Below are 101,616 nucleotides of genomic sequence, written 5' to 3' on the forward strand. Positions count from 1 at the left end.
TGTTTTTGAATAGAGATATGATCAACCATTGAGAAATGACAGGAAGATTGGAAATCTGGACCCTGATTGGCTGTTGCAGCTCAGCATCAATGAGGTTTTTCACTAAAGCAGCATGTTCAGAGCTTGACTCGTAGTTACATGCGCATCCAGATATTTGTTTGCATAGATGACAAAATGGACAAACTCCATGCTAATACAGAATCTGTGAATAAAGATAGCGAATACAGAAATCTTGACACCCAATTGTTTTGCATAATATGATTGATGAAACCAAATTTAATTAAGGAGATGTTAGCAGTTGAAACCCACTACACTTTACAGGTGTGTGCTTTTGAGATGGTCCCTTACATACTAAACAGAAGAACACTCAATCAATCAGCTTTATAAATTCAATGAAAATCAAGGTCATAGATTTCACTGAAGGATTGAGGGGCACTTTTTTGTGATTCATTGCCCAGGGAAACATGCCAAGATGTCTCCTCAAGGGTAAATGACAAATAAAAACAAATGAGTTCAGAAGGTTTTTCCAGTGAATTGTAATTACCAGAGCTGATATAAAGGCAGACATGTACGTTAAGGTCCTACAGACAGACTGCTGTGCATACTACCTGAGCTACAATGTGTCTGTGTCTGTAGGTAAAACAGCATGCTTTGAATAGCTGAAATAATTCTGCTTTTTGACACACAGTTATACCAATACTTACACAAGTCAAGGTCAATGTAACATTCACTGACACGAAACCAATCCTACTGCTGCAGTTTGATTTATAGGATGATTATTTCCTCCATTTACTGAGTATTTCCCCCACAATAAAACAGCGCCACAAAGAGTTAATCATTTAAGAGAACCTTATCATAAAAGGCAGGAGGTTCTTCCATTTCATTATCAACCCAACATTCACATGATACTGCCAAAAGCAGTGCACCGCTGTGTCCTTACTCTGAACACTGAAGTAGAATTAATAATCGAGTGACAGTAAGTAAATTGAGGTGTCCGAATCATCAAGTTAAGACAACACTAAGCTATTGGAATACCACACATAATTATATCATTCCTACTGGGGGGAAATCTAACAACTGCTGCAGGATATCTAACAAAACTAAATAAAATTGTGAAAAAAAAAGTTAGAATAAAATAGTAAAAAGTAAACAAAAAACAACAAATGAGTCAAAATAAAAAGGATAACAAAGCAGAAGTTATGGAGTTTGAAATGGAACCACGCAGAGGGTGAAAGGCAAAGTATTTAATCCGAAATCTGTGGGATCTGACAATGAATAACACTGAATCAATAACTGTGTGCATGTGACTACAGTCAGAATGGTATGAAAAGTGAAAAATGAGAGCTGAGGGGGAGAAAAAGGATGTACATCAGCCTAAAGAGGCCTTAGGAGGGTTGGATAAAGGATGAAACAAGGCGAGCTTTATTTTCAGAAAGCTGGACTTAATTGAATCTTCAGTCTGACTTACCACCAAAGTCTTTGCTTTTAAACGTCCCTGAGTCACATGCAGAATAGTGGACATATTTAGAGCGTCTGTTTCAGGAGCCTCCATCAGTGGAGTTATGTAACTTTCAGATTTATTGTTGCAGTATTTCATGCCGTATAATCAGAGTGGCTACGAATGCCATCTGAATTCAGATGCCATAAGAATTATGTTGAACCCACAAGTGCTGACTACACACAGCATCAGGCTGCGCTCAAATAGCATCAGCCAGCCAGCAGCTCTACCAGCTGTCTGTTTTATAAGACACACCTCCGGGGTTTTGTTGTATTAAGCATTCCTTTCACAAAAGTTTGTCTGAATGGGGTTCATCCCTCAAAGGCTCGTCTGTGATTTGTAGCATCCTGCGGTCTAATGTGTGGCCTGCATGCAGAGAACGGCATTAATCCAGCGCTGAATCCTGGCATTTCATAATTAAGTCATGAATCTGCCTGTCGGGACAGAAAATCGTTGTCTAACTCCCTGGCCGGACTTCAATCAGTGATGGTGAGAGAGGTATTTGGCTTTCCACGGCACCCAGGTGGATTGGGGTCCTTAACATTCACAGCCTATTTTTCAAACAACCTTAATCCAGTGACATTGTTGACTACATTCCTCAGGAAGCATAATTGGGTTTGATGACACAATGTTTAGCTGCAGGACTAGACATACTAATGTTGTTTATGTTGAAAATGTACAGAGATTAATATCTCAGTGAAAAGTTTTGAGCACAGACATTCATCACTGTGGGCGAGATGAGACCCCTGTTGAGTACTGGTTTGCCTTTGCCGCCATCTAGTGTTTTATCTGAGAAACACCTGTTGTTGATAAGATGATTTGAAATGAGCACTTCAATTATTTGAATGGTTGACCTGTTCTGTCATTTATTGATGTAATAAATAAGCATAGTAACCCATAACCCATCAAAAATAAAGCATATTCACTAAAATAAACGAAAAAAGTGCTTTATTGTGAAACTACATATGAAACTTGTTTAGCTTTGACCTGGTTGATGTTAGGTCTTAGTCATCCAGCTGACAGAGGCAGGCCACCCCACGGTTCACCCAGTGTTTCTGTGGCCTGTCGGATGGCAGCTCAATAGACATGACGTAGTTTGTGGAGTGACCGGTGGTGGACAGGGTCCCTCTACGGGCGCTGGTTTTATAAACGGGACAAACATAGATGTCTTCATGCTTAAACTTAGACATTTCTCCTGGTTTCAGTTTGATGATGGGCAGACAGTCAAAGAGGATCTTGGGAAGGGACTCTCCTATGACCATGTTCTCTCTGTCCCACCGAGCTCCTTCCATGAAGAGGCCCCGAACATAGGCCCCATCCTCTGGCTTTATCTCCATGTGGGTCTCTTCCTTGGTTACCTAAAGCACAAATCACAGGGTAAGGGGCGACTGAGTATATCCCCAAGAGTTGAACTTTCATTACTGTATAAGAACACAAAACAAAGGTGAATAGTTGCCTCAAACTCAAAGCCGATGTAGTCTATGGGGATTGTGTACTTCCGAGCAAAATTCTGAGCCACCCCTGTAAGAAATGACTGAGTGAAGTAGAAACCAGAGAGCCAGAAGACTGTGGGTGGGCCGCTATCGATCCAGTCCTGTCAAAAGAAACATCAGAGCATATACAGAGTGTCAAACAATGATGGAATGGATTCTGTGCACATCAGTGAGGCTTTACTTTTGTTCAAAACATAACAGATTTTTACACTCTGGTGTCAGCTGATACCAAGGTAATTCTAATTCTCTTCCAATGTTAAGGCAAAGAAAACTGCACATATAGCTTTTACTACTGGACTATGGCTCCTCAGTATGTGCACTATTCACTCTGGCAGTCATATCCCACCTTTGTGGAGCTGTGAAGATCATAACTCTTACTTGTAAAAACTGCAGCCTGGCCAACAGATCAGTCACATAGCTCCCCATCGGCTTGAGAGATGGATATGACTTGGCTGCCCACATAGCAGGCACCTTGCCCACTAGCATACTGTTGAAAACGTCCTCAAGTTCAGCAGACATAACGATCTGGCCCTTCAGAGCTTTTCGGATGTTTATCAAGCTGATGCGAACGACATGAGTGAGTCTGTAAAGACAGAGGATGAGATGAGTTTTTATTGAAAGGGCTTTCACCAGATTAATCCCTGTGTATATATAAATATATTTTTGTCCTTCACACCATACTATTTAACTGCAAGGTAACATAAGAATCACAAGTCACCTGTTAAAGCGAATAACTTCCTGCCTCAAAACAGTATTCATCGACTCCTCATACATGACAGGGTATTGATCCATCACCATCTGTACATCAAAGTCTGCAGGAAGCTTAGAGAGGATGTCTTCTGCAAGCTCATCAACCACTTCCTATCATATGAACAGGCAGCACAAAGTTTCTATATAGAAAATTAGTTTGTATAAAATGTTTCCTCTATATAATTTGCATAGAAAGAAAAGTGCTGAAAAAAAATCCTGAAAACCTGAGGAGACTTAGCCCCGCCCCCTGTCTGCCTGGGCAGGGTCAGCAGAACTCCATCCAGGAGCTGATTGGTCTCTTGATTATCCTTTGTGATATCTGCATTGCTATGAAGCCCGAACACACAGGGATCGGCACATATTGGAAGGCTGCGAATGTAGCTCACGTAAGTCTGAAAAACGTAAAATATTTTTGGAGAATTTTATTTCTTTTGGTTACTGTTGAAAAATTAGAGTAATCAGCAACATTGTGCCTTTTGGGCTAAACATCATTGAGATTACATTCCAGATAAATATTACTCCCTGAGATTAAAACCATCATTTCTGTACTGACCAAAACATGAATATACTTTGGTTTTAACAAAAAAAGAAGAGAGTGCTTCCCGTCTCTAATGGGACTAACAATCATTATTATAGCATTAGCATGAATACATATGCATAAATTGACCGGCACAGTGATGGTACCTGGTAGGGGCCATGAGCTGGGACATAATACAGATCCCCTTCACACAGGCGGTAGCCCTCCTGCTCAATCAGCTCCCAGCTATAAAAGATAGACAGAAGCGACACCAGCAGACGCCTGTCCTTGTCATCTGTCACCCTGCCACCATAGTTGCATTCACCTGAAAGAGCAGAGACCATTGGAAAAAAAGTGATAATGTGATGTTATTCAGATGTTTTCAGTGACAAGTCTGTAAAGACCAACCCACCCAGAGAATTATCTTTCTGCTGTGTCAGCATCTTTGAGTTCTTACCTGTAAGATAGGTGAGGGCCTCCAATGGAACCTCATCATACTCATCCAAGAACATCTGGATCTGCCTCATACTGATCCTCAAGTCCGACTCATTGAATTCATAGGGAATATTCCAACCTGGAAAAGTGGACAAAATGAAAGTCTTTTTCTCAAACAACAGAAAAATTAGTAATGTAGCTTTAAAAGTATCTAACATATCAAAGAGCTGTAACAAAGATCAAAATTACAAGGTTTAAAAAAAGTGTTAAACAGAAGAATTAAGAAAATTTCTTACCCAGAGGCCCAAAGTTTCTCCTTTCCTGTACCAGCGCATGGAAGAAGGTGAGACCAAACAGAAACTTCTGCCAAATGACTTGTTTCTTGGAGCTGCCAAAAAAGGCAGGGTCAGAGATGGGGTGACTCAAGTAGGAGCGCAAAAGGTTGGCTCTTATTCCTTTAGGTGGCTCGTTGGTCATCTTGAGCCCGTTCTGCAGGATGCTAACGGGAAACTTATCAGATGGGTAGCTGGTCAACCATAACCTGTAGGAAACGGAAAGAGGCTTGTCTTAATTGTATTTTTTATGCATACACGTGTCAGTTTGACTTCACAAAGTTAGATACCTGAAGTTTTTGTGAGTGTCTTCTGGATTGATGGTTTCCTCACAGATCCTTTCTAAGGTAGGCATCCAGCTGGTGGCCAGGTGGCAGTTCTGCAGTACCACCCAGGTTCCCTCTTTGATGGCTTTATTAATCATCTGAGCAGCGATAGGTCCTTGTCCCTGTCCCAACGAAATGGTTTGGGTCTTGCTGCCCCCCATTTCTAGATCCTCAGCAAACTTTAGGAGACCTAAGGGAACAAAGTAGACCTTTTAGAAGACTCTTTTGTGATCTCTGAACTAGCTTTTCTCTTGTGTTTAAAAGTAAGTCACAGTTTGTGCTTTGTTTGAAAGTAGAAAGCTCAGAAGTTTTCGGTCACCTGCAGTTGGATCAGATCCTGGTGACAGCACAAAGATCAGAGGAGAGCAGCAGTTGGAGTCTTTGTAACTTCCTGCTAGGTCAAAAGTTGGTGGTTCAATGTAAGCCTGCCCCATGTTATCCACTATAAAATCCTGCACAGCAGGGACGAGTTTATCTGGCCTGAAGCACCTGATCACCACCATTCTGTCCATCCCCAGCAACCCACTCCACTGGTCAGGTAACTGGTCTTTATGGGGCCGTCCTGAGTCATAGAGCATCTTCCATTTGGAGATATTATCTTGGACATGAACAAAGAAACCGTTGAGGTTTGGAAGTTTGGATGCTCTGACGATTTCAGACCAGGATTTTTCAGAAAGCCACTCTGGAGCAGGGTTGGGATAAGGGTTATCTAAAGCAATGCCACCTGTGAGGAGGAAGCGCCACACTTGGTCGTCAACCTGACCTTTACCCTGCATGATGCCAACAGTGAGCAGCAGGGAGAACAGGAGCTTGTCTTTTTCAAAAAGAGAGCGACACACGTTGTTGTAGATGCTGAGGGTGAAGTGATCGACAATGTTGTTGATCCTCTCAGCCACGTCTTCACTCTTCACACTGTCAGCGATTGAATGCAGGTAGAGGTTGATGAACCAGTTCAGGGAGTACTGATACATGGGTTCAATGTTTGCTAGTTCAGAGATACAGAAGAACAAGATAGAGGAGTGTTCAGCCACAGGGCGGTAACCCATGCGAGTGTCATCGATCTCCTTCTCTGTGACACTGGCGATCTTTTGCTTCTCAGAGATCTCCTCAGAGAGGATTTTGGACGATGACAAGATCTTAATAGCAGTCTCATCTTCCAAAATGTTCCCCTCAGACGAAGAGAGCACTTGTAAAATCTTATCCTCTATCTCTTTCAGCTGCTTGTTGTTGGCGGCACTCTCCAGGATAAGCTGGTTCTTCTTCTCCTCCAGCTCAGGCTTTTCTTTAGCTGCAACGAGCCCCAAAAGCTGGTCCTGAAGACCTTGTGGTGTGATCATAAAGTTCAGCAGACAGACTTTGACGGCCACCTCTGGGAGATAGTGAGGGTTTCTCAGTCCAGTAGTCATATAAAACAGAAAGTCTTTGTTATATTCCACAATGTTCTCCCCGATTTTCATGTACTCCACGCCTTGTTGCTTGAAGGTCTGCTTCAGCAACACAGGCTCAAGAACTGGGTCCAGATCCTCTCCTACATTCTCCAAAAGAACTGGAGTTCCAAACTGGATGCAATTCTCCAAGACTCGCACATAGTTTCCATCAGAGGGTTTGATGACAGCGAGTTTATTAACCTTCTCCATGTTTTTGATCCATTTGTTGGCTTGGCCTTGCGGGTCGATCATCAGCGGCCAGCGCCGTGAGTTGAACACAATGATTCCATTGTCTGTGGAGAAAGAGTCCACGGGGAGTCCAGCGATCTGCCACGCCCTGATGGCCACTTGGTTACCCAGGGTATTACTAAGGGTGAGGTCCTCAGAGCAGGGGATTTTCTTCTCCTGGCACAAGATATGCCACTGCTCCTGGCACTCTGTACGATAGTCTACTGTAAACGCCCCAAGGTAACAAACAGTTCCTGAAGAGAGGAGTATGTCGCCTGTCAGGTTGGTGTACCTGCAGAAGTCGAATTTAGACACAATCAGATAAATTTCCCCAAGCAAACCTATCAAAGATAATACATGAGAATTTGGTTTACCTGATCTCTAGTTGCCTTGCAGCTTCAGTCCACCTGTCCTTCTCCCCACCCAGCCCTCCAATCAGCTTCTCCGCCCTAATCAGCTTCTGGGAACACAGTTCAATGTTATCCTCCAGCTCTTTCTTCTTGTTAATCATGGCATCCAGGTCATCATTCAGGATCTGCAGCCTGTCCTCGACTTCCTTCAGCTCGGCTCTTTTAACAGACAACATCTCCATCTGCACAGCCAGCTCATCCTCGGCCTGCTTCAGCCTCTCCTTCTTTGGAGCGACCACCTTGGCAACGCGCTCATACACCTCCATGGCTCGCACCCACTTACAGAGACCCTCACATGCAGAGGAGACGTTTTTGATAACAGAGGGCTGGAAATCGGGGTTATCGATGAACTTATCTCTGATTTTCTTGATATTTGCGGCAGGAATGTTGTCTTTGTCATACGTTTTGAGGCTCTCCAAAAACTTGAGGTCTCCAAGGAGTTTCTTAGAGGGACCCCAGAAGTCCTCAACCATCTTACCTGCAACACATTGTTTAAACAAACTGTTACCATATTTAATTTCCAGTATCATAAGTACACTAACTTTTCTCAATCATAATAACACAGTTTGACTAAAGAACTGGTTCTTACCTGAACCCCCAGGATCAGGTTTTCTCTCAGGTTTGATGCCCTTCATGATACAGATGGACTCCATGACCAGCTTGACCAGACCAGGTGGGTTCTGCATAGATTTAACAACTGTGATGTCTGCCGGTTTGAGGGTGTTCAGTGCTGACAGGGCAGCTTCCAAAGCAGGCATGGCTTCTGCCAAGTCTCCCTCACACTCATCCTAAAAAAGAGCACATTCAATGCTGTCAGTGTCTGCATACTGTGTAGTTATTCCAAATGTTTTACTGAACATCTTTTCACAAAGCGACAGAAAAAAAAAACATCAGTTGAGACACTTCATTAATAGTCGTGTTGATGATGTGTCAGTGTGCTAACCTTGATAGCTTGTGCTGCAGCAGCTGCTTCATTTGCTACTTTCTCATCTGCAGACACAAGTTCTTTCTTAGCATCCACCTCCACAGTCTCTCCTTCTATCTTAACCATCATCTTATCTGTTTCTGCTGAGGTCTGAATGAGCTCTGGCTGCAAAGCCGTCAGCTCCTCCTGCATCACTGACACCTGTGGACATGGAGGAAAGTTAGACAATGCAATGAAAACAATGTCAATCTGAACAAAGAAATTAAAGGTATTGCTTTGAGGGGTTTCACCTGGGAGGCAGCAAACTCAAGTTTCTGCAGACCGACGATGTAACGGTTCCTCGCTGTGTTCACTTCGTTTCTTTTGACATTGAGAAGAGTCTTGAAGGTGAGGATGAGCTCTAGGTAGGAGGTCGGAGTGACATAGTTGTATCTCCTGAGTCTGGAGAAGTATCTTTGTGACATGTCTCTGACACTTGTCTGGAAGGTCTTGCACATCTCCACAACCCTGAGATCACAGAAAGGTCAAAATATGGAACTGTTACACATTTCTGATGCCAAATCTATGCTGCTGACCAAAGCTTACCAGTGGTTAGTTGAATTATTTCTTTGTGTTAAATCAGGCTTGTTTATGGGCCTCATATGCGTCTATCATCATCAGACTAAACAACATGTTGCAGCCAAAAGTTTATGCTTAGTTAATCACACAGCGAAAGGATTTACACAGAACTACTCTTCTTACTCTAGTCTGATCTCAGTGTCCATTTCTACATCCTCTAAAAACTTGTGAGCCACCATCTCCAGGGCATCGTCTGGCCATGCGTGGAACCAGTCAATGGTGCAGCAGTTGATAAGGGAGGGGAACATCCTGAGACGGTTCCTAAATGCATCACCAATCGGGCTCATGGCTGTTACACACAAAACATATTATTTTTGAGTCACAAATTTGCAAATCAAAAATCAAGACGATCACTTTTCTTGTCTTACCAAGCACAATGTGAAGGTTTGCTTTCACACGGTCAATAAAGTAGTTGTACAAAGAGAGTGGCGTGGCATCAATCTTCTTGCCCTCCATGCGGGCGATCCCCTGCATTTTCTCAATGATGTCAGCACGCTCATCAGCAGCAAATATGTTAGGTACATCACCAGTGTTAAGCAGCATGTTAACATCTTCTAGCATGGCCTCATCTTTGATCTGGCTGTCATTGAACAGGAACACCAGGCTCTTCCCCTCAATGCCTGCTTTCAGCATGATCTGCTTCAGGTCGTCCCTCCAGTCTGACATACTGTACGTCTTTGTCAACTCGATCTGGAACAGGACGTAGTCATTGATGAAGGTGCCGAGCTTTGTGGTGCTCTGCCGCCCTGAACCACCAATACCGACAAGTAAAAGGTGGCCATTGTTTTGTTTCAGAACACGGCAGATTCGTGAAATGTGCTCAATGGCAAATTTGAACATGACGAGGGACATGGGAGCTTTGCTGCAGCTGTTGTACTCATCGAGGTAGAACTCCATGACTTCTTGTAAGGCACACAAGTCTGTGATTTCATCGTAGGCCTTGACATCGGAATCAGGCTTGGAATAGTCACCAAAGAACAAGCTACGAATGCTCTCATCAGCAACTTTTCCATCTGGACTCAGATGGCTCAGGAGCTGTACAACAGGAGAGGAGAGTTAAGATAAAAATATTAGAGCCGAATCATTGTCATTTGTCAGGTAATACATAGTATAAATGCATGATGAAATAAACTTTAAAACACATTTTTTACTAAGTCAAGTGTCCAGCACATTGATCTAATTGCACATTTGATAAAAATAATTTAAAAGGTTAATCTGAATTACCTGGAACATTGAAAAAATAGCAATTGTTGCCTTTCCTGCTTCCTAAGTTAGATTTTACCATCAAATAGAATTATTTTAATCCTTCATAACTAATCTTTTTTTATATATTTGTGTCACTCCTTCGCCCAGCTAGACTTAAAGTTTATTTTCTTATATAAAAAAAAAGGGAAAAAAAGCTGAATTCATACTTAAGTCATGTCCTTAGGTATCCACTTACTCCTGTTATCCTTACACATTACGGCCTCTGAAATTTTTGAAATATTCAAAGTCATATGTTTTACAGGAAGTAATATAATTCAGGGCATGGAAAGGGCCAAATTTAAGTTCACTCTTTATTTATCTAAATATTCAATGATGTTTCAGCTACAACTGGTGGGGGGTTAAAATCTCAACTTAGTCCTGTTACCCTAATTATTTTTTAGATGTTATTTCTTTTTTTTTTATCAATACAGCTCTTTTTGAATCATTGTAATGTGCTTAATGTCTACATAATTTAGCATAAATGCCATGTGGCTATATTTTAATGTATTTGCTCATTCTAATAAGTTGGCAAACTTTCAAACATGCTTTTTAGATGCTACATGAGTTTTGGTAACAGGACAGAAAAAAACTGCAACCATCTTCAGCTTAAACACCTTGTAAAAATAAATAAAGGTGCCTGAGATGGGCCAATACACATTTTCAGTACTTCAATATTTGCATCATCAGGTTTACAGTTGAAGAAAAGAGAAATTTAACCTTATTTCTAGAGAGTTACTTCAAGCAAATGGTACCAATTTGGTGGAAGAGCCCTTTACAACTAAGTCACACTGCACCGTGTTCCACAAAACGTTGGCTACTCTTCAAAGTTTGTTTTTTTCTTTATCTGATTCAGGGTCATGACTGACTAACAAAGAAAATCACTGCTTTTAAGTCCTCAGCTGGAGATCCTTTCACTCCAATGTTTCCAGCATACAAATCCAGCACATGAATGCATCACTAATCAAATCTTCTACCCTGATGTTTTTTATGGGGCACTTAAACTGATACAATACAATCATGTGTTTATAATCTGTGAGAAACACGCAACATGCATGAGCTAAAGGACACATTTGATTTTCTCTTTTAACATTGTAAAGTGACACTTCAGTGTGTGTGTGTATGTGTGTTTGACCAAACCTTTTCCACACTCTGTTTAAAGAAGTTGTCGGTTCTCGCTTTGACGATGCCAAAGAACATTTCCTTGTCATTGCTGTCGATGAGTCGGTCATAGAAAACTCGGTACACCTCATGAATCCACAGGCGGATCAGTTTGTCTCCATCCTGTTGTACGTGGCCAACAAATGTAAGAAATACAATCCAAGAAAACGACTTCAAACATTTCTCCTCAGTTTCTACTTGCCTGCATGTGTGTATGTGGTGCCAGGAGCACGCCCCGGATGACTCGAGCAAAGTCTCGTAGGTTGAAGATGTAGTGGGACTTTGATGGAGTGGGGAGGAAGCTGTCAATGGTATCTTTATAGACTGCCATGGTGGCTTGGACCATGATCTTGCCAAGCCTCGGAGAATAGATGAATAACAATAAGCTTGTTTCTCTGAAAAAGATGGGTTATCTTATATTTTTGACATGTTACCTGTTCAAAGAGGCATCAAAGCCCTTCCTGAAATGCCAGTCTGTGATGGAGCTGAAAATCTTGGTCAGGGTTTCGTCATCAAAGGAATTTATTGTGATGACATTCAAGTGGCGAGTGAAGCGGCCTAACAGCGGAAACCGTTTGGAAGATGCAGTAAACTGTACTCAGTCTGCTTTTATAATCACTTGAATGAAAAAAAAAAATCAGTCTCACCAGTGATGTCATTTTTCCCGCCACCAGGAGGCCCCATTGCTGCCAAAAACAGCAAATCCACTATGTTTATCCTGGAGGTGTCCTTCTTGTCATACCAGTGATGGTGGTCGATCCACTGCCTCAACAGCTCAATTGGAGGCTGGGCGCCATAGATTTCCTTGGCAGGCATGTTCAGATCATCTGTGTAGTAGAGGTTTCAGCAACAATTTATGACTTACAAACAATTGGACATCTCAAGTTAGTGAATGGCTTTTACCCAGCAGTCTGAGTGTATACTTCAAGTGTCTTTACCAACATAGACGACACACTTCTTTCCCACCGGAGGTCCAAACACACCCTTCCTCCTCCGGTCCAGCTTGGCCATGATGATGTCCTGGGTTTGATTCGCTGAGGTGCGGGCTGAGAAGTTTATACAGTTTGGTGTGTACTGTTCCTTAGGCAGCTTTACCAAGAAGTTCAGGTTTATTACCGACTTTCCAGTGCCAGTGGGGCCGACAAACAGCACAGGTATTTCATGCTGGAGGTAGGTACGCAGGAAGAATAGCTGACGTGCTGTCTCCATGGTTGGGATGATGAGGTCTGACACCTGACGGTCAAGCAGAGGAAGAATTTTGTGTTTAGTGCAGATTGTGACAACATCTTCAATTACAACTCAAAGTAACTTCTGCTTACATTGGCTCCAGCTGGAATGAGGTTTTCTTCTTCAGTGATAGAATCAGTCCACACATTCCACTGCCCTTGTCCGTGTTTGCTAAAGTAGTAGTCATAGACGGTGCCTGAAAGGAGAAGGAAAGATCATGCTAAGACACATTAACACATTTTTCATGCTTCACACTAACGTAAAGAAAAACAATTGTTGAAATATGTCACCTCTTTCAGGAAAGATGTTGTTCTTTTTGAGTTTGACACTCTTAGGTCGAGGATGCTCTTCATCCATGCCCAAGATCAGATTGCGGAAGAAGATGTCAAACTTCTGACGGCTCTCTCCAGTGATGGTCCCACCAACAGTCCAAACAACCGCAAACAGAAACAGACACTGCAGCCACATTGAGATCTGCTGGCTGGACATTGGCGTAGCACTGGTTTCTGACTCAGAAATTTCATCTAAAGACAGCCATGTTAAAACAAACGAACCAGCTGATGTAAAAAGCTTTAATTCATTCTTCAAATGTCATTATTTCATCATTTTTTCATACCCATCAGGCAAGTGTACAGCTTCATCAGACTGAAGGCCAGGTGAATGGGGGATGTTTGGATCACAAAGCGACATTCCCTGTCTATAAAATCAAGACAGGGCTGGACTAGCCAGTCAAACAAGTTCACTATCTGGGGACAAAAAAACGAGAACAATGCAAAGAGCTCTTGTACAATATGGTAGAAATAAAAAAAAAAAAAACACACATCAATATCTTTATGCTACAGTCTTACCACTTGTCTATGTTCAGTGTTAAGGCTTTCAGGCAGTGTGTTCATGTAGGAATCTCTAAGAGGAGACCAGCCCAGCTGCTGAGGTTCCATGTAGATCATACCACACCTGTGAAAAATAAATTACTATGGAAATTTTTTTCTTAAACTTCCAAACTTTTATATTTGCCTATGGAGCTTGTCTCTGTGTTGCCAACCTGCTGACAGTAGCTGGAGAGGCTTGCTCCAGGTCAGCCGGTTCAAAGATCAGACTCATTTTTGAACTCATCTGGATAATCTCACCGCTCATCAGGCAAAGCTAGAAGAGAAGGAAATAAACAGAAGAGACTTTAAATCTATAATGCATTCAAACTAGGGATGCACGGATCCAATCTTGGTGTCAGGTATCGGCCAAATCCAGCCTCTCAAAGCTGGATCAAGTATCATTTGGGAAAGGATGGGCCTGAACTTGACACTAAGGCTAAACTTTGATTTAGTCTACAGAGTATAAAATTTTACAACTGAACAGTCTGTTCTGTATGCAGATTATTATTTTACACTGGTATCAGATCAATATTGGTATCGGTCAATATCCAAAGCCCAGATATCAGGATCAGAAAATGTGGATTGGTGCATCCCTAATTGAAACAGAGTTTGACTAACTTGTTTTAGATAAACTATTCAAATAATAAAAGCTGTGTTTAAACAAACTGGCTATTTGCCCATTACTGGGAATTAAGTACCTTCTTGTTGTCATCCAAAACAGTATTCATGTTTTCAATCCAGACAGCATCAATCGGTCCATCAAAGATGATCCACTGCCGATTTTCTGAAGTGGAGCTGGCCTGATCCCTGAAGGAGGTAGCTAATACACCGTCAGACCACTCATGGCTGACTGGGTCAAAGCAGCCGTAAAGCTGGCCCATGGTGATGGCTTTGGGATTGATGATGCGGAAATTCACGGCAAACTCGTCCATCAACTTGGCTGAAAAACAAAGCAATACAGACAAAAACTGTTGAATAATAGTAAGAAATCAGATCTATCTTTGCCAATGCACTATTTTAAATTCAAAACATTTCAGAAGCCAAAACGAAAGAGAAACAGAAAAAAAAATACCAACCTTTGTAAAGGTCTCCAAGGGCAGCTGCAAGAACTTTATATGAGGAGGTCTTTCCTCCGAGAGGGTCTCCCACTATCATAAAACCATGTCGAACCAACATCATCTCATACACCTGTACAGAAACAAAAACAATTACAAAATTAATTAAAGTGGTTCATTAACAGAAAATAGTACACAGAAATACTCTTCTCTAGTACCTGGATAATTTTCCCAATGAACCATGGGACAGACTGGAGATTCAACTTGACAATGTTATCATTCAGAGCCTTGAGGAAGAGATCATAATCTGGTTTTGGAAGGACAATGCCAGGGAATAAATCAGAGATGATACCCTATGGGCAGAGAAGGGAAAATCAAATTAAATAATTGGTTGATCACATGGAAAGAGCTGCTTTGGATTGTGCTCTGATATTCCTCACCTGAAACAGAGGAACATCTTGTGCTAAGAACTTGGCCATATTGACGTCCATCAGCGCCCTCAGCAGTAGCACACTCTCGTTCTCCTCAGGATACTTCAGCTTCAGGTTTCCGGCTGCGGTCAGCACAGACTTCACAGCTCGCATGCCGTAGTCATAGTGGTGCTGGGAGGAGAGCTGCTCAGAGCACAGGCGGTAGGTGGCCACAATCTTCTGAGCCAGACTGTTGGTAAAATCAGATGTAAAGGAGGATCAGTGGATGAACCAACCAACAAAATGGGCTGGTTTGTAGAAGCAGCATACCTGCGAGATTCAATGAAGCCCATAGAGTACAATGAGATCTCTCCAATGAGACAGTAGTCTGGCACCATCATGGCCACGGTGCGGAAAAGAGCCTTCAAGAAAAAAAAGACATAGCTGTACATCCAGCCACAGCATCCCATCCCAACGTGTCCACACAATTATTATATCATTACATATATATATTATTAATTCATCATCATCATCACTTTCTGCTCTATTAAATGAACCTGAAAACAACTCTTCTCAAAGGATGTACCTTCAGGTTATCTGGAAGCTCAGCTCTGCCAGCGTAACCTGGGTTCATGGTGATGAACACTGAGCAGGTTGGGTTGAGGGACAGCTCCGTCCCCTCAAACAGGAAAGTCTTTAGGTTTTTAGCGATGGCTTGTTGTATGCAGAGGATCTGCTGGGCCACTACGGAGAGCACCTCCACCTGTCGCACACACACAGAAACATTTACAGCAAGAGAACAAACTGAGGACACAACATTTAAAAACAAGCCAAATTCATAATTGATACATGTTCGTTAGACCTGTACACAATCAGCGGGAAAAGAACTTAACACATCCAGATACAAGCAATGATCCACCAGGGGGCAGGAGGCACGTCCCAAAGAATCCATGGTTATTTTATTTAAGAGAGGAGTTCTTTTAAGTAATTGAATATTTTTGTATTAATAATGGTTTGAGGTGCGTTATAAATTGATCTAGAAAAACAACATCAGGGAGAGATTTCCTGTTTTATAAGTAAAAAGTTTGGAAGTTCATAGAATTGTATCACAGCAGAATTCAATATATCTGACAGTTTATTTAATCCTTTCCAGTAGGAGAGTAGACAACATCTGTAACCTCCACTGACCTGTCACAGGCCCATGAATGTTCTTTCAGCATAACAAAATAAACCTCTTCACATTTAACAGGCTTACATTCTTTCAGCTTTTGTGTATGTACCTTTTTCTGGGTTTAAGCCAAACGAGAGCAGTCTTCGGTTCAACAAAAATTTCTTAGAGACTATTTTTTCAACTTAACCTCATATTCCTGCCAAGAATACTAACATTTTTTCTACATACCATGAATAATGAACCAGTGTTCCTCCATATTCAGCACATTTTCAACATACATCAGTTTTTCATCATACCTATTGAGATTTACTGGCATTACATTAATTCTCATGAACCGTTTGAACTGGATTCATCGGCCCCATACATGAAATGATTTTTTTTTTTTTAAATTTACATATCAGTACGTATGTGCATAGCTATATATGTATATATATATTTATATTGTTCTTTTTCTCTTACCCTCCTTTTTTCTTTCTCTTTTTTATACTCATTCATCTTACCTCTAGAGGCCATATCAACTTATGTTAACATTTTTATTACTGTACATTTTTCCTTTTGTTGTTACTTTAGTAGCAGAGAAAAAGACCAGAAATATTATATGAATGTGATTTCATTCTGAAGAGACTAACAAAACTGTGACACTGTTGTACACTTAGGGCGTAAATTAGTTAGTTATGTATTTATGTATTTATTTATTCAGTTTTCCATTTTTTTGTTTAAGTAGTCTTTGTCTGACCAAAATATAAATTGTTTCCATGTTGTGGCAAATGGAAATAAAAATTTAACATTTGTTAAAAAAAAGAACTGGATTAATCTGAGACGTTCATTAATAGATCTGGTATGTGCCAAGTTACATGCATTTCTCCAGTCCTCCCCCGTTGGCACTAGTGCAAGCTTTAAGTCTACTGTATAAATCTTCTCACATTGTAGACAATGTGACATTATATGGTATCACACCTTTTTCCTATCTTTTGTCATTATTTCCTCCAAAGTTGATTTAGTAGGTTTTGTCAGAACATTATTCTGTTTTTTTGGAGGAAGTTTCTAAGTTGAAGATATTTAAAAAACATCTTTGTTTATCTATATTACATAGAACTTGCAACTCCTGAAAGGACTTATGTGTGTTGGAATTGGACAGATAAAGATCTTGAGTCATTTTCAGTCCTTTGGATCTCCATACATGAAATACTGCATCAGCCCTTCCAGGTATAAACAACTGATTGCCTAAAATGAGACTAAACCGAGAAATATAATTTGGCTCTTTTACATATTTATTAACGTCCTTCCAAACTCTAATCATATTATTAAGCTTTTTTTTTTTTGTCTGTTTCAACAATTTTGCAATGGTATTTGAATACATGTATGAAGGGAGTCCTTGCCTTTGCATATCTACCCAGTGGGACAAACAGTTAGTGTTACAAAACATCATGTCATACAGCAGATTTTGCCATTTTTCACGAACTACATTCTAAATTTCCAGCAAGACTGCATCCTACTCTCCCCTCTACACACACTTCCTCTCTGTTGGTGTGTTCACATGAGAGGTCTGTAACACTGAGTGCCATCCAACACAATCTGCATGTGGTGTGTGATACTCAAATGGTGAGTCTGCATCAATTCAGGCTTACTGACCAGGTTAGCTGTTATTCTCCTGTGAAAGGACACGCTCTGTAACATACAGTTCTGTGCCGTAACTCTCAAAATACTATTATGTGAAAATCCAAGAACGTGAAATAAATCCAGGATCTTATTGAACTCTGTTGTCCATAAGAAGACAGACTTTTAAAAAACAGTTAGGTGTTTTATATTTATAGTTTAAAAACAGATGAATGATAAACAACAGATTGAAAGTAATAAGATGTCTCTAAAATAGAAAAGCCACCAAAGAAGATGAGGAAGGTCTCGCATTCTGTGGAGTGATTTTTCTGGGTCTGCCAAACACTTATTTATGTAAACTACTCATCATTCATGTGGAATGTAAGCATGGTTACATAAAGTCCCTGCTTCTGCTGGAGTGCAGGGAGTTTATCTCACAGCTTGCTGGTTTAGGCCTTATAGGGTTACATGAATATGATAAATCAAGTAGGCTGTAAATAATCTGCAAGGTAAATTCCTCAGCCTCTACACTATTTAGGTAAACCAAACTATCATACGCTCATACTTTTAACATGATCCATTTATTTTGTAGAAAGGGTGACAGAGCAGAAGACAGGATATGAAATGATGGCAATCCTTTGTGTGAGGTGCGGTCTGTCAATCATTCTTTTTGTTCCCACTGTTGAAAGGGTATTAAAAATAATCAAATCAACTTCCCGCTGAGCTTGATTGATCTAAATTTGGTTTAGTTTCTGAGCAAAAGATCCTGTTAATATGTGACAGTGCCATCTTGATTCTCAATCTAAAATGACTCCTGAACTGATTATTTAATAGGGGGTTTGGGTTGACTCTTGTCATAAACCTTTAACAGTGGCTGTGCAGAGCTCATGTGAAGCAGACAGGGCATTTGGATAATTAGATGATAAAACAGATAAACAAAGATTTGGTCAATGTGCTTACCTCAATACGATTGAACTCATCAAAGCAAGCCCATGCTCCAGACTGAGCCAGCCCTTTGAAGAACTTACTCATAGCCTTGTAGTCCAGACCATCAGAGCAGTTAAACACTACACACTGGAGAAAGAAGGTTCAAATGTTTGCATTACATAAAAAAAGATGGAGGGTAAAATATAGATCAGTGGTTAACTGCAAACCATTTCAATATACCTGTTTGGCTAGTGCTTTTGCAAGATCCTTTGTCGTCTCTGTCTTTCCAGTTCCTGCGGGACCCTCAGGCGCTCCCCCCAAGTTCAACTTCAAAGCCCCCATCAGAGTTCTTGTGACAACAAAGACAAACTCACTGATACAAAGAGTACTGTACTGCTTTTTCCCACATTATTGTAGAAATTATTTCTGCATCCATAGTCAAATACAGGCCACAACTTGTAAGATACCTATAGCAGCGGTCTGTAAGCGGTGTGATGACGAGACGGGGAGAATTGCCCAGGTACTCATAGCCATATTTCAAGCAGGTGGTGATCATACGCAGCATCACTTCTCCATCCTCCCAGAAATAACGCAGCTGAGAAATCCATGCAAAGTCATTCAGCGAGGAGATCCGCTCCTCTGCTAGTTTTGCAACAACATCTCGAGCTAGGGGAGAAAAAAAACAGCATGAGACATTCTGCAAGCAAGACTTAATCAAAAGAACAGATTTCACAGTTTCACAATGGCAGTATGATTACCGTGCACATCTATAACAGTGAGAGCACCAAGGGTCATCCTTGCACCTCCTGGCAGCTTCCCACGCACCAGCTCCACAATGTCAGCAATCTGGGCATTGCACTTCTCCACATAGTCCTTTGTTGGAATGATAATTAGACACAGTTGAGACTAGAATGTAATTTTTTGGCTGAAATGTTGTTTTTGAATGAGGAAGTTAGCGGTGTACTGCATGTCCTGGTACTGACAGGCAGAGAATTGTTCTGGATGGCTTCAGATACTTCAGTGGTCCAAAATATGGATGAGGCGCAGATGACAACTTGGCCAGGCCACTGCAACACCCACTTTCTTCTGGGCAGCTACAACCAGAAAACATTATATGGTGGAGACACAGAATTATTTATCATCCACCGTTTTACTTCCAATTCAAAGAACTGATTTCTGTTTAAAAACATGAAAGCTAAAAGCACCAAATTATCTGTCAAATAAAGGCACAACAGGCACATGTTCAGCTAGGATTGACTTCCTAGAGATTCGAAACAAAGTTATATCTCCAAATACCTCTGCATACTGAGTCACTCCTTGATGGATGACGTGTCGAACACTCCTGAGCATAAGATTCTCCACCTGCAGCAACCATTTCTCTACCATACCCTGAAAAACAAGTAATTCAATCCACCAAATATACTCAGCACATAATATCTGAAAAAATATGCTAAAAATGGAAAAAAATAATAACTAAAGGATAGCCATGATACAATGTTTAAAACCTCCTTTTGTTGTATACCTTTGCGTGGGCTGGATAAATCTTCTCTGTGAAGGGAATCGTCTCTTTCTCAGAGCTGATCATACCGGTGATGGCCATTTCCTCCGTGAACTCCAGTTTAGCGATCCCTTCAAAGCATTTCTTCAGGTGAGGCTGCACACACAGAGGGTCTTTGGTCTGAGACAGGATCTCCAGCAGCTCATCATTGGAGAGGAAAAAGAACCTAACAAATGGCGATGATAATAAAGAAAAACAGAACATCCACAGAGCGCTCTTACACATGATGACAATATAAGCATTAGTTCTTATAGTCAACAGTCGGACCTTGGGAAATAAAGCCTCTTCTTTTCCAGGTAGGTATTGAGGCCTTTTTGAATGTCATCTAGGAACACATTTGACTCCTGGAGGCGTTTAAGCATGTTTGGCTGGTCTGTTGCCACAAGCACACGTGTGTCCTTAACCTGTATCCATGCAATCACATAGAAAACAAAACATGAAAAATGCATTACGTCTGATTGTTACTGAACCAACACAGGCGACACAGGTGAGGTATGAGGAGCTCACAGCTTCAGCAGTGATGTTCCTCCAGTAACCATCTACAATAGCAAATTTGCGTCCTTCCTCAGGCATCTGGGCGATGATGTCCTCAGAGCTGAAGATTGGTTCCAGGTAGAGCCAGGTAAGCTGACATGTCAACATGGAGTCCAAGATGTCCTGCATGCTCAGCAGTTTGTCCTCCCATTGCTTTTCAAAAACAATAAGAGTGAGATCAACACAACGGCAGGATTTAAGGAGCTACAAACATCTTATATTTGTGGTATTCCTAAAGTGTTTCCAAAAAGCAAACTCTAACTAAAGAAATCTATAACTAAAAATAAAACCATGCAATTAAAACACTTAAAGGTTGTCGTTCAAATACAAGTCCATAAAAAAGATCTGGATACAAAAGATTTCCACAAAGTGATTCTATTAGCCTGGATGCCTCACACAGGCTGTTCCAGGCCTGTTTATGGTTATTTTATTGCTGGAAAAACACCACATTCTCTGGTTTATAGAGTGGTAAAGATGAGATTGTGTTTTCAAAGAGCAAGCAATTTTGTTACTTGTTCTGGCATGAAATTGTGCCCAAGCCACTTCTTTTTTTTCACAACATAAGACCAGCTTTGTGGCTCTAGTTGAGGGATTTGAACAAACAGGATACACACACAGACTTCTGGTCTTTTCCCTCATTTGTTTACCATGATAGAGTGGTGGTGTTAAAGTTATTGAGTTGTACCGTCTTGTTCAATATGAAGATGAATCCATAAGCTGTTGAAGAGCAGTGTAATATCTGCAGTGATTTGTTTTTACTTAGGAACGTCATTTAGGGTTGTAGTTTTATGGAGTATCTCACCTTACATTCAGCCTCTATTGGCTTAACGAAAGGTGAACCTCGCATCGTCTGTGTCTTGATGATGTGGTCATCGAGAAGCACCTGGATGTCATCCACTGCTGACACGATACTCGTACCCTGTGATCAAATATTAAGCATAGTCAGTTTACAGTGACACCATTGCTCCATGTTAAAAGCAATGTGCAGTATAAGTTAAAACAACAGGACAAATTCCATTTCAATGTTTCATTTCTTCAGTCATGAAGAGTGTGATTCTTGACACATACTGTGTCTCTGTAGGGACTGAAGGAGAACCGGAGCTCAGCCCATTCACTTTTCATCTTCTCCATGGACTTTTCCAGAGAGAACTCTTTACTGGCTGCTGCGCCGATCTCTTCCAATCTACAGAAGAGAGAAGAATAAATAAAGCTTTTATCAAATCACAAGAATGTTTCATTAATAAAGAACAAAGCCATGGCTTTTCCTCTGTGAACCTTACACTAATTTTGTCTTCTGAATATATTCTCTGGTTGTGTTTTTGGGACCTGCGGTCCTGACACACTCCGCTGAAAGACTCACTGCTTTCCTGTTTGTCACAGGTTTATTGACCTCACACCTACAGTGTCCACAATAACTTAAAACTGAGTCCAATTGGGCAGTTGAAAACAGATTTGCTCTCCCCTGTCTAATTAGCAACTCTCCACATCTGTCCCTCGCTCCTCTGTATCATTTCCTGGGAGGAGGGGCACTTTGTAAAACACATTTAAAGTTAGACTGTAACTTAACCTATTGATAATTTTTGGGGACATAACACAATATTAATACCAATAAGAAATAATCAAACAGAACAAGTGAAATAGCTCTAATATATTCTAATGTGTTTTTACTGTTGTGAAAGTGTCTTACCTATCAGAGAACTCTGAAAGCCCCAGATCAAGCATGTTCTGCAGTGAACTGCTCACATCCGGTTTGACTTCAAAGCCCACGATGCTGCTAATCTGTAGACAGACAAAAAGGGTCATAAATTATTCACACCGACTTCATGGATCACAGGAGACATGGGACACTTAGTCCCTACAAAGTGAATCTGACACTGGATAACTCTGTGTCACCTGAGCTAATGAATCAAACAGAGACATTAATTCAAGTGACCTTCTCCCAGTGCCGATCTTTGATTCCTGGGTTGCAGATGGTCGTCAGGATGGGAAGGTGCCGCTTAAACAGGTCCATCTTGCCTTTGAAGCTTCTGGCCACATGGTAAGGCCCAGGAAGGCTGGAGAAAGTCTTGGTCAGTTTGTGCAGCGTCCTCCACATGCCGTCCAGCTCATCTGTTATTTTCTCAGCATCCAGGCCGAGAAAGGGACCTGGGAGTGATAAGATAAAATGAGTAAAGCAATGTGGAAACAACGTAGCATCCTGCTTGAACTTGCTATGGGCCAAAAAAGTTAAAATACAGCAGAAAACGACATTATCTTGAAATGATTATTAAAAGTTTTCAAAGGAACTGTGTCAGCCAGTGTCTTTGTTTTTGTGTTATAAAAAAGAATAATTGAAGCTGAATAATACAACCAACCAGGCTAACTCTCACATTAATAATCTGTCCTAACAAGCCAAACCTGGCTTTCATTAGCAGTGTGCACGTAGAGGTTTAGACTCAGAACCAAAACTTCAATCAATCAACTTCAAGCATCTTTAAGAGTCTATGAGATCATCCACCAATCCACAAGGCTACGAATGAGATTTACAAGATTGAAAAGGTAACGTTCTCTTTAAATTCAAAGCTAGAAATGTTTAGATCACCACACGAGGCAAAATGGGTGAAATATGTCAAACCTCTGAGACCTGACTTGATTAGATGCATTGCAGGAACATTCACATATTTTATTTTATTCTGTCTATTTTGAACTATCACTCTTGTAATTCACTTTATTTCTTTGTGTGATAACATTATGTTATTGGTATTATTTAAAGGTGTATTAGTCAAATTGCTGATACCGCATGACTTTTTATATTTTTATAGTGGTTTAGTAGTTTTTGATTTGCCACACAAAAAGAAAAAACAAGTCCAAAGAGGCTTAAATGTAGATGTAGGTTTTAAACTGTATTCAAAGAGAAAAGAAAGTAGTATACCCATTATGTACTTTTGTCTTGAGTATTTACAATTGTACTGACAATAGTTCTATAGTTCTATAGTACAAATAAAAAGAAAAATCTTTTAAAAAAAGTCTATGAGCACATTAGTCAGTGTAAAGTTTACTCATTGAAATGAGCAGCATCTTTTCCCCACTGCCCATCTCAGCTGTGCACAGACACATTCAGCACCCAGCAGTAGCTACTTTTTAAAGTGTCATTTTATTTGCTGATCTTGGAGAGGATGGCTTAAAAGATACAGAAAATGTGGGAGGTAGAGAACGGGGGATGACGTGCTGCAAAGGACTGAGGGTGGGAGTCAAATCAATGCTGCTGTGGTGAGGGCTACATGCCTGTCTTTATATATAGCATTCACATTAATAACTGAATGTTGTATTTTAACGCCTAAGTCTTGCAGACAGACAGTTCGCAATGACGGCTTTCCAGCTCAGCTCAATCCCAACAAAGTGTGTTTGTGTGTGTTAGTGTGATGTGGGAGGGGCTTATGCAGTGATGACAGGTATCAGATTGCAAGGTGGAAGGTTTCTTCACAGGGATGTTCATTCTGCTCTCTTTCACTTTCATTGTGCCAGATGGAAATAAAATGCAGTCAGTTTCTTTTGAAGATGAAAATAGCCACTGTGAGTCACTCACCATTCAACCACTCATCTGACATGATGTAAAAGTTCAGTGTGGTGGTCCAGAGCTGCTCATATGGCTGTTTGTCTGCAATCAGAGTCTGAAGCAATGGGAACTGGCTCTGTTCCTTCTCCAGCAGAGTCTGCTCTTTGTTGATACACTACAGGAGTGACAGCAGGAAGAAGCAGAATCCCATTTTTACTTCTGTATTAAAGCTTAAGTTTAAAGGAAAACTTCCTGGGTAATTGTAGTGGTGCATACTGTGCATTTCAGTCTTGCTGTGTCATTTTTACCTCAAGTTCAATGAGAGCTGACTCCAGGTTGGCAGTGATCTGAGCCAGGATACCCACATTGTTCTTCATCACTTCCATGGCTGTCATGTCCTTCTTGCTAAAGGCCTGTATTTCCTTTTCAGTATCCTGCAGCCTCTGCTCAAACGCATTTATCCTGAAAGAATCAGAAAAAGGCCGAAGCAGTTTTATGTTCAGTTTTTAAGATTCATAAACATCAATGCTACTTCAAAATGTTTGGTAGAGATTTGTAGTTTGAAAGCAATTATTCAGTTGCCTTGTATAAAGGTAGTCCTCGGCTTCATCCCTCATGCCACTTAGACAACTTTTGCTGTCTTCCAGCTCAATCAGGATCTGATTAGGCCACCAAAAAACAATGGAATTCAGCCTTAAGTCATTGTCTAGAGAAACAAAAGAAAAGTAAACACTCAGGGTAATACAGTTTTTTCATGAAACCAGTCTTTAGCTGCGTTTCCATTACACTTTTTTTGCAAAATAAAAGCAATATTTCTGAAGTTTTGATAAAGTACAATTGTGCCTTGCCGGTGTTTCCATTATGACTAGAATTCGAGTAAAGTAAAATGTAACGTCTGTGATGATGCTGATTCATGAACATTAGTGTTTTTATTAGGGATGCACGATATTGGATTTTTGCCGATATCCGATATGCCGATATATCGAAACCCCTTTTGGCCGATACCGATACCGATAATCACAAGTTTGTTTGTTTTTTTCACTGTAAAGAAAGCTAAGTCTATCCTGTACTGGAATTTATATGTTACTCTTATTGTGACGGTCTTATTTGTTTAAGAAACACACATAAAACAAGACAAAAAACATTTGATTTTACCATAAATAAGAAATGTATTATTTTTTCAAACTCAAGACGTTCAGTATTGAAATACAGAAAAATAATTTCTTTAGATCACATGAACTTTAAATATACAATGCATTTTTAAACATAACCAATAGCATTTGATTATTTTAGAGCTACTGTAACAACCTGGTGACAGACACAGAGCTCTGCAGTGCAAATAAATGAAGTGCTACATTTTATTTAAGGAGCTTATTTTTCAGATAGAAAACAATAATAATCCTAACTGAATAGCACCTTATCGGCTGTGCCTATCGGCAGAAATTTTCATATCTGCAGATACTGATAAATGTGTTTTTAAGCTTTTATCAGCCGATACCGCTATTGTGCCGATAATATCGTGCATCCCTAATTTCTATTCACTGGTTAAACTGTCGGCCGCAATCACACCAATTCAGAATAGGCATGAACAAAACACTGAATGAAAATCATCATCTCCAGCACGCCTGCTCTCACACTCTCACACACACACCTCCCCTTCCTCCTGTGCACTCTGACTCTGACCCACTCACAAACTCTTTATGCCTTCACTACTGACTTTCAAAAACACAAACATCTGCACTGAACACATAACTGACAGCAGAGCTGTTACAATATGAACGCCAGAGTCTGTGTGTGGACACGTACAAGGCGAGGGAAGTGCGTTGTTACGACAATGTGACATGCTTTTGAAAAAAGATCTTCCATTGCACTTTTGGGATGAACTTCAAAAAATTAAAATTTCCGAAAAACCACCTCATGAGAGCGTATAAACCTTCTATCATATTTTGAGGTTTTCGAAATTTTGTTGTTTCCAATACCAATTTTCATTGCGATATTTAGGTTTTGTGCAATTCTAGGTGTAATGGAAACACAGCTTTTGAGCTAAAAACCAAAAAAATGAATGATAATTATATCATACATATTGTTTTTGTGTAGTCAGCATCTTAATTTGTTTAACTGTAACACCAAATACCCTAAAAGGATTGAAATACCGGTCAGAGAGGCGTAGTCCATGAGGAAGCTGACGCGGTAAGATGCCTTATCAACCTCATCTATCAGCTTGTGAACAGTCACTTCTCTGGTCTTCTTAATGTACATGCTGAGAGCAACCAACTCCTCTGTGGTTTCTGGAATGCTCTGGATAGTTTCACTTATCTCCTTGTATTTTTGACAAATCCTGAAAAAGTGTATAACTCTTATGCAGCTTGAACTTAATGAGACAATAGACACTTTAAGTAAATAAAAGTTTAAGGAGTTTTCTCTCACCCTTTGTTAAGCTCTCTGTTCTCCTCCACTTCAAATAGGACAATCTTGTTTTTGAGTCCGTTAGCACGCTCACAGAGGTCTTTGTTCAGCTCACCAGCATCCAGGCACAACATGGACAGAGGCACGGTAACACGAAGTGAGGCAATCTCCTTCCATAACAGATTAATGGCCCCAATTTTCTAAAAGTTGGAAGAGAGAGAGATCACTTTGTTCGATAAATGTCAGTTAGCACAAAAGATTCCTGGGCAGATTTTTTAAAGGAAAGTTGAACTGACCTCTGCAAAATCTTCTAATGAGTGTTTTTCTTTGAGAAAAGAGGATATTTCCTTCTTTGCTGTGTGGTCCAATAGATTGTTGTACTTTTTATATACATTCAGGTACCTAAAGAATGAGATGTGACGTTAGCATTTCAAGTTGTGAATTCAGGGGTAATCAAACACACAGGTTCAGATCAAGCGTCCTTACTTGACAGGTCCCACAGTGTTCTTTTGGAACACTTCTTTGGCTCTGCTGATGAGGCTCTGAACCAGCGGCTCATCTGGATGGACGGTGCGCAGGTACAAGTTGTTGCAATCAGAACGGAAGTTACTTTCCACCTGGTAAAAGCACAATGGTCACATATCCATTATTAATGTTTGAAAAAAGGTAAGAACTGTTATTTGCTTACTGTAAATCAGTGGAAGTGTAGTTTGTCTGTGGTCCCAAAAAGGGGAATGCCTCACCCTGGGGAGCTCTTCCGCGCTCCGAATGATTTCCATGAATGCTTGGTGGATAAGCTCCCAACACCCCTGAAAACTTGGACTAAAGTCAATGTGATGCTCATTGACTTGAAGCTTCACCAGAAGCACCTGCGACTGGACGAAGCTCAACTCATGAAACACATCCCCAAAATCGTTACCACTCTGGGAAATAAGAACACAGGTGACTGCTTATCTAAAACAAGAGGTGGTCTGAGGTGCAATCAGAAAAACCCAAAGGTCTTTTTAAGTTATAAATAAATAAGTTATAAAAAATAAACTCTTTAAGATAAAAATGTTTTCCATACCTCATGTAAAGTAAAATAATATAACAGGTCCTCTAATGATTTAATGACCAAGCTCCGGAGCTGCAGGGACATGAGAGCAGCCACACAGCTGAACAATGTGCCCAGTTGCAGAGGCTCCTGCACACTCCCAGGTAAAGGTGGCGACCACGAGCACTGAGAGGAGTCAAAGACAGATGCACAGAGAGGCAGCCACCTGAGAGAAGAGAGGTTTTGATGAGTTAAGTTTTCATTTTTTTCTGAAGCTGGATGACAGGATTGTGGTGTTTCTGCAAGTTTAAAATTTCTGTTGATTCTTACAAAGAAAACTGAATCTGGGAAAAAAAAATCTTGTCTTCCTAATGTGTCTGCTCCCTCTCACCTGGGAAAAACTTGTGGATTTTGGTTGTTAAAAGAAGTCTTCACTCATTGATAGGTGAAGTGAACTGTCAATATTAACCATAGACTGTATAAAACATGGACGTAGTCTATGCGACTTCACCTGTCTGTTTCTGATACCGTGAAATGAAGCCAATCCTTGGATGTAGCCTTATTGCACTGCAAAAACTGAAATCTTATCAAGTGTTTTTGTCCAATTTAAGTGGAAAATTCCTTTTTAGACTCAATATGAGCCAAATTCACATGACTAATCCAGAAAAATGTCTTGTTTAAAGTTATTTGAGGACAAAAATGAGGTCTGAATTGCTTGTAACCAGTAAAAAAATCTGCCAATGGAACAAGAGAAAAGTTACTTGTATTGAGACATTATTCTAGTCTCAAGGAAATTTTCAAGCAATTTTTTCTTGTTCCATTGGCAGATTTTTTTACTGGTTACAAGCGATTCAAACCTCATTTTTGTACTCTGATAACTTGAAACAAGACATTTTTCTGCATCGATGAGTTGAAAGTGGCTCATATCAAGTATGATAAGACAATTTTTACTTAAAAAAAAGACAAAAAAACTTGATAAGATTTCAGTTTCTTGCAGTTTGGTTATGATGCTGGGTTTGAGATTCCCTTTGAACAGCTGCAGGACGCCCGTCAGTCACGTGAGCTGAGCTGTGTCTCTGATTGGACAATCAGACAATCCTAATAACCTCTGCACTGGCAGAAATGTTTAGCACTTCTGCATAAGCTTCATTTTTTTAAACAAGATTTTTCCCCTTTATATCAAAACAACTCTTTGGTAAAGCTACCAAAAAATTGTATTGAAAGCCAGATTACAATCAATCTGCTCTCCTTGAAAAACACACTGTTGTTTTATTAAAACTAAAATATAGAATATACATCCAATCCAGTGTGTGGGGGTTACTGGGTTTTCTTAATTCTATCTAAGAGCAAAGGTTGTAAATCACTTTTTTAAACAACCCCTGGTCTGGGTTTCATGTTAAGTATTTAAGCACCAGAGACTGAGCCTCTGCAGAATAATGGTGTCCTAGCAGGTACAAATTTCTAACATGAAAATAAACAGCAGAAGCTTTTTTCCTAAATTATAAGGGCTCAGATTCCATTACCTTACATTGCTGCTACACAATGCCACACAACAAGCAGGAGAGATGCAATGAAAACCTAAAGTGTGGCCATGTGTAAATCAATCCTCTGTAAGCAGGCTGACATATCTCTGACAAAGTGGACAAGGTGGAAACTTGAGCCTGCACATACAGGAGGATTAGCTCTCTCAGTTATGTACACACTGTGGGCATACAAGCTAAAGAGAAGCTCAAGACAAGCCCCACACCAGGCTGGAGAAAGCACATCATGTTGTCACTGACAGTCTGGCTGTTTTGAGAGTTTGATAAACTGGCAGTACTCACTTTTGGATCAGTTCATCTCGTGTGATTTGGCACCGATGCCGCACAAACTTCTCAAACTCAGATGATAGGAAGGGGAGGCTGTTGGAGGAAAGGTCCTCAAGTGGAACAAATCTCAGCGATGAAAAGCTGAAAAAGAGTTTATGCGTATTTATTTAGTTCTTATACAATTCTTATTCTTATATGCATAAGCAGCATATTTGTAATTAATTCTTCATTTGAGCAGCAGTGACTCACTAAGATCCAGCTGTAAAATAAGTTTTTACTTGGGTGACATGATAAAGTGAAAATGTCAAGCCTCCGTAGTGAGTGAAGAAATAGGTAAGGAAAAAGTCATCCCCCTTTCACAGAATGCACACTCTGCATCACCTGTTCAGCCAGATATGCTGGAGACGGACCATAATGGGACTGACAGCAAACAGATGTTGACCCAGCCACCTGCGGGCCTCCCTGTAGATAGGACCCCAGGGCACTGGTGCACGTATCAGCCTCCTGGGAAAGGGCCTGGGGATGCTGGATATGGACAGTCGCTCACACTCAGATGGGTCCATCAGAATGTAGTCCACTGACAGAGACCAACATCAACAAGATAATAAACGATCAACAGGTTGAAAGGGATTCATTTTCCAAACAAGGTGTTTGATTACAGAGGATACGGTTAGCCTCTAGGAATCACTGTATGACACACAACTGCATACCTATGCTCTTCTTGAGACTAAAGCAATAATCTCTTTTGACCTCTTCCTCCAAGTTTGCCCTCATTTTCTGGAGGTGTTTACTTTCCATGGTGTCAGGAGGTAGCAAACGGAGAATGTTTGTCATTTGTTGACTGGGATGCGGTGCCAGCACAGAGCTGGGGATACCTTCAGTGATGTAGTACACATACCTCTGTGGGAGTAAAAGTCAGATCAGCTGTCAGAAAACGAGACCATGAAACAACAATCTGTAACAGACTGATCATTTTCTGGGTTCATCTATACTTGCCTCCAGGTCTCTGTCACTAGGCTCTTTCTCAATGGCCTTCATCTTCTCCTCTTCGATTTTCATGACATCCAGCTGCTCTTCAGGACTCATGGGAACACAACTGATTCTTGGTCCGGGCTTTGGTCTTTGTGAGACTGAAGCCTTGGAGAAAGAACCCCTGGGAAAGCATACACGTGTCAGATAAAGCTCCTCCAGGGAAATGTAACACAAGATGAGCAATGATTGAAAGTGTAGCTTTAAATGCCCAACCACCTCCTTCTCGGTGTAATTGCTAGATTCCTTCCAGGAGGGATGAATGCTAAAACCTCATTAAGGTCAAAGCAATCTCAAAGGTTTGTGTTTGCACTGAAATTGCAAAACATAAAGTAAGAGATGTATCTTTCTCAGAAATACAGACCATGGTTTGATTTGAGAGCAGTTTTGAAGGATACAAGGTCTTGCCGATTCTGCCAATGACTGGCAGATGCTGTGTTGTTTGTGCTGGAGCTTTTTGATCTTGAGGTCCTGCGCTCCGAGTCTGTAGTTGTTAGCAATGGACTCACTGGGAGTGCGGTGGTGGCGTTGCTCTTTGAAAGGAACTGCTGGGTAGCATGACTTGGTCTGGAGGATGGGTGGGTAATAGCTGTGCTTCAAGACAATCTTAGAGAAAACAACAGTGGCATTATCGGTAAAATGGTATACAGCACCATTTCTAATATCCATTACTGGTGCGAGCAGAGGTGACAGCCTCTGAACAGGACACAAAAAGGGGAATTTCTTACTTGATATAGCTCTGAAGGCTCTGCATGACAGGGCAAAGGTGGGGGAAATTCTCTTCTCTGACTCCTGTTGTAGATGGAGTCATCCTCCATCTGTAAAAAAGACATATTATGACAGCACCACTACAACTTTAAGCTTATTTCTAATTATCCAAATTGATTAATATATTTTACAAATATTATTTACCCACACATAGGCCATATGGATTTAAAACCTTGAAACATGCAAATCAAGGGCTGAAGTTCTCCAGTACAGGAGCATACATTGTATCCCTCATGACAGGATTTTAAAAAACATGTTTAATCTGTTATATCAAATGTGAGCCCCCTAAATAAAGCCATTTTAGAATAGAATAGAATAGAATAGAATAGAATAGAATAGAATAGAATAGAATAGAATAGAATAGAATGTACTTCATTTATCCCTAAAAGGAAATTCAGGTGTCTGGCAGATGAAATTTCAAAAACCACATAAAACAAGAAATCCAGTTGTCTGGCAGCTCACCTGCCACTGGTTAGAGAGTTATGAGAGACTGATTAAAAAAATCTTTACATCTTTCAGCAGATGTCAAAGGATCTAAGCCTTCTAGAGAAAAAGAGGCGGGTCTGCTTCTTTCTGTAGAGTGCACCTGTGTTAAGGGAACAGGCCAATTTGTTGCCCAGGTGTACATCTATTTGTAGGTTGGCACCACCTCCATGTCCACCCAACAAATGTTAACTGGCTGATGGCAGAGCCTGGATCTTTTGAAATCTACTTTTATTTCCTTTATCTTCAAGGTTTTCAGTAGGAGGAAGTTTCTGTGACTCCAGTCACTGCAGGGGATCAAGTGTGTCTTTGACCTCAAGCCTGCGTAGAAGCAGCTGCTTCAAGGTTCTCGTGATATGTGAAGTGAAGGCCACTGGTCTGTAGCTGTTAAGTTCGGCTGGACATTTAAATATTGGTACCAGTTATTGGAGAAACAGCGTACAGTCTTTGTTGGTATGATTGTGTCTCTACAGAAGTTGATGTACTCAGTAAAACAATCAACCTGTCTGTCTATCTGTTTCTAGCAGTGAATTACAATCTGTGCAGTCAAAGCAGTCCCTTGGAGCCTCACAGGCCTGTGGTGTTCATTTCCTGACTGTGAGGGTAGTTGCTGTCTCAGTACACAGGGTTTGTAACAGGTCTGCAGTAAAACCAGGTCGGGATCTGGCCTGCCAAGGAGCTCTGTAGGTATCTTTGACATTGGTATACAGGCTATCAGGTGTTTTATTTTCTCTGGTTGGACATTTAACAAATTGTAAATCCAGTCAGGTGAGAGGAGAGGCTTAAAAGATTGAAGTCTCCTGGTATTATTATGAGAGCCTCAGAATGTTGAGTCTACCCTGGTAATAGTTTCATGATCACATGGCACTTCAGCAGTTGCATTGGGTGGAATGTACCTAAGCATTGTTTAGATTTGGCATGCTTATAAAAAAAATAATTTGATTGTTATTATATGACTAAAATCTCTTGAAAGGTAGTATGGTGTCATACCAACTGCCAATAGTTTAATGTCTGGACAACACAGCTTCTCTTCGACTGCAGTATAAGCAGGATTACACTATCCCTGATTTACCATTAAAGCCAGTCCCCCACCTTTATCTTGCCACTAGCTTTCGCACCTGTCTGAACACTTCTCCCCATAGACAAATCCATTAATTGTCGACACAAACAGAAAAAAAAGATACAAACTAAAAAAAATTGTATGAAAAACAGAGAAATCACTGAGAGCTGCCATACGTTGACGCTACCAGAAGAAGCGCACCACTCATTTGCCGAGCATAGAGAGTGAATTACCGGTTAAATTGTGTTCAATTTTACCTGCTTCAGCCGGTCCATCTTGTCCAGCCCTCTGACGGTAAAAAGTGGTAGAGGGGAATTAACTGAAATTTTGGACCGAATGAGTGCCACTCACATCCATCTGCAACTTTAAAAATACACAAACATCGTCGCACCATTAGTTAGTCGTAAACATTCAGCAGTTTCCACATTACTTTGTGTCATTACCGTAAGTTCTGTAGAAGTTTAGCTGAACGCAAAGGTGTTAAACCCAAGTTTTTCTTCTGTACATTTGACACAACTTCTTTCAACCACTGAGAGTGGAGTCGCTCTGTGAGAGTGAACCAAACGTAAAAAAGAGCACGTTGCTGTAAACTGAAACACTGCCGAGCTCATCCAGGAACGTCGCTATGGTAACACCAACCACCTTGTTGCTATCAGAAAGGCTAAACTTTGTGGTGGGCGGTGCCACGTAGGCTTGTTCCCTGCAGGTCTACCCTCAGGTCATAAAATCAGTTGTCTAACCACATGCAGAATAGGTATAATCAAAGGAAATTAATAACTTCTGTACATTTAAGTGCTCAGGACCGGAGTGGTGGGTTAATACCATAGACTGCACCATAGACCGTAAAAAAACTGACTGGACTGCACTGTACCTGAAAGCATCTGCCGAGGGCAGGTGTATTTCGCCCTCTGCTGGCTACTGTCCCAAAAATATGTCAACGTGTATCTGTGTGGGTCTTTAACTGGTCTTTAACGATGTATAAATTTGCATGGGGATGAATTCTAGTTGAAACGTATGAAAACTACAGAAAATTGCATTAGAAAATACTTTTCCATACGACATTAAAATAGCACTCAAAAGCCATTCTAACTTTTGATTTCTTTTCCTGAATTGTAGGACCACCAAACCAAAGCTTAGGACAAAAACAAACAAAAAAGAAATAATAATACAAACATAATGAGGGCAGAGCACGCTGAAGTGCATCTTAAAAATCTTAACACACTTTGGATGGGGACAACTGATGTTCTCCAACTGTCTTGTAGCACATGACTTTTGCAAGAAGGTAAAGTATTTCCTTTGGTCAAAAACACTTCCACTTCTATGAAAGCTCGTGTGAAAATTCTTGCATCAATGCAAAAATAAGCTTTAATCATGTTCTTATTATGATTAAGAACTAACTAAATGGTGAGTTAAGAGGGTTTACAGTTGTCAAGACCCCTAGGATAAGCCCGCGGGCACTCATGCAAGCCTGATACATCATACAATCCATTGTCCAAAACAGCCTTGGTGTAAGTTGGCTAATTTTCTCTAACAATGATTTTGAACTTCATTTCAAGTCAAACTTTTGTTTACCTTGTATAGCACCTGATAGGATGTCAGGTAGGTCATGTGGACTGGGCGTGGTTTCGGCTGCTGTTGGTGGGCAGATCGAGAGCGCTCGGCGGCTTTTCTTTGATGGTTTCTGGATCATTTATCAGTTTTTACTAAAATGGATATGGTAAGTTTTAACTACGTTTTCATGCTTTTGTCACAAGTCTAGCTATAGAATCACCGTGTTCATCGGTTTACGCTGTTGTATTAATTGATCAATTCTGTTCCCCGACTATGCTAACCTTACGTAAAGCCAGCTAGCTAGAAAAAACGAGCTAGCCATCGATGATGTGGAACCAGAAAAAAGGCGCACTAGCTCCGAGAAGCTACGTTATTCTAACAGGCGATAGCATGGTTGAAGGAAAAGATGCGTATTAGAAATAGTGAGCCTGTCATCTTGACTTCTTTTGAGTCGATGCCGTTTTCTCACCTCTCGTAGCTTCACTGTGGGGATTTCGTCTCTTTCGGTCTAGCTCCACCAGGCTAATTTTAGTAGTGAACGAAGTTACCCGGGAATTTTTTCGTGCCTGTTTGTTTTGGCAACAAAAAAGTGGAAAAAATATTTTACTGCGTTTACCATTTTAAATGTACAAGTGATTCTGCAATCAATTTTTAAGAGATATTTTTAGCTGAAAATGTTGTGTTATCCCTCCTTAGTATTACTTCTACACCAATGATCAAGGGGGATGTTAGCAGTTTTCACAACATGGAGATGTGCTTCATGCACAAACTTACTTTATTTAAATGCTAAATGAAGTGGATAAGGATTAAGTGAATGATATTCCTTTATTCTCCGTCACGTTCACTAATTGAAACATTTTGTGTTGATGAAAGGATATCCACAAGCCTAAAAGTGGCAACCAGATGACACCTTCCCTGAGGTTGTCCAATGGCTACATCTTACCTGAGGGAAAACTGACGCCCAACGCCATATTTGTTGGTGGGATTGACATGAAGGTAGGACCAGATGTATTTAGCTTCCAATCTGCCAAAACTAAGTCATCACTTACGTACAAAGAGATTATATTTTATGTTTGAAGATTTATTGTCCTGTTATTTGATCTTTTTTTGCAGCAAAGGCTCATCCAAATAAAAATGAGTAATAGAAAATATGTGTTGCAAAAATTGTTGAGAAATGGCTGAGAAGTATTTTCTCTTACAGTTAGTTGAAATTATGATGCAGGACTATACATTTCTCAAGATAACAAAGAACATTTTTGAGTTGAAATAATTTTTAATCTTCAGGTGGATGAAAATGAAATACAGAACTTCTTTACCAGATTTGCCCCTGTGAAGGAAGTTAAGATTATCACCTACCGTGGAGGGATCTGCAAGGGGTGAGTTCAAACTCTCAAGGCCCTCAGGAGCGAGGGTTTTATAACTTTTTAAGATTCATCAGGACTAAGTGATTGTAGCATTTTTTTGACATTGAAATCATCTTTTAAAGAATAGTGTGTACTACATTTTTTTTCTTTTGATGAAGAGTCTAGAAATGGGGTAAAATTTAACATGTCTGTACTTGTGTTTATTTACCCTACTGTTATGTCTTATATCAAGTGAGATATTCATAAACTAATTCTTGTATTAGATCTGAAGTTTTTCCTCCCTATGGAGCTTGTTCTTGTGTATTTGTCAGATTTCTGTGTTAAAGTGAGTGGGTGTAAACTGAAAAACTTTGGAACTACAGTATGAATGTTCATTTGCATATTTCATAACTTTCTGCATGCCCTTTCCCCCTGACTTTGAATTCGATATTGAAAGCTAGTTTGTCTGTTTATATCTTCTGACTTGTTTTTTTTTTTTTTTTTTTTTTTTGCGTTTCATAGGTACGGGTTTGTTTACTTCCACGGAGATGTCAATATTCAGTCAATCATTGACGTAAGCATCGCAGGAACCGGTATAATATATCCAATATTCACCTGTCTGAGGTATTAAGTTAGTGCATGTTTTTATCCTATAGCAACAGATCATTTTTAAAGGCAGGAAACTGAAGCTTGGCCCAGCCATCATGAAAGAAAGGAGCTCACGTATGTATTCAAACACATGCAATGGTAACTTCAGGGGTGTATGTTAGTAGTACAGGGAAAGAGTTTGCCACATATAGTTCATTCAGCTGTCTCACGATTTTAAATTTTTTATCTAGGGTCCACCCCATCACGTTTGGTTGGCCCAGCTCCTTGGATGAACACTGTGCAGTGTTTCTACTGTGCTTGTTGTTCACCCATGGGAGGGGGCATGGCACAACCCTCACCTATCCTTGATGGAGGCAACCCCTACCACCAGGTAACACAAAAGCACAGAGACAACCAGCTAGCAATCTCATTCCATTTTAAATTAAAATCAGCAAGCCAAGTAAACAAACTGTGCAGGAAGGAGCAATTTGGTCATGCTTAGTGACTCTGTGAAATAAAATGATTGTACTGTCTCTGAGGGGAAGTGTCTTCATTAGAACAGCCAAGAACAGAAGTGAAAGGTGGAGGAGAATCCATCAGCTCACCTTCAAACCCCCCCCCCCCCAAAAAAAAAAAAAAAAGTTTCTTCTGCATGTTTAATGAATGTTTAATGAGAATTCAGAAAATACCACCTGTTAAAAATGAGTCATATTCTTTTATTTTTTTCTTCTGGAATTTCTTGCAGCCGTACTCGTACTCAGACTATGGAGGGGTCATGGTCCCACAAATGCAAATGAACTACCCACAGAACGCCTATGCTTACCAGGTACACACACACACACACACACACACACACACACACACACACATATATATGCAAACGCATGCACAGACCAATTAGTCAACAACATCCTGAGCAGGGTTTCCAAGGCACTGCACATATGCTGCTGCAAATGAGTTGCGAGGTTCAGCCTGGCTTGGCCCCACCTGTCCTAGCGGACCACAGCCTCTACAGCCTCCACCTCAACCCCTGTAATCTCCCATAGAGGCAAATCTGGGTTTGTATAATGCCCTCTGTTTGACTGCTGACCCCTCTCCTCACACACAGTATGCTCCTCCTCAGTGGACAGTGGACCAGAGGACACGGCCTGTCAGTCAGGTGACTTCCTGCAGTGGGAGTAGGTTAAGCTGTCAATGTGGTTCAGTTTCAAAGGATTTCAGTTGTGTGTTGCCATTTGAGATGTCAGCTGAAAACTCAGATTGAGGCCTGAATGATTATTCCAGGTTTTATCGTAATGTTAATTTAATTTTTGCTTTCATAATTGATCAGTCTATATGTTACAAATTCTTTTGAAAGGGTAATGTTAATGCAGGCCACTAGATGGTGCTTGTGGACAGTTTTAACAAACACCATGCATTAACAGCTTCTTATGAACCATTCTTTTATTTTTTGCCCATTGCTTGTTAATTTAATATTATTTTTTTAAACTGGTCAATGGTGGTCACTGATGACGGTTTTGATAACTTTTTTTTTGCAATTTTGTTTTTAGAACTTTGTGGACTGCGGAGTCCAGACCTTGCTGACTGTGTTGTAGTTCATGGCCACCGACTCCCTGTCAGGTAAGAAATACTCTAAACAAAAGGTTTAGTACCAGAGTTACAGCAGGTATCATATGGGCTTTGGGAAATGTGATTGAAACTGGGGACAATTTAAACTTCCTGGTCAAGCATCTAGTTAAAAAAAAAACAAAAAAACATTTAGTTTGCCTTCAGTAGCTCATGGCTGTCTTTTTCTGTTGTTGTCTCAGTCAGTTTTCCCCTCCTTTTAGCCATGATGCTCTGCAGCCATGCCCAGCATTAGTCCATTAATTTTCTGTCCTGTGTGTCCCTCTCTGTCATTCTGTTCTTCAGTAAATTAGACATGACTTGTTCTGAATAGGTTTGTAATTGAAAGAGGGAAACGTGATTTACCTGTGATGTGGTTTTCTGCCCTCTGCTCTCCTGGATTCAGGCTGCAGTGAGTCAGGATGCAGACAGGATGACATCTTGATGTGACGGACAGCCACAAGCAGCCTAACTGCCCTCTTCCTCCTCCGAATTCTTTTTTTCCTTTTTCACCTTTAAAGACCCTTTTGTACTTGTTTCTGATCACTGTCACTTCGACCAAAACTGGCAAGAAGCACTGTCTTGTGGTCGGACTGCTTTTAACCCACATGGATCACAGTAGCAGACACACAGGAGGAGCAAAGCACCCTCGCTGACCAGCTGATTCATGGGCTCACAGCCCATGAAAAAAGAAAGACTTTTAAACTCACATTTGTGCCTATTTATTTTTTATGTTTAATTTATTTTTGAAATTATTCTACATGTTTGTTTGTTTGGTTTGGGCATTTTTAGTATCTGCAAGGGGCTTCTGTTCACAAACACTACTTTTATATCTTTAAAGTAACAATGTCTTGAAAGCAATCGGCTTTTAGAGGTTAAAAAAAAATGCTTCTTTAACTCCAACTCAGGTTTAATGCTCCTCTGAGAAATTCATTAACTTGTCCACTACAGCCGCAGAGCTCTTGGTCATTCCATTTGTTTCAAACACTCATTTATTTTGTGCCGGTCTTTTGTTTAATTTGGTGTTGAGTGGGGCGGTAAATGAGTGAGCCTCTTCAGTATCACTGTTTTCTCATCTTGGTTGAACACAAGGCTTTTCAAGTTGAGTTTGTCGGTGTTTTTTTACACACTGATCATCTCTGCCTGAACTATCTGACTGGCAAGGGGTTCACACTGAAAAACGGTCACGGCATTAATTTCTTTTCCTTTCAATCAATTTCTATTTGCAAATGATGGACGTGGTGGAAAGTGAAGTGCTCAGATTGGTACGCATGTTCAGTGTACATAGTTCACTTAAAGCCAGTTGGTTCTTTGAGGGGTTTTATTGAGTAATTGGTGATCTTACACTTCATTTAACTAATATTTGATGACTAGAAATTATTATTTTATATCTGTTCTTTTTGTTTTGTACACTTAAAAGAGCTTTGTGTGATGCGAAACACATTCGGTGGTTTTCTTTCATTTGACCTACTTCTGTGTAGTTCTGCTTGGGCATCAATCTTAGGGTCTCCAGTGCGCAGAAATCTGATTGTATCCATAGAATTAGTTTTGTCCAGAGAGCCTGGGTACTGCACTGTTTGGTTTGTTGTTAATGTTGAGGTGTTGCAGGGTTTGTATAAGAATAAATAAAAGTTTAAATTTGAATACCCTCTCAGCCTGTAAACCTCTGGAGTTATATTAGCATCATTATAAACACTACACTACAGTGCATGGTGCTCTCAGACTGTCATGTTCCCACCTCTCCTGCGCCTCCTGTCAGCCTGTCAGTGGCTGCCGCCCTTCAGTCAGGGTTGGATTCCTTGTCTTCCCTGGCAACAAGCCTATCATCTTTTGGTCACAGAGCGTTTTGTTTTTGTCACAGTCTGGTAGTGTGACTGGGCTCCCCAGGGTGCCCTGTCCTACCCTGCGACCACCCACCAGTCAGCCCCACCCAGTCAGACGTTTCTGAATTATGGATAGGTCTGGATAGCTTCTCATAAAATATGAATTTTGAAAAAGGAGACCAATGAAAAACACAAATACATTTAATATCCACACTGAACTAAAAACTTAAATGACTTGTAGGGCAAACATTTCTACTAACAGTAAGTAGCTTACCTCTGTGGTTACATGTTCACTCTGTCATGAGTCTGCTGACATTTACCCTCTCGGATGATTTTATCAGTGTAAAACCTGTTTTTTCTAGAGTTTCATAGCACCTAACCTGCGCGTTTCAGACGGCAGTGAGGATAGAGGAGTGTACTAAGCTCCCTCTCCTCTCTCCTCTCTGCTCTCCTCTCTCCTCCTCCCTCACACGCGCCGGTGACAGAGAGCCAGACGGAGTGTTCATCACGAGCTGCCCGCGAGCCCCAGCAGCAGCACTAGTCAGCTGTAGTTTTGTAAATGGAGGATTCATGTTTTTCTCCCATTGGGTCACAGTTTATCTAAGCCGTGACGGTGACGGACAGTGAAGACATAAAGAGAGGAGGGACGGACCTCGGCACACACTCAAGTGACAGGAAGATTTCAGTCTCCAAGAACCGAAAGTGGGAACGACTTGCTGGGTGAGTTTAACTTAGTGCTATTTTGTGTTAGCCTGTCTGTCTTGGTGATTTAAAAATGCAAGCTGGCTTTATTAATACATCTGTGGGGAGTTTTTATTTGGTTACCAAACTGATTTAAGAAACAGTAACCATGTGTAACATGGAAAAGCAAACAAGACCATTATATATTAAAAACATTATTAACAAAAAGAATTTACTACTTTCTTAATAAAGAAACTGGTAATAGCTGAGAAACGTCTCAGATGATTTAATAAACTGACAAAATGCTTTTTCTTATTAGAAGCAACAATACAACATCAATGCCAAAAAATTAAAATAATTGATAATTAATCTAATGAAACATGTTATATAGTTTATGTAAAAACCATACTGTAGCATGCACGACTAATTCGTTACAACGCGTTATCTTGCGTGCACAAGGGGCGCCAAAATCAACGCAAACTTTAAGTTCATCACTGGAGCTTTGAAAACTGTTATAGTTGTTACAAAATTAGCTTTGTTGTGCTTTTAAATTATATTTAAAGCCTTGGCTCATGGTGTATTTTTAGAGTTTAGAGCACTCAAAACACTTTAATCAAACCCAAAGACGTGAGGAGGCGGAAGTGCCCTACTGACATCAAGTTTCACGGAATCCTTTCACAATAAAACTCCTGCGACGGAGAGAAATCTGCTTCGTTTAGACTCGACATCTTGCAGCCAGTCATTTGATTTGTGTGATGTTGTGTGCCATTTGTTATCGCGGCGAAACGTAATGAATAAGCCTCTGTGCACAGTGTCACAGGTTGGAGTGAACTCCAGATATGCGTGACGGAGTAAATGTGCCGAGCGCAGATGGAAGAGAGGCGATGGTGTGCGTGTTTGTGTGAGTGCGTGCACGTGCGCAGGCGTTTGATAAGATGTGGTGCGTTAGCGACCTGTCATGTATCATTTCCTGTTCACTAAACTACCGGCGTTAACGGGCAGCAGCAGCAGACAGCCACGTGCTGCTGGGTGAGTAAGGGCAGAGCAGGAGAGAAAGGGGGAAACAGAAACATGTAATTTCAAGCTAGGGTGCACCCACAAATACAGCGGGCATTAATTAGGCACATGGATATGAGGTGCTTACAGTGTAGCTCGGTTATCTATTTGGGAGCATCATTAGCACTGAGTGACATTTAAGTTATCATAAGGCCCAAGATAGTAAACAGTATAGTGACACAAAACTGTTTTATTTCTAAACAACAAAAATACAACCCTAGCCAAATTATTTTTTTAACCTCTCTTCTTAAATAAAGTATGTTAACATAGGCTGAAATGATCAAAATACATACAACTCCGATGTTACAGTACTTTTAATCATGAACTTAATTTCAGCGCACAAGTGTTGGAAGTCATCAGTCATTCTCAGAAATTGATTCAAGTGCTTTAAGAGCCCTCCACATGGTTCAGTAAATTGATGCCCCCCGTCCTAAGAGTCCTCCATTGTTCATAAACTGTTCTTTTTAGAGCAAACCAGGCTCTGCAAGCTACAGCGCGACAGCCCAATACATCAATGTCATAATTTGTTTTTATCCTCCCCATGCAGCCTCATTAAAACACCGTTTGAGGTGATTACTTTGTTGCTTAAGGGAATCGCCCCTCCCAGCAGGCTACTTGACATACTCCAAGTCTGCTCCTTGTCTGTCTCAGCTGCCCCCTCCTCTTCCCCCTCCCCCTCCTCCTCCTCCTCCTCCTCTTCCTCCTTCTCCTTCATTCTGTCCTTGTTTTCCTCCCCTTTCCCCATCATCAGCACATCCCATCATCCTTGGATAGGCTCAAAGTGGTGCTCCAGCCCAGTGGGAGGGAATCCCACTTCCCAGGACTCAGTCTGTCACCTCTAATTTTGAAATTCAGTGAAAGGGACACAATATGGCAAAAGATTAGTGACATCTCCTTGTTTTAGTTTTCGTTGACACAGTGGGAAGTGGAAACAGTGGAAGTGACTTCTTTTAGAGCTAACACGATAAAAACATACTTGATCATAAAGCACACACAAAAGTAAGAATTATTACTTCCAAGGAGCCCATAAAGCTCTGTAGTAGAGAAGAAAGGAGGGCAGTATGAAATTTATTTACTTATACTAGTTATTAATCAAGTTGCTGCTTTAATTTTTTATCTTCTACAGTTAAAGCAGAAAAAATGGTGCTGAAAATCTGAACCTTTTTAGAAGAATTCACCAAAGACCTAACATTAAAAATGTCTGTAGCCCCTTGCCCTTCTGTGTTATTTCACACTCTCCCACGAAAGCACTACTTCTGGTTATTAAGGAACATATTGAGGTAATTATCACAACCTTCAGTGCCACTGTGATCACTTTTAAAACATCAATCGTGCCAGTGCAAATTTATTTTGACCCCTGCATGCTAAGAGTAATATTTTGTTGACACCTCACCTCATTTTGCAACAGCTCTTATCCTGATTAATGCAGATTTGTTATTAACACATTTTATATTAGAGTGTCTGTAAACCACAATGAGGATCCAAACATTAAGATGCTTCATAGGTCATTTTCCTGCACTCATATCATAACAGCAAACAGTAGTGATTGGCTTACTCCTTAAAAGCATGAAACTAAGGTGAGACCTGGACTGTTTAATTAACCAAGTTAATTGTCCTTTTGTTGGCCTGCTGCACAAGTATCTGTTTGCAACTGATAAAAAAAAACTTTCAGATCAAAAGCATCAAGATCATTAAAATGAAAACACCAATTAGATAGTTTATCTACCAGAGAGTAATTTGGAAATATTTCTGCAAAACTTTCTATTACTGTTTTTTTCCACCTTTTAAAGGATAAGTTCGGTTTATACAGCTTTTACATTGTTTATAGAATGAAGTAGAACAAAATACTCACCCAGAAGGCTTTCCTGGTCCAAGCAGTGCTTCGGGAGATATTTAGATCCAAAATCGTGCAGCGGACGTCCGTATAATGGGATCCATTGGGGCATAGACAGCGCAGCTCCTAAAACTGCATTAATCGTCCAAAAACTCGTGTTTTTCACCAATATTCCATCATGGTCCGCTCCGGGCTAGTCCTCTGTTGCAGTCTGTGTCACTCCAGATGGCGCTGTGTGTCTGTACTGACCTCTGAACTGACCAAGAAAGGAATACTCTCTGGAGAGCTGACTCCTTTCTTTGAGGGGCAAACGCAAACAAAGTCTTCATCAGTTCAGAGGTCAGTACAGCCACACAGCGCTGTCTGGAGTGACACAGACTGCAGCAGAGGACTGTCTCGGAGCGGACCATGATGGAATATTGGTGAAAAACACGAGTTTTTGGACGATTAATGCAGTTTTAGGAGCTGCGCTGTCTATGCCCCGATGGATCCCATTATACGGACGTCCGCTGCACGATTTTGGATCTAAATATCTCCCGAAGCACTGCTTGGACCAGGAAAGCCTTCTGGGTGAGTATTTTGTTCTACTTCATTCTATAAACAGTGTAAAAGCTGTATAAACTGAACTTATCCTTTAAAACCAAAGTACTGGACTTGGAAACCCTTTTTAGACATGCTTTAAACTAAAAAAAAAAAAAATTACTCTTTTATATGGGTGGGCTGCATGTGTGCATGCAAACCGGTGATTCACAGAACCTGATGCTGGTCAATGTCAAAATGGTTTGCCAAGTGTGTCTGATGTTAGCAGAGCTAGCACCACCAGCCTTTGGTTCTTCGTGGGGGTTAAGGTCCTTGTGCCTAGTTACACACTGCTGAGGTGAAGTGATGCAATCAGCTGCTATACAACTTTATCTCCATTTTCTAGATTAAAATACCTCAAGACTGTGCCACACCATGACATGCCTTCTCTTATTTGAGCTTGTTTACATCCAGATCGTAAGTGTCCTGGCAGTGGATGGCTATGCTACAGCTCAGACACAGCATATGACCTGCATGTTGAGCTTACAACACTTAAAAATGTGAATAATTTTTTTTAACTGACAAGCCATTCTGGTACAGACCATTGACTGTATAGAGTGGACAGCGTGGCTTTGCCATTTACCATACCGTACAGTTTTGAGGCCCAAATACCCCCGTCACAGGCAGCACCAGAGTCTGCACAGTAGAGGCTTTGAGGTACTCAGAGAGAATCTGAGTGGCGCTGGGTGACAAGAATTATTATTCTTTTCATTCAAAGTCTAATCTCTTCTTGGCTCTCTCCCGACATATTTTACAATCCCCCAAAAGAGTACACAAGAACAGCAGCTGTCAATCATCGTCAAACATCATAACTAATAAAAACTTTTCAGAAAAAAAGAGGACTTGAATACAAAGCAGCCAAATAATATCTTAAAACCACCACAACAATCAGATATGGGAATTTCTATGAGGTGTATTAACTTTTCAAAGTTTGACCACAGCCAATCTGGAATGGCTGGGGAGATGGATTTTTTGACCTATACTGCAGCCAGCCACCAGGGGGAGCAGTTTTTGTGGCGAACTCACTTCGAGTTGAGCAAGAAGACGTCCATTTTTTAACAGTTTAGACTAGCAAAGTTGACAACGTTTTATCATGTAATTGATTCAACGTGTTCAACTCTACTGGCTGCTTGTTAAATTTCTGCAAGAAGTGGGGGTGATCTGCTGTGTGACTGCAGCATGGTAATGATGTTCTTCAGGTTGAGTTTACTCTCTGAGGCGCTTTCACTCTTGTCAGTTCACCGTCTTCAATTGTTGTGTTTGTTTTAAGCAAATGTAATGATATGTTGGATTTTAACACAGAAACGGTCACTGTTACAGGAGCCACCACTCCCACAACAGCATTGACTTGCGAAAGACTTGTTTGATGGAAAAAATCTCCTGCTGTAAGGTACATGTGTTAAGGGTTGGGTAAATAAAACCATCATGATGGTTTCAGTGCTCAAGGTGTAGTTGACATAACCATTGTTGGCTGAATTACTATTTAAATGTATAATTTAAATTAGTATTGGGCTAAACTTTCCCTTTTAGCAGTAGCTGAAGCTGTTGCCACCTGTAACTAAAAGTTTGAATTTTAACTCCAGCTCTGTCAGAGAGCCCCGGAGTTAGTTTAACTATATATACTGTGATTTTTCCCAAACCTGCACCTGCCTGTAACTCTGGCTCTGCAGGGAATGGATCCTGCTCCTTGGAAAGCAGACACCTCCCCCTGAGTGGCACAGGAGGCAGCAGAGCAGCGGCATGGAGCAGACGGATTATGCTCTCTCGTAAATCTGCTGTCATTTCAAAACTCTCCTTTACAAGAGCTTCTCTAATGAGCAGCCCTCTGCTTCTCCCCGTCTGTCTTCCTCTTCACTCCATTCTCTCTTTTTTGCTTCTTTCATGTGTCTCGCTCTCCGTTTTCTGCTGTCACGTCCCTTTTCTGCCTGTTTGTTTGCATGAGAGCAAGTGAAAGATTCTGTTTGAAGTCAACATGTAGAGAAAAAGGCCTGGTATGTAGTGGAAAAAAGGCCTTGAGTCTTGAAGGCATTGGAGTTTCTGCTATATTCCACCCACCGCTGTTTTTCACTCTGCATCTCTTCAAGATCTTTTTCTACAGCTGACAGAAGAACGGTTCATCTGTTAAAACCTTTGTTTTGAAGCTGAACCATTGGTGAGTAATGAGCAGGATGACGTGATGCTGGATCAAACCGTGAAGCTGGAGGCTAGTTAGGATCAGGACTAGGACCAGTCAAATTTTATTTGAGAGCAATAAAGCCAAATGCCACTAGCTAAATGGTAACTGAATTATCTCCAGTCATTATGATATTTTAGCTCTGCATAATGCATTATGCATAGATATGAACAAGTACAATGACTTAATGTGATTTTTTAAGATCATTTGCATGGGGACATGTAGAAATAGCATTAAATAGGAGAGTGGAGGCTTGAAGGGAATCAAATGGAAATAAAAGAGACTCACAGATGGAAGGAGACAACTTTCATTTTATGCCTCTAATTGTCAGAAATCCATTATCATATTCTGACTGTGACAGCCTCCTCCTTCCTCAGCTTCACCACCTGACCCCTTACCATGAGTCCTGTTTAACATACAAACCTCATCCTCCTGTCCCTGTACCAGTCAGAGCGTAGTAAAGCCCAGCCACTGGGAAAATGTTTGGGGAGTGGATCTGCTCTAACTTAGTCATAACCCAGGGCCTGCCTGGCTAGCCGTCTGTCTGGAGACATTGTAACAGTTTTATGGGACTTAACAGGCACAGCAGGGGGGCACTTTCGGCTGCGAAAACTCAGTGAGCCAACAGCCTGAAGGACTGGATGGGTGGAGGGAAGATGGAGGATGGAGAGAGCTGCCAAGAGGGAATGTAGGCAGAGAGTTTGGAAAAACACAATGTAGCAATATAACGTGATCTCAGCAACATAGATTGTACACAAATGGGACTGTGGGTTTATTGATTTGTTTGTCCTCTTTTGTTATTTTGCTTCAGCCATCTGAGTGAATTTCGTGCAGAAGTGACTGTAGATAAATGACAGGATGAATTTACCAAACCTCTGTTGTGATGCACAGGATGCTTTGAAAGATACACTTCTTATGCATCCATTTTTTTTAAGATTGGTGTAATTTTCGAATTAGACATCATTAACTCATTAGGAAAATGTTCAAATAGGTAGTAAATCAACTCTAATGAAAGATTTGAGATGTTTTCTCTTGAATGTTTGTTTAGGTTAGTGGACAGATGTGACAAAAGTGGTCATGAAGGTGGCTTCAAATCCTACAATAGTAGGATTGTCGAGATGCAGTGTGCAATCAGTAAAAAGTTGATAAAGAAATGTGAAACACTGATTTTTAGGAAAAGGTTGAAATAGCAAAACTGAGGATGGATTGAAAGGAAAAGTTACTCTAGGAAGGTCGCAGGCTCTTATAATGAACTGAAGTGGACATGAAATGGCAGAGTGACAAAAATAAATAGTTTCCTGTCACTCCAATCAAAGCCTTTGTGCCAACAGAAGAAGGGAGGTGTCCGAATCAAGGACGACAGACATGGGCTGAGCAGAGGCCGGAGAGAAAAAGGTGATTAAGACAGATTGATGAGATAACGGTATGAGAGTTTAGAAAAGGAAGGTGGTGGAGGGAAGAAGAAGGAGGAGCACTTGCTTCTTATTCTCCACCTAATGTCTCTACCCATTTATCCTCATAATGAAAAAAACCTTTAAGAAAACTTAAAAGAATAAAAGCTTGATTTTCTTTTTTTTTGTTTTGAGGTCTGAAGTTGACAGATGACTCAGTCTTTAGACAGATGATGTTTGAAAATGTATCGTGGGTGTTGCATTTTACAACTTTGTAACCTTTTGAAAAGCACATACCATGCAGCCAAAGCTGCAAACACATGCTCTCTCTCTCTCTCTCACACACACACACACACACACACACACACACACACACACACACACACACACACACACTAAGCTTAATGTTGTCTGTGAGGATCGTTAGACGAGTTAATGTCCGTGCACTTGGCCCATTGGGAGTTACTGTGTCATTCTCCACGCTTCTAAAACAGATACAGAGATACTGACACAGACCTGCCTTTGGGAAAGACATATGCACACACACACACACGCTCACACACACAGATGCGCAGATGCGCACCTCATCATGTGGCTCCTACAAGCCGTGGCAGAAAGGGATATTAAGCAGAACTGTGGTGATGGTTTCTGGGTACTGACACTGTCACATCAGATTAGCTTGACAGCATTTGGCCACACACCTTTTCCTCTTGTCCTTTACCTTTTTCTTCTCGCATCCTCTAACCATCACCCCATCGCTGTGTTTTTGTCCTTTTATCCAAGTCAAATCTTCTGGGTGTAAATTGCTTTTCTGAATTCAGAGAGAAAAGAATATCAAAGGGAAACTTTTATTTGGGAGATGTTTTCTATCACCTAGCCTTGAGGGCGGTGCTGGTCCTTGCCCAATCTGAAAAAGTATTGAAATCAAAGATTTCTGTTCTTCAAGGCTAGCCTTGGTTCAGCATATGAATTTACAAGTAGTAAAACATGCTACCCCTCCTCCTCTGCCCGTTTCCTCTTCCCTCCCTGTCTATCTAGTCTCATGTCGCTTTGCTTGACAGGGCAGGAAATCAGTCTCATTTCTGCTTTAATTCATTCTGATCAAACATGTCGCTCCCAATCAGCCCCATTTGATTAGGAGATGCCCGTATCACAGCCCACCAAGCAGGTAATGGCTGACACTCTCGTATTTCAGCGTTATTAAACTCTGAGTGTGTGTGTGTGTGGGCCTGTGTGTGTGTGCCTGTGTGTGAGGGGAGAGAGGTGGCTGCGCACGCCACCGCTCGAGGTTGCACATGAGCAATAGCATTGAGACTTGTGTGTGAGTACGACACACTCTGCTGAAAGTGCTAATGTGTTCTGTATATTTAGAAACTCTATTTAGAAACTCTATCAATTCCACATCTCCCACTCCAGTCTTTGTTAGCACCCTCCTCCCTTTTTCATTTTTTCCGTGTCTGATCTTTTTTTAATCTTCATTTCTCTCTCCTCTCCTCTCCTTTCTCACAGAGACATGGGGTGCAGGCTTCCTAAGTTACGAAAGGCAGAAGAAAGGCGAAGCCCTGGCAACATCTACTCCACCCTCAGACGTCCTCAGGTGGAGACTAAAGTAGGCGTGTCCTACACCTACCACTTCCTGGATTTCCTGTTGGGAAAAGATGGTATGGATCAGATCTGGGGGGTGCATACTTGAACCAATGAGGGCCTCAGTGTGTCTTTTTCATTGTCAGGCTGAGCTTGTGAAGTTCTGTAAGATCTTAAATTCTTGAGACCAAACCTCTCACACACTTGAATTCTGAAATCGTTCATGTCTTACTAATTATATCAGAAAAACTCTTCTCTGACAAAGTTGTTTGACAAAAAAAATAATCATTGTTGCTGATATTAGATGAGCAGCTCCATAGTTTCAATTGAAAGTGACCAAAGTTGCCCAATAGGCTGAAATCTGTGGTTGAGTTTGTCTTTAATGTATTCTGATCATTAAAACTACTCTCATCAACACTTCAGTTAAAATGCCTGAGCATAAAGTGTGCAATGAGAAATTGTCCTTCAGCCTTGTATAATAACCATCCACAAAACTGCAACGGTTAATATCCAACTGGTGGACATAAATGAACATCCAGAGGCTAAATGGCTGGATTTTTCTCTCAGAGGATGGTGGAGGCCAGAAACAGAGTGAATATTTGTTGCACTGTAAATTCATATTACATGGCAAGAAACATTTCCTCAGTTAAATTCACATTAGAAGTGGATGATAAGAGATGCACAGCGTGGGTCGTCTTAATAGAAAAATACAAACAACAGTACTCAGTGATTTTTTTATAAACTAGTTTAGCTTGTCAGTAGCCTCTGGTGAACCTTGTGTAGTCTTTAAATCAGCACTACAGTGCTCGTAGTTTTTTGGTGCTACTGCTAGGTGTAGCTACTGCTTCCTTATTCGTCTTTAACACATTAACAATATGACGACTATTTGGGTCACTTAAAAGACTTGTAGACTTCTTCCTACTTCTTGTACTTTGTGGTACAAATTGTCATCTTTTTCTCCTCCCCTGAAAACATCCAGTGCAGTTTTGCAGTCTTTGCAGTTAGTAGTTGATGCTGTTGTTCTTCCTCATCAGAGTGACAGATAATGTATATTTTTGATATCAATATATAGTTTACTAGGCTGCGTGTAAAGTGTATCCCTGTTTCGGATGTATCATAAATAGTGCTATCAGGGGATTAAAAAAATTAATCTAATTAATTACAGGATTTGTAATTAATCGCATTTTAATCTCATATCTGCTTAAGGACCCAAAACAAAGAATTTGAATTCCAGGACATTAAAATTACATTAAAAGACATTAAAAACATTTAAAAATAAGGTGAGAATATATACAACACAATTTTAGATAGGCATAAAGAACACAGGAGAAAAGTTTTATGGTTCTATCTATACAAAATCTACACATTCCTGCACCTAAGATAAGCTGATTTGATTTTTAGGAAGGTTTTTGCTTCTGTCACATTTTTACTCGATGTGGACTCAATTATCACTACAATATGAACTTCTATACTTCTATGAGGTCAGGAGAACCAGGGCTAAAGGCTAAAAACTGTGAGGAACTATGTACCATACACTTTATTCAAGTCTTGGATCAAAGAAGAGTGAAGTATTTTCAGTTTTACATGCTCTGAACACACAAACTGTTGCTGATTGGTGCAGAGCAGCCCTAAGCTGAAACATGGCACCAGGAAGATGGAAAGAAATATTCAAAGAATTCTTTACATTTAAATAAAGGACATGTATTGATAATTCAGAGCTTGTTTAATGCAGTAAAGAGTGTAGAATTATCTGGTTTTTTTTTCAGAACTGAGCTAGAGAGAAACAGTTGATTTTCTGCAGATTTTCAAAATGGACGTGCAAATAAACAAGATGTGGACGGCAGTCCCCCAAAAATCCCTCGCTACCCCCCGGCTAAAAGCATGTTGCTGACGTCAAGTGTGAGACATTTAGGGACCGTCGTAAATTTGAAAATCTGACGAGAACACAACTTTTTCCAAGTAGGACAAACGGTTTGTAAATGCCAGACATTTGAAAATGAGTGCGTCTTTGAATGCCCCACGGGTTTGGGATCCAGATCAATCTGCGTTAATTTTTATAACGCGTGTCATTAATCAATCTAATTAACATGTTAAAATGATAGCCCCAATCATAAAGCAACTGTCTGCTTAAACTTCTGCTAATTTTGCTATTGCAATATTATTTTGTCGGTTGTCTGTTTGCAATGTTTTCCTATTGGACCAGTTTAGCCCAGAGGTCAAAACACATAAATGCATGTACAGAGGTTGTAGTCCTTGTAACAGCAGCCACTGCTTCCACTTCCAGACGTCACCCTTTGCTGCAGGCCCCACCATTCCTGTCTCTCTTCTACAGGCCAACTAAATTAAAGGCAGAAATGCCCCAAAAAGAAATATATAAATCCCAGTTTTTCTCAACAGTTGTTACTTTTAGCCACAATAACACATTTTAGCTTATTCTTCTGTTGTCTCTGGATTGTGAACTTGGCTTCATAGTTTTACTGAAAGTCATTCTCTGCCATCTCCTCATGATTCTTGTCCTCATAACAGCATCAGAGCCATAAACAGTTTTAAGAAATGCTGTCTCATTTCCCCTCATTTTTCAAGTTTGTTACTTTTATCTGTCTTAGTATCATGAAACAAAAATTCTGTAAACATTTCAGCATGATTTGTTTTTTAAACAGTGTTTCCAGAGGTTTGTCCTGTTGTTTTAGATGTAGTAGTTGTGCGCTGCTCTGCTCTGTCATTCTGAACTCTGAACGCTCTCCTGTTTGTAGAACAGCCACAGTTGCTTTTCCAACTTTAACCAGTTAAATAAAACGTTTAGGTCAGCATCTTTCTGTAACAGTAACCTATTTTTTTCTTCCTTTGAGTATCTCGAGGGCAAAAAGTGGCTTATGAGCTAAAGCTGTGTCTTTGCTCGGCTCTTGTTGCAGCGAGTTCAAAGAGTTCTCTAATTCACAGATTCAGCTGTATTCTGCCCTCCAACTTCCCCCTGCCTCTCGCTCGCTCGCTCGCGCTGTGACAGTAAACCAAAGCTGGTGCGTGTTCACACGCTGTCTTGGGAACCTCATGTGTTCTTGTGTGAGAATATAGAGAAATTGTGAGTCTGATAACGTGTGGGTGTGTGTTTGTGTGTGCGTTTTGAGAACATTTGATGAGAATCCTCTAGAGGCGTGTAGAGGCTTCTAAAAATACTAATTCTGCCATTGTGTTGGTGTGGACTGTGAGGAGATGGAAGGGAGGGACACAGGGAGGGAACAGAGAGGCGAGGGGGAGAAACAGCAGATATAAAAAAACACCTCCTTTGCCTTATGGCTTAATGTCTCTACAAGCCTGCTCTGTGCTCTCCATCACCCTACAAGCTGAAACAGGTGCGAGGAGCTCACTGAAGTCTTTTTTTGAGGATTTTCTCATGCAACACTGTAACAGACAGCAGGCAGAGCGCCGTAGCCAAGTGACGATGCTTTGGTTGCCAGTCGGCTTCATTTTCAGCCAACGCTGTTATGTTTGGCAAATGAGTTAGGCTCTAGTTCTGGCTGAGAGGGAGATCTGGCAGCTAGGACTGGTGGTGGTGACCAAAACAGACAATAGACATGAGGATTGGAGGATGAGGATCTTCCTTGTTGGTAAAGGCAGAAGGAGATAAGTTGTCTAATCGCATGGGCAGCAGCGACGCACATTGAGATACAAAGACCCCACCACCACCACCACCACTATACACACACTGACACACTGTTCACACACGCAGTGATGGGACGGCAGCTCATTCACGCTCACACAAACACTCCACGGCACTCCTTCAGCAGAGTTAGTGTTATCTTTGAACAGACAGGCAGGTCATTTGTATGGTAAACTCTGTGACGCCACCTGAGCTGCTGAAGATGAGGATACTCTATTTTAGGAAAAACACAGCAGCTGTGAATTGATTGTGTGTGTGTGTGATTGTGTGTGTGTGTGAGTGGGTATATGACACTGCCTCCCTCTCTCCATTTGTGATAGAGAGACCAAGAGAAAGTGAAGGATTCCTGAAGGATTATCTGATTGTTTGTGGAGATTGAGAGACCTCATTCCCAGCAAAGGGATTTATTTGTATTTGTGCGTTTGTGTGTCTGTGTGTGTGTATGGTTGTGTGGGTGTGTGTGAATGTAGGAGGCAGATAGAGGAATCTGTATGTCAGTCCATGACATTGAGGAAACCCACGGTCAAATCCATGCTTTAATTCAATTTGGCCTCCATTAATAATATTATTTCCCTGCCAGCGTGACTTGACGACTCCTACACAGTAATGAAAAACAAATATCTGCTCTGGTGCCCCTCTGAGAAATGTGAGATGAGGACGCTGTTTGTTAATACAACTTGTGTTCTCAGGAAGAAGAGCTTAATGTTCAGGCCCGGAGTGCAGCGTTGTTTCCAACTTGAACTTTGACTATTCAGAGATGAAACTAAAGAGAAAGAACAAGGCTGAAAGCACAGTGTCTGTCTTTGTTTTATGAGCCTGGCTCTAACTGCAGCAAGCAGAAAAATATTTGTGTGTGACCAAGTCGTACTCACGCTGGGTCATACTGACCCGGTGGTTTCCAGGGAGGATGAGGAGATCTTTCAGGCACTGGGCTGACATCAGAGAGTTGGAATAGAGTTTTTTCTCTTTCAAATACAAAAACTTGAATTCAGCCTGATATTTGGTGCTTTTTCAATACTGCTATGACTGAAAACTTATTTAACAGTGGCTGTGTTCACATGCAGACAGTAACACTATATTGTATTATATATTATATATATTATATATATTATATTATATATATTATATATTATATATATTATATATATTATATATATTATATTATATATATTATATATTATATTATATTATATTATATTATATTATATTATATTATATATTATATTATTATATATATATTATATTATATTACTATATTATATATATTCAGAACACTAGCAATAACCCAGCTGTGCACAGCCATTAAAACTAGAACATGTTCTGTGCATGTTCTGTTCGCAAGGAATCTTGGTCTTTTGAGTACAGGAACTCTGCCATGCTGCTGTTGTTACTGCTGCTGCTGTAACCATGGATACAGGAAGACGAAGCGGAAATGACGCGCATTGTGTCATGACATTTTCCACACGTCGAGATGTTCGTGCGTCACTTTTTTGATCAGGATACCATGCAAAAAGGAATAAATTTGATTCCTCACACATGTAAACAGGTTATTCCTAATGTTTCCGAAACTGGAATATTGACCTTTACCTGAATGTTGACTGCATGTAAACATAGACGTTGATTAACAAAAAATCCTATTTCTGGAGATTTTTTCAACTCTGACCAATGTTGGTCTCTCTGCAAGTACCACACTACTGAACCCAAATAAATTTGATTTTGTGGGCTACCTGAAATCCACTGCGTGGTTAGCAACCTTTAATTTATCTATTGAGCTTTTGGCTGAAATTAATGTCATAAAGTGCTTTCATAAAGGTGCCTCAAAAAACAGGTAGTCATAAAAACAGTCAAAGCCAATATTAACAAATAATGTAATTTAAAAGTCAACCACCAGGAGATTAAAAAAACGCATGGTTTAAAGCTACTGTTTTGTTTCTGTTCCTCCTGGAAACTCCTACAGACCAAGCAGTTATCTCACCTCTTATTAGTCAAGTCATTAATTGCTTTGGTTACATTAGGATAAAATTCAGTTTGTTTTACAAACCTCTAAAAAAAATACTCACAGGAGCTTTAAATAGAAATTCTCCTGAAAATTTTCATTCACCTGCTAAACTGTTACGTAAGTCCTAACAGTGAGACTTAGTCTGTTTTGGGAGGACTCCCAGAGGGAGAAAGGTCTAAGTTGTCTTCCCATATTCAGAAATGTACAGTTTGCATGAAGTTGCGTAGCTCTTTCTTATACCATCTCTTACCCAGTTAGACTAGTGCTACCATCCTCTACTGGTCACTTGTTGTCTTAAATTTAGAAGTCTGTCTAACCAAACTAGCACTCTACAATTTACTTGGTTAATATTAAGCCATCATTTTCTTTGAACAGGATGATAGCCAAACATATGGGGAAAAGTATTATAAAGTGATGCAACAGAGCTCCGTCTTCTGATTAATACCTTAACATCATAAATACTTCTTTTATGGTGTACTGGTCACACCAGTGCATGGGGACTGGGGAATTTTAAAAAGAAAGTAAAATTTGTCTCACACAGAATTTTATGGTAAAAAAAAATCAGACAAGGTGCAGCTACAAAAGTAATCTTTAAAAAGATCTCTCTCTTTAGGTAGCTCAGAGGTCAAGCAGGCTGTCCTTTACTGGGGAGGTTGTTGGTTTGGGGCTCATAAATTCTGCATGTTGCAGTGTCCTTAAATCATAGCCATCACAGTGCGTTTGAATGTGTCCAAATGGCTCTTTGCAGTCAAGCGTGTGCCCCATCGATCAGCTCACAAGCTTTCAGTGCTTTCACTCTTTCATCTGCACTCACCACATTCTGAACTTGTCCATTGTCCATGTCACTAGCTTTTAGGGAATGTAAATACAAAGTAAGAAAGAGGGTTTGAATTTAAATTTATTTATTCATTTGAAAGGGACAATGCAGTTTAACAATTTCGTAACAGAGCATGAATCTGATGAGCTGCACAGAGAGTTTAAAGCAAATGCTAGTTCCAAACTCTTTTCCCTAGTTTGGCCTTTAAGTAACCAGATCATTAAATGTATATTTACCAGCAATACGATGGCAAAAGAGTTTACAGAACAGTATAATAAAAACACATCAACCTGAAAAACCGTGGCTTGTTTTAGAACAAAAACAACATCCTTGCACATTACACCCCTCTAATGCCTTATAAAGGGACTGGGTGGAGTTTGAAGTGACCTTGAAAAAGTCTTCCTTATTGATATGTGCTTGATCGTAATCCACACTTTGAAATGAGAAGATCAGCGTCAATATTACAGGTTATTACGAAATGCTACTTCATAGCTTCCCGATCAGGTTGAGCAGGACTGGTTTGATTTACAGCACGCCTAAATCCCTATGACAACACCACGCTGGCTGATGAAGTTGAGTAGTGAGAAGATAGATCTGTTTTTTTCTCTGCTGAAAACGATTTCTGTGATTAATTTTGTAGTGATAGTGGACCCAGGAGCCTAACTGTGGGACAGAAAAAGGACAGAAGAGCAGAAGGAAGCTAAACGGGAGAGAGATAGAGCACAAGCTAAAAGCTAACACAGGGGCTAAACTGTTTGTGATAATGTTTATTCCAACCCACAGTCAGCAGTTATTCTGCAGTGGTCTGTTCAAACTTGAGAGTCTATCAATAAAATTAAGAGTGGGGTTACGTTAGTTCTGCTTGGTAGATGACTGACAGGACAGAACCAGGATTAATTTAGATTACAGATGAAATGTTCTTAGTGTGTTCACTTTACAGTTAGTCAACACTGCTCGAAGTACAACAATGAGGCTACACACTGAAACCACAATACTTTTCACATTCACTTGCAGAAATTACATTTTCTGTGAAACCTGTGTAAAGAGGAGCCCGTGAGCTACACAACATCTTAGAGAGTTTGTGAGTCTGCTGCTGGTGTTCGTATCTGAACAGCTCCTAATGATTCACACATGCATCATTTATTTCACACATGCACCACTTATACCATATGACCTGAAACCTGTGTCTTGTTCTGCTGACCTTCTTCATTACTCTCTAATCAGCGGTCTGCTGATCTGCACCCCCACGCCTCCCCCCACCTTTACAAAAGGGTGCCATGATCTTCATTATTTCCCTTGTTGCAGTGATGGGTTACCTCGACATGTCAGCATGAATGTGGAGTCTAAAATGTAACAGCCAGGTGTGACATTTTAACCCAGAATCCTTTTGTGTAGAAGCTGTGCTCAGATAATGAGCAGAAGAAAGAGAAAGAGGGAGAGTGGAGAAAAAGCAGAGTTGAAAGGAGGAAGAATGGGGGGGTCTAAGAGAGAATGAGAAAGAAGCAGACATAAAGAAAAATGAGAGATGCAGGGAGCATCTGGAGGGAAGCGGGGTGTCTGGAGGAGAGGAGAAGTGGAGAGAAAAGAGAGTCTGAGGTGTGAGAACGAATGAGCGAGCAGGAGTCAGGAATCTGGGGATGTGTGAGGAAGTTAGTTAGGTGTGATGCTGTGTGACTAACGCCGGCCTCTGGAGCAGACAGCGAGGAGCTGAACTCTGCTGATGACTTTCCGCTGCCCTGCAGAGACTGAGACCCACTTGGCTCATTAAAACTTACAACATGTGTCTAATGCTCAGCAGAGAGTGTGTACTTGTGTGGCCTTTTTATGTGAGCTGCTACTGTAAACCTGTGGGAGAGTTTATGTTCGGGCACACCGCAGTGCTGGTGTGTGTTGGTATAGTTCTGATTATGATCTACACCTGGATGTTATGATGGATGTATCGTCTCTTGAAAAAGATTGATACAGAGCGTCTTCCTTTTTATGCGCCTCTCAAAATCTTTGTGTGATGTATTTCCTTCAGACAGCAGATGAAGCATGAATTCATCAGTTTGATAGATCCTTGCTGCCTCACAGTGTTTTCAGGTAAACACACAAACATTTATTATGAAAGATTGTCAAAAATGCTAATCTAACACATCCCAATCCATTTTCCCTGATAGCTCCTTCTTGCTGTTTCCAAGAGAGACACCAGCAGAGATGGCGACCAAGGTTATGATAGTTTTGGATTTGTCATTTTAGTTTAGTTTTAGTTAGTTTTGAATTTTTTTCCCCATTACAGTTTAATTTTAATTAGTTTTAGAGCTTTTAATTAGTTTTGATTTTTGCAACAAGGCTTAGTTTTAGCGTAGTTTTAGTTTAGTTTTAGTTTTTCATACCTTATTCACCAGGTGCAGGATTAAAAAAAGGTCAGAGTAAATATTTTGTCATACTGTTTATTTTCCAGTCCAATATAGTGCTCACTGCTCAGTCAATGCTGATACTGAACTGTTGGCTGCTGCCTTAAACACAAGAAAATAATATAAACTTAATACTAAAAAATATAAACACAAATTTTATAAAATAATATAAGCAAAAACTATATAAAACAATATAATATGAGCTTAAATCTTTAGAAACTTGGACTCTAACAAGGAAGACAAACTTAAAAACAATTAAAGTCAGACTCACATGCAATTAAACTATTACAGATGCTCTGATTCATTGCTCCACTATGTTTGGTTGCAGCACAGCGCACAGCCAGTCAGTGCAGTAAACAAGCACGTCCCAGTACGTCGCTATGATAATGCCGTACGACACTGACAACTGCCTGAAACTGTCTAAAATTGGTTGGGAAAATGTGTCGGATTAATTTAAATCCTAAAGGCTATTAACATTGTCAGAAACTAAAACTAAGGGAATTTTGTCTATCATTTCAGTTAGTTTCATTTAGTTTTGTGAACACAAGAAACAGTTTTAGTTTACTTATCTTTTTTTTTTTTTTTTAGTTTTTATTAGTTTGAGTTAACAGCAATGTATTTTAAATTTTTGTTTTTGTTTTTAGTTTCATTTTAGTTAACTATTATAACCTTGATGGCGACTGAGAGTCACTCCATCACATGTACAAGCTACTGTATGCACCACAACATTTCTCACTACAGCTAACCTGTGTTTTCCTACCCTGACCTCCTCATCAGCCAGTTTTGTTCAGTCATTTCCTGTAAACTGGGCCCTCTAAGGAGATCTCACCTCGTCTGGGAAAGCTCAGATGCTGACCAACAAACTGTCATAGCTGTCGGCTGCATTCTCAAAGCAGCAGGGAGCTCCTGGCTCCAGGAAGCTGATTATTTTATAGTCCCTGTTTTGGCACACATCCTCACCTACAAACCTCTGCAAGTCATTAGAAGGCTATTTAAATAAAACGTGAACCTCCAGCAAGCAGAGGGATAAGCCTGGAGGGTGGCTGTGAGTCGTAATCCCCATGCATCACCTGGCAGGCTTAGCGCAAACTCTTTCACTCTTGTGCAAAAGAATGGCCAACACACACTCACACACACACACTGAGATCTCACTACATCACAAAATACTCTGTACAGTCACACGCAGACATTCAGGGGATTTGTACGAGGAATTAATCAGGCCTTTCAAGCAGCTTCAGAACGGGAGTGATGCTTACTCTCCAAATGCAGCTTGTGAAACTCGGGGTCAAAAAGTGACGCGTTGCTCACTGCAAACGGCGGCTGACATGTGGTCCGAGCCTGGGGATCGAGACAGAAATAGAAGAGCCCGGATCAACAGCTGAACAGCCGCTTCTTGCAAACGCACCCTTGGGGGTGTCTCAAACACTCGTTACAGACATGTATGGATCACTGATGGTATACAAAGATGGTGACGCATCTCCAGCTCCTTTCAGTGTATAAAAGTGAAGACAAAATACCTCCATGACAGGAATTTTCATTTTGAGGTGGTGATGTCACCCTGGGCCTGTGTCTGTGCAGAGGGGATCAGCAGGTTAAACTGCGACTTATTGCCCCTTCCACCAATCAAAGCAACACATCGGAGGCCGACAGACCCCTCAGGTCTCAGGAATAGCTCCCAGAACAACTGCTTCTTATGAAGCTTTGAAGCAAACACTTACAGTGACCTTAAGATTTCTCACTCTATGTTAGCTGTACATCACGGTATTTAAAGGGGCTGTGAGGAGTTTCAAAGTGGTCTTGAAAAAGTCTCCCTTCTAGATATATGCCTGATCGCAATCCACACTACAAAGTGAGATTAACAGCACCAATATCAGCTATTCCTAAATTGCAACTTCTTAGCTTCCTGATCGGTTCAAACAGGACCAGACTGATCTACTGAATGTCAAAGTCTCCATGACAACACCTTGGCTGACAAGGTTTAGTAGTGAGAAGAGAGATCCGTGTTTTACTCTGCTGAAAATGATTTCTGTGACTAATTTTGTAGTGATGGTGGACACAAGAGCCTAACTGTCAGACAGAAAAAGGACAGAAGAAGCTAAACAGGAGAGAGATAGAGCACAAGCTAAAGGCTAACACAGTGGCTAATCTGTTTGTGATAATATCCATTCCAACCCACAGTCAGCAGTTATTCTGCAGTGGTCTGTTCAAACTTGAGAGTCTATCAATAAAATGAAGAGTGAGTTTACGATAGCTCTGCTTGGTAGATGACTGGCAGGACATCGCTAACCAGGATTTACTTACGTTACACATCAGACATGTCTCAGAGCACCGGGCTGAGGCTAATGCTTAGTATAGACAGCTACTAAATTACAGTACAAACTTACAAAGTTTGCTTGTTGTCATGTTTCAACATTGACTACATGTTGTAAACAACAGCGCTACATAACTGTTGAAAATTACCTATCTCGTTAGGTTGTATGTCTGGAGTTGTGAAAGTTGTTTTGAACAAAGAAAACTTATTTTAATAACAAGACCTGATCTCCATCCATTTCCTAAACAAACACACACCTTGATAAGAGTCATGTCTTCACGACAGTGAACATGCGTCTCCGGGCCAAAAGGTGTGGCTGTAGTCTAACTAAAACAGATCCTCCTCACAGCATCTTTAATAACTAACCAAAATCTAGAAAATGAAAAAGTGAAGCCCTAAGCCCAACATAACATGATAAAAACCAACTTGAATATCAAAAATAGAGTTTGAAAAAATTGGTTGAGGTTTCAGATGTTCTGGCTTCACTCTTTAGAAGTTGTCCTGTCATCCATCTTTACATAGAGTCTACTAGATAGATGGAAAATGACCAACTCTGTGATCTCTCATTGGGGATGTTCTGAGGGAACTCATTTTGTATTTGTTCAATAGAAATTCACATTTTGAAATAACGAGTCTGAAATGACAAAAACACTCCAAATTTAGCACAGTACTTTGAACACAGTTATGTGTAAAGCAGCAAGCAGATAAACTAAGAAAAGTGAGTTCAGACATTATCACATTTTCTGACTTAAATTACATATTTTCTGTCTTTCACAAATAAAGCTTGTGGAACTTCTTAAAGCTGCTGTGCAGAGTTTTAACTGCTGATGAAACAGGTTAAAATGAAAAGTGATGTCTGTACCAGTGGTTCTCAAATTGTTTCAGACCAAGGACCACTCCCCACCCAAAAAACTCATAGACCAACATGCCAAACAGTGCAGGAGAAACAGCACAGATAGAAAACTGATGTATTATAAATTCACATCATCCATTTTACAACTCCCCTGATACATGTTATGACTCTACTGATACTTTTTTCCATAAATGTTCCATAAAAATAATCACAATTTACTCACGGTCCTGATGGACCACAATTTGAGAAACATTGACCTATACAGCCTAAAAAGCAAACAAAACCATCAAGAAGTTATTTTCTATATAGTTATATATAACACGCGTCATCCTTGCAGCAGGGCAGATGCCAGACAAGGTGTAAATCCGCATTCTGGGGGTTCAGTTTGAGTGGTCTGCCAACCAACCATACACAGGACAAGATCAGCAAAGAAATTAATCATCATACTTCCCCCTCAGTGGCCACCAACATCAGCACAAGTAGAAGAGTTTATACATGTGTGCTTTGAAAAAAATACTGGTTACAGATTCAAAAAGATCAAAGAAAGCCAAAAGGATTTTAGTTCACAGATCATTCTGCATGAACCAAACAATAGGCAAAGACAACAACCAATTAGTGACACACCTTTTATTTGGTTACACACACTTTTCTCTAACTCTGCACCCCTTGCCTTTTCTTACCGGCTCCATAAAACTCCACCCGGCTTTTCTGCCTTGAGCCGTTCCCATGTTCCCATTCTGCAGCCTCCCCTTTAAATCCCACGGTGGCAGACGGTATAAATGAAGTCTCTTCCCAGCCCAGAGCGCTGCATAACACCCTAATAACTTCTGTATGCCTTGCCTGAATTAGCTGCCTCGTCTCGCCTCTCCTTGCGCCTTGTCGGTGGGTGAGTGCCAGCCGTGCAGAGCTAATGACGGCTAATGACTGTTTACGGTGACAGGAATGATGTTACCCCCCTTCAGCACCCCCCAACAGCACTCCTACCCTGCAGATCCACCCTGAGTCTCCAGCTGGTATTCTTACCATCATCACTGTTCTGCTTTTGATAAGTCCCCACAGACGCCCGTTTAAGCGTTTGCTTGATGAAAGGCTCCTGTGACGGCGAGCTGATGTGATGGCTGGATTTTCTTTGCGAGTTAAACTCCCATTGTTAAACAGACAGCAGTGTTTGTTCATGTGCTTGTATCATAACATGCTGGCCAGCTTCTCCTGCACTCGTGTGTGCGTGTGTGAGAACATGCCAGATGATGGAGAACAAATTGAAAATGAGATGGCTTGCACATCTCTTTTTTTCCCCCTCTCTGAGTGTGTGTGCATTTTGTTCTGTGTGTGTGAGTTAATTTATTCAGGTTATTTTCTCTTCTCCAGACCCATGCAAATGAGATTGAATGGAAAAGGATGACAAGCATTCAGGCACAAACAGACAGCCTCATCTCTCCCTCTCCCTGTTTCTTCTCTCCTCTCCTCTTCCTCACTCTCTCTAACGCACACACACACACACACACACCTGGCTTCACTGCAGCCATGCATGCGTGCATGTGTTCCCTTAAAAGCCTGTGCACAGAGATGAGGCTTCACCACAATGCACTGACCCCGAGAGGGCGGTTCTCACAAACATTGCGCTCTCCCTGGTGGATTAGTGGCGACAGTTTGCTCTCGTACGATAAGCTCAGCAAACCCTTTCCAGCAAAGTGAAGGGGTTTTCTTTCAATTGTGTTTGTTAATAGGGGAACCTGCCTTGTGTTAGCGACTGATGCTAATACTGTACGCCCTAAACAGGCTCTGTGATAGCTTTGTCTCTCTGAGCCTTTTGATGTGTGTGTGTGTGTGTGTGTGTGTGTGTGTGTGTGTGCTCTTCTAGGACTATACTCAGCTGTTTGTTAGAGAAGGGACTTTCCAGCATACGTACACTTCAGCCCTACGTCCTAACACACTTATGTGTGTGCAAGTGTGTTTTTCCCCAACAAAAAGCCAGCCTGCTGGCGACAGTAGGGACAGAGGCTAATAGTTCTGGAGTAATTAGTTTCAGATTTAGTGTGAAGATGCCACGGTGTCGTTGTTCTGTGTGAACTATCATAATGAAACATTCCTTGCACCAATGGGGCGCTGATTGTAAAGTCGCACACACTACAAATAACAACATTTCTCCACATTTAGCTGTAAAACATCACTTTTTATCCAGATTTAGAGAAATATTTGTGAATTATATTAGTCAGCTGTTATATAAAAATGCTAAGTGTTTTATCTTAATGTTAAATGTTATATCTACATTTTAAATGTTATACATACATTTTATTAATACATTTCCTGATTCTAAATGTTAAGCTATATTTCTAAACATTTAGTTTTAATTCTAAATATTTAGCTAAGATTTCTAAATATTTAGCTAAGACTGAGGGCTCTAATTTCGTAGACCAGGCGCAAGCGCAGGCGCACCTGCCCTGCGCTGGCCTTCGCCGTGCGCACAGGGCGTGACCAACGCACTTTGCAAATTTCCTGCAGTGCCAAGAGAGGCACAGTCAAGGCGCAGGGGAGCGCAGAGCTGCGCAGAGCTGAGCGTCTACGCCTCCGTCCGCGCAAATGCCAGGGAGGGAGGAGAAAAGCCGTGAGTGGGTTTAACACAGCCGAGCGCTGTTTTCACCAATCAAATGAGCGCCTCTCCTCGCCATTAATTGCCCTGCGGCCGAGGCGCAGTGTCTGATTGGTCTGAGTGATCCCCAGTTACCGTGGAAACAGTGCTGGTAGCGGAGACAGTCAGAGCATCGGAGGACACGACGCGCGTCACCTTGTGGGCCAGCTCCGGGGACAGATTTAATCCGTTCCTTTGTCATTAATAGGAGTACAAAATTAAGAGACAGTTACACAGCTGGCTTATCCATTCAGAATACTTTTGATCCACCTGCACTCCTGGTTTGTCATCGCCAAATAGCAGAACCTTTGGTGATACACTGTATACTCTCCAGGTGTCTCCACCTCATCCTCCTTACAATAATGTACACCATCTTTTTAGATCACGTTAAAAATAAAGACTAAAACAGAGAAATATGGGAAATCACGGGTAAATCCTGAGTGACATACATTTATTTTGTCTCTTTTTTCTTCATCTTTCCTCTCCCTCTTTTCTTTGAATTAAATGAAATGAGAGAATCAGATATACTCTGTATCAGATGTTAAGGCTGTTTATTGTTTAATTGTAAGATGTGCATCAAACTTCCAGCTGCCGTCAGGTTAACTTTCCATTATAACAAACTGCTTTAATCTGACATCAGATGTGACGGGACAGTTAATGTAGATATAAATGTCTATGCTGGTTCAGACGGTTACATTAAATAGTGATTGCTGTAATTGTTTATTGCATTAAAATGTGCCTGACACTCTGGAAACCTGCCTCTGAGGCTTTGTTGACATGTGCGCACATGTGCGCCTGTCACGAAATTACAGCTGCGTGGGGTGCGCTCCGCCTTGCGCCGAGGATAGACCAGGTTGGAGCTGGCGAGCTTTCAGCGCACTTTTTTGGCACAAATTTGTCACTGCGCCAACATGAATCTGCTGACACCTCCCCCTGGTACGCCGTCAACTCCCCCTGGCGCCGTCACACCCATCTCTGCGCAGACGGTCTACCAAATTGTCTAATTGGCAGCGCACGGTGGTGCGCCGCACGAAATTAGCACTGTGCAGTGTGCGCCAGGCTTGGGCCCCCTGCGCTGCGCCACGAAATTAGAGCCCTCAATGTTTATATATATTTGTTTATATATATTTGACAAATATACTCACAAATATTTCTCAAAATGTATAAAAGTGACATATTAGAGCTAAATGTAGAGAAATGTTGATATTTGTTGTGTGTGCAACTTAACAATCGGCGACCCATACACACCCTTTGTCCCACCTTCTCTGTTTTCTGTCCTCTTTCAGCTTCCATCCACTTTTAAATAGCTCTCCACTCACTTCCCCTGCCTCCTATCCTCCTCCAACCTGTCATGTCCTTGTCGTGTCTATTCCCCATTAGCCTGTCGTGTCTTAGCATGTTTCTCTGGCTCTTCTCCTCTCACGTGTCCTCCCTCCTCCCCCTCAGAGGTGCCGGTGTCATCAGTGCTGTGTCTCTCCTCGGTCAGAGAGCTGCCCGTTCAGGTCAGGGAGCTCTACGCGCAGGGATTCGTCCTGGTCGCTGTCCACCCGTTTGTTCATCCCTGCAGCCCACGGCACGCACACATCCAGCGCCAGCTCCACAGGGCCGTGCTGGTCAGAGAGACGCCAAGGTATGCAAACTAAAGGCACACACATGAGCTAACTTTCAACAAGAAACCAGTTTAGACTGGTATGATTTGATGGAGCTGGGTGAGATGATTCTTCAGTAGCCTCATTCAGACAGAGGTTTTAAGTTAGCAGCTCTCCTGACTTCATTGTTTTGACGTTAAAACCAGCAGAGACCCATTACCACCAGCAAAACTCTACACCTCGCCTTCCTCTCCTCATGATGTAAAATTAATTGCAGAGTCAGCCACAAAAATGGGTAACTTTAGCTCCCTGTCCCAATTCTTTCACTTTTGACTATACATGATAATATACTATAGTATGCTGTATATCTGCTCTGTAACCCAGTTATTCTTTGGTGGCTGAAAACCACAACATTCACCACTGTATTTGAGCAGAGAATTATTTTCCTCCCTCTCTGCTATCAGCTCAGGAGCAGCGTGCAAGCTGAGCTGTGTTCACAGGTCTCATCATGGAAGTTATTGACACATCTGCTCCAAACTGAAACCGTATTACATGCATGCACAGATGTGCTCTGTGTCTGGTGTTGGATTCTTGTTTCACTCTGATTTGAGTCTTAAATAATGCCAGCGCTTCATATTTTTTGCCCCAGTTTTTCTCAGGATGTGAACATGGTTTTCACAAAAAAGGAAGTCTTCAATAATTGATCACCATTAGTCCTGTGTAGGAGGGAAGCCCCATTCCTCATAATGACTTTTAGTCTTATCTGAGGAGAGCTCTGTGAATGGAGATGATGTCCGTGAGTGGAGCTGCCAAAATGAAGAATCTCAACAACTTTAACTTGGCCACCATGAGGTTATCCCGGGTTCCTAGAGGATGAATCCCTGCCATTGTTTACAAGAGAGTATGGTGAATGTAACAGTGGCTAAACAAAGGCATGTTGTTGTCATTTTGACATGCAGATGTTAGCATGCTAATGGAAGAAACACTGCCGAAATTCAGCCTTACAAAACCACTAAGATGGCTCAAAGCTCTAATTCTGTTTACTTCTATTAATAGTCTTTGAACTTTGAATATTTTTAGCTCCCTAATATCAAATTAGAGAGATTACACAGACAAAGTGACTTAGAGGTTCTTGTGTCCTAGAACTTATTTTACATGACATGTGTGCTTCAAAGTAAAGGGTAGGGTGTGAAAAATGAGCCACTTGGCTTTGTAGCACACCTTATAAATAATACTGTATATATTTGTTTGAATAGAAGACCAACAAATTAGGCATCTACTGCATAACTGCAATGCAAAATCAAAACAGTTTAGGGAGGCTGGCCTAGAATAGACAAAAATCACACAGCTGCCCCTAGAGTTAAGTGTTGAAAAGATGCCAACGGGTCACAAAAACCACGGTTCTGTTCTTATCGTGGTTTTGTGGTCACAGTATTCAGTTTGGTTCGGTGTACATTATTGTTTTTTTTCTTCACTGTATCAGATGACAGCATTGAAGAAACCAATGCATTTTTTTTTCTAGCAGTCAGAGAGATGTGGATATGATTAACTGCTATAGTGACCATCACCAGCCCTCCCTGTAGGCTACTCCATCATTCTAAACTGTCTTTAACCCCTGATGTGAGCTGAAGGGGAGGGCCGTGCCACACCACAGTATGAAAGAAGGGAAATAATGACAGGCAGGACGAGACAAGACAAACAGAAGGGAGGACAAACGTCTGCTATTGTTGATTAGAGATAGCAGTTCAAGTGCTGGGCTAATTCAAGCCAATACAGGAAGTAAAGGCTGTACGAAACCAGGGACACCAGAAATGTGGGGTCTTAATAGTGTGGGGAGTGTGGGCCTACGTGGATAGGAGATGGAGTGGCATGTATCACAGGATGTGAGAAGATGTGTAATAGTACCCGACTCAGCATGCTCTGATGGGATCTATCATATCTCTTAGTTAGTCTCTACAGGACCTTGAGTATCTGCATGCATGTGAGGTGGTTACTGAATACCCAGGTAGTTGCCTAAACCCAGGGCACCAGGGCACCTGGGACACCTCCCCCCCACACACACACAGTCCCCAAACTACCAGGCCCAGGGAAAGCCCCAGGACCCAAGAGGGCACAGACCCGCCTCCCCGCCGACACCATAGACAGCACCCAGGGCCCAGAGTGGTAGCCCCCCTGCAGATAGCACCCGCCCTCCCCGACTACCTGTCCACCCAGCCCCAAGCCACCCAACTGCCCCCAGCACCCAACTGCCCCCCCACCCCCGCAGCAGGCCAGAGGCCCCAAGGTGTACATTGTTGTTGCACACCCCAGATTACCATATACCCTAATAATCCACAATTAAAAGATTAGTTTTGATCAATCCTGTCATGTATAGTCATGAAAACCTGAGAGAATGAGGCTATTTTCTATTTTAAACATCATTAAGGCTGAGTGAAACATTGCTAGTTCAACATGCCAACTCCTCAGTAAGGATAGTCACTATTGGCTGTCCCAGAAGTCACTATAAGTCATGAAATGACGCTGCTGTCTAATTTGCATAATAATCCATTAGCATTTAATTGTCATGGACTCTGTAGGAGGAAAAAAATAGCGTGGAAGAGACAGAAAGCAGGTAAAACATGACATCATAAACATGTTTAGAGCTACAAATTAACTTTCTTCTGTCCATTCTTGTTTTTTTATGTCTACATATCAACCCTTCTCCTTTATCAGTGGGGTCTGAAAAGTCATTAAATGTAGCGACAAAGTCTCTCAAGTTACCAACACTCAGTTATGGTTTTCTCCTCCACTTTCTTACCACCGTCATCAGAGCTCACACTGAATCTAAAGCAGAACGACTCAACGCCACAGGACCACCCTCTGACTCTGTCTTCTCCACTCGTCATGTAAACAACACACACGCCTCCCCACAAAGTGTCCTGCTGTACTGTAGGAAATCAGTGCACTGTAAATAAACCCAAACACTGGAAATAGACATTTATAATTGTACCTTCAGGGATAATAAACAACAGTGATGAGTTATACTCTTTAAAACAGCATATGTACAACATAAAGCAGAGATGTAGACTTAACACTTAGGCTGAGGTGTAAACATGTAAAACATGAATGTGTGCAAAGTTGTTAACAAGGTGTTAACATGCAGATCAGTGTTATTATAAAAGAGCATACATTATTCTACATAGCAGTTTTTACTTTAAGCTCAAGCCCTCAGGGGTCCCTGTGCAAACTGATCCAACACTTTGAGACTAGTTCCTGATCTTTAACCATTTAAAGGTAAACAAATTATATCTGACACACATTTTAGAGATCACTGTGCCAAAATATGTCAGTATGACAAACAAATACATCCAGTTACATTCAAACAGTGATCAAACTTTGATGAGGGTTATTAATTTGTTCTCCTCATTTGTTCTAAAGCAGGTGAAATGTTCAGATCATTACTGAAACTTTATCAGGGCAAGATATAAACGCTAAATTTTAGATCCTTTTTAACTGGTAAATCCTATGGTGGGATCAAAACTTCCGCAACATGTGTGGTGTAAAGAACAATTTCATGTTTTTTTAAACTTTATATTAGAAGACTAGAGGCTGCTTAATGCCTATAGGGAGCTGGGGTTTGCCTTCAACAATCAAAAAGTATTAACAGACAAAAAATGGTGCAATCATATATAAAACCATGTAGACAAAAAATGTATGATCTGTTTTCCACAATTCCTTGTTGACACAAGCCCCATGAAGGGACTAAACCAGGATAAACCTCAACTGTATCGAGTAAATCAGAAAACACAGCAAAATGTGCAAAGGTAGTCTAATTTTCTTCTAAAATAAGTTGGCGAGGGTTTTTTTCTGTTCATTTTTGTCTGTTTTTAATTGTCCTTTTAGTGCGTTCTCAAGGCAGAGGCTCACTGCTCTGTGTAAATGCCATTTTGGCTGAAATGTTTGGAATAACTGCACGATGAGTGTAGCAGGGTTTTGACCCTTTCTTCGACTTCTCTTCTGTCTCTGTGAACCTTAGAAACAGGTGCCAGAAACTCTCACTCTGCTTCTTCAATCATGAAGTTCTGTCATATGTTTTTCCATTTTTTTAAATTATTTATTTATTTGGTAGGACAGCTGAAGAGAGACAGGAAAGAGGCAGCTGAAACAAAGACAGTGGCCTCTGTACACGGAGTGTCTGCCTGAACCCTTCAGCCAACGACAACCTAAATGTCTTTCTTACAAATTAGATGCAATAATAATGAATTAGACCACAGGTATCATCATACAAAAGCACAAATTTTATTTTCTAAGTTTGAAGATTCAAAGAGGTTTTTAGATGATGTGTTTGAAACTGCGCTCTTAAACACTTTATAAAGATAGGAGACTGAAAGACAGATTTTCTGGAAATTTAAAGCTTTAGGTCTCAGAGTGACAAAGTTTAATAACATACATCCCCTCACAATTCTGTCTTAAAACTTTATGATAGTTTGAATAAAAAGTGTTTGTTGTTTAGAGACAGAGACCTGAGGAGCTGAGTCGGTGTCCCCCAGTCGAATAACTGATTATAAATAAAAGCTTTCATTTGGTGAAGCTTATTAGAGGAGCTGATTTGCTGAAGCGACAGTTCTGGACGTCCTCCTGTGTTTGTCATCTCTTTTATTCATTTGGGTTGAAGGAATGGCGTGTCTTCTTCACACTCAGTCACACACACACGCTGACACACACACGCTGGTGCACAGGCAGGTGCTGGGCTGCTCCTTTGATGCCCCTCCTGCCAAGTGGTCCTGCTGCTTCCTGGCACCTGTCACCGTGGAGACGGCTGATTGCATCACCAGATCTCGCCAGAGGGGAACGGCGTGCTGAAAGAGAGGAACCATCACTCCATCCTTTCATCTGCTTACTTCAATGATGGCCGTCTCCCCCTCTTTCTATTGTCCTCAGCAGCCCCCCTCGTCCCCTTTACTCCGTCTTTTATGTCCCCATCATTGCTGTCCCCCTTTCATCCAAAAAACCTGAAAATGAAAGAAAAAATCTGACGGATCCTCTGTTTCAAATGAAGCTGAGGAGCCTGGAATGTCACTCACGCCTCGGAGCACAAGATATTACGGTGGCCTTCGCTCTGACCTCAATCCAAATCTGAAGAGGCGTATCTGAACACTCCTTTTATGATTGTGTCTTGCAGCGAGCAGAAGGAAATTCAGTCCTTTTTTCTGACTAATAAGACTATTGTCACTTCAGCTTCTGTGTGCTCGCCCTAAATGGAAAATCCAACCCATGCCAGAATTCACATTAAGTTTCTGCTGTGATCATTCTGGGTCAATGAGTGCTGCTGAACATTAGCCAGGTCTGTTTCTGTGGAGCCAGGTGTGGTTAGGACTGTCACGTTACTCTGTGTCAAACCTGCTCTGCTGATGATGGATGCTAAATAAACCTTGGGGAAATTTTTCTGAACTGAATGATTCATAAATAATGTGGGATACTGATTATTGTTGTGATGTTTTTCTCCTGTAGCAGTGAGAAACACCAGCTGAGGTGTGGGAGAACCCGCCTGGAGACAGATGTGTGTGTCGCAGGGCACCAGGCTGCTGACCCAGAGGTGATCCAGAGCTACGTCAAGAGGGTGAGTCCAGAGAGAAGCAATAAGTTTGTCTTCAGTTGAAGACACCTGAAGATTGAGACTTACATTTGCTCTCATCTTTTGCATTCTTGTCTGGGGCGGATCAAACAGGACCTGTTACACCCTGAATGAGACGATAATGCCCCCACTGTTGCATAAAAGCTTAAAATTGCTGGAATTATTTCACAGAAAAGCTTTCCTGGGAAAATATGCAACAGTAAATCTACTTGGAGGACACTGAATGCTTAAATTAAAAGAGTAGAATGAGAAAAAAGTCTACACTTATCCCTTTAATCCTCTTTGAGAGGACTGAAAATCAACAGATTCATCTTCTTTTCTGCTGCTACCAGCTCTGCTCAGTGAACTCTGTGTGTCTGCACGCACAGACGTGATACCTGCTCTGATTTTTATTCATTAGGATGAATTTGAAGGGAACATGAGGACAAGGTCTGCTGGAGCACGTACTGAGTGGCTGCCTGATTTCATTAAAACCTTTTCAACATTTTGATACAGTCTGACACAGACAGGTTCAAAATAATACAAGAGGTTTTTCTGTTTGATACTTTTTGGACAGAAAATGAAACATAGGGCAAAAGAGCGTATTTATTCTTAAATGAACACAACACCCCTCCTCAGCAATTATAACTGTTCAGGGTTTGGTTTCCCTTCATCTGTGAACATGTTTGTCTGTAGAGAGGTCAGGGACCCTGTTTTCTGTTCGACCTCTGAAAGTACTGTTATTCAGCTATTAAATGATGTTTTCATTCATGAATTATGTTGATTGTGCTCTCTCTTAATCTCTCGTTGTCTTGTTTGAAATTCAGGTCACTGATTGTTCTTTCTGTGGAGCCAGAACTGTTTTCCATATTGTGGAAAAATACACTTTATTTCGTTATTTAAGTCTGAGTCATGTAAATGTTCCTCCATAGGCCTGTAGAGTCACCTTAAGGCAGAATACAAGGCATGACAACAAACATCCTCAGTTTTCACATTTCTTAACTATATACAACCTGGTGGAGAAAAGTATGTGTAAATTAGAATGGGACAGAAAAATTCAGAGTGAGATAAGTGACTGAATGAAAAATACAAAAAAACAAAGAAAACATGCAATTTGCTGTGACAAAACAGTATCACAGGGGCTCCTGAATATTGTCCAGAGTTTAACAAATACATCTTTCTGCAGTTGTGTCAGGGGGTCAGGAAACAACCAGCGCCTTGTTGTGGCTTTTTTAAAAGCACAACTTAAAATTTCAAACAGGTATTTATCAATAGGCCTAGCCTGAAGATTAACACCAACCAAGAACAATGTAGTTAACTGCAGGGGCTAATCAATAGTAAGTAGACTTTTTAACATTGTATATAACTCTACCTAGAGGGGTCATAACACAGGACACTGCCAGAAGATATGACAATGGCTTGTTTCCTGAAGTCCACACAGCCTCCATAAAAATGCATTGTTTTGATGCAAAAACTACTTATTTTAAAAGAAAAGTAAGAATTTAGATGTTAAACTTTAAGAAACTTAAAGTAAATGCGCAAGGATTTTTCTAATAAAAAAAGTGTGTGGATGATTTCATGAGAGCAGCTGTTTTAAAAAAGGCCCAAAAGTACAACATCAGCAACCGTAGTGGAATAATAATCCTCAAGGAGGTTAAATACATTATTTAAAAGTTTTAATAGGTTTTTAAGGAAACAATTGATTATGCTGATGAGATAAAGGTCTTTGAAACTCCTGTTTTTAATATATGTTTAACATTATAGTGTTCAAAAAAATTTATTTTATTTTTCATTTATTTTTTCATTTATTTTATTTTTGTTTTATTGTTTTTATTTAATTTGATTTAATTTAATTTAATTTAACTTTATTTTATTTTATTTTATTTTATTTTATTTTATTTATTCATTTATTCATTTTATGTGAGGTTATCCTTAAGTTCCTCTGTTCTGGCTCTCCCGGTTGGTTTCTCAACAAAGGGTCCTAAATGGCCTGCACATTAAGAAGTACTTGATTCAACTCTACTTTAAAAACACAAACTATCCCTTTAAAAAGATCTGGTAATGTGTTTTTTTTTAAGTCTAAATGTCTTTTAAGTTTGTAGTTTTACTTTCTGTGTTTTTCCTCTCAATAACTTCCTTTTTATGGATTGTAGTACATTAAAGGGGAGTTCCACTAATTTTAAACATTGAGGGTAATGATGTAAAACTTTACCTTCATTAATAAGGACAGGATAAAAGAGAGGGAATCATGGGAAAAGAAAGGGAGATAAGTGCGCCAAACTGATATGTCTGGGGAATTTTAGTAAGGTTTACGCAGCAACTTCAAACTTAGCCTCATCATTCTGCTAACGATTGTCAAAAGCAATGAATAAGAACAGTTAAAGATAATCTGTGTCTTAGTCATTTGTTTCACAATAAAGTTGTTTTGCGTGTTTTCTTCTTTTTTTACCACAACAAATGCACGTTGACAAAAGCCACATCTTCATGACAGTGGGTGATGGTGCTCATGGAAATTGCAGTCCTGTAGGCGATTCATTTATATTTTTGGAAAGAAAATGAATGAGTGGGATGAAAAAATTGACTATTTTTAGCTCTGCTGCCCCACTGTTGATACTTTCCCCTTAATTATAAATGGTGGAGTTCTCCTTAAATCCACCCTGACTCACTCTTTCTCTTTGTCGACTTGTTGCGCTGTGTTTCTGTTTGCCTCTCATGTCGGCAGCAGCGCAGTGACAGAAACATTAGAGGGCTCAAAGGCTACAGACAGCTGCCTATAATTGCCTGTCTGTAACATATGCTAACATCGCGTCTCCTCCTGACGTGCAGGGTCTGTTTAATTCACATGGAGCAAATTTGAGTCAGGTTTTCCATTTCAGATTTAGCAAATTTACCTGATTGGAGGAATTTTGACATATTGGATTTTCACTACGTGCTTCTTCCTGCTCTGAGCCTCATACCTGGGAAACAAAAGGAGGAGTGGCATATGAAATGAAAGGTTACAGAAACAATGACCAACTGAAGGGAGCTTTAACCCTAAAATAGCCAGTCCGCCAGAGCGCCATCGCCGGCCTTTATCAGCTGTGAAACTCACTTTTAGCCTCTCTGCTCATGAATTCCTCCAACAATGGGAAATGAAAATGTGCTCTATTGAATAGATTTGCATCTGAACACCCATCGAGCACAAAGGGAAACCTGATTGGATGGAAATGCACATCACTGAGCATAATGTGATAGGCTCCGGCAGCGTGACATGAATAACCAATCAGATCAAAAACTGCCAGCGAGAGTTCGAGATAAGAACCCAGGAGCTGCTCCGAGCAGAGAGTGAAATGCGGGTGTGTGTGTGACAGAGTGTGTGTGCAGTTTTGAAATTCTATACTTCTATTTTCCATCTTTCACAAGCCCACCCACTCTCAATCTGTCTCCAGACCCACCGTCAGATAAAACTGTGTTAGTGTGCGAGTTTCGTGAGCCCACTGGGTGGTAATAGAGAGACTGTTTATTTTCATGATGAGTGTGTGTGAGTGAGTGTCTGCGTGGATGAGTAAAGTGTCAAAAGTCATGTGTAATAGGAGGAAGATGTGTCTCATTATTGTTTGGTGGTAGTTTGCGATCTGATTTCTCTCCTGTTGAGGCTGTCGAAATCTGTCAGCCCAAATATCAGCTGACAATTAAGCAGCAGAACTCTACTGGAGGGAGCAACACACACACACACACACACACTCACACACAGAGTCACACACATTTACACACACACACTCACACCCACACACACAGGCGTTGAGATAATGAGTTCCTTTTGTCATTTGAATATTTGATCTTTGCAGATGATTAGGTAGGTTGTTATTTTGCAGAATATCGACTCTGCGTACGTCAGCCTTTGTTTGTGTGTAAATGAGGCTTTGTTTGTCTGACTAGTAGAAAAGAAGGTGCAGATTTATTTGTTGTGCTGTGAATGGCTTCCTTTGTGTTTGTCTGTCACTCAGATTCACTCCACAGCAGCTTGAATAGATATTAACATTATGTGCCGTGTCACTCCCTGCAGATCCAGGATGTCGCCGAGCAAGGGGTGATGTTTGTGGGTTTCCTCCAGCAGCCGGGCGGGGGACCCTGCTACCTAGGAAACTGGGACCCGGAGGAGCTGTCATCTTTACATTCAAGCCCTTCCCCCATACATCGACACCCCTTCAGCGCCAACACCAGCCCGACAGATCCGACAGATCCGACAGAGCCGCGTCACACCGTCAGAGAGCTGGACCATCCCTTTGAATCCCCGGAGTCAGATGATGAAGGTGCAGAGGATGACACAAGGGACCACAAGCCTCTGGATCCCACCCAGAGTTTAGAGCCCAACCACAAAGAGTCCAAAGATCTATTCAAAGACTCTACAAACCAACCTCAAGACCACAGCAGGCCCTGCTCAGAAGCACTTCAAGGATCTCTACATCAAAACCCCGCAGAAGACGATGAAGAAGATGAAGGAGAACAGCAGTGTCCCAGCCCTCCAGATACTGCAGGCATGATCAGAAAGACGAGAGGCCACCTACCAGACGTCAAAGCCAGAGAGAGGCAGAGTTCAAGCTCGGACAGCTGGTTCAGCTCTCCAGAACTGGACCGAAACCACCAGAGAAAGTCCAGCTCTGCCTTTTCAGACGTGCAGAGCAGAGTGACGACTCACAACAACAACCACATCCGGCTCAAGAGTTCAGAGAAGGAGAAAGACTCCACTTCACCTCCAGCTCAGGGCAGTAAGTAGCTTCCTGTTTGGAGTGACATCATCATCATCATCATCATCATCACACAAAGCTTCAAATTTGATATGGCTCTTTGTTCTGGCCTGCAGGGATGCAGCTTTTTGCCTTGTACAACCACACAGGGGAGCTCAACACGTCTCTGAGGTTTTACTCCCTCAGGGTGCCTCTGCGGGTTCAAAAGGAAGCAGGTCAAATCACAGAGGTGGACACACACTGGCTCGACCACATGACTCAGCATTTCACCAGCGGTGCACAGCTTATTGATGGCTTCTTCCACCTTAAAGAGGATAACGGTACGCATGTGTCTCATTTAGTTAATCTAACCTTTATTCAACCAGGTTGGCCACACACTGTATTTTCTGCACTGACGTTTCCTGAATCCCTGTACTTCCCTCTGCTTTGATGTCTCCTTTCTGTTCCTACATTACAAGTTCAAAACAAGCGAAGGAAAACTCTATATGTGAGCTACTACTTTCACTGAACAAGAAGTAATTTGATTATTTATGCAAATAAGAAAGTTAATCACAAAGAAACGTTAAGATAAATGTGATCTCCTGACTCTGAAATGAGAACTTTCGGTATCTGAATTGCTGCTGAAAATCCTCTCCCGCTGTACATCACTGCTTCTCTGCTGGGTGCTGGATAGCATGCATGGAGTTATGTGCCTTAAGTCCACGGCTTACTCCATAAGTCACTGCTCAGTCACCCGTGGAATAAGACGGCTTAAACCAAAGGGAACAGGGGATCAATAGAGAGAGATTGCACTGAGGAGATGAGACTGTAACTCTTGTCTGAACCACGCACACACACATCCTCCTCTGTTTATCTGACTCTGTCTCTAATTTGTTCTATCTCAGCAGACAATGGGGTTTCATGTGTGGATAGCGTGTTCATCTTCCAGAGCTCTGCAGAGGAGACCACAGGCACCTCCTACGACGCCATCGTGGTGGAGCAGTGGACCGTCGTTGATGTGGGTCGCTTTGAGTTTTTAATACTCTGAGAAGATGTGCAGCGTGAGAAATCCTGTGTGACTGAAGGCTTAAGCTGTTTCCTGTCAAATATTATATAAGAGAGGAGGAGAAGATGAACCTGTGTGTGTGTGTGTGTGTGTGTGTGTGTGTGTGTGTGTGTGTGTGTGTGTGTGTGTGTGTATGTGCTGGTGACTGAGCTGGAATTGATACCTGTGCTGGTGTCAGTGCGTACTTTCCTTTTGTGAGTTTGTTAGAAAAGTTATGTATCATGAAACCATTTACAACAACAACAGATGGTACAGACTAATGGCTGAAATGCTGATGACAATAAAAATTGTAAAAATATGCAGAATATTGATAAAACAGCATAGAAATTTCAATATGAGTGACACATGAAATGGGAAGTGGTAACAATTGAATTCAGTGGGTTTAATAATAATATTTACATCAATAATAATGATAATTTAAGGGAGACTGACATTAAAAGTTATCCACAGCATCAGGTGCTGTGTGGTAAGGATCCAAATAAACCTACAAATCAAGGGAGCTCGATCTATTCCCAGAAACATGTGATAAGAAACCTATTTATGGAACACAGGGTTATAAATTTATTGACTTTTTATCATGACATCAACACATCCTGAACAATAAAGAGAATGAAAGATGGGCGCTCAGTGTGTCAGGTCCCTTTGGGAGTTAAAGCCTATAGCAGCACAAGGGGGCTAGACTCACTGAGTCGTTAACAAGCCCAGCTATTACTTTCTCAAAAAGAGACCCTTTAAGCTTATTTTGAAATGCAGAGAGTGTCTGTCTCCATGGCCCTATCTGGTTGATGATTCCAAAGGGAAAAGGCTTTACCTCCCATACTACTTCTGAAGCAGTGGCATGCACAGACTTTGTGAAGGGCGGAGACAAAAAGGAAAAAAAAACAAAAGTTCGCAGTGTGTTTTTGCCACCCAAGAGGGCAGTTTATCATGTTTGAACTAGCCAACCAGCCCTCCCTGTGCACACCACTAATTTTAAAGACTGAGGTTACCACACACAGCCCTACGTTTTTGAACTATATCAGCCTAGAAATGTTACCATGCACTGTTGGCTCTTTAAGATATGATTGCTCAAACTCCCATACTCGTTTTAAATACTGTAATTACCACAAATATGCTCATTGTCTGGATGTGTAATGCTTTAGAGACTTGATAAATGATGGCTCTACCTCCCCCACTAGTTTTTAAGAATGTGGACCCACTATCACCCTTCATGACAAGCTGCAACCCAAATCCAGGAAAACTTCTGTATTGATATCTCATGTAGTCTGTTGTACTTTTATTTCAAGGAGCTCAATTAGCACATGAAAACAAACTTTAAGGGTCTGCTTCTGTACTGTGAAACCACATGTGTCAATTAGCTTAACAGGCTATTATAACTCACTTTCTGTTAGGGAGTGTGAGTAGACGGTACTCACTTAAAAAAATTCCTTCAAAAAAAGCCTCAGGATTTTTTTCTTTAGCATTTTCTTACCCACTTTTATGTCACGATCCACCAGTTGAAAATCACTGCTCTTAACAAGTTATTAGGCTCTTTACAATACGATGCCTCGACCCCCTCTAGTATTTTTGAAGGCTGTGGCGACCACAGACAGACCTGGGTTCCTGGACTGTGTCAGGCACTTTGGGCTTTTTGAGATATGATGATGATTCAGAGCTGAACAGATGAGAAGTGTTAACTGTGTTTGTGTTTTGAGCTTCTTTGTGTGTCCCTCTCTGCTGCTCAGGGTGTCATGGTGAAGGCGGACTACATCCCTCTGCTCCAGTCTCTGGCTCCGTTCGGATGGAGGCTGATGTGTGTGTTACCCACACCGATTGTGAAGACCAACAGGTAGCAATAAAACCTTACATACCAGAGTTACAACCAAAGACTGACAGCTTCTGGTTTTAAAGGTGTAATGATAGTTTTTCCTTTAAAGAAGACATGCCCAAAGTCAGGCCTGCAGGCCAAGTGTGACCAAAGGTTCATTTTCATATCCCCTCCAGCTTTTATCTTACAATTTATCAATTAAAGAACTGAAGTGTTAAGCTAAAGCTCTGTATATTTAGCAGAAACTCAACAACTCTTACAGCTGATGTGTTTGCATAGAAATACGTCAGAATGCAGGATAAGAAGTATTTTAGGATAGATGTTGTTGCAGAGTAGTCTGTAAAACATTTCTGGGGCACCATGAGTTTCACCCTGAGCTGGTGGCCTGGGTTCGAGTCCAGCCTGTGGCCTGTTTCCTGCATGTCGCTCCCCACTCTCACTCTACTCTAACCACTGTCCTCTCCTCTATGATAAAGAGCTTGAAAAGCCCAAAAAATAACTTTGAAAAAAAAACAAAAATCCCGATAGCACCCCCTAATGAAGAACATTTTTCTCGGTCAGAAGTAGTTTTCTGATGTTCATGTTCAGCACGTAACGCTGCAGAAATCTGACCACCAATCATCTGGTATCAAGACACAGTTGAGGGACAGGTGAGGTTTTAATAAATCAGATTTTTTTTTTCCAGAAATCACCAGAAGAAATAGCTAACAAACAAAGCACTTAGTGACTGTCATGGATAATAAACATCTCAGTAAGAACATAGACTGTATAAAACATGGATGTAGTCTCCCAGACGTCACCCGCCTGTTCCTGAAACGGAAAATGAAGCACATTGGCTATTGTGGCCATATTGGTGGTGGCAAGGGCTTTGTGTACAGCTGTAGGACGCCTGTCCGTCACGTGACCTGAGCTGTGCCTCTGATTGGGCAAGCTCACAATCTCAATATCCTTTAAACTGCCAAGGTAGAAAAAATTCACCCCCTGAACAGTGTGCGCCGATGGTAGAATTAGCCACTCAGACAGTAGACATTTTTGGAACCAGGCTGTAAATTGGTTAATTTCTCCTTTGAGAATGGCTTTTTTTGGCTTGGTGTGTATGTGACTTCTTGTACTTCCTAAACCAGCCTCAAGTGGACACTTGAGAAACAGCAGATTTTAGTACCACTGCATTGCCTCATAGTCTTAGACCGGAGGTTGCTGCTTGAGTAAGAGCTGCTGGCCCTTTGTCTTTTTCTAAAAATCAAATGTGACCCAGTTTTAAAAAGGTTTGGACACCTTTGCTTTAATCTCTTTAATCTCCGAGCGTCCACACATGTGGAAATTACATTTCTGCCTCTCAGACCCCTGATTCTTCATTTTTAAAGCTTTGACCCATTAGCCACAGGGACACTGCCCATGTCATCTTTTGGTAATAGCACAAGATTACACTCATGTAAGTAAGAAATAACTAATAGAGAACTCATAACACACATAAACCAACTTCCTGTCCAGATGGAGTTTAGTTATTAAACTTATTAGGTCTCACTTATCCCAAATAGCAAGGAGAAATAAAAAATGCACACAAAGACAAAAGCTTGGGTTTCAGGAGATTAAGGTAAAACAAAAATGCTATCTATTGTTTTTGCAGCTTTTTTAGGATTAAAATTTCTGCCTTTTGTCATACATGAAACATATTTGAGTTTTAAACTGTTTGAAAAATATGTTTGAGGATGATGTGGGCTTTGGGGAGTTGTGATTAGCATTTTTTAACTACTTTCTGTCATTTTATGGAGTTAACAATCATTGATCATGAGAGAGATCAGTAGTTTCAAAGATTATAAAGACAACTTTTTTTTTTGCTGCACTTCAATCCTGCCTTTGTCCTTTTTTTTTGTTTTACATTTGATCGCATTGAATGTGATCTTAAATCAGCTAGAACTAATTACAATGTGTGTCTTATTGTTTTGGGGATTAGAGCCCACAGTGTGGCTTAGATACACCAGACAGATGGTTGAGATCTTACAAATCATGATCGTATGCTCATCTCAACATGAAACCGGCTTTGAAATCTGTCGGAGCTGCTGGGAATAAAAAAAAACAGTCGCTGGTGTGCTGTAGTCTTGTAACCTGTCACGTCTCAGACCTCAAAGAAGCTGGATTTAGACATACATAGAGAAGTGCCGACACTTCAGAATATAACATAACAGGTATCAGTCGTTAAGTGCTGCTCTTTTCTTTTTTTCCGCAGTGACGGGAGTTTGTCGACAAAGCAGATCCTCTTCCTTCAGAGACCTGTTTTGCAGCGCAAGAGAAAAGACTTCAAGGTTTGCTCCCCTTTGTCTTCCATCTTCGCTGTGGATCTGTCACTCGTCTCTGTTGTGCCTTTAGGATATGTCATTAAAAAGTCATGTTACTAAATATGGGATGTACAGCAAATATAAACCCACTCAGGAGGAGTCTAAGAATAGGCAGGTAGCCGACCTGAAAGTGTACAGGAGAAGGGCGTCAATGAAGGATGCTTTGTTGCAGTTTGTCAGGTGTCTGAAGAGATGGAAAGAAAAAGAAACAACACAAAGTGTAAAACTGTCTCACACACATCTCCCTGCTTTCAGATGCTGAACCTCAGGGGTCGCAGCAAGGCAAAGAAAAAATCCAGCGGAGAAACACAGGAGGACAGAGAGGACGGGTCCCCCATGATGGAGACGGAGATGGACAGGTGGAGAAGGATCTCAATAGAGGAGGAAGACGGGGCGGAGAGGAGGAAGAGCAGGGACAGCCTCCAGAGAGGTGAAGAGGAGAGTGAGGAGGAGGAAGGACTGTATCAAAGGAGGCTCTCGTTCCTGCCAGGAAGCAGAGTCTATGTTGAAGATCAGGAAGAGGAGACGGACATCGACGAGATCCTGCGGTCCAATCAGGAGAAGTGTGTGAGATGGACGGACGTTTGTAAGAGGGATGAAGGAGGGGTGATAGAGGAGGTGAAGACGGAAGAGAGGATCAGACAGCAGCTGTTTTCAGGCGTCTGTTGACACATTGGGCACAGGATGGAAACTTTCTACTCTGTCAAAACCGCCTTTGAAAACTTTTAGTTGCTCCGTGGAGAGCTGTACTGTATCCCGTCATCGTGTACAGTTCCTGCTTTGGTCTGCTCTGATCTAGATGTTCTCACTCTGTGAGGCTTTGAGCTCGTAGCCCCGATGAAAGGGAAAGTATTGTGCAGCTCTCTACTTTGGGTCAGTGTTGCTCTGTGATGTCTGTGATGAAATGAAACTGTACAAGGCTGTAAGAGTAGAGCAAAGGACAGAGGAAAAGCCTTCTACAACATTTAATAGCTTGTCCGCGTTTCCAGGACGGGTATATGTCAAGTCAAAATGAGCTTTTCAGATTTCCACAATCACACTCCTCTTAAAAAGGTTTTAATCTGTGGAAAGTTACCATAATCCCATTGACTGTGGCAGAAACGTAGCCAATACGGAGTGAGTAAGAAGTGAAAATGAGAGAAATGATTTCCTCAGTGTTTATGTTAGGAACAGCAAAAATCTTCACACATTCACTACTCGGGCAGGTGCGTCAGACAAAGACATTAAAGTCCAAATTAACAAAAGAAAGTTCCCGCACACCGGCCAACCGCCAGAAAGAAAAAACTTTAATACAACATTTTGGTCATAGACCTTTTTCAAGCAAATGTTCATTTGTTCATTTAAATACCCCAAAATCTCTAAATAACTATCCAAATACATGTTTTATACTTCATATTCATGGGAAGATTGATCCTGCTTTCCTTTTTGTGTCCATGATGAGAAAAAGGTGAGGATACTGAGAAAATTACGGAGCACAAAAACAGACAATCTACACAATGGCGTGACTCGAGGCAAAGTGGACGATGCTGATGACCGTGTAGCTCTTAACTTCAAAGCCCCCTCTTTTTTCTTACATACATATATTGATTGGCGTCGTTAAGTCGAAACAACGCAAGTCAAGAACCGTTTAAGTCAGGAACCTCCTGTACATTGTTCATTTGCAATTAACATTTGCTTGAAAAAGGTCTATGACCAATGCGATGTAATAAAGTTCTTTCTACAAGTTGGCCAGTGTGAAGGAACTGTCTTATATCAATGTTTATGTTAAAACCAATTCAAAAAAGAGAACTGTAACCAAGTGCTAAACCACTTGTCTTCCAGTGTGTGAAACAAAAATAAAAAAAAAGAGACTCTAACCTACAACACTGACAAAAAAGAACAACAAAACCAGCAACAAGTCCCAAACGTGTGTGTGTGACTCAAGCGGCAACCTCTGGTCAAAGAATATGAGACAATACAAAAGTGCTAAAATCTGCTGTTTCTCGAGTGTCCACTTGAGGCTGGCTCTGGAAGTACAAGAAGTCACATACACACCAAGCCAAAAAAAGCTGTTTTCAAAGCAGAAAGTAACCCATTTACAGCCTGGTTCAAAAAACCTCTCCTATCTGAATCACTAATTTCACTATCAGCACTGTACAGGGGTGATTTTTTTTCTAACTCAGCAGTTCAGACGATATTAAGATCATGAGCTCGCCCAATCAGAGGCACAGCTCAGCTCATGTGACTGGCAGAAGCCCTATAGCTGTACTCGAAGCCCCGTCACTTCCAATATGGCCGCGATAGCCGATTTGCTTCATATGTCTGTTTCAGAAACAGACGGGTGAAGTTGGGGAGACTTCGTCCATTAATTAAACAGTCTATGATGTCCAACTCCCGACCTCAAACACTCAGGATTCTGACCTTTCACAGTAAAAGTGATAGTTAAGCTGCAGAAAGGTGAGCTGTCATCAACGATCAACAAAAAGTCTGGATTCAGCGCTGTGCAGGATACTAACCTCTGATTGGTGAGAGGCCCACAATGCTACACCAATCAGGTTTGTTTTATCAAGCAGCCAGGCAGATGGAATGATCCGGACATGAGGAGCACAACACACACATTAAAAACAAAGTGAATCAACGACCCAATCTTAGTGTCCACACACACACTCACTGACTTCAACTTCAGGCTGTCCCACTGTCAAACTGTGAAGTGTGTTTGACTGTTTGAGCCCTTTATGAAGCCTAACTGGTAGTGGGCATATTTTCAGACTTATCATGAAGGAATTACCCATAATTCCAAATGCTGCTCAGGTGAGCTGCATAATGACATACACGTCTTGTGAGTAGTCTTTCCTTGCAGACTTGTGCTTTCAACCACTTTCCAGGTCATGTCAGTTGAGTCTGTGAGGGTTACGCTGGAGAGAAGCAGCTGTGGCTTCAACAATCTGAGAGATGACGTTGATAATCAATTCACCTTTTTCTTATAAATGGCGCCCTGTTGAGCTGGAGATCTACAGATGATCCTCAGAGTGACACTGTCTGTCTGTGGATAAATTATCTAAAATTGTCTTGTATGAGTAATAATGCTGCATATGGACTTTGGACTTGTATGACATGGCAGATTTTTGCAAACTAGATTTTGATCATAAATATCCTAAATGTTCTCTCTGGGTCAGAAAATGTCACTGTGGATATCTGAAATGCTCATTTTGATAAAGAAGACCTTGATTACCTCATATATCTCCAGCTGAGCTGTTAAATGTTAAAAGGTTACTTTTACTTTCTGAGGATGTAAAGATAGCTGACATTAAGTTTTGACTTGGACATGTAAACTTTCAGACATCTGAAGATGAAAAACATGTCTGTAAGAATGTTATTGTGAATAACTTTGATTAGATTTCTTACTTTTGAAAATGTAATTTTGACTTGGAGAAATGCTGTTAAGGATATTGACGATGAAGTTCCTGAAGTTTGTTTGGATTAAGTGTAAACACAGCGTATGATTAGTCTCCCATTCAGGCCTTAAACTCTACTGTCCCGTTGCAGTAGTTCACTACTTTCTGTGATATGACTGTTAAAAAAGGGAGCACTGACCTCCCTGGGTTGTTATTAAATTTGTTTGTAAAGTGTTTTTAAAGAAAGAAACAAGAAGGGACATGATAACAGAGCATGTTAGCTTGAATGACACATTAATGCCCATCTGCTGTGGCTGATGAAGGTTTAAATCAAACGTACATCAGAATCAGCTTTAACACCAGATCATGATTAATAAAAAAGAATCCCAGTTGTTTAAATTCTACTTACATGTATTTCACTTAAGTTACACAGTAACTTGTTCCCAATCTGATCAAAAATTGAGTTTTTTTTATTAAAGTTTATAGATTTTTACATTTTTTGTTATTGCGCTGCTTTTCATGTCAATTTATGAGATTGTGAGTTCAATCATTAAAGGGGTAGTTCATGTAAATGTCAGTGAAAGTCATCTGATTCTGGTTAAACTCAGTTTATTTAAGAGGTGGTTTGAAGGGATTTGGGGGTTGCAGCTAATTTTGGAAAAATGTGGAGGAAAAATTACTTTTGTTTGTGATGCGCTAAGCGCAAAACACAAAAATCCCTTCATGTGAGTACAGTCCATGTTTTTTTTTAAGAGACTGTTTCTTCAAATGAAAACAGGGAGATCGATGGTTATCTAGAGCGACTTTAACACTGCCTCCAGGAAAAACATGATGCTGTTATTAATTTTTCATTCAATGCTGGGAACAAAACCAAAATTGTGTGCTTTGTTTGATCTCCCAAGAAAAGAAACTGACTAAAAAAAAAAAACTATGATTTCTGGGAGCTGACCCACACACAGTTTCTCCTTAAAAAGTGTAAATTAGAAATGATTTCTCTGTGACATTTCCTGGATGAGCTGTGTAGTGTGTGAGAAATGTGACACTCTAGTCTTAATATAAAAGCAGAGGTCAATAAAGTGTTCGGAAACAGACTGAGTCAATTTCCTTTATTTCCTCACATGAGGAAGAAATGCAGAAACAACTCGAAAATGAGTCTGAAGAGCGTGACCCCCCCACTGAGAAACAACAAGAAGGAGCTCGCTCCCATCTCCGAGGGATGTTCAGTGATCCGAGCCAATCAGAGACCACCTGGAGGTTCCATTACAGTGCACCATGGGATACTCACTTCACCATGTTAATAGGTGTGTGAATGTGTGTGATTGAGTTAAATGTGTGTGTGAGATAGGCACTGGATGTATGTAACACAGAGAGAGCACGAGTCAACCAGGCAGGGGCACCGGCCAGTGAGTGGGAGGATGAAGTCCCTGACTCTGAAAATACACAACACGTGAGGTTTACATGTGAGTGAAACATTCGTTTAAACAAATTAAAATCTACAGCTCTGCAAATAAATATCAGTTCTTTCATTAGATAAACAGAGTAAAACATTTCCAAGAACACATCTTATAAAAGAAGAGGAGGTATCATGATTGAAAAAATAAGCCACTCATCAAACACTCATCAAACACTCATGAACACTGTAAAATAACAGTACAGGATGTTGTAGTTTGCCCTGCTCTTCTATATCTGAAGATTTTCAAAATAAAAGTTTAAAAATGCACATTTTACAAAACAACCCTCACTTGTTTGCCAAGAGTCAGACAAAAGGATCATAGCATATGCTCATCAGTCTGCGCTGTGTGAAGTTAAGCCATGAATTCAGCAGAGTGTGGCTGTTTTCCAACTTCTCCAAAGCGTGACGCATCGTGTTTCATACTTGATTCTGATTGGTCTGTACAGTGCAGCAACTGTTTGTTATTTCTGAATATCATACATTTTTTTAAAAATCTTTTTTTGGCTTTTGCGCAATAGAGGCGGCTGGTGGAGGGAGCAGGAAACATGGTGTGATTGGGGAATGACGTGGGAATGACACCACAGGCTGGATTTGAACCCAGGCCAACCTCATGGAGCATGACCTAGACCAGTGGTCCTCAAAATATTTTCACAATGTACACCTTGTGAATTTTGTTTTTCTTGCCAAGTTCCTAACTAGCAGAAAAAAAAAGACGTAAAACACAGCGCTGTACCGTTACTGTCTGATTAATCTAACACTCTTTATTAGCAGCCACTGAGGATGTGCTGACTTCATGTTGCTGTTGGCTAATTTCTCCCTGCAGTGGGTTGCAACTTGTGGATGTGAACCCCATTACGCACATTCTTCAAAATATTGATAGAATTTTGCTGCTTCTGGTTCTGCCTCCATCTTTACAGCAGCATTGCTGCTTGGCCTCAAACACAACACTGTTATCTATGCTGTTATCCTGGTATAAGGGAGAGTCTTAACTTAAACTTGTATTTGATTAAATTACTGATTGCAGGGTTTCTCCTGGGTTTACAGCATTGAGGGGGCAGTGACGTTGTTGGCAGTGGGGGGGCACAGGAGAGCAGCGAGCAAGTGTTGGATCTTCACGGAAAAAGTGTTGGGACATGTTTCTTTTGGTGTTTTTTTCCAGATCTCTGTCCGCTATACTGAATGCACTTGTCTGTGTGTGTAAATTCCTGCACGTGTTTGTGTCTGTGAATGCGGTGGGGTGGAACTTCACCGTGCACAAAAGATCTGCGAGATGTGAAAAATGCGAATCCCAAGGATGTTCAAATGTCATCCCATTATGAAAATTAGATAAATAACATGAGGCTATTCAGTCTGTCAGATTAAAAAAAAACAACAAGATTCAGACCTGATTTATGAGAAAGGGAACTCTAAATCGCTTCTGCTGTGATCTGGCACTGTATGGAAAAGAAAATTAACTCGACTTCTACGGGGGCGGGCCACCCCCCTTATATAATTTCCCCAACAGTAGGGGAAATACTGGATTGAATAAATAGCCTTAAAGGATTTTTTCTTGGTTTCTGTTTTTTGAATACACATCTTTGAATCTTGCGTACCCACATTTGAGAACCACCAGCCTAGACCATGAGGCCATATGTGTTTTGATATCTTAGAATTCAATGGATTACCTGTAAATATATCAGAATACTGAAGAGAGTTCTGGTCAAGTTGATGTTTGTTTACAGTAGAGAGCAAAGAAAAGAGATGAAAACAGCAGATAAAGGCAGGAGGAGTTAGATGCCCTTGACAGTGTAACAAAAACCCATTACAAACCAGATCACAGTATAGGGGAAAAGAGGTTTTTAAAGACTCATGGAGGAAAGTGAAAATGTCACAAACTCTCTGAAAGTCGGGAAGGTATGGCCCTGATTAATGTTGTCCTCTTCACCTGTAGGCATTTCCTGTTTAACGTCAGGAATAAAAGCTAAGCTAGCTCATCTTAAACTCATAGAGAGCCAAGTTCAAACACAGTGAAAGGTATGATTATTTCCCAATCAGAAAATCATATTAAATCATAGGTCATAGTAGTTAAAAAACAGGAGCATATAGTTACAGGACCAGCTTTGGAAAGTGAGAAGAGCCCTGCTTCACGTCTGCTCACCCCGTCGAGGTTACAATTCCCATAACAACCTGCTCACTGTGCACAATCCATGACTCATTCCATCACTGCAAAAGCTAAAAAGTTTAGTTTTAAACATAAGAACATGTTACTCTAACATGAGGAGATTTAAACAGAGATTTTTCCTAAACTTCTTGGGAGTAGTTTGGATGAAAAGCTTGTTTAAAGCTAAGCTAACTGCTAAAAGACATCATCTTCTTCTCTAACTCTTGGCATAAAGTGATCAAATGTGCTGTTCACAATAGTCTAATTATCGCTGGAAGAAATGCGTGCATAGGTAAATCAGTGGGTAACCGTTTCTGGATGTTTGGGTTGATTCTGCTCCAGCATCTCTTCAGGCAGCAAACACAAACTGGAAATGAGCTCAGGTTTGGAGATGTGAAACACGTAGTGTCACAATTGCTGCCACGTCCACTGAGGCTGAAAAATATGCAGCCAAAGTTGAGATTTTTTCAGCGTGTTCAGTCGTCCTTTCAGATCTGAAGGAATAAAAACCATCTCTGTAGTCTTTGTGAGTCAGCTGCCGGATCAGGAGTGGGCGGTCCCACCGGTCCCCCACAGATCAGGCACAGGTTACAGCAGCAGCAGAATCTCCTCAAGCTTCCAGCGTTTATTTAAAGTCCATATCTGTAGAAAAATTCAAGTTTGACTCAATTCACATCACATCTCTGCTGCAGCCGCCATGAGGAAAATCCTGCAGGCTCTTCAGGATCTACCACCACTTCTCGAAGAGGATTCTGTCTGCGGGGAGGCCGAGGTCTGTGAGGGTTTTTGACACTGCTTCGATCATGGGTGGCGGCCCACACAGGAAGCACAAAGTCCTCTGCGGGTCCACGTGAGCCCGCAACTCCTCCTCTGTGATCCTTCCACCTGTGCAGACACGAGGAGTTGATGGAGTTATCAACGTATGGAGCTCTGAGTCTGTTTGACATGAACACTCAAGTTTCTGACAGAGAAAAGTCCATGTGGAGGAGAGTGTGTGTGTGCTTTACTTACGGCTGAGGAATGGCTGGAGGTGCTGGTCGACATCTGCGCTCTGTTGCGTGACGTGGAGGTCACAGGAGATCTTGTCAGGGAACTCCCGACACGCTTCAACGATGGAGTTCTGGGAACGAAGGTCGGCTGTCATGTATTTGTAACAGATTTTCTTGACAGAATGTACAAGCGTCCTACATTTCTCTACAGATACACAACCCAGCACACCTTAAAGAGCAGCTCCTGTGTGTTCTTGGCGCTGTAGAGCAGGTGGGCGGAGCCTATGTTGTAGTCACGCCCACCTGATGCCTGGTTGAGATGCAGCAGATCTGTTGTGTGCAGCAGAATGGAGTACAAGGGGTTGATCCCGACGCCACCGGCCACCAGCAGCAGATCCACGGCCGGGTCAGAGGGAGAGGGCTGGAAGAAGAAGTCTCCACCCACACGCATCGCCACCTGGGAGCCGACCGTACACTGAGGGAGGGAGGGATGACGCATGAAACAGTGGAATATGATGGCATGTTCAGCCTCACTGAGCTGACACTTCAGCTCCAAATGATCTCTTTTCTTGGCAGCTGAAATAAATCTGAAACAGGAAACAAATTCCAAGAAAAATACAGCATCTGGTGAACTCTGCTGCTGCCCCAGGAAACAGTAAAAGCTCGTTTTAGATCCACACACATACAAACACAACAAACCTTTGCTGAGCTGCAGGGGGAAGTGATTTCACAAGTTGGGCAGAGAAGGTCTTTTGAAGTCATAAGAAGCTGTAAATATGCCTCCGTCTGCTTTTCTACACATGTGAGCACACATACTCATAACAACAATGCTCACACTCTTAATCTGCTGTCATGGTCCCTGCGCTATTCCTGCTCGCAGAGAGGAGTCAGAGCGCAAATATCAAACACACACATCATCAAAAGATCCCAGAGCACAGAGCTGTAAGAGTCTGAACACATCACAGCGCTCTCTGGTACTTATTTACACACGGCGCACTAGCTCAAAGCTATTTATTAGGGCCCATCATCAAACACAGCAGCCGCAAACAAACACGGCGAGTACAGAAACGGAAGGGAAAGGTAAGCAGAGAGGAAACTGTGTTCGTTTTACACGACCACTGACACACATGGATTAAATAAACGTTAGAGACAAAACACTTTTCTATAGAGTGACTTCTGTTCTTTATCATTTATCTTTTTACAGCTTCATAATATTTTCATACAGCCTTGTATGAAGGGAGGGGGCATAGTCATGAAGTCAACCCAACATACAGCGTTAAAGTCAAAGGTATGTCAGAGAGCCTGTTAGCTAAAACATAAGGCTGCATGCAGTTGAGAGCTGATGACAAATCAGTAAAAACAGAAAGAAGCATGAGTTCTCATTCCTTCCAAATTTAACCACCAGATTTAGCAAAGTTGCCGTGGCATCCTTCATGATTTCACGCTGTTGATAACCAAACCAGAGAGGGTCAACAACTGAGCACAAAGGACAAGGCTGAAAACAAATCCTGGAGAGTGAATGTCTGTGATCTCTCTGAGGCAGCACAGAAACAGCCATGGCTCTGTAGTGGAAATCAATGCATGCATCAGTGTTCAAAAACCACTGGTAAAAATCACTGTCTGTGAAAACAGTTTGTTCCTCCGTCCAAAAATACACGCTAAAAATCTATAATCAAAGAAGAACTGAACAACATGTTCCAGAAATTCTGCTGCTTCATCAGAGGCCGAGCTCGTGAACTTTGACATTCTGGCTGGAAATCATTGTGACCGTGTCCTCTAGGCTCAACGTGGGGGCGATGATCTGGCTTATTGTCGGTGTAAAGTTTAAAAGCCAGAATAACTGATGGTAAGGTGGTGTATGATGTGTATTTTAGCAAAACAAAGTCAAAAAACTTTTCAATTCTGCAAATTTAACATCAATAAGACTCCATAGTTATCGATTCGGGTTGCTCAACTTGCTTCCTCAAAAAAAAAAAAAAAAAGGTAAAAATGACCCTGTTGTTGATGCTGTCATCAGATACAAAACAGATATAATTTCTTCAAGGAAGTTTCTTGTTTCAATATTTGATGTTGTCATAAAGTCTGAAATTTAAGATATTACTTTTGGGCTGCACAGCTAAAACTTTTAATAATTAAGATGATGATTAAGATTCTGCATGTACTCACTGACTCACCGCTGAAAAGTAGGGGTGGGCGATACTGGGAATTTTGGGTACCAATAAAACAAAATTTTAACTGTATAAGAGTAGTAAAATCATTATTCTACCACCACAATTGTTTTGGGAAAAGAAATCACAGGTGTAAAATAACAAAAAGTTCCCTCCCATTTGCACAGAGAAGCAGCAGATGGAGGAAAGTAAAGTAAATTGCTGGATGACATAAGAGAAAATGCAGTATCGATCTCATCCCGCTAGTATCGATCCGACACCAATACTCATCTTGGTTCCGATACTATCTATAATTAGATCAATACGCCCACCCCTACTGACAAAAGATTCAGGTGGGCTTTACACTAATTTCTACGACTCTGGTAAAATAAACTATCGATCCGGTGATATTGACATACGGAGACGCGTATTTGTCCATGACTCCGCATCTTTTTTGAAAACGGGTCTGCAGGTGGATATCTGCATATCCGTCTTCATGCCGTACTTGGTATAAAGAGATAAGTCCGGAAAAGACGGTGACGTCATAGCGCCCTTCCTACTCCCCGCCCCCCAACCCACGTTGTCACACACAACAACAACAACAACAATGGCGACAGGCGGACTGATTCTGATATTGTTCCAGCAGCTACAAATACTGCTTCGACTGTTATATCAACATTTTCTCAGAGAGCATGAACAACACCAGCTATGGCAACAACAACAAGTGCTCATGCAGAGATGCAGCATGTTACACGTGCATAAGCACTTGTTGACGTGGAATCCGCCTCGGAGCAGAACCAGAAGGCCAACCCGACGACAGTTTTGCGTTGTTACGTAAATGCACAAGCCTATGCACAATACGATGTGTAAACAGCGATACATGTTTTGATGCCAACGCCAAGACGATACGGGGCCGTCCTCGTGTGAGGAGGGCCTGAGTACTCGACCCCTAAAGACCCCACCTTTCACAGATGTCCCTCTGAACCAAACAAGTAAGGCTGAATGGACTTAAACTACACTAAAATCAAGAGAAAAATAAAGATTTATTTGGATCATCCAAAGTAAACTCAGCTCTAATTAATATTGAATTCGTAAAGGATTTCATACCCTCGCACTTAGATACAGGTTTCATAAAAAGGTTAATTATTTTATACCAACTTCTCAAGAGTGGGAGCTGTAAGTCATTCCAAGATAAGAAGGGACTCGTGCTTCAAAACAACCACTTTTTCAGGTATTTACAGCTCAGAAACTTTTTTAACCAAACACACAGGATGGGAGAGTTATGAATCAATCTCCAATTGAAACTTTCTTGATAAAAACAATCAGATGATAGGGAGAAAAATTTGAAATGAGTTTAAATACTAAGCAACACATTAAAGAGAGATGGGAAACAGAGTTAACGCAGACGCATCACTGGACCCTTAGGAGGACATATGTTCTGAGGCACATTCAGTCAGCACTTCAAATGAATAGAATAGAATAGAATAGAATAGAATAGAATAGAATAGAATAGAATAGAATAGAATAGACTTTATTAATGGAGGGAGTTAAAGAGGAAGGTTGTCACCAGATTTTTCAGGACAGCAGAAATAGTTGCCAAAATGAGCCCAACATTTTCAAGCAGCTAGGCAACCACACACACATTCTGAGATGGTGTTTTTGGGCTTTTAAAGAAGTGTTTCACCAAGACTTCACCAAAACTTCACCAAGGATCTGAGAGTGGCATTGTTAGGTGGGACACCAGGGGGAATTGATGGAAGAGGGAAAAAGTACTCTCAACAAATACTTCTGAGATCAGCGGTCTTTTGGGAGGTGGAGCTTTGCCCTGGACATGTTGGTGAATAAAAGTGCCTCAATCCCTGAGAAGAAACAGTAACCCTCTCCACTCTTTATTTTTTAAACTTTTTATTCCCTCTCATTTATTTATTTATTTATTTATTTATTTATTTATTTATTTATTTATTTATTTATTTATTTATCTATTCATTTATTTATTCATTATTTTATCAAATATATGTCTGTATGTCTTCCTTTTTCATTTTATAAATATTATTTCACTCTGTTACATTTTGTAAAATGTATTAATGACTGTATAAGCTGCCTTAACTAAACAACAAAAAAAAATAGTGTGTTGTTTTGCACTATTTTCAATAAAACACAAGAATTTAGTGTTTTATGCGCCTAAAATGTTAGTTTCTGGTTGCATTTCACACATTTCAAACTTTTTAGGTCCTGAAGATGTAGATTTAGGATGAAACCATATGGTTTACATCAACAATAAATACTAAGTGAAGGATGAAAAGGATGCCAACTGGCTGCTGTTAATGTCTATGATGTGTTTCTTAATAAAAAGTGTTTTTATAATCACTCACCATGGTGTGGACCCAGTGTGCTGGAGGGTGTTTTGTGTATTTGACAGCCAGTTCCACGATGCCCTCCCTCTGCAGCAAACCTGGACTGGAGCACATAGAGAAACCTCCAACTGTCTCCACTCCAGGGATGAAGAAATCCACCCTGGCACAAGAAAACAAAACAAAGTCAGTCAGTTAGTTACCCAGCCAGTCTTTAAATGTCTGTAATGTTTTCCTGTTTTTAATAAAGGTACAACACAAAGTCTGAGCCTGTATGTTGTTCCCCTGTTTGAGATGTAGCTGACTTTGCAGATTTTTAAACAACAGTTCATTCAAAAGCAGTAAAAATGCACAATACAGAGGGTCAGAGTGGGAAAGAAGACAGCGTGTTGCCCTTTGACCTCTGTGTAGAGCGCAGCCTGTTCCAGAAACCAAAAAGAACAAAAGCAAAACTTCCTACAACTTAGTTTAAACAACGCGTGGTGTCCCCCGTCTACACCCAACGCGGTCACATCTGTCTGTCAGCAAACAGCGCAGAGCTCCTTTAGAGGAAACAGCTGAACAGTTGGTGTAATGTTCCTCCAACACAATGACCCACTGTTACACTGGAGAAACACACTGACTGCACAGCCCTCACAGGCATCATAAATATGGATCCGCTGTGAAGACGCACACATATGTTCCGCCCACCTCCTCCTTCTTCTCCTCCTCCTCTCCCACCTGGCTTGCAACAACTTCAGTCTTTTTTCACAGAAACACAGAAACTTCAGGATCTCCATCTATTTACATTCATTATCAGCCGCCACAGGGCAACCGGCTGCCGGTTTTACATCTCACCACCACCCACCAACAGTATGGGCTCGTGTACGTAAACTGCATGAGCAGGGAGCACTAATGAACACTGGCAACACTGTTTGATAGACACTGAGTCAGAGCGAGCTCTGCCTGAATCAAAGAAAAACTCCACTTGCTGTTATGACTAAAATGCACTTGAAGCTGGCCTGACGATAGGTTTTAGTGAAGCACCAGTTAAACAAACACTGTTGGAGGGAAACCAGCTGCTCACAGCACCAAGCAAAGCAAGTCAGCTGCTCTGAATATCTGCCCTGTATCAGCAGAGAGAAGTGAGTTTGCTCAAAATCCATTTTTAACAACAAGAAACGTCCCAAGTCTCCCTTCTAGACACATGCCTGATTGTAATCTACACTTTTAAATAAGATTATCAGCGCCAATATTGCTGCTTACAGGTTATTTTCAATTGCTACTTCTTAGTTTCCCGATCAGGTCGTCTGGGTTGATTCATAGCACGACTAGGTCTCTATGACAACACCACGCTGGCTGATGAAGTTTAGTAGAGAGAAGAGAGATCTGTGTTTTTCTCTGCCGAAAACAATTTCTGTGATTAATTTTGTAGTGATGGTGGACACTGAAGCCCAACTGTCAGACATAAAAAGGACAGAAGAGCAGAAGAAAGCTAAACAGGAGAGTGATACAGCCTGAGCTAGAGGCTGACACAGGGGCTAATCTGTTTGTGATAATGTCCATACCAACCCACATGCAACAGTTATTCAGCAGTGGTCTGTTCATGCATACAAACTGACACTGTTTACTTAATGTCATGTTAGCCTACAGATACGTCAGAGCACCAGGCTGCCGATAGCACTACACATAGCCAGCAACTACAATGTTTGCTTGATGTAGGCCTGTCATGATAATCAATAAATCGATTAACAGAGCGATAAATAAAAACGTCCTCGGTAAGTTTGCCAGCCTCGATAAACTGACACGTGCATGCATGTTTGTTTTCCTCCTCTCTTTCGACCAAAGAGGCTGAATGAGAAGATGGCTCACTACCTCTATCTTTCCTAACATCGGGGTGCATAGGTTCTATAGCGGATTTATAGCGGATTTATAGCGGAGTGAGCATCTGTCAAAAATGCGATCGTTGGGGTGAAGAAGGGGCTGCTCGCCCGTACACATGGAGAGAGCTGAAGCGAGCGTCCTGAGGGGTAAGGAGGAAACACACGCTAATATGAGTGATGTCACGAAAGATACGGTTCTTAAGCCGCCTGCCACAGTCCCAGTGTGGAAATATTTTGTTTTTTATCAGAATGAACAAAGTGTGAGCTCATGAACACCAACGAGCTGATATGTCGCATTTGTTTGAAAATAGTGGCGACGAAGAAGAAGAAGGAGGGGAGGTGCAGTGGAGCCTTGTTCTTTGACAATCCGCTCTTACTGAGGCTTTTGGTCGGCAAAGTAAATAGAAATAAAAGCGCCAAATGGTGGGCGCTCAAAGACTGCTACATTGCCAAAGAAATGCAGCCCTTCAATACGGTTGAAGGCCAGATATGTTAAAAATGTTTGACAGACAGTACAGATTGACTGGGAAAAAGTACATGTTACAAACAATTCAGGAACTGTATAAACTCCCTTTTATTTAGTTTATATAGTTTTTATTTTTGCTGTTGTTTTTTTTTAGTTTTGTTTTGTCTTAAGAGACAGGGTCTATGTTTTATTGTTTTTGATTAGTATTAATTATTTTCATTGACGTGTATTTTTTTTCTAAAGGGGAGTCCATTCCGTTTTCATTGTATTTTTTTCTCTTTCTTATTTGTTAAATTTATTATATTTTTTGTTTAATCTATTTTATTTAAAAGATCCTGACCTTTTAATTACAGTTAAATACTCTTAAGAAATTAAAGTTTCTTGCTTTTGATATGGTGTACTCACTTCATTATCCCATGTATCATAATTACATCGATGAAAAAATGGAAAAAAACCAAAATAATATTGGCAATAATATCGTTTATCAGCAATAATATTTTGGAAAATAATCATCTAGCAAAATTTGTTATCGTGACAGGCCTAGCTTGATGTCACGTTTCAAACTGTATCACTACATAACTGTACTGATAAATACCTTGCCTTGGTGCACTGGATCCAGTAAAAGTTGTCTTCAACAATAAAAATGTGTTTCAATCCGATCTCCATTTAATTCCAAAACAAGCAAACACCTCGCTAAAAGTATTTTACGACAGTGTGCGTGGGACTCTAGGCCAGAAGGTGGCAGGACAGTCCAATTACAACAGATCCTCCTCATAGCATCTTTAACTTTCTTACTAGAGCTGATCTGAGCAGTTTAACCAGTTGGGAATAGGAAATCATCCTACCCCAATCATTTCAACTCATAACGGACACAATGCTGTTCTTAAGACCCCCCCAACAATCCACAGGCTAACCATGAATGTTCTTTGTTTTATTTCCTCACTCTTAAACTCTTTTGAGAAAGGAAAATCAACATTCAAGCAGCAAGACAAATCAAAGACTAAGTCACCCTCTTGTGGCGACTATGAGCACTGCACCAAGGAAGAAATAAATGACAGATCATTCAGAGAGCAGCAGTGAGTCTGACAGTTTTAACTATTTTGAGGCTTATTATTTTCTTTAGAATAAGGACAAGAGGGAAAGCTTTGTTTGTAGGGGGATGAGGGAAGGTGATTCATGGATTCAACAGTCAAGTTAATCTCCATTCTCTATAATCTCTCAGGATACAGATTTTAAACCACTGAACGTTTACAGGGAGTCTCTGATTAGCCAATAAGACAGTTCCATCACCCAGCTCTGACAGACACTGACAGGATGGAGACTTTTCTTTTGGCTGGTCTTGTAAACAGATGTGTAATGATCAAACATGTCAGAGTGAAGTAAGCTGACTACTCACCACTGTCCCGCTTTGAAGCTGAAGTCTGGATGAACAGCTAATCTCAAGCGCTTCACTGTCTCTGATTCATTCATGATGCCACACACTTGAGCTGGATACAGAGCCTGTGTGAGGCCATCAGTCCAGAACATGATACACACAGACATGAGAACACACGGAGGGAAAAAAAGACAGATCAGAAGCTGGTTAATAATCCTCAGACTGACTATGACTTTGTTGAAACGATTGGATCACAAAGGAAAGTGTTGTCTCACATTTTGTCTGGAGTTGTTTGCCGTTCTCTCTAGATGGTCCATCTGCCGTTTGGAGCTCATGCTTCTCCTGATAAAAAGGAGGCAGTTTTAGCCACTCATCAAATAGTGTCTAATGCAATGAGTGAAGAGCTGCACAGCTGTGAAGAGTGGTTAAAGCTTAAGTGGACTTTGCCCCTTAGGCCAACACGAGAAAATTTAAAAGGCCAGTCCCCCCCAACATCTCAACTCACACCACACTGTGTTGTTATGAAGATAGTTTCATGTGATTCCATCTTAGCTTGTTGGTCGTTGCCATTTTTGTGAGTTTGGTTGAGTTTTGTTAGCACTTCTCAAAATGTTCAAAAAGCTCAAACTTTGTTTTTCTGATTTACTTGAGTTTTCCTGATATTAAGAACATGCAGACACCTGTGCAGGTGCAAGAATTCAACAGGGTATATGCCAAAATCCTGAGGTTGATTTCAATAGCTTTTTAAGACTTTTTCAAAAACCTTTGAAAAAGTTTTAAGACTTTATCGCAACTTTCAGCTGTTGTTGGCATCCACTTTTTAACAGTTGTAGTTTGCAATTTAACAGAAATGATGTAAGCTAAGGAGGAATAAAGCTTGAAAGAACAAATGAAACTAAAGGCAGGTTTATTGACACTCCCACAACAAGAAACAGCAGTTCGAGGCCAACTTGCTGAAGAAAATGAGAAATTATTCAATCATTTTTAAAATTTGGGCCATGTGCCGGAGATAGTGTGATTTGCTTTAATGTTGTATTTAATTTCTCTTTATGAAATTAGAAATGACGTTAATTTATAGCTGGTGTTTATACCGCTCACAATCCTTATTGTTGCATTTTATTGTAACTACAGTCTGTATGTATTTCTTTTATTCTATTCTTTTTTCTTTTTGTATTTTTCTACTGACTCCATTGATTTCTGCTGTTAACACAACAATTTTCCAGTTTGGGATCAATAAAGTAACTCTATTCTTTTCTATTCTACTCTATTTTAGAACTTTATCTGCTGAATGTTTAACGTCCCAATCAGGGGACAGTTGCAAGGAGGAAAATAAATATTCATGGATAGTTTTTGAGTTAAAGCTTGAATACCTATAAAACTTAATACCTCATAAAACCACAATTAAGACTTTTTTAATACTTTTTAAGGCCCTTAATTTTCCCAAAATTGATTTATAAACTTTTAATACTTTTTAAGACCCCGCAGACACCCTGATTCAAGTAATCTTGTAGTTTTCTTGATATCTTGCACCTTGGGATGAGCCACACCACCATAAACAAGACCTGCACAATGACACAACTGGTTAACATAAACTACATAAACTAGTGTATCTTGTTGTTTTTGCCAAGATAACATCTAGGCAGCAGTTGTGATCTGCCTCCTTTACCAGATTTCCAATTTACACAGCGACAAAGAGAAATCTAATCCACAGTCATAAAAAAATCTAAAGAAAACTGATTGTTGGAGAGTTGAAGAATGAAGGACACGAGTTTCATACGTGTACTTGTACAACTCCCAGTCCGGTTTATCAGAGGTCTGGAAAGATTTTTCTTTACGCATCTGGTGTTTCATATATTTGAATGTGTGGCAAATCTGGTGACAGACCAAAGCTGCTGTTAGGCACACTGGGCTTAACACAGAAACACGTTTTCATGGAAAGGAAGTAAAGCTCACCTTGATCCTGAGCTGGAGCCGAGCAGCCGACAACAGAGCAGACCAGCAGCGGGACACTGAAGGCTGAGGCTTCGAGCAGCAGAGGACAAAAAGCAGGGGACACTCATTGCGACCTGGTCTAATGTCAGAGGAGAGGAAAAGAAAACATGTGAGGTGATCCGTCAATGCTTTGGATGCTTTGCTTTTTATTTATTCCTTTTTGGAGTTCAGAAGTTTACTTTTCTTTAGGAAATGATAAACCTTTTGAGCAGCAGGAGCATACTCATAACAAAGCAGCACCAAAGTGGGAAAGCAGAACGATCTAGTATCCCTCCCCTCCACATTCATGTCAGGTAAAAAGCCACCTGGTTACATCATAAACGTGCCTTCACGTTATGAAAACGCTCAATGGCACACCGTGTTCCCTTTTTGTGGAAGAAGATGAACAGTGATAAAAGCTATTTCTTCCTCAGTCCTAAAGAACTGATCCGAGGGCGGCATGGTGTTTAATTGTGAAACTTTAAAACAGTTTGGTGTGACCTCCTCCCTCATCCAGCTGACAGTTAGCTCACCGGTTAGCAACAGCTGCTAGCTCATTAGTGTCGATGCTGACAATATTTGACAGAAACGTAAAATTTTTGAAAACACAAACTGTAGGCGTTTCTTCTTACCGAGATTTGAGGACAAATGTCAAATTTTGTTCATAATTTCCCACGAAATCTTCTGGATAACCTTGGTATTGGTTAATTACATGACTCTCCAATGTGTGTCTTTTTCTACGGTTGTAAACTGTAGCTCACGTCTTCTTCTACTGCAGACTGCACGTGGCAGTTTAGGGAGCGCCCCCTCGTGGCATTTCATGTCGTGCAATTTACTCCATCTAAAAATAAACCCATTCCGTTTTTAAATAGTTTAAAGCCTGCCTTTAAGTTTACAGAATTTTCAGATAAGACTAAAACTAATGTCACTGTACTTCATAGTAGTAGTGGTAATAGTAGATAGAAGTTTCCTTCTGTTTATAATAACTTCAACCACATAATATTGGTGTACTTCCAAGTTCAGGCATTTCAGTCTTCATTGGTGAAGTGAGAAGTACACATTAGTCATTAAATAGCACCTCATCCCTTTGATCCCTCACATAGTTATTTCACAGCATAATCAATGAAAGACTTGGATTAACTTGAATATTGTGCACACACCCAAAAAAGTCTTTGTGGTTTTATTAGTGACAGGTTTCAATAGAGGGCATGTCATGACACTGGGCAAAGAATCAGTCACTGTTGTCATTGGTAAGACTTTGATATCAGTTTGATGTAGAGTGCCACATTGGCCAAAAGAGAGACAGCTCAGCAGACATGAAAATTATCCTTGTCATCCAGACCACAAAATGTAAATTAATTTAAAAAAAAAAAGTTTGGAAAAAGTTTCAATTGTCAATGAATTATTTAAGCTCACATTTACCTTACGAGAAGAGATTGAGGATATCCACATATTCAGCCTATAAAGATGAACTATAGTGTTACATATGCTTTGTTACATCAGCCTTACATAAAATAACAGGACGCGGTTTTGGAGAACTGTCAGGCAGTTGAAATCTCTTATATTTTTCAGCCATGCTTTAACACTTTTGTTTTAATTCCTTCTGTCTATTTTATTTCAGTTGTGGAACTGTGTTCCACTTTTAAAAGCCTTTTAGCTGACTGCCTCAAGGAGTCATGGTGTGTGATTTTACCGCAGACACTCCCATGTCCCTGCTGTTCTTAACACTGTTTGTTTCAGCTGATAAAAGATTTGCACAAGAATCTTGATGCCAAAGTTGGCAAACATTTGAAAAATAATTCTGATTTGAGATTGTAAGGTATATCATAACAGTAGTAGAATGAGAAGGAGAACAACAGTAAAAATCAGGCTCTTGTCTGAACACACACAAGGACAAAGGCTAGTGTAGAAAACATCCTGTTCAGGTTCAGGTTCAGGTTCAGGAGTGTGTTCCTACTTTCACAGTAAGGAGCATTATCTCTGGTGATGGAGTCACACAAAAAAAAAACACATGAAATGATAAGTAACAGGAAGTCTTTGAGTTAAAGAAGAAGTGAGATTATATTGATGTAAAATAATCTAAAGCTCTAAAGTTTTACCTTTTTTGTCATGTGGAAATGCTTTGATTGAACTATGGATTAATGATGATAGGAATGGAAGAGGTTAAGGGTCATACTCACCTATTTGGTCCATGTTTGGTTGGAGAAGGAGCTGGATCAAGACGTCTTGTCAGTCCTCATGTCAATAGGTTCAATCAGTCTATATCAGTCTGTCCAGTCTGTCTCCGTCTCCTCCTCCACAAAGGCTGACTCCAATAACCAAGGAAAGCTGCTCATCGTTCTTTAATCAAAAAGTTGTCAATAAAAGTTTTTGTCCAGATGTCCAGGCCTCATGTTGCTGTTTGTCGTCATGGACAACGTTTTAACAGCTCTACCAGATGCAAGAGCAATCCAGGATCACTAGTCCCACCAGACACAGACACAGACACAGAAACTGACCTCGGGATCCATGAAAAAGCTGATACATCCATTGCGCCCAAATCAAAGAGATTGTCATTCGAAGCCCAGGATGTGACTGCACAACCAGACACAAAGGGGAGTCCTTTGGTTTTAGAGAGGATTCTCTTAATATCCAACTGATCTCAACTTTTGGTCTTAAAAGGCTTGTACCATTTGTAGATTTATGCATT

General features: G+C 40.9%; 4 protein-coding genes across 6 annotated transcripts; 2 read left to right on the forward strand and 2 right to left on the reverse strand.

Moving 5' to 3' along the window:
- Window positions 1-2,478: 2,478 nt before the first annotated feature.
- Window positions 2,479-33,391, reverse strand: dnah3 (dynein axonemal heavy chain 3). Its single transcript, XM_074687524.1, has 63 exons — window positions 33,275-33,391; window positions 33,089-33,194; window positions 31,249-31,338; window positions 30,919-31,126; window positions 30,740-30,785; window positions 30,488-30,644; window positions 30,202-30,391; window positions 29,873-30,068; window positions 29,507-29,632; window positions 27,717-27,909; window positions 27,394-27,573; window positions 27,137-27,267; window positions 26,947-27,052; window positions 26,672-26,850; window positions 26,398-26,582; window positions 24,827-24,950; window positions 24,553-24,706; window positions 24,275-24,419; window positions 22,643-22,854; window positions 22,397-22,488; window positions 21,778-21,892; window positions 21,512-21,628; window positions 20,683-20,862; window positions 20,443-20,579; window positions 20,140-20,341; window positions 19,914-20,006; window positions 19,601-19,711; window positions 19,376-19,490; window positions 19,085-19,283; window positions 18,858-18,966; window positions 18,651-18,764; window positions 15,510-15,686; window positions 15,254-15,345; window positions 14,954-15,173; window positions 14,732-14,866; window positions 14,535-14,646; window positions 14,157-14,398; window positions 13,632-13,732; window positions 13,438-13,543; window positions 13,206-13,335; window positions 12,880-13,113; window positions 12,682-12,785; window positions 12,301-12,595; window positions 12,010-12,189; window positions 11,797-11,920; window positions 11,565-11,721; window positions 11,342-11,485; window positions 9,328-9,994; window positions 9,083-9,248; window positions 8,632-8,848; window positions 8,360-8,542; window positions 8,006-8,204; window positions 7,381-7,894; window positions 5,671-7,298; window positions 5,316-5,541; window positions 4,990-5,234; window positions 4,716-4,832; window positions 4,426-4,583; window positions 3,966-4,133; window positions 3,710-3,852; window positions 3,370-3,574; window positions 2,955-3,092; window positions 2,479-2,856 (listed from the first exon to the last, which is right to left on the reverse strand). Exons 2-63 carry the CDS (start codon window positions 33,104-33,106, stop codon window positions 2,503-2,505), a joined length of 12,105 nt encoding a protein of 4,034 aa, XP_074543625.1. The 5' UTR covers window positions 33,107-33,194; window positions 33,275-33,391; the 3' UTR covers window positions 2,479-2,502.
- A 1,042-nt stretch (window positions 33,392-34,433) lies between these two features.
- Window positions 34,434-39,562, forward strand: dazl (deleted in azoospermia-like). Of its 2 annotated transcripts, XM_074686953.1 has the most exons (10): window positions 34,434-34,548; window positions 35,256-35,378; window positions 35,667-35,758; window positions 36,248-36,299; window positions 36,382-36,448; window positions 36,565-36,704; window positions 37,059-37,139; window positions 37,422-37,472; window positions 37,864-37,933; window positions 38,325-39,562. In XM_074686953.1, the coding sequence occupies exons 1-9, from the start codon at window positions 34,540-34,542 to the stop codon at window positions 37,906-37,908; spliced, it is 660 nt and encodes a 219-aa protein (XP_074543054.1). In that variant the 5' UTR covers window positions 34,434-34,539; the 3' UTR covers window positions 37,909-37,933; window positions 38,325-39,562. The 2 variants fall into 2 exon arrangements, with proteins under 2 accessions (XP_074543054.1, XP_074543055.1); XM_074686954.1 differs by lacking the exon at window positions 37,422-37,472.
- Window positions 39,563-40,226: 664 nt separating this feature from the next.
- rftn1a (raftlin, lipid raft linker 1a) lies at window positions 40,227-85,244 on the forward strand. Of its 2 annotated transcripts, none has more exons than XM_074686470.1 (10): window positions 40,227-40,461; window positions 48,965-49,116; window positions 65,149-65,332; window positions 70,782-70,890; window positions 74,930-75,632; window positions 75,728-75,931; window positions 76,496-76,608; window positions 78,381-78,484; window positions 80,691-80,766; window positions 81,055-85,244. In XM_074686470.1, the coding sequence occupies exons 2-10, from the start codon at window positions 48,969-48,971 to the stop codon at window positions 81,466-81,468; spliced, it is 2,055 nt and encodes a 684-aa protein (XP_074542571.1). In that variant the 5' UTR covers window positions 40,227-40,461; window positions 48,965-48,968; the 3' UTR covers window positions 81,469-85,244. The 2 variants fall into 2 exon arrangements, with proteins under 2 accessions (XP_074542571.1, XP_074542572.1); XM_074686471.1 differs by having other exon boundaries at window positions 76,499-76,608.
- A 126-nt stretch (window positions 85,245-85,370) lies between these two features.
- Window positions 85,371-99,572, reverse strand: oxnad1 (oxidoreductase NAD-binding domain containing 1). The gene is made up of 8 exons (XM_074686472.1): window positions 99,560-99,572; window positions 98,910-99,027; window positions 97,232-97,298; window positions 96,978-97,081; window positions 93,275-93,416; window positions 88,985-89,230; window positions 88,778-88,886; window positions 85,371-88,651 (listed from the first exon to the last, which is right to left on the reverse strand). Exons 2-8 carry the CDS (start codon window positions 99,014-99,016, stop codon window positions 88,494-88,496), a joined length of 933 nt encoding a protein of 310 aa, XP_074542573.1. The 5' UTR covers window positions 99,017-99,027; window positions 99,560-99,572; the 3' UTR covers window positions 85,371-88,493.
- Between the last annotated feature and the right edge of the window lie 2,044 nt (window positions 99,573-101,616).

Source organism: Halichoeres trimaculatus, unplaced genomic scaffold, assembly GCF_033239565.1.
Source record: "Halichoeres trimaculatus isolate MK-OKI-2021-1 unplaced genomic scaffold, fHalTri1.1 fHalTri1_scaffold_14, whole genome shotgun sequence".
NCBI classification, from domain to species: domain Eukaryota; kingdom Metazoa; phylum Chordata; class Actinopteri; order Labriformes; family Labridae; genus Halichoeres; species Halichoeres trimaculatus.

Excerpts from the sequence above, each read along its gene's own strand:
- dnah3 (XM_074687524.1), bottom strand. Across the intron at positions 26,583-26,671 it reads AACAGAGAGCTTAACAAAGG|GATTTGTCAAAAATACAAGG; the intron begins GTGAGAGAAAAC and ends ACACTTTTTCAG. Across the intron at positions 8,543-8,631 it reads TTGAGTTTGCTGCCTCCCAG|GTGTCAGTGATGCAGGAGGA; the intron begins GTGAAACCCCTC and ends CCATGTCCACAG.
- dazl (XM_074686953.1), top strand. Across the intron at positions 36,449-36,564 it reads CATGAAAGAAAGGAGCTCAC|GGTCCACCCCATCACGTTTG; the intron begins GTATGTATTCAA and ends TTTTTTATCTAG. Across the intron at positions 37,473-37,863 it reads GGACACGGCCTGTCAGTCAG|AACTTTGTGGACTGCGGAGT; the intron begins GTGACTTCCTGC and ends TTTTGTTTTTAG.
- rftn1a (XM_074686470.1), top strand. The coding sequence starts at position 48,969 with ATGGGGTGCAGGCTTCCTAAGTTACGAAAGGCAGAAGAAAGGCGAAGC. Across the intron at positions 75,633-75,727 it reads TTCACCTCCAGCTCAGGGCA|GGATGCAGCTTTTTGCCTTG; the intron begins GTAAGTAGCTTC and ends TCTGGCCTGCAG. Across the intron at positions 80,767-81,054 it reads GCAAGAGAAAAGACTTCAAG|ATGCTGAACCTCAGGGGTCG; the intron begins GTTTGCTCCCCT and ends CCCTGCTTTCAG.
- oxnad1 (XM_074686472.1), bottom strand. The coding sequence starts at position 99,016 with ATGAGTGTCCCCTGCTTTTTGTCCTCTGCTGCTCGAAGCCTCAGCCTT. Across the intron at positions 97,082-97,231 it reads CAAACAACTCCAGACAAAAT|GCTCTGTATCCAGCTCAAGT; the intron begins GTGAGACAACAC and ends GGCCTCACACAG. Across the intron at positions 88,887-88,984 it reads CACAGGAGCTGCTCTTTAAG|AACTCCATCGTTGAAGCGTG; the intron begins GTGTGCTGGGTT and ends CTTCGTTCCCAG.